The 124,280-nt window shown below is 35.9% G+C and overlaps 2 protein-coding genes across 2 annotated transcripts; both read right to left on the reverse strand.

The window, feature by feature from the left end:
* Positions 1-357: 357 nt before the first annotated feature.
* Acsl (Acyl-CoA synthetase long-chain) lies at positions 358-55,834 on the reverse strand. The gene is made up of 13 exons (XM_089087840.1): positions 55,671-55,834; positions 53,897-54,112; positions 49,992-50,169; positions 47,639-47,769; positions 42,744-42,864; positions 37,991-38,191; positions 33,007-33,143; positions 26,012-26,151; positions 22,361-22,515; positions 20,093-20,236; positions 17,821-17,958; positions 12,853-13,125; positions 358-3,436 (listed from the first exon to the last, which is right to left on the reverse strand). Exons 1-13 carry the CDS (start codon positions 55,797-55,799, stop codon positions 3,276-3,278), a joined length of 2,124 nt encoding a protein of 707 aa, XP_088943966.1. The 5' UTR covers positions 55,800-55,834; the 3' UTR covers positions 358-3,275.
* A 15,169-nt stretch (positions 55,835-71,003) lies between these two features.
* On the reverse strand, positions 71,004-73,165 carry LOC148956933 (uncharacterized). Its single transcript, XM_089092650.1, has 2 exons — positions 72,806-73,165; positions 71,004-71,423 (listed from the first exon to the last, which is right to left on the reverse strand). The coding sequence occupies exons 1-2, from the start codon at positions 73,163-73,165 to the stop codon at positions 71,004-71,006; spliced, it is 780 nt and encodes a 259-aa protein (XP_088948776.1).
* Positions 73,166-124,280: the final 51,115 nt, after the last annotated feature.

Below are 124,280 nucleotides of genomic sequence, written 5' to 3' on the forward strand. Positions count from 1 at the left end.
TCTCTTTGTCTTGTCAAAGTGAGCCAGCTCGGCTTTAGAATTTTTATTTGCTCCTCTTGTCAATGTCAACTTGCCTTCCTGTAAACATGAGTTCAATACTCACGAAGTTCAAATCCGAGAGCATAGCTTTAATATAGAGATAAGTCCTTTTCAGCTAGCAAACCTTAAAAATCCAAGTTGCCTTCTTGTCAATGCCAACTTATCAGCTTATATTCTTGAAAACATGAATTCAACTGAATGCCTCAAATATTGAAAGCATGGCCTTTTTAACTAGGCAGCCTAAAAGTTCAGCTTGCATCATTGGGAGTTTATAGCTTAACACTTCTCAGTTCAAGAAGCTCGACTGAAAAGCAACAACTTCTTTTAACGTTTATTAAAAAAAGGCACACACACAAAAAAATAACAAAAAAAATATGACACACAGAAAGGAGGTAGCATCACAGCTATTAAATACGTAATTTAGATATCTTTTACAAGGGTTGCGGCCAAGGGCGTATCTAGAATTTTTGTTCCGGGGGAGTTTTACCAAAAAAAAAGAAAAAAAAAAAAACATCAAAAATTTGTTTTACGCATTTTTGTTACGTTTTTACGAGTCCAAGAAAAAATTCAGTTGGAGAGGGGGGGGGTTCAAGCCCGGTAACCCCCCTAGATGCGGCCTTGGTTGCAGTAAGCACAGATGCCCCTGAAACTCAGTTATCTTACCTTATTTGTGCTGGATAATAAACTAAAGTCTAGCTCCCATAAACTAATTTCTAGTTCCCAATATGTTGTTTTTAAGAAATGTATGTGGCGGGCACAATTTGTGTCTTCTTGATAGACTAAGAATATAAAAGGTAACAGACTCATTTTAAAAACAGTAACTGCATTTAAGTCTAATAGCATTAAAATAGCCAGCACAAAATTTGCCACCCAAAGTTTGGCTACAACAATTTTTAAATTTCAGCTTAAAAAAAGAGGAAAAAACGGAACAAAAAAGAACAAATTGAATCTTCACAGCTCTAATTTCTCATTTTATTCTTTTAATTACAAATTTTGTCCTTATCGTTTAGTTGGGGAGGAATAATATTGAGAAAAAAAATAAAAAAAGAGTAGTTTGTTTTTTTTTCTGATAAAGTAGCATCACACCTGAACTGGCTGCTTTATCATTTCAGAACTAGTTTTTTTTAACGAATTTTATTACTACCTTAATAGGTAATTAAAAAAAAAAAAAATCTATTTCGTACGTTTAGTATATATAAATTTTAACAATAATTAAAAAATGATGATAAAGACCTCAATTTATTAAGTTTTCTAATCAGAAGCCCGACCTAAAAAGGTTTATTGAGAAATTTCTTTTAACTTTGAAAAACAAATGAGTAAACGAAAGATAAATTAGGTAAAAACTAATTAAATCGTTCTCGCAGCATGCAGCTTGACTGAACAACTTTCTTTTATTGATCATTACTCAAACCTATGAGTCAGGAATTTGTGGCCTTTTGGTACATAATAACTTATTTATTCCCCATCTTGGAGATATTCCAATTATTTCTTCCAAAAAAAAAAAAAAAAAACAAAACAAAAACTATCCTTTATGCTGCTAAGATACTAGTATTTGGTAGAAACTTGATCATATGCTAGAATTCGCTTGGAGATGTCCTAATTCTTTGAAAACTTGCTAATTCTAGAAAGCTTGGAGATAAGCCAATTCTTTCGAGCCTAAAAAAACCCCATAACTACCCTTAATGCTGTCAAAATACAAGCACTTGGTAGAAACTTCATCATATATTAGAATTCACTTGGTAGATATGCTAATTATTCCAAACGTAAACACAAAAAAACTATCCTTTATGCTGGCAAGATACCAGTACTTGGTAGAAACTTCATCATACGCTAGAATTCACTTGGAGATGTGCTAATTCTTTTAAAGCTTGCTAATTCTAGAAAGCTTGGAGATATGCTAATTCTTTCAAACCTAAACAAAAAAAACTATCCTTTATGCTGCCAAGATACTAGTACTTGGTAGAAACTTCATCATAAGCTAGAATTTGCTTGGAAATGAGCTAATTCTTTGAAAGCTTGCTAATTCTAGAAAGCTTGGAGATATGCTAATTCTTTCAAACCTAAACAAAAACAAACAAACTATCCTTTATGCTGCCAAGATACTAGTATTTGGTAGAAACTTTATCATATGCTAGAATTCGCTTTCATAACATGTACAACTTAACTTCATAAAGCCATCTCGGCTGATAGTTGAAAGTCAAGTTGATGGTCTAGATCTAAAAATGCCTCACAGAAAACAATCAAGACATCAGTTTCAGTCTTAGCTTCAGTTCGACTTTTTCCTTTTTAAAAAGAAAGGAGAAATATAAGAAGAAATAAATTCTTTTTGCTCCATAAATGGCGAATACTGACATGCCACCCTTTCTAGATGCTCTTCAATTTCACTATACCTCAAAGTGCCACTTAGTCTCTTAGAACCCATCTTAATTTGTTTTGGGGTCACCTTAAGAATGCTTAGACAAAGATTGTGGAGACTTGAATCTGCCCTGTTTCAACTAACATATAAGAAGATCACGAGAAATCTCGCCTTCCTGTCCTTCTGAGCCAATGGCAATTCCAAAACCGTAACGGTTATTAATCAACATTAAGCTGAATAAGAAAAATAGAATACGAATATTGTCTTTGTTTAACAATTAAGACAAGTCACTACAACAATTAAGATAGGCTTACGACATTTTGAGATTGAAGACTTCGGATCGTGGACATTAGAACTGCCAAACAATATTTGAAATAAGGTAAAAAAAAAGAAAAAGAGAATTCTACTATTACAAGGAGCATACTTGTGCAGGATCTATGAGGACTGCCATCTATAATGAAGAATAACTTTAAAAAGTAGGCACTGAAAATTTTGTACAAGTAATTGCGCATTGAATTCAAATGGAATAAAACGTTTTCGCTTCTTTTTAGATTTTTTTTTCTTACCAAGTAAAATTGAAGCTAAATGGTCCCAAAAGACTTTCAACACAAGCACTATTGTCAGCGGGCTTTAAATTATCAATAATCTTCCAAAACAGTTCTTCTCAAACATTTTCAAGTCATAACTCGCTCCCCCATAAATGATAATTGCCACTTGCCAAAAAATCACTTCGTATCAAAAAGTTTACCATGTATTACTAATAAATGATGAAATTGCCGAAGATTTTTTTGTTTTTTTTTTTTTGGGGGGGGGAGGGGATTCCTCTCCAAGTTTGAGAAGTACTGCTCTATGAATCACGAAAAAAGAGAACAAAAAACGGTTAAAACTTTTTCTTGTACATGTCTTCAATTTCTTGACGATAGAGATCTTCAATATTTTTTCGCTTTAACTTGAATGCAGCAGTTACCAGACCTGAATCAGGAGTCCAGGGTTCTGAACACAAGCGCATTGCTTGAGGTATCTCGAACTTTTCAAGGTTTCCTGAAAACAGAGACATGTGTATTAACAAACCACAAAAGTATTAAAACCAATATGAATCTTTTTAGCCATTTGTTTGCCAACAAAGCATTTACCATACAGGTTTAATCAAAATAAGAGCGGATAATCAATTTTTAGAACTGTATATATAAAAAATTCAAACATTTTAACAAACAAAAATCAATTTCAAAGAGAAATTCATAGCAAGCATACCAACATAAATCAATAATAAATGAAAATTGTACTCTTATCTTATAACATGTCAGTTTGTTTGTTGGCGTTTTTAAATGACAGACTAGTCGGGATGATCGTTCTATGTTTTTATCATGTACCTGACGAAGAGCGACAATGTTTTTATAATATTATATGTTGATACCTGACAAAAAAGATGATGTACCGACAATGTTATATGCTTTTTTTTAAATGTACCAGACAGAAAACGACAAATTCCGCAGTTTGATGTTGTCAAAGTTCGTTTGTTAATAAAGTATCATTTATTCATTCATTCATTCAATAATAAAAATAACATAACTTTTTACTTTAATCCTTGTCTGAACTGCATAAAAAAGGAAGAAAGATTAAGGCGGCGCTAGCTATTATAAGTTGGCTTGCACTCATTGTTATTAGTATTTGGTAGAATACTTCTCGGTTTAAACAATAAACAAAATGAATAAACTATTTTCGTTTTTTTTCAAAACTGCATAACTACCCCTTCCTCGCTCACTTTAGTAAGCAGCTCAAACTTGGCCATTTTTTTGAAGTGTCTGGAGTAGCCCCACTTGGGTTTAATACCTGTATTTTCACTTCTGAATGGAAATGCACAGTTGGCTCTTCATTCCAGATGCTAAGACATTACAAACGCACAACCATGTTCAACGGTCAAAGCTCAGCTGAGGTAAACGAACATCCTCCAACATCACACAATGGCTTTTAAAGTCACGACTGTCAGATTTGATTCATAAAATGTGTCATTCAAGGCAAGTACATAGTCCCATGGGAGCCCATAAGCTGAATTCCAGGGGGGGGGGGCTTACCTGGTCTGATTCGCACTTTTAATGCTGTATAATAGAAATATCAGAACAAAACTAAAAATAAATAAGTCAGAATTATTCAGGCAAGAGGGGGTGGCACCCCTCCTGCCCCCCTTCCTTACGGGTGCCCATGCACAGTCCTCGGTTTAGCGCTTAGCAGCTAGTGGAATATTCCGAGATTCCTAGAGAATACACTACGGATTGACGCCTCTAGAACCTCGCAGTTTTGAAACAGTTTTGCGGTTGCCAATAATGTTATTGTTCCAAGAGGTAGGAATGTGCATCGACAAGCAAACAAAGACTGGCTGGTTTCCTTCAAAGAAAGTCATAGCAATAAGACAGTGAGAAGACCAGGGCCGGCAAGCCAAGCCCCAGCCGGTAGCGTTAACAAGTCTACCGTCAAGTATTTAACTAGTCTTTTTCGGTAAACTGGAGACTTCGTGTCCCACAGTTCGCATAAGATACAACCATGGACGTATGAGTATTCAGACCTTTTAAGTGGGAACTTAACCGAAAAATGAATGCTAGATATGAATCCCGGTAACTTAGTACTTAGGTCCTCCTGAGCCATCTGGGGCGCACAGGGCATCAACGAAGCCTCGTTGCAGCACATCACATATGAGGCTATATTCTTAACCATGGAAAAAAATCCCATCCGTGTCCCCATTTTCTCATGGTTAAGAATATAGCCTCAGATGTGATGTGCTGCAACAAAAGAATTGCACAAAACTTCGAGCTCTATACATTGCAGTAATACGGTGACGGAAATGAACCTGATAACGCTTTCAAAAATTTTCGTCTAAAATAGGTGGCAACAGAGAATTAAACCAAGCTTTGCAGCCAGAACACGGAGAACCAGCCTTCCTCCCTCTCCCTTAGAAAATGTATTCTGAGCCAGAACACGGAGAGCAAGCCTTCTTCCCTCCCCCTTAGACAATGTATTCTGAGCCAGAACACGGAGAACCAGCCTTCCTCCCTTTCCCTTAGACAATGTGTTCTGAGCCAGAACACAGAGAAATATAAATTTTTTATATTTCTCAGCCAGAAATATAAAAACTTATATTTTTAGAATTTAATGATCGCATGCCCCACATTCTGTCATGCAAGGTCATTAGCTAGTCCCCCTATTTTCTAGGGCCAGCCCTGTTCTATCCTCCTCTTCGGCAACTTCAGTAATCAACCCACATCTCTGAATGAATGTGTGATTCAATTTAATTATCACTTATAGTATCATATTGAAATTCATGCTCTAACAATTTTGTTTATTTTAAACAGCATGATTCGACGATTTTACCAAATGCACTCAAAAGACGAGTAGCAACGTTTAACTATCGTTTATAGTAATACATTGATATTCATAGGTTTATTTTACAAAATACACGTTAATAACTTAAGGAATTAAAGATTTAATATGTTGCTTAATAATAATTTACAGTATTATAATTTGTTTATTTTGTAGTTCAAGAGAAGGCTATTCACGTGAAACAGTTATTGCTCGATAATTCACTGTCGCAGCACTGTTAACCCTCTCACCACGTTTTTATTTTTCCAAATGTAACCCTATGACCTCGTGTCCCGCGATTTACATGTGCAGTAGCTACAGGTTTAATTCTACGCATCTCGCGATTTGGACGTGTACCCAATTATTTGTGTTTTTTACAATGCTATTACCCGATTCCACCGTTCAAGCGTTACCCGATCTACATGTTCTTTTTAATACTTTTAGCTGTAGACTGATATTGTTTTTCAGTGTCTGGCACTCTGGCTATATGTCGGAATACATTGGCGGGTAAAACGGTGTTTTGCTTTTCTGAATTATAAACATTTGATTTGTGTTATAGAATACTGGTAGGCCCTAATTAAGAAGTATGATGGAGGAACCTGATGTATTTGGAAAAAATCTGTCAATTTTGGTCTATGTCTGAAAAATTTGAATAAAATGTGTCAAACCGTTTTGAAATACATTTGTACTTGAAATAAATAGTTATTTTATTAATTACCAAAAAAAAGCAGACGGCAAATATATTTTGATAAATTGGTGTTTAGAATAATGTACTTAATCATTTACAAAAATAAAAAAATACATTTTTTAAAACCAAATTTGAAAAATTAAATACGTGGTTTTAAACTGCAGCCGCTGCACGCTTAAATCGCGGGATACGCGGTCAGGGGTTTAAGCTTAACGCAACTCAAAGTACTATTGGTAAGAGCCGTCAAAGAGGGTGTTGGATATTGCAAAATGTATCGGAAATTATGTTGGGAGGGGGGATGTGGCTACGGATAATATTTTTAGAGGCAATGATGTTAGTCATTTGGCAGTCCAAATAATATTTTTTTTGGGGGACGAGATTATTTTTGCTGCGGACGCCACCAGCTCTAAGAAGGATCCTGCTATTGTTAGAAAGCCCCACGCGGTAACACAGGAATAAAATTTACTATTTCACAAAATCAAAAATTTGTGCAATTTGACAGTGTTTTAACCAGTTAGTTTTGAAAACTTTTCTTCCAAAGCTTTCCGAATCCACCTGCGCACTGGGCTACTCTACCTCATGCCCAATTATACTGATTAGGGCCTAAGCCCAAAGAAAAATGATTAATCAAGTTAAAAACTGATTTAAGTCCAATAAATATAGCAATTCCTCCAAGGCTTAACCATAAATATTCACAATCATTTATGACACCACATGGTAAAAGTGTCAAGAGTCAGGCGACTCTGAGAACGAATTTCCTGGTACTAGCACCAAAAGACAATGTTTAAAAGTCAGTTTTTGTACCCCCATCATCGTAGGTCACATCACAATTATTTGACAAAAGAAGGTCATTTAATTGTATAAAGTAAAAGATGCTACACCAGCCCATGAACTTTTCAACACCTTCAGTTTCGACGGATCTCTAAAACTATTTAAGTTTTTTAGTTTTTGGTTTAACTTTGTCGTTACTAAAGCAAAAAAACCTTCATTATTCTCATTCAAGCAAACCTATGCGAAAAGACGAATAAACCATAAATTCTCTCCGACATATTAAAACTACGCATAAAATTCGTAGTTAAAATCAATTATTTAACAATGCAGATTTGATTAACATGAAAAAAAGAAAAACTATTTTCTCTGAAAAGTAAAAGAAAATTTTTAGACAATAAAAAAAAACTACATCAATTTAAAAGTAAAGAGCAATATTGAAACCTAGAGCTATCAGAAATAAAGTCTTAAAAAGAACATAAATTAGTACGAATAAATAAATGAAACCTAAACGAATAGAAACAAACACAAATCAGAGTGGGCTTTCCCCCCCCCCCTAACCCTTTAAAGACAAAAGGGTTATGAAAAAAAAGTAAATTCGCCTCGATACCTGTCAAGATTGCAAGAAATAAAGACATTTCTTAGAATAGCTACATTTGTGACTTTAGATTTACCATTTTAAAGGGACACTTTTTCGGCAACCTTACCTATTGATTCTATACCACTCTAATATACAGAAAATTAATTCCTAATAACTTTAAAATGAATATCGGTAATATTTGAAGTACTATTTATGACAGATTGCCAAAGATCGTCCTTGTCACCAACTGTCTAGGGCCAAACTAAAGCAGTTCGTCCAAGATGGAGGACGAGCATACTTAGCTGTATTGACTACAGGCAGCTTGGTGCTGCAGTGAGTTGTTAGTAGTAGTAGTAATCTTTATAAATCGTTGAAGGGATATTTTGAAATGAATCAATCACTGCTTAAAGGCTTTCTACGGACTTGAAAGGAATGTGTTTAAAATGAATATGAAGAAAATGTACAAAAAAAAAAAAAATTACTGCATATCACACTCGCGAAACCAGATCATTTGTTTGACATATAATGATATTAATTCAATGAAATATTAGTAATTTTAGTTTTTCCAATGACATAATGATGAAAGAGAAACTGTTTAGATTTATGTTGTTTTTGACAGATTGTCTCTTCCCACCAGAACTTATCACCCCCTGGCATATTCTATACCTGCCCAGAGGCAGAGAGTGTACCTGAGTCCCTACCTTTAGTTTTTACTTTTTTTTTACAACAGTATTTCTAGTGGTTTTGCTTTAAAATTTTCGCTTTTCCTATTTGGGTATGGATCAGGGTTCAAGTGCTACATAAAACCTAAAAGTTTTTTTTAGGTTTTTAAAATCTAAATATGATTTAACTTTTTATTCTCTATTGTTGCCCTCTCTCCATTAACATGTGTCTATGTCCCTCTGTTTCAAACATACTACTTATGCTATTTAAGGCCATTACCAAGTTTTTATCACCACTGTAAAGGGTGAAAAGATAAAGAATATGGCACTGGAGTTTACAGTCCCTACCAGCGGTGCTGACCTCTGTTTCGTGGCCGTTCAGCCAGAAAGGGCTCTGTGCTTTCGCACACCCTTCCTACTTATCTTCCCCATATTTCTCCAAGTACCCATTCAGAGCTGGGTCAACTTTGGCTAAGCTTACAGATTCACGCCACTGATCCCCGTTCCAAACTAAATAATCAGCGGCAACAGGATTCGAACCCTTGTCCTCACAGACAAAGGATTTCAATCCTAAAAATTGAAAACAGAAACTAAAATTAGCCACAAACGTTTAGTTTACCACAAATCTATTGTGCCGTTTTTCCCGTCATCGGTTTCAATGACATTGCAAAAAGTGTCATTAAGAAAGTGTCACTGTATTATTGTGTCACCGGACAAAGCGTCACTGTTTTTTTTTGTCTGTCACAGTTTCAGCACTTGTTCTCTAATTTTTGACAAAAAGCCATCGTTTATTTACTACAACATCAACAAATTGTAAATTTTTCCAACAAATACCTACATACATGATTAAACCATGATTGATCAAGAATCAAGACTCAACAATCAAGAATAATAAATCAAGATTAATACATGACTAATCACTTTTTAGTAATAATTGTAAAATTTCCCAATAATACACACAAAATGGCTTCCAGGGATCATTCAAAGTTGGAAAAAGCAGGGAAGCTGGAATAAAATTTGATGGAGAAATAAATTTATTTTTTTTCTTTTTAAGAAAATTTGATAAGTTCCTTTGTATCTTCATTATAAAGGACACATTCTTCAGTAGTTGTAATAGTGTGACAAGGCCGTACTCAGAGGGGGGGGGGTTAGGAGGGTTTGAACCCCTCCTGAAATGTTTTTTTGACTCGTAAAAACGTAACAAAAATGGATATAAACAAATTGTGTATGCATTTTTGAGTTTTTTTTCTGTAAACCATCCCCCCCCCCCCAAAAAAAAATCTTTGAGTAAAACACCTTCCAAAAAAAATCCTGGGTATGACCTTAATGTGTGACTATGATTTGGGAGCTTCAAAGAGGCAGTCAGGGTAGTCCGACAGCTTTTATAATTTAGTTTTTTCGTTCTACATTTTATAAAGTTTCTTTAGGTTTCTGTTGCACTTATTTAAATTTGTGTCTTCACTAAAATATATTCCAGTACACGCATCTTTTGCAATCATGTATGGCTTTAATCATTCCTGGGTGTCATTTTATGCCTATGATTGTAAAAATTCATAATTATTGGTTGCCAAAATGAATAATTGACGTACATTAACTATGTGTGCGTCTTTGTTAAAATCAGTGGATTCAATTATCACTAGTAACGGTCTACAATTGGAAAAAGGGACAGTTATTAATAACAGAGAATAAAATTGACGACAGTTTGTCCAATGACAGAAAAAAAAGATTTCCAACTACAGAGAAGAAATATTGAAAGTGTACAGAATCCATGTGCACACTGTAGTTGGAAACCAATTCATCTTCTTTTATGTTGCAACTATTAGTATGTTTGAATGAATAAAATATCAAGATTACTTATGAAAAATATTCTATTTTAGCCTTCAAAAAAAAAAAAAAAAAAAAAAAAAAAAAAAAAAAAAAAAAAAACGTTACGAATCAATAAAGCCAGACGTATCTTAATTTTACAATTAAATTTTCTCTGGTCCCTGTATACACACGCTGAAATCTCCTGGCAGATCAGCAAAAATTGCTCAAAGTATCGACACAAACAAATCTTTTTTTCCCAAAATGTTCCATCCCCTCTATGTTTAAAGCCATCGGAAAATGGACACGATTTTTTGTTTGTAAATTCTTGTTTTGCAAATTAACACAATCGTTCTTTTTTTTTTTTTACTGCTTTTTGTCTTCATTCGCTGGACTAAGGTTACCTCTATTGATCCAGTTGGGCCTTTTTTGGGCGAACCAACATTTCGAAGATGAAATGGTTTACTCCAATCCACTATCATACTTCACACCCTGGATAAAATTAGGAGGTTTATAGTGCAACAGCTTTTTGACGGTCTTTACGATAGCAAACCTTATAATTCCCTCCCCTCCCTCTGAGCCCAAAGTCTCAAGTCTCCTTGCTCTACCCCTCCTAAGACTCTGAAAGTTACAACTGAATCTCTGAAGCTGTTCTCAAGAAAATGTAGATATGCTAATTTGATAACATGGATACAAAAAGTGTCTTTCGATTCAACTCCGCCTCCTCCCTCAAGTCAAAATTCAGGATCAACCGTTCAGGCCCGTTAAATATTCTTTGAAAGGTTTAAGTTGATCATTCAAAATGAAAATAAAAAAAGTGATTATCTAAATGACGCCTCAACCTAGGAACAAGTGTGCCTTCCTTCCCCCCTCCAGTTTTACCACTAAAAGCCCGCCATGTTTTCTTTTAACTAGTTTAATGCTAAATATAATCCTAAATATTTAGTTTAACCTTAAAATATCTCCCTCAGTAAAAGAGTAAAAAACATATTTAGGTTTGTTTGCTTTTGACACTTCTAGATAAAAATTATTTAGATTCTCCACATTTTCATTCAAATTCACCTAAATATGTTAATATACGACAATATATTGATAACCCATTGAAATATATTATATGTTCATTCATAAGCAGCAGAAGAATTTTCCTTTGTTGAATTGAACCTGCAATTGAACAGGATATACATTATATCTGTCTATGGTGATCTTTTGTGCACATGTTTATATTCAATTTGGGGAAAAGGATACCAAAATAAGTTTTTTCACTTTAAATTTTCTGAAAATACGTTTTTGAATTTTCGGTTACTATAGGCTAGAGTTTATTTTTTACTAGATTGCGGCGGATGCTGCAATCTAGATGCCGATACCGCGACGGTAAATGTTTATGTTCCCGTTTTACAAAAAGTGGTTAAAAACTTAAAAATTAGTAGGTCCTCGGTAAGGGCCCTCCAACTGACTTTCAATTTTTTACGATTCTACCTATAATTTCTTATTTTTTTCCAAAATTGTCAATTTACCTCTGAATACACGATTTATCTATTAAAATTTCTTCTTATAGGTATGTTATCATAAGATGAGTGTTTCTCTTACGGACCTAATCTACAATAAAGATTACTAAATAGGATAAAAATGAAAGATTTTGTCGTTACAAGTTACTACAAAACAGACCGAAAGTCTGACCATTCAACCGCTCACACCACAGCGCTTCCAAATGTTAAAATTCCAATAAAAATGCCTTTACTTTGCAAACAATATATCACTTTTCCTGTTGCTTTGATCATGGCTGCAGCATGACTGCAGCGATAGCTGCAATCTGGTAAAGAACGAACAACAGCCCACACAGTAACAAAAAAAATTCAAACCATTTAAAAAAAAACACAAAAAACCGTGAAGTGAGAAAAAATTGCCATTTAAAGCTGATTCAGGAATGGTAACTATTATTTCGATTAATATTAATGGTAAGATTGTTGCAAAAACGAATTTATGACAATTCTAAAAATAGCTGGAAAACCCTCAAAAATGGTGTTGGGTCAAGATAAAAACTGCATCACTGGAATCGTCATTGTTAAAAAGCCCATACAGGGAAGCAATGGTGTTTCCAGGATTTTTGTTCTGGGGGAAGGGGGTATTTTTTCGCGGAAGTGGGTAGGAGAGGTTACATAAAAAAACTATATACATTTTTGTAACGTTATTACGAGTCGGACATTTTTCTGACGGGGGGAGGGGTCAAATCCTGACCCCCATCTTTCCCTGGTTACGGCCTTGCAGGGAAGTTGCAGTCCCTATCTCTGAATAACGAGGTAAAGCATTTTTTTTGCATGGGGAGCACCGATGTTTCCTCATTTTTATTCTTTCCTTTTTTTGTCACCGGCATAAATTAAAGGGTGAAGCTAATCTACGACACACATTTTTGTGAATTTAGCAATATAACAACAAAATGTACATTTTTGTGGTTATATTGCTTTAGTATTGCCAGTTACTCTGTTTTTCAGCTTCTACACGGAAAAAAAGTAAATTTAGAAGAATTATGAAAACGTACAAGAAAGGGTAGTGCTCGCAAATTTCTATTTGGGGCAAGAACGTTGTTAACATATATGAGCAGACTTACTTTTCTTAGCATATTCCTGTAGTAATTTTAAAACTTCCTTTTCAACGACTTTATTCTTGCATAAATTTTCCAATTTGGGTGTACCATTTTCTTGTGCCGCGATCTCATTTAGCTTCTTGGCGTTAGGAAGAATTAACGCTACTGGATAGGAATGGCGTGGATCTGCATAGACACATATATTTTCAACCAGAGGACAACCTTTCAGCTCAGATTCAACTTTTCCTAAGGATATGTATTCACCAGCTTGCAGCTTGACCAGATCTTTCTTTCGGTCTAAAAGTCAAAATAAATGAATAAAAAAGAAAAGAAAAGGCATTCAAAGATAGATTTTAACGTAACTACCAGTTTGGTTTTGAGCTACACCGCACATCTCTGTGCATACATAAAGATTTTTTTTTTTTTTTAAAGAAAAGAAAGAAAAAAGACGAAAACTTACCAGAGGAAGCCCAAAATATTCTAGTTAAGTTATTCAATTTATCTGTCAAAGAGGTTTATACTCCCAAGGAGGGGAGGAAAACATCTATTATGCCCATACCCAAAGGACTCATCTTATCCAGTCACCTAGACCCATCAAGGGTGTATCCAGGATTTTTGTTCAGAGGGGGGTGACAAGAAAGCTTAAAACGCATCAAAAATTCGTTTATATGTATTTTGTTATGTTTTTTGAGAGGGGAGGGGTTCAACCCCCCCCCCACTCCCTCTTTAAGTTGGTAGAAGACATGATTAAACAAAGTAGGATAGTTGGGATGTTACAAAAGCTATACAGAGAGAATAGTTTAGCTTCCAGCCCAACTGAAGTACAACAGACTACTTAGTTAGATTCAAGAATCGGATAAAACAATGCCTTAGATGCAGGATGGAAACTCCTGCGTCTAAGAAACTACATTCTTACTTCTCTTAGACAAGAAATCGGCATTTGACTGAGTTGATTTCAGAAGAGCTGAGGGAATTGGAATTCCAATTGAACGTATAACCTTGATTTATAGCTTCATGAGGAGGCGTGAGATTAGGTTACTGACCTCAGGTTACTGATCATACAAGTTTACCCCAGGGGGGTGTTTTAAGCCCTATAATGTTTGTAACATATTGTAGCGATCTGGATCGGTCAATTGTCCTTAGGTGTATAACGCATATATAAGCAGATAATATTCTGCATATATATCAGATCACTCCATTGGTTACTGTGAGTGCTCAGGTAGAACACCAGTTAATGAGATAGCATTTTAGGATAGTATGATGTGGATAAGTGTTATGCAGTAAAGATAATGAGCGTTTCCTCATACTCAATGATGGTGAGGATAGTAAGTAAGTATTTTTTAATGTGCTAAAAGCCCTAGGGCCATGGCAACGCAAAACAAAAAAGAAAATCTAATTCTGTGCTCCATTGCCAACCTGAGAAATCGCCCTAAATTTGTAACACTTGCAAAAAATTCATGTCTCAGTACATTAACAAGCAATCTCTCATCAAACCCATACTTTTCATATACTTCAATAATAGCCTGACTCTAAAAAATGACCAATTAAGAGATCATTTACATATTTTCCCTGATGATTCTAAGCGGGAGAGGGGTGCTGATTGTGCACTAGTGGTTCCCAGTATGTCAATATCTTGCAGTTATAACTTATCATGGAATCTGTCCCTTTTAATTTAAATGATAAAACCTTTTCCAAGGCACTTGATTTAATTAAGTGAAATGAACACTGATGAGTTTGACAATTTGTTCTGACTCTGTGTCAGTGCTATTATACCTGACGAATGAACATAGCCCTAGTTTCAAGACATATGAAGTGTTCATGATATTACTAGGTCTTTGGAAAGCGTGAGGAATGAAACAATTTGCCGATAGTTTGGCAAAGTGGTATATTTTGAATACCCCAGTTTTTAACATAAAACCTATACAAAGTGAATATTTAATTGTAATATTTAATTGTAGATTTACATTGTACTATATGATATGGAGTGCAATGATTACATTAGAACTTGTGCTAATCGTAATTGTGCTAACAATGCGTCATCTAGTGATCTGGTACACGATATCAGATCTATATCGTTTTTTTCAGATTAGGGACAGGCTATGCTAAAGCCAAGTCAGTATTGAATAAGTGGGAGAAATTCAACTCCAATTATTGTGGTATTTGTAATGATTATGACGATGTTATGAATATTCTAATGAGATCCAGGAAATATGAAGTACAATGAAATGTGTTTAGAAACCTGATTATTAAGCATTTTTTTTTTTTATAAAAGACATGAAAGCCTAACTAAAGTAAAGTCAAAACGGATAGTCTCTGAAAGCGACAAAGCTGGCATAGCTTTTTCAGGGTTGTATAAAAAATCATTATTGTCATTTCTTCGTTAGCAAAAAGTTTTATACCAAGTTTTGTAAATATATACAACAAAAATCAGGAGGATTGATTAGTGTTTTTTTTGTTGAATATTAAATTTTTAATGTGACTATGCTTGTAGATTGTGACTATACCAAAGAAATTAGCAGTGTCATGAAGATTTTGGTGAAAATAAAAGTTTATCTATCTATCAATCCTGATGACTATTAAATCCTATTACATCCCATTAAATCCTATTACATCCCACTACATTCCATTACATCCCATTACGTCCCATTAAATCATATTACATCCCATTACATCCTATTACATCCCCGTACACCCCATTACATCCCATTACATCCCATCACATCCCATTAAATCCTATTACATCTCCTTACATCCCATTACATCCCTTTACATCCCATTACATCCCATTACATCCCATTACATCCCACTACATTCCATTACATCCCATTACGTCCCATTACATCCTATTACATTCCATTACATCCCATTACATCCCATTACATCCCATTACATTCCATTACATCCCTTTACATCCCATTACATCCCATTAAATTTTCATACATTCAATTGAATCCTATTAAATTCTTATACATTCTAACCCACTCTATTCCAACTCAACACACCCCTATACCTCCCATTAAATTCCTTAAACTCCCTTTGCATACCTTTACCACCCTTAACATCCCTAAACATCCCATTACTAACCCTTACATCCCAAAATATTCTTTTCCGTTCAATTACCTCCTATTACACACTATTACATCCAATTACATCCCATTAAATTCCATTATATCTCATTATATTCCAATACATCCTACTAAATTCCTTTAAATCCCATTACATTACCATACACCCTTGTGTATCCCATTACTTTCTTACACCGCCTATTCTATTCTTATATGATATTATATACCCCATTACATCCTATCAACTTATATTAAATCCCATTACATACCTGGCTCTTCCCATACATTCCAGTTAAATTCTTAATGTACCATTACATCCCATTACATCTCTTTAAATCCCATTAAATCCTAATACGTCCCATTATGTCCAATTAAATCCCATTCCATCCCATTACATTCCATTACATCCCATTACATACTATTACATCCCTTTACAACCCATTACATTCCATTACCTTTTAACAAATTACTTTGCCTTCCATAACATCACATCATAACACCTTTATACCCTAAACATCCCTCTGTACTTTAACACATTCTTTTGCATCACATTACGTCCCTATTCATCACTGTACATGTCATAACATCCACTTACATCTCATTACATTCCATTGAATTTTTTTAAATTTTATTTCATCCCATTACATTCTATCGCATTCCATTAAAACCCTGTACATCCCATTACCTCCTATCGCTCCCTACCGTAATTTATTATACTTCGTCGCAATTCAAGATATCCCATTACATCCCATTGTATTCTGTTACATCTCGTCACAAACCATTCCATACAATACATCCCATTAAATCCCATTTGGTAATTCGTAATTTAAACATCACGTGCCTTTATTTGAAGTCTAACTCTAAGTCTAAGTCTCAAACGATTGCACGTATGAGCAGTTGATTCGCTTAAACATAAACCAAACAAAAACACCAGGTCTAGCAAACCAAGAGGTCTCTAGGGCGTTAGTTGAAAAAACAAATTTGAACAATTCTGTTGCAAAATGATTGAAAAGGCCAACAGGCAGAGGAATAATAGGTTTTATACAGAAGATATTCTAGCAAAGGAGAAGGCTTGCCTTCTGTTTTTGCTGCTTTCCCGTCCCCGTGTCTGTCCTCGGGAGTCACGTTCGGTGGCCCTGGACTTCGGCTTGCGCATACCGTACTTGTCATGATGATGTCACATTCGTATTCGTACTTGAGTTGAATTTCAAAAAAATAAAATTCTTCCGCGGAAATTTAGTAGATATTTTTAGGTGTAGAAAATTCCATTTCAAGGATTATTTTCGGAAAACTTAACCTCACCAACGTCTGAGTCAAGTACACCTAAATGTATAAAAAAATAGGTTTGAGGTACAGACTTCTTTAAATGGACCAACTAGCTGTTTCGTTTCTGATGGCATGAAACATAAATTCGTAACGTGTTGGACCTGGAGGCCTTTAATTCAAAAAAAAAAAAAAAAAAAAAAGGCATAAAAATAGGCCAGAGATGATCTATCCTAATCAGCTTGAAACTTGAAAGTTTCTTAAATCCCTTTTAAGCCTGCGAAGAGAGAAATGAACTATTAAAATCCATAAGACTCTAGGTCTACTGAAAAGCAAACTAAACTGGAAATATATCGTAATAAAAGAAAAAGGCCATTGCAAAGAACAAAAGCCCAAGTGAAAAGTTTTCAGACTGCTCACTCCAGTGTTTTAAAATACAGTTAGGAAGCGCCAACTCCAGTGTTTTGAAAGTCATGTGTCATCAAAAGGAATAATTAATATAGAACATGGAAACTTTGTCACCACTAATTAGCTATTCAATGAAATATTAGAGGAATTCAATTTTTCAAGTAGTAGAAATTGTATCTCCGTTCCCTATTCCCCGGTTGCTACTCTGGTAGCCTATCTACTTGTTCGGAGTTTTAACAGAATATTAATCACAAACCTATAATTTGAAATGTCCCATCTTCATGTACCACGCCAATATCCCCACTTTTGAACCATCTCCTTCCGTTTTCTTCGTAAAAATCTTCCCTTGTTTTTTCCTGCTGCTTAAAATATCCAAGCGCTACATTGTCGCCACCTAGTTTAAAAAAGGAAATATTACTGTGAAGAATCTCTCCGATGAGCCCAGATTGATAACATATCCTAGAAGGTCTATTATTACAATTTTAATGTTTTTTTTATCTTTTAATGCGTACTATTTACTTTTTAGTTTAGTTATTTTGTATTTTTGGATCTTTTTCTTTTGTATCTAATTATTCTTTGTTTTTTTGCTGTCCTGGAGATTTTCTTCCTTATGATAGTGTTGTGATTTATATTGTTCCTTGGTACTTGACAATCACTAGAATGCGCAAAGAAATTTTTGTTCAAACGCATCAATCAAGGAAGCTGTTCTTTCTATTCTTGGAATTCCGATACTTCAGGTTTTTCCTCTTTTACTATTAATGTCTTTTTCTTGTTAAACTTTACCCTTTCTTCATAACTTTGCACTTTTGTTCATCGTAAGCTAAGTTATTCGGGAGAGTTCGCTATCCCATCCAAAGTTTCAAATATAAGCCAAACATATCACGTCAACCTTTTCTTCCCTTTCTTTGGCATACTGCATAAGATAATCTTAATATTTAAGTAATGCGCACTATGTATGCACATTTTATGTTACATGTGCCATTCTATATTATTTTATTCCAGCTAAATGAAACTGAAAACAGATTTTTCAGCATGAACGTAAAGAGTAGATCAACACGAAGAATCAGACAGGAATTGTCCTAAATGAGCAGGGCTGCGGCTCTCTGAACCCCCAATCTGTAAGATGAAGTATAACCCTTATTATTTTTTTTCATTGTTCTCTGTGAATGATTGGGCTGGTGAAGGTGTATTCGCTTTACACAGAAAACTATTCAGCTCAAACTTTTTTCGAAGACACGAGGTAAATAAACATTTATAATTACCGGCCGGCTATTTCTGCTATACTATTAGAGCAGTATGTCAGAAGAGAAGTACAAGAAAAAACGCAGGGTATATTCCCTTGTGGAGACAGGAGAAAAATTGGCTTACCCCGTTCTAAACACAAAATTCGAATAAGCCCCCCCCCCTAAAAAAAAATAAATATCATGGAAATCAGCCCCCCCCCTCCCTGATAGTTTCCACTCGGTCTCTTAACCGTCAGATAAAAAAAAATATTTTTTCTTCGTAACAATTGCAGCTTTTAACCAAAAAGGAATATACCCTAAGCACTTTACGTTTTAACAGCAGATAGAAGGTCTAATACCGTAGTGGCACGGCGTCACAAACCTGTAGCCCTGAGATTGTGAGTGCTATAACAATTGGGCTATCTGAGTTTGTTAGTATATTTTAAACTCTATGGTGTGTATTAGCAGATTTACACCAAAATGACACAGCATACCATGCTGTGCCATTTGAAGGGAATGTGTTTCTGTTAAGTTTTTGTTAATAATTGATATTAAAAAAATATAAAATAAAACAATATATTCAAATAAAGGGGTTTTCGAAGCGCCGGTTTTCTTTTGAGGCACATGAACTTGCCAATTCTTTGCGTAAATTATAGTATGCTTTCAGTAAAGTGCCTCCAAGCCGTCCTTGGCCTCCTTGAGCAAGGCTCTGGAAAAGAATGATTTACGGTCTCCCAGATCGTAAAATTACTCTGGAGTTGATTTTTGGCCTATTTAATCCTATTCTCAAATTATTTGCGGAATTTCTTCATCCACAGTTGTCACGTCACAGAATTTGGCAAGTAATCGACGATTTACTAGGTTCAATCTATTTTTTTTTAGTTTAATGTATTTAGATAAAAATATTTTTAAGCAGAGTCAAAACCTAAAATGCAAAAAAGTGCAAATTTTCTGACACGACAGTTAAGAAATTGTGTTATATTGTAGGTTCCATTGGGAAGTCAAATTAAAATTCGAAGCCAAACCTCTTAATTTAAAAAGAGTTAAGATGTATAGTAAAGATTCACATTGCCATTATCATTTACTAGAATAAAGTGAATCTACTACTACTACTAACAACTCAGAGCAGCACCAAGTCACCTGAGGTAAACACAGCTACACACGCTCATCCCAATCTATTTAAAGCCTCCCTCCTCCCCCCCCCCAAGAAGTTCCTATTTACCTTAAATTTTTCCTTAAGACATCCGCCCACTCGATTCGGGAATGACCTGCTTTTCATTGTATCTGTAATGTAATATATCTTACCAACATGAATTTCTCCTCTTGGTGAGGGTTTGTCACTCACTAAATAACCGCCTTCCTCCCAAGACACTAGTTTGATATCACAGCAGACAAGGGGTGAGCCAACTTTACCAATGGATCTATCTTCAATGTCCATGATACAAGCACCTAAAATATCAAAAATGCAGAAGAAATGATAGAAAGAAAAAACATAAATAGTCAATGAAAGGAAATATACGTAAATATGGCTAAAGTCGATACCAAGAAAAAAACAAAAGTAAGAAGCATATTTTTTTGGAAAATAAATAGCAAACAAAAGAAGAAACAAATGAATAAAAGTAGAGAAATCCTTACGAAAAACTAGGCACAATTCTGGTGAAAGACAATCACAAACAACCTCTTAAAAAATAAATACATACAGCGAATATCGATGGCTCAGTCTAAAAAAATCCAACGCGTTACATAAAATTATAATAGCTATTTTTACCCTATTTTTCTTAAATACGCGGCACGTTAAATCCTAGATATATTACCCAAAAATATGGTGGTACATACTACAAGGAAGGCCTTCCAACCTGATGTCCCGCGACCCAGAAGGGTTGACTTGCATTTTTGTCATGGTTTTTATATATCGAAAGTACAAAAAGGGAATAAACTCAAATTACTCAAGCAAGATTATTGTGAAATTTTAATTTCTCTTAGGGCCCGCTATATCAAATCCTTGACACTAATTTTATCAAGTGCCCAAGATAAGAGGAGTACTCAAGACCAGCTACTCGGCGCCCCAAAAAGATCTTAAAATCAATAAAATAACTTTTTGATGGTTTGTCCAGACGACAGCAGTGAGTTGACAAAGAAAGTTTTTCAATTTAAAGTCAATCAATTTCAGGATACAAGAAAGTTGATTGAGTCCTTTGAAACGATTCGAATTGATTATCAGAATGAGGAAGCCGATTCATTACAAAGTTCTCTTTTCTTCATAATTTGTCCGCCATTTCATAACTAATAAAAGTGAACTGATGTTCACGAAATTGATTATAAAATTCCACAGGTCACATATAGGAGGGGATTGGAAACAATTTTGCGCACCCTGGAATTCAAGACCTCGGGCGTGCTGCTACTAGAGCTACTTAGCACTGCTATTAGAGCCAGAGCCATTTGCTACTTATTAAAGAATAAAAGTGCTATGCATCGCTAAAAACAACAAAGTAATTAAATAGCAAAAACTTTTATTACTACAGTTACCGCTGCTGTAAAAAACTCATCATAAGTCGATGAGTCGATTATGTCTGTCACACTCGCAAACACTTCTTAATTCCTCTTTGATAAGTACAAAGAAAAAAAAAACACTAAAAAGAATTAAGTTAAAGAATGAAATTACAGAAGATTAAATTAAATTATTCCGATACGAATTAATTACACTTTTTACATTCCGAGAAGTGTCTACGGCTTAGACACTTGGTTGACCACTGTAGGGTCAACCAACTTTCCAGTAGAAGAGAATGACTGATAATTCCTATATTAATATAGATATTCTCTGGCCTTCCTTCGTTCCTGCCTACACTAAGAAAAAAAATAAATTCAAGCGATAAATACCCATTTGAAGCTGGGTCGACTCTGGCTGAGCTTACAGAGTCACACCATTGACTTCTGCTCCAAACCAAATAACCCGCTACACCAGGACTCAAGCTCTTGCCCTTACGGACACAGGATTGCAAGTCCAGCACGCCAAAACTTAAATCCCAATTATTTATTTCACAAAGCGTGGGCGTGTTACACCTTGTTGAAATCATAGTTGTGGAGGAAGTTTCAATTTGTATATTTGAGAGCCCAAAATTGGACCTAAGGGATTGCTTCTCCTTGTAATTTCGGTCATGGTCACAGGAAACCAAAACTGCGGTGCAAACTGTAAAAAGGATTTGAATGTCATACGCTACATCTTGTGGAAGTGTGTAAAGGAGGAGTTTGTTTGAAATTGGCAAATGTTAGTTGGACCATCCAACTGCTACCAGCGGGAGGTCTTTTGGCGATTGTTAGTGCAAGCATAGTGGTTTTGAATGCGTGGTTCTTCATCTATACGAGGAAAAACTTAATTTTGCATCATATTTCCAAAATTAGGTAGCAATTGCTATCTCCAAATTTAAAATCAACATTTCTATACCACTCGAAAGGGTAGTTTTGTCCTTTAACACAACTTCTTGACGCCGATTTCAACTAGATTTCTTCAAATGAAGGGAGGCACATCAAATGTACTAGTTTATATTAATAGAAGTTATACTGCATTAAATATACCTGAAGATGTTTCTGTGAGACCATAGCCCTGAAGTATAGGGGCACATAATGAGGCTCGAACGAAAGAATGATTTTCCGGTGCCAAAGGGGCACCACCGCTGAGTAGAAATCTAACATTCCCACCAAGGAGAGACCTGATGGGTCGAAATATAATGCTGAAAAAGAAAAGGATATATTAGTATCCGAATAAACTCGTAGAAGTAAATTAAAAACAAGCGCATTTTTAGATTGACAAAAAAAGAGTTAAAAAAAGTTACAGAAGAGGAATAAAAGTATGCTAAAAGTAATGAAAAAAGACACTTTATCAAAATGCTCATATAACGAGAATAACGAGAACTTAATATAACGAAAACTTACCTCAAAATAACGAGAACTTAGCCCTCCTTCCTTCTTAGAAAAGTTTAGAATATACATGTATACAGTCAAGTATTTGTTTATGTATGCTTTTTCCTTTAATGACAGATTTCATAATCTAATAATAAAACAGATTTTGGCCTAGATACTCTCAGGAACAAAAGACCAGCGAGAATGGTTAAGTTTAAGAATATGATAACATCGGTGGCCGAGGTGGCATTTAGAAAAACGATACATGACAATAGGAAAGATTCTTGGTATACAAAAAAAAAACTAACTAAATAGTTGGGGCATGCCAGGAGTTTCAAATCAGGAAAGATGTCGACACTGTGATTAAGGAAGTAAAGATGGTGCTGAAAAGCAATAGATAAAATTATGGCAAACGGGTTGGGCAACGGTGTGTGTAGATGTTTACGCCGAGGTCAAGAGGCATGAAGGGGAGGGGGATATCCCAACTTGTGGCCTAAGAGGGAAGATATAACGTCAGCTAATTCAACGAAGAACGATTATGTGCTACTTATCGAAATAAAGAAGCAATAGGGGGCATTTTTTTGACGTGTGGCAACAACGATGTCATAGAAGACTTTATGTGTAATTATAAGGAGTTGAAGGATTTGGAGGGCAGATTTCTTTAGACTTAAGTAAGAGGTAAGAAATGGATTAAAGCCGCATAATGTTGGGGAGTTACATTATACCTGGAAAATACACACTTTTAATATTACTATCTGAGCTTAATATTTATTCTAAGATTTTTAATGTTCTTTCAAAATATTAGAGTCAAATCGGAAGCAAAATACCCAAACTTCAGACAGGAGCACGCCCAAGTATGGTATGATTTTCCTGACTGAAGGAGAGTGGCTAGAGATCTGAGATATATTAACACTGTGAATTTTAACTACCAAAAATAAATCAGTCTAACTAGCATCAAACCAATTACAGTTTCGAAGTTAAATGAAGTTGAAAACATGAAGTTACCTGAAATAAAAATTTAAAAAATCAAGATATGTGGGATCCAACCAATCTTTTTTGCAGCCTCAATTTTACAGCATATTGGTAAAGCTAAACTTTTTTTTTCATGAGGTCTTTATAGGTTTTAATCCGATGTCTATAAACCCTTAGAAAAAAGAAACATTGGGTACAAATGATCCAGTTTATTGAATATAAAAGTCACAATTCTGTTCCAAGCAGTCCAATATTGTCAACCGAATGACACAAAAACACTGATTTAATTAACCAATGGGTTCAACGCCTATCTTTTTTCAAAAAAAAAGTGAGGTCACCTGCCCCAAACCTATTTTTTTGTAATAGGTATACTGAACTCAGACACGTAAGCTTGTAAGTTTCAGACATGGATTACAAGGATATTCGGGTCAGCAAAATATAAGCTGATTTTTTTCTATGCCGAACGTGAACATGGTCAATTTCTCTTTAAAGCGTATAATTCTTTAAATATTAGGCGATTACTCTTTGGCTATCATCCATTTGAATTAAAGCAGTCAGCAAGGGCGAATCTACAGTATTTTCATTGGGGGGGGGGAGGCAAGAGGGATCCATATCCTAATATTCAAGGAGCATGGGCAATATAATAATTTTTTCTCCACATTATTGGAGGAGCAACTGCCCCCCTTGCCCCTCCCAAACGACGCCCCTGGCAGTCAGGTTGCCTGCAAATCCTGAAAGATTTTGGTCAGTATAGTCATCTCATCCAACAGGGATTTGCCTATTGATACCGCGTCGGTCGGAAGTTATTGTTGTGTTCTTTTATTTCTTGGTACATATAAATTCAAATATTTTCAAATGGGTGGTTCTTTGTAGATGAGCAAGGTAAGATAGGAATTATTTAAAAAATGGCTATCACAAGCCCCAGCTGGACCGAATTCGCATTCAGAGTAAAAAAACAAAAAAACAAAAACAAACAGAATAACATAAAAAACAAAACAAAAAAAGATCGTTTAAAACAATCAGAAAAATAAAACTGACAAACGCATATGACCCAAGAGGAAAAATCATAAGGATTTTTTAAATGCACGTTTCATAACCAGTCTTACAACGTGAGGTCAGATGTTGTCATGCAGAAAAACCATATATTTATACCGGCCGTGTATTTTGACTATGTTTCGTCAAACAGCTCAAAATTCATCTTGTTGACCTAACAACGAAGATGATTTGGCGGCCGGAATCTTCATCATAAGGTTGTTGTATTGAAGCCAGTTCCAGTCAACAATAGCGATGTGATGCCCAAAACGACTTTTTTTTTTTAGCTCTGAAGCAGTATTTTGGAACCGAAAAATCGTCGTTAAACGTTTCTCGGCTGTTACTCATACGGCACTCAATTTCAAGGCTTTCGGAAGTCCAAATGGTCCCACCAAGGCTTTCGGAAGTCCAAAGTCCACTTGAAAAATCATTGGTTGTATAAAAAAAAAAAACGCTTTCAAGCTCTGCTTAACTTTGATGTTAGTCTTCAGTGGATATAGCCTCCCAATTTTTATTTTCAAAACTTTTCAATCGTCTAGGGCGTTGTTTTCCTGTCGCTTCAATTCTTTAACTTTCAATTGTTTTTCTTTAAAATTTTCACTTGTCAAGGTTGTTGTTTGTCTGTCGTCTCAAAATCACCGCTTTTCAAGCATCAGAATCAAATCTAAAAACACTTTGGCAAACTAACCATACTAAAAACCAATACCACGTGATATAATGCAAAATTGAAGGTAGTTAAACTATGATCAGACACAAAATATTAAAAGCTGTGCCATCTCTGAAAAATCTCTTTTTCATGACATGCATCCTATAACTTTTTATAACAAATTAAATGTTAGACAGGGTTCAATAAATCATTATTAATTAAAATAAACTGGTAGAAAAAGGTAAAAAGAAAAAAAATGCCTTTTTTTTATTGACGGGATGGGTTTAAGGCCGGAAGAGCGTGGACTTTTTTCAAAAGGCAGCTATTTTCAGTTCTTTTAGGGCAGAAGGGAGGGAGGAGATTCTTGGAACCAGTGTTATGGGAATGACAGATTAGTATTGCCAAGCAAAGGCAGGTTAATAGCTGCATGAAGTAAATACAACAAGGGGTATTAACCCTTCTAAAAATAGAATTGGCACTACTATGTTTTCACTTGTAAGATAAACTCAACGACGATCACAAAATAAAAAATATTAAAGATAAAGCTAAAAGGGATAGCGAACGAAGATTATAAAATCAACATAAAGCTAAAAGGGATAGCGAACTAAGATCATAAAATAAAATAAAATTAACAAATAGCTAAAAGGGATAGCGTAAAAAAGAAGGAAAACAAAGACCTGTTCAAAATTGGAGTATCAAATACTTTTTGGTACCATTTTTCTTTATAGGAGATAGCATAATTGAATAATCCTTTTGAAAGCGGACCACCCTTTTCAACCTTTTCTGTGATATTCTTATATATTCGATCCAAGATGAGCTGAAAAAGAAGTTAAATAGTTAAAAAAAAAATAGGATTCAAAGGATAGGATCGGCCCACCCTCCATATTATTACAAAAAAAAAGAAGAAAAACCTTTGACTAAGTTAGAAATAAAGTCAATATCGTTAATATGTTTGTCCCGTATCCAAGCAAGCATAATATGTATGTCCCGTATACCAAGCAAAAAGGCGCATATTAATTTTGATTGTTTCAACAATAAAAGCATCGATTCAAATAATTCATTACACATTATACTGCCTTATTTATAACTTATTACCTTTTTGTATTACATTTCTTATCTTCCTTGTTACATTTATCTATATATTATATATATTATATATATATATATATATATATATATATATATATATATATATATATATATATATATATATATTTATTTATGCCCGCTTACAATGGAGAAATGGAAAAAAAAGCGGAGTACAGAATGAAACAAAGAAAGAAGAAAAATATGTTCAACACTAAAAATTAAATACAGGTATTTCATTCACAGAAACTGTTGAGTCAGCGGTGAGTCGTAGAGTTTACTGAGGGATCGTCTTGAGGCTCTCCGTTCTAGATCAATCACCTTGGTTGATGGATCAAGGATTCCATGTATGGATGAGATCTCCGTGTTAGAAAATCTTAGTAGAAGTCCCAGCAAAAATTTTGCAAATCTGTAGTACGTGGTTCGTATTTTTCGACGCTCGGTGAGGGACAACATTTCCCACAAGGGTGATATATATCAGATGGCAGGAGAGACGACGGCGTTGAATAGTTTTGACTTAATAAATCGATTAAATGACCACTTGCATTTGACAGCTTTTGCATATGCTGAGCGGATAGATTTACAGACTGATTCAGCCAACAAGCCTCTAGTTGACCTAGACGTCTGGCCATACGTCATACCAAGGTAATTTAGGGACTGGTACTGCTGGATTCTGATACCGTCAAGGACAAGATTGGAATTGGTCGAGTTGGTGCCGCTAAAAACGATAAATTCGGTTTTCTCTATGTTGACTCGTAGTCCTATTCTTCTGTATAGGGTCACTAAAAGACGAAGATTCTCTTGTAGACGCCTCAGCGTGCTGCTTAGGAGCAACAAGTCATCTGCATAAGAAATGAAACTTAGATCCAAGCCCTCCAAAAAGAAGGTCTCACGAACGAATCTAGTTACAGAGTAAATCGCAGAATTAAAGATGATAGGGCTTAGAGCAGATCCTTGCCGAACTCCTTTGAAGAGCCCAATGGGTTCAGAAAGCTTTTGCTTGCGGTGACCGGCGAATGTTTCCCATCCCAAAGCTAGACGAACATACGTGTGGGAGTACCAGTCATGGAGAACAAGGACAATGCGGGGGTCGACTCCTGAATCTAAGAGGCACCACAGTGCCTGCGATTGGACGACAGAATCGAACGCAGCGGAAATGTCGACACTGCAGGCAAATAGTGGCTTTTTAACTAAAGATATAGACCTCATTATTCTTCTTAGTAACCGATGGGCGTGTCCACAGCCCAACCCATTTCTTAATCCAAGTTGTTTGTTTCCCATTAGAGCGTGGGGCAACAGCACCTTCTCAAATACTTTGCTGATAACCGATGAAACTGTAATTGGTCTGTAGCTTTTACAAAGCAAGGGATCTCGATTCTTTTTCAGAATATTGGATGTGCGGCAACCATGAAAGTTGGCAGGTGTGAGTCCCTGCTCGATGCTCATTTGGAATAGTAAGGCTAAGTACTCATGTAGACGTTCTGTGCCGTGCTGTAAGTGCCTCGGAGTGATCCCATCGAGCCCTGGAGACTTGTTCTTTTTCAATTTTCTCACAATTATCTCAATATGCCATTTAGAAACAATGACATCAGTGCGGCGGAGTTTTGCGCTGATTAATTGCCTATCTAACTTAGATTTATATACGGAGTCCAGCTCGGTGGGTGGTGGCGCAAACACGTCCTTGTAATGGTTTACCCAACTTTCATCGGGAATGGGACTTTGCACATCAGCGTCGGCCCTGTTAGATTGTAATCGCTTCCATAAGATGTTTGGGTCACTCCTGCAATCACAAGACAACTTCTCCACTTGCTGGACTTGCATATTCTCGACAGTACGTTTGAATTCTTTTTTGGCATGTCGAAAGCACTGAAAAACTACTCCAGAGCAGGGTTTGTCGCAGTCCTTCCACAATTCGTACCAGAACTTGGATCTCTTCTTGGTAAACTTGATATTTGGGTTATCTCATCCCTTTTTACGAGTGTTGGAGTACACTTTTGCCACTGGAACAGCAGCAGAGTTCGCAAGCTTCATCGAATGAACAATTTCGGAGCAAAAGATGTTCAGGGCTAGTCTGTCTTCATTTTGGCCATGAGCTAACATGTGGAACGGTACTTTGATTTTAGCAAGAGTTGAGTCAAGAATATCTTTGTACAAGGACTGATCTATCCTTTGCCATTCACTCTTGATAAACTATGATCGCCCGGGGCACCGCTTGTAGGTGGAGAATGGTACCATTAAGCTAATCCCAAGGTGATCGCTACAATTGTGTTCCGAGTCAACAATGGCTTTAATCCCGGTCGGAAGTAGGAAATTTAAGAAAAAGGGATCGATATCTGATGCAGCCAGGGATGCGCTGTGGACAAAAGTGAAGGACTGGGATTTTGGAGCCGGGGCCATAGCGTCTGGCAGACACCCCCATAATATGGTGAAAAAACGATCCTCATTCAGAATCTGACAGTTGAAGTCCCCACAGATAATGATATTTTCTGACTTGTATTGTTCGGCCAACCTCCCGAGTCTCACACAAGCCTTCGTGTAACGCCTTTCTGAGAGGACATGACGATAATTTGTAGGGAGGTACACTGATATGACTATAAAGCCATTTGGACCAGGAACTCTGATCGCAGAAAAATAATCGCATGAATCAATTAGTGTGCATTGCAAATTGGAGTCTGCAATGATCAAGATTCCACCACTCGGCCTTCCAACTGAGCTGTTGCAGATAGCAGGCTGCAAAAAATAGTCCTTTCCTGGAAATCGGTCAAGGATTGCTGAATGATCGGCTGTTACCAAATGTTCCTGAATGCATATTATGCTATGCTTGGTTACTAGATCACTTAAAAGAGACAGGTTGTATATATATATATATATATATATATATATATATATATATATATATATATATATATATATATTATCTTTTCTACAACTAATCACATATTGACTAGTTACGCTTGACACATATTCCTAGCATATTTTTAATAAAATGAAAATTGTTAAGTTCACTTTAGTGGTGATTTCCACCCTTGAAATTATGGTAATTTCCGAAATAAAATACCAATTGTTTAGTTCTTATATTATGATAATTCCGACAATTATGGTAATTAAATTATGGTAATTTCTAAAATAAAATGATGGTTGTTCAGATCACTTTAGTGGTGATTTCCATCCCTGAAATTATGCATATTTAAAAGTTTAGTGTAGCCAAGTATTTCTCTAGATAGTCTTAGACCAAGGGACAATTTGACTTTTGTCTCAATAATGGTTGAACTGCTTTGGTCTTTGCAAAGAAAAAATAAATTTTTCCAAATAATCCAACCAGGTCCATGTGCTAAGAATCACCCCAATTTTCGAGATCATTTAAACAAAAAATCAACCTAAAATAAATTCTTTTAGGGACGATGAAACTGCCTTTTTTTTACCTTTTTTTTAATATATTAAGGGCGCCGGGGTGGAGAAAAACGAATTTTTTTAAAGCTGTAACCTATCTATATCTTCTTTCAGGTCAGACATTGTTCGCATGCCAAATTTTAGAAGAATTATCGAGCCAATTTTTGTCAATCTCTTTCTCTCTCCCTCTCTTCACTCTTTTTTCGCTCATTTTATTTTTGAGTTACATTCCTGTAAGCAGTTTTGAACAAAACGTTTCAGATTTGTAAAGCGGATTTCGGATTTAATTACGCTTGTATTGTGTTTTTATACAGTATTTTTTTATTGTTATACAGTTTATTCGCAAACTATAATAAATAATCTATGGAATATGTATATAGCTGAGAAAGGTTAAAACTTATGTATTATTGGTTATTAATGCATTGACCTTTTTTTAAACTGCACCAGCATAAAAAAAGAAATCAAGGACAGTTTTAGCAAAAACTTTCTTTGAATGTCATTTCAGCTGCATTCGGAGACTTGCACACTCCATGAAGCTTTACACAGTGGACCCTCAGTAATCCGGATCCTGACTATTTAGACACCCCCTGTACTCCAACATGTCTATTATTACTGAATTTTCACAAATGTAGACAATGCGGGATTGAACAGTTTGCAAATTGTAAGCGCCACTGCTATTGTGCTCGACGCGGAAGTATTGATTTTTGGTTGTGATTGCTTAGTTTGAATTTGACTGCATGTGATAGCGGTGTGGCCTAGTTCTGAAGTAGGTATCAAAAGGTCATCCAATAGGAAAAAAGTTATTAAAGCTTAATATGAAAGAATTGGTTTTTGATATTTGTTAATCGTGGAATTCATTACCTGGATCAACTATTGTATCATGTTGAAAAAGTTATGGCTAGATAAGTCACCGCTCTTAGCAACGATCAACATGTCAGTGTAACTTTGGAAGTAATGAGCAAGATGCGGCTGAAACACAAATAAGTCGGGAAGATTTGGAAGATCTAGTGCCGTGGATTGGTTAAAGAGGAAAACATTTTTTCCTGAAATGTCTGACGAAGATATCATAAAAGATACCTCTAGTTCAACAATAATAAATCAGGAAATGACGATGATCTAATTGCAACTGCTCCGTAAGTGAACAACTACCTCACGTTTCAACAGTCTTAAACCAAAAAAAAAGAAAAAAAAAAGAAAAAAAAAAGAAAAAAAAGAATATTTTCACATTTCATAAATTGATTGATTAGTTCTCGATTATTTTAGTACAAATACATATTTGTTTCAACGTAATTATTTCCTAATGCAAAGTATTGTTCTCTATAGTCCAACAAATTCGACACTGCCCTCAAAACGTTTGTCGGATAACCCAGGTCCACTACAGTAAGTTTCTACCTCTACAAAGTAAAGACTCGCTACACTAGTGGATCCAGAAAGTTCAACACACTCCTCCCAGACATTGCTGATACACTTTCCTTAATATTTCGTGGTATATATTCTATCTTTTTTGCCGTTGTCTATTTTATTCCCTACAAACTTAAGTGTAATAAGGAGAACTGTGTGCTATTTTTTTTTTACAGAGGGAGGGGGGGGTCTTGGAAATCGAAAAACCCTTTAATGGCTATATTTTGAAATATAAATATACAGTCTCCCATTTTTTAGCTTTAATTGTCTAGGTCGCTGTTTTTCTGACGCTGCAATTCTTTGACTTCGAATTCTTTACATTCAAAATTTTCCACTTGTCAAGGTTGTCGTCTCAAAACAACCGCTTTTTAAGCGCCAAAACCAAACCTCACCATGTATATGTAGACTGTTTACCATAAACTGTCGACAACAACTAAAACACCTTCACTTTTTCTTCCAATAAAGAGGAATAGCACAGCTTTCTTCAAATCCTACTTATTTAGCACATATGCTGGCATCTTTCTTGAGTAAAAAAAAAAAAAAAAAAAAAAAAAAAAAAAAAAAAAACTACGCTTTGGCAAACCATACTAAAAACCAAAGCCACGTGATATAGTGCAAGCCTGAAGGAAGTTAAACTACGATAAAAAATTTTGAAATATAAAGATAATTTTGACAAGCAGATTTTGAAAATCCATGCACGTTTTATTTTTACAATATAAAACACCTAACAGCGCCTAACATCTCTGCCTAAAGATCAGGGATCTTCTTTGAAAATCGAAGCCGATTTGGTAAACTGAGATGTTAGGATATTTTTTCGGAGGGGGTTTTACTCAAAAAAATTTTTCGGGGGGTGGGGACACAAAAAATCCTCAAAAAACACATACAAAATTTGTTTATATCCATTTTTGTTACGTTTCTACGAGTAAAAATAGCCTTTCGGGAGGGCTTCAAACCCCCTAACTCCCCCTCTGGGTATGGCCTTGGATCCAAGTATAAGAGGGGAAGGGCTATGTTCTCTTTAAGAGATATTGTTGACACTGTTTCTTTCATAATTTAACCAATCTTTTCTGCCAATAACACCACACATTCTTTAGACTGCCTTTTCACCATGGGGTTTTATTTCAAATTATATTTGAAAGATTGTCAAAGATCGTCCTTTTTTGGTCATCCATCTAGAGCTAAACGAAAAGCCGGTCGTCCCCGAATGGGGTACGAAGAGGTGGTAAGAAAGGACTTAAAGGAAACTGGAACTTCTTGGGAGGTTCTTAAAGAGGGAAGCTTTGAATAGATTGGATGGAAAAGGACCATGCTCAGCTGTGTTGGTTTCATGCAGATTGGTGCTGCAGTAAGCTGTTAGTAGTAGTAGTTACACTTCAAACTAAGGGCGCCAGGCATTTTTTCATGGGGAATTAGGACAGCAAGAAAATTTTAGAGTGGCAAGTTTTCTAATATGAATAAAATTTCGGGGAAAAAGCTATATCCCCAACCACTCTATCTCTTTTAGCTTCTTTGATTTAGGCCATTAACTGGTCATCTCTCTATTAAAAACTAAATTTCAAAGAAATGACTTATTCAATACAGTGGACTAAACGACAGCATCTCTGAAGTTTTTGCTGCAAACCTGCCATACCTTCATCTAAATAAACTTAATGGCTTTATTAAACTCTGCTCTCTACCTTTCTGTTTTTACACGAATACTGCTATGGTGTTTAATTTTTCCTTTCGATGCTTTAGGCATTATATACCTCATAAGAAATTGTATTCCATTAAAAAAGAATGAAATGAATAAACTCACTGGGACACTAGCTACAAGAGTGGGTCTTAGCACAGTGGCATCTCCTTTTCCACCTTTTTTAATTTTACCAGAGGTGTCAGTCATTGTTAGTGCGGTGGAATAGCCAATCTTGATTCCATAAAGGAGACACATCATTTCTAAAAAAAAAGTTAGAATAAACAACAAGGACCAGGAAAGTAGACTAGTAGTATGCGTCTTTGCACTTCTTTTCCACCCTTGAGTTTTACACTTACGGATTTCCCATCCGCTAAATTTGCATTTGTGCTTTTCTAACGCTGAAGATCAGTCACGGAACATAAAATTTCTTTTACACACTGCTCTTCCCCCAAGTTTTTGGTGGGCATTTCCGAAAAGCATTTTTCCAGGCTTTGATGCGTGTTTCTGAAGGTTTTCCCTCCAAGCTTTACTGGACATTTCCCAAAATATATCTCTACAGCTGGGTGATAGCAGATGAAACCCTGAGACAAATTACTGAAGTTGTCATTTAAAATGCATTAAAATTTTCTAGTTTTCATTAATATTTGGATAAAGCGTAAATAGCAAATCCAAGAATATATTTATATCTTCGCAAGCTAACTCTCAAAAGTTTACCTGAACTTAGAAAAGATTTCAAAAAGAATTGATATATAGCAGATTTTTTCGTTGCCATGCAATATTTTTATTACTTTGCGCGGATTGAAAACAAATGCACATGAAACGTTATCTGGTTTAGTAACCGAATACGCTAAACCCACAAAAACCATCATTCACATTCAGTCTAACCAAGAATGTCTCTGGTTTGTCAGGTCAGAGGCAACGCTATAGCGTTGCCTATACTAAAGGCCATACGGCTCCAGTGTTTTATTATAATTTTTTTCCCAGAGGCACTTCATATGGAAGGGGTCGTCGCATAAACTTCGGAGAGGGCTCATTCAATTGGAAATCGAGAGTTCTAGTGCCCTTTTCAAGAGTCAAAAGTGATCGGAGGGCAACTAGCCCCTCCCCCAACGCCCTTCTTTTCCCAAATGCATCTGATAAAAATTTTAAGATTTTGCCATTTTGTTAAAAATAGTTCAAAGATAATGTAACAAAAACTCCATTGTCGACACAAGCCCCCAGGGCCCGAGGACAGGCATTGTAAGTTATGCCCTGGGGGTATATATGGTTCTTATGGAATGGATACACGTATAAACTTCAGAGGGCTCATTTGATTGGAAATTGAAAGTTCTCGTTCACTTTTTAAGAATCAAAAGAGATTGGAGGGCAACCAGCCTCCCCCCCTCCACGCCCTATTTTCCTCAAGCACATCCGATAAAAACTTTGAGAGACCCATTTTTTTCTCAAAATGGTTCAAATATCTTATAACGAAAACTCCGGGGTCAACACAATCCTTCAGGAATCGGGGTAGGCGTTGTAAGTTATGCCTGGAGGGCATATATACCTGGAGGGCATATACATCTGTTTTGGAAGAGATGTTCGTAAGAGAGGGCTCATTTGATTGGAAATTGAAAGTTCAAGTCCAGTTTCTAAGAGTCAAAAGAGATCAGAGGGCAGCTATCGCACCGCGCATCTTTTTCCCCAAATGCATCCGATAAAAATTTTGAGATAGCCGTTTTGTTAAAAATAGTTCAAAGGTCAAATAAAAAAAATGCGGTGTCAAACAGCCCCCAGGGCCCGGGGGCAGGCGTTGCAAGTTATACTCTGGGGGTATATATAGTTCTTATGGAATGAATTCTCGTATAAACTTCAGAGAGGGCTCATTTGATTGGAAATTGAAAGTTCTAGTTAACTTTTAAAGAGTCAAAAAAGATTAGAGGGCAACTACCCCCCCCCCCTCCACACCCGTTTTTTCTCAAACCAATCCGATAAGAACTTTGAGATAGCCATTTTTTTAAAATAGTTCAAAGACCATGTAACGAAAACTTCGGGGTCGACACAGCCCCCCAGGGCCCGGGGACAGGCGTTGTAAGTTAGGTCATGGGATCATATATGGTTCTCATAAAAGGGATACTCGTATAACCTCAGAGGGCTCATTTGATTGGAAATTGAAAGTTCGAGTTCTTTTTTTAAGAGTCAAAAGAGATCCAAGGGCAACTAGCCCCCCCCCCCAACGCCTTTTTTTCCAAGCCCATCCGATGAAAATTTTGAGATAGCCATTTTGTTCAAAATAGTTTAAAGGTCGGATGAGAAAAACTCTGGTGTCGATACAAGTCCCCAGGGCCCGGGGGCAGGCGTTGTAACTTATGCCCTGAGGGCATGCATGGTTCTTATGAAAGGGATGTTCCTATAAACTTCATAGAGGGCTCATTTTATTGGAAATTGAAAGTTCTAGTTCCCATTTATAAGAGTCAAGAGATCGGAGGGTAATTACCCCCCCCCCGCCTTTTCTCCAAAACCATCTGCTACAAATTTTGAGATAGCCTTTTTTTTAAATAGTTCAAAAATTAGATAACAAAAACTTCAGTTATGATGAAGACCCTCTGTGTATCAGGGGGTAGGCGTCGTAAGTGTCGTCTTGGGGGCGCCTATGGTTCTTGTGTCAGAAATATTGGTATAAACTTCAGAGAGGGCTCATTTGATTGGAAATTGAAAGTTCTAGTTCATATTTTAAGAGTCAAAAGATATCCGAGGGCAACTACCCCCCCACCCTTTTTTCCCTAAACCCATCCAATATAAATTTTTCGATAGCCATTTCGTTAAGAATAGTTCAGAGGTCAGACAAGAAAAACTCCTGTGTCGAGAACACCCCCCAGAGCCCGGGGGCAGGCGTTGCAAGTTATGCCCTGGGGCATATATAGTTCTTATAGAAGGGCTTCTCGTATAAAATTCAGAGAGGCTCATTTGATTGGAAATTTAAAGTTCTAGTTAACTTTTAAATAGTCAAAAGAGATCGGAGGGAACCTAGCCTCCCCCCTTCCATGCTATTTTTTCCTCAAATCCATCCGATAAGAAATTTGAGATAGCCATTTTTAAAAACAGTTCAAAGATCATATAACGAAAACTCCGGGGTCGAAACAACCCCCAGGGCCCGGGGAAAGGCGTTGTAAGTTATGCCCTGGGGGGCATACATTGCTGTTATGGAAGGGATGCTCGTATAAACTTCAGAGAGGGCTCATTTGATTGGAAATTGAAAGTTCTAGTTCAGTTTTTAAGAGTCAAAAGAGATCAGAGGACAATTATCTCCCCCACGCCTCTTTTCCCCCAAATGTATCCGATAAAAATTTTGATATAGCCGTTTTGTTAAAAATAGTTCAAAGGTTAGATAAAAAAGAAACTCCGATGTCGACACAACCCCCCAGGGCCCAGGGGAGGCGTTACAAGTTATGCCCTGGTGCCGTATATGGTTCTTATGAAAGGGATGCTCGTATAAGCTTCAGAGAGGGCTCATTTGATTGGAAATTGAAAGTTCTAATTTCCCTTTCTCAAAGTCAAAAGAGATCGGAGGGCAAATAGCCCCTACCCCCTCCACGCCTTTTCTTCCCCAAACCCATCCGATAAAAAATTGAGGTGATTTTGTTAAAAATAGTTCAAACATCAGATATTAAGACTACGGGGTCTACACAACCCCCCAGGGCCCGGGGACAAGCGTTGTAAGTTAAGCCCCGGGGGCATATATGGTTCTTATAGAAGGGATGCTCGTATAAACTTCAGAGCGGGTTCATTTTATTTGAAAATGGAAAGTTCTAATTCACTTTTAGAGTCAGAAGAGATCAAAGGGCAATTAGCCTCCCCCCCACGCCACGCTCTTTTTTCCCCAAACTCATCCGGTAAAAATTTTGAGATAGCCATTTTGTTAAAAATAGTTTAAAGATCAAATAATAAAAACTCCGAGGTTGGCACAAACCCATTTTTTTACTTTAATACTGTTACTTTAATATTAGTTTTGATACTTTGACGTACATTTGATTTAGAAAAAACGTTTGAATTTGAAATAAGGAATTTTTTAAAACTTGAAACTTTTTGCAATAATAAACGAACAACAATTAATTAAAAAACTTTCCGAAAAAGAAGTTTTTCAAAGAAAAGTGAAGGCCATTTTAACTTAAGCTCAGCAGATACAAATACCTGTTAAAATTCAAACTCAAAATGACCAAAAATTACTATTAAAGAATAAATAAAACCCAAAACGAACAAAAATGATATAAACAATCATAGCAAAAAAATACAACAGGTAATAATATAAATAAATAAGTAAATTTTAAAGCGAGTAATGCTTAAATTCAATATGCAAATCAAGCTTAAAACAAAAAAATATTTTGCTATTGAAGCACAAATGAAACCCAAAACGAACAGAAATTGAAGAAACAATCAATGCAGATAAACATACAATTGATACTAATGTAAATGAATAAATAAATCTTAAAAAGAGTGAAACCTAAATTGAATACGCAATTGGCTTAAAATGTTCGGGATTTTTCGAAACAAATACGGCAAAAACGCAGTTTGCGCTTTTTGTTAATTTCTCTGCCTTTTTTTCACAATCCTTATTATTTCGTCCAGGACAAAAAGAAAAAATTGTAGCACGGAAGTGGTACAATTTGGTCATTCAATTTGGTACAGTGGTACAATGGTCATTCAAGTGGTACAATTTGGTCATGTGGCACGTGCTACAGTGCTACACATAATGAAATAGTGTTCAAATAGCACTTTTGTGCTACAGGTGGCAACCTCGTCCGGACTTTCCAACGAATAAACAAAAATGAGAAGAAACTTTGACAAGTCTAGAATAAAACAATTTTTTTCATACATAAGCAGCAGTAAAATATTTGGATTTTAAAAATGTGACACTGGTCACGCAGCAAAAAGCAGATAGAAAGATATGCAAAAGCAGATTGACATTATTTCTGCCTAAAGACCAATTCAAACTCTCTTTTGAAAAAAAAAACAAAAAAACAGATAGATTTTAGGCAAGACAGGCAGATAGAATAGACAAAAAAAAAAAAAAAAAAAAAAAAAAAAAAAAAAAAAGAAGACGATGGCGAAAAAGAAGAAAAAGAATACTCACCAGCAATCAGTTCAAGGACATGAGCTAAAGGCAAATATGCCATATAGACATCATTGTTGAACATCTTACTAACAACATTTGTGTATGACATTAGAGCAGATATAATATTTTTATGAGTCATCATGACTCCTTTTGGAGTTCCAGTTGATCCGCTTGTGTACATTATAATGGCAATATCATTGGCAGATGGCCAAGTACCAGCTGGAAACGTAAATACTCATTAACAAGGATGGGTAAAAAGATATGAGCTATAAAACATGATTAACTTAAAATTTCAAAAATATGAAGCAACCGTCCTTGCCCGGGATATTTATTGTTACATCAGTATCTGCAGCCAAATAAAGAACGTCCCATGGCGCATAGTACTTGTATATGAAAATATTACAGAAAGAGTTGCAAATGCACGTCTTGATGGCAATCATTGAAGATAAGTTATCTTGATCGGTTGTTATGCGTGAACTAGACCAGGATACAGTTATATTAGACAGGTTGAACTAAAGAGCAATCAATTTTCGATTTTTGTCCGGTGATAAAAAAAAGAATTTGCATTTTATTTTTATCCCAAATATTTAAAGTTAATAAGTCTAAAGGCAACCATCAAACTTATTAGCAAAAACTAATTTGCATAATTTCAGAAAAGGAGGGTGGGGGGGAACGCCAGTCAGAAGTGATACAATCCTGAAGAAAATTTGCAATGCCGAATTCTGGATCTCTAAGAATCGTCTCATATAATTTTGAAGGCATCTAATTACAAAAATATGAATATTTTTCGCGTTACGAGTTCGCCGTAATTTGGCTTTTGTTTCTCTTCTCATCAGGAGTGGTTACATCGAACCAGTATAAGTTACACGAGCCATCGTATAACTTCAAGAGGGCTTTCATTCGAAAGGAAATTGTAAATGTGTTTTTTAGGAACAGAAACTGATCAGACGACAACTAGGCCGTGTCCCCCGTCCTCAGTTCGACGCCTATCACGGCCAAGCATAGTTTTGCTCAAAAAAGCTAGAAAGCTCGTTTCAAAACAAAAAACTGCCCCCTTAAATAAATAATAATAATAATAAAAAAAAACGATTAAATTCGATTCCAGAGCAAAAACTGCTATCTATGTTTATCTTTAAGAGACATATGAAAATTTTCTTATTAGAGGTAAATATTAAATAATTTGTAGTTGTTTTATGGTTTAATTTTTTTTTTGGGGGGGGGGGGTGGAGGTGGTTGTTTTGTTTTGTTGGCGTTGAATCCTCGATGATGTAGAGAATTTTATTTTATTATTTATTGTCGGGTGAAAGGAGGGTCGCTGTTTCGTGTGGACTGTCGGTGAGTTGACTTCTTTTCCTTATAGATTTATAAATTAGACATTGTTTAGTATTGTTTATGCCAAGTTTTAATATTAGTCATTTATTCTATGTCGTTTCCCAAATAACGGGTCATTGAGCCCTTTGGGGTCTTGTTTTTATTATTGTTATTATGAAAATAAATGGAACTTGAACTTAACTTAAAAGTAAAAATTTTATCATGAAAAGAATTTTTCAAGAATCTGGAAAACAGCATAAAAATCTGATTTATCTTTTTTCCAGTACTAGCACGGAAATCAAGCATTTTAGACAGTTCTTTAAAGCCTCATTTAATGTTTACGTGTTCCGTATAGGTACGTGTTTTGAATAAATTCGTCTTGACATCGTCATAGTAAAATGCCAAATGTTAACAAGAATCAACGGGGACGGAATACCCATGTATTTGAATAGTCTGTCAAGATCATCTGTCTAAAATGGCTTTTGCTTCGGAACCTTCTCCCTCCTATGGAAAATTTCCTTTCCTCCTATTTGCCTCGAATTTATAAAAAAAAAGTCCTAAACCCCATATCTCTTGTCGGTCCTGAATGAATTTCGACAAACGATTGACCAGTTAAACGCCACGTATTCAGAATAAGAGATTAGTGACTGACAATTTGGGATCGTTGCCCATGTCTATATTTTTACAAGAAATTTGTTGGTGAAAGGGAGGGCGGGTCAGAGAGGTCACCGAACTTGTTTATTCTTCCAATTACATAGAGTTAACATATTAAAAAGACTCCGGTTACAAAAAGATGCAACTTGTCAACAATAAATGAAGAGGCTGGGAGGGAAAGGGGCTTAGCAGGGAAGGAGGGGAAATTTCTTCTACCAATCATATGAATTTAAATTCGTAGCGTGGTTTTTGAGTTTTAAAAAGGTGTAACAGTCCACCTTTTTTCCTAAAATGTATTAGTCAAGCATGGGCTATTTTATAATTTGTAACCATGGATTGACATGTGTTGCTTCTCCCATGAAGCAAGACCGCATCCTCCCCCCCCTGGCCCCGGATTTTTTGTCAGACTCCTGAAAACGTAACAAAAATGCATACAAACAAATTTTTTATGCGTTTTTGAAATTCCTTTTTTGTTCCCCCCCCCCCCAAATAATTCTGGATACCACGAAGGAAAATATATTGGAATTTTTGAACATTCCGATAAAATGGCTGATTCACACATTATGCCTGATGTTTGGGGAGAGGGAGGGGGGGGGATAAAGGAGTAACGATTGAGAAAATAATTGCAGAAATTTGATCATTGTCCTCCGATCACATTTAACTGTTCAGAAAGGCGTTAGGACTTTCGAGTTTCAATGAAATGAGCCACCTTCACATTTAACGATAATCCAACCTACGCAAAGGGACTAAGGGAAAAGAAACCAAGGGGACACACTCCTATTCAATAAGTGAAGTGTTCTGTGCTGAGAGTTAAAACTAAATTAAGAACATCTAAGCAATTATAGGTATGGTAGGTTACAGGCTTTTTTTCAGCAGTCAAAATTCCAATTTGGGTTTGCTGAAGGGTTTATACTGAATTGAATTTAAAACAATTCAACTATCAGTTATAGTTTATGAAAACGAGCATGATACAAAAGTGTTCCTAGTCTGTCTTCCTCGGGCGGGAGACAGTACTTTATAAATTCTTAACGTTTCCGAAAGTCATATAGCTTTTGGTTCGTTCCCAAAGACGTCCCCAAGACAGAAAACAAAATACCCAACATCCATTCTGACTAAATCAATCATTACAGTTCGTTGTTTCCAAGCAATAGCCTAAACATAAATCAAGGGGATTTTACAAGGGGATAATTTCAGGAGGGAGGTGGGGATTACACATACGAGGAACATCGCTCTTCAGCAACAAAAGAAACCTCACAGGGCATCTACTCCCTGTGGTTTTACGTGGGATTAGAGCCTAAAATGTAGGATTAGAGCCTTTTTTCCTAAAATGTATTAGTCAAGCATGGGCTATTTTATAATTTGTAACCATGGATTGACATGTGTTGCTTCTCCCATGAAGCAAGACCGCATCCTCCCCCCCCCCTGGCCCCGGATTGTTTGTCCGACTCATGAAAACGTAACAAAAATGCATACACACAAATTTTTTATGGGTGTTTGAAATTCCTTTTTTGTTCCCCCCCCCCCCAAATAATTCTGGATACCACGAAGGAAAATATATTGGAATTTTTGAACATTCCGATAAAATTGCTGATTCACACATTATGCCTGATGTTTGGGGAGAGGGAGGGGGGGGGGATAAAGGAGTAACGATTGAGAAAATAATTGCAGAAATTTGATCATTGTCCTCCGATCACATTTAACTGTTCAGAAAGGCGTTAGGACTTTCGAGTTTCAATGAAATGAGCCACCTTCACATTTAACGATAATCCAACCTACGCAAAGGGACTAAGGGAAAAGAAACCAAGGGGACACACTCCTATTCAATAAGTGAAGTGTTCTGTGCTGAGAGTTAAAACTAAATTAAGAACATCTAAGCAATTATAGGTATGGTAGGTTACAGGCTTTTTTTCAGCAGTCAAAATTCCAATTTGGGTTTGCTGAAGGGTTTATACTGAATTGAATTTAAAACAATTCAACTATCAGTTATAGTTTATGAAAACGAGCATGATACAAAAGTGTTCCTAGTCTGTCTTCCTCGGGCGGGAGACAGTACTTTATAAATTCTTAACGTTTCCGAAAGTCATATAGCTTTTGGTTCGTTCCCAAAGACGTCCCCAAGACAGAAAACAAAATACCCAACATCCATTCTGACTAAATCAATCATTACAGTTCGTTGTTTCCAAGCAATAGCCTAAACATAAATCAAGGGGATTTTACAAGGGGATAATTTCAGGAGGGAGGTGGGGATTACACATACGAGGAACATCGCTCTTCAGCAACAAAAGAAACCTCACAGGGCATCTACTCCCTGTGGTTTTACGTGGGATTAGAGCAAAGTTTCAAGGCAGTAATTTTAATCCAAACGATTGAAGAACGTCAAACGTGTGTCTCCGAGGACATGATGGAAGCACAAATCCTGGATTGATACCTATCAGTTCTTTTTTTTTATGTCTCCTATAGTTCTCACCAGAACTTGTTCAGCCCTTGTTCAGCTTCAGCGCGAGTGCGCTATATTTTTTCTAAAATAAGTATACCCATTACGGTGGACATCTGAGGTGTATCTATATTTCGGCCCCGACATGGCGCCATTCCACGTTAAGTTATCTGGATTTTTTTCAGTGAAGATTTTATTTGTAACCTACAGTAATTCCCATGTTCCCAAGATTGCTTTATAAAAGTTCCTAGCTTGAATGACAGAGCTGATAAAAGCCCTCAAACACGGGAGCTTGATTTTTTGTATTTATAGACAGATAAATTAATAGTTAAACATTATGAATAAATACTGGCAAGAATGAATAGAGAATACCTTTTGTTGACTTAGATCCCAGCTCAAGTACGTCCGTGTAGCGGCTGAATTTTACTTCTTTGTTAAAATCCACAAAACTCAGAGGTTTAAGCTGTCCTTCAAAGACTATAACATTCTTTACCTGAAGAGAAATAATTAATCATTACAAATCATTATTGAGTCATTAAAAAAATAAATAATTAATCAATTAATTATTGAGAAATAATTAGTCATTACAAATATCAGAAACCTGAAGATCTAGTCCCACCCAAGATAAATTTCCGATTACCAGAATTCAGCCAAGGCTCAGCAATTCTACAACTCGATTAATATAGGTGATAATTAATTATTCTTTATCTATTTTCAATCCAAGACAATGTATAACAAAACATTACCGTCAACTCCTAATGACTAGATGTTAGCTATTTTCATGTACTATAAGCATTCCAGGGGCTAAATTTCTTCTTATCCACCATTTTAGGCCATTGGCAGTCACTAATAAATAATCGTGGTTGCAGCGGTAGCTGCAAAATAGTAATAGACGAACACGGCCCATAGTAACCAACAAAATAGCCTGAATCCCCTAAAAATGGTATCGGGTCGAAACAACAAGCACACCATTGGAATTCCCTTGGCCGAAAACTCTATACAAGAAACTTACAGTCCCTTGGCTTAAACAACAAGGAAAATCCATTGGCTTGGCCAATGAGGAAAATCACTTGTTTTGCATGGGAAGCATCTTTTTACACTCTAAGACCACATTGGCTATACATGGCGTATGAAAAAGAAGAAAAAAAGAATAATATAATTAAATAGCCGAGAAAACGAGGGTAATAATAGCCAGTGGACAAAAAAGAAGCGAAAGGGACAAAAGCGGATATTCCGGCAATGACCTCCGCCAAGCCGTCTTCAGTGTTCGAAAAAGAAAGAAGAAACACTATCCTTTTGAAGTGAACCCAAACAGAGAACAAGAATTCGGGTCCACTTCAAAAGGTTGGCGGAGATCCTTGCCAAAATATCTTTCGCGTTTTCTTTCGCTTTTCAACACATTCTTTTTACTCTTTGGTTTGTATGGCCCAATATACATAGTGGGCTGCTAGCTAATTAGGAATGAAACAAATTTAGGCCTTATTGGGCATCACGAAACGAAAAAACAATATTTTCCAACACTTTTGTCTTCACTGTCCGTAGGCAACACATTTTTGTCTTTTAAGTTCACTTGTCTTTATATAAATGCCCGGTAAGTCAAAGGCGATCTAAAAAACTACAATTTCAGGTTTCACAGATAGATCCACCAATCTTCGAAAGATTTTTTTTTCGTTCAGGTCTAGCTGGCCACGTCTACATAATCTGTAAATTAAAAACCTATCAGAGACGAACATGACATTTTGAGCCGTCACTAACCAATGCAGCTGAAATCAGTTTCAAATTGGTTTTCTGCATAGAAAAAGCTCCACCTTGCCAAAAAACTTAAGTGTCATTTTAGAAGTGAATGGATGGGTTGAATATCCACATCTCAATTTTTTGGTTGTTAGGTTAAAAAAAAAAAAAAAACACAATTAAAGTCAAGTTTCTGGGCTAAAGAAAAGTATAGGGAGCCCTAGGTTACCAAAAACAATGTTTGTAGCCCATTCTCGGGTAGAGTCGTATGTGTAAAGTTTATTTCTGTATTGAAGGGTTTCCTTGACTCGATAGCCTACAGATTTAAGTTTTGAGGTTTCAAGAAAAATCTTCGGCTCTTTGTAGTACAAACCATAAAGATACAAAAATAATTTCCCTTTTCTCTCTGCTCGACATAATATTTTGAGTCCCCTTGTGTCTCAAACCACACTCTGAAAGTTTTAACTCCATTACCCTGATTAATCCCAATATATTACAGATAAGGTATTTAGATAGCCTGGACGAAAGTACTATGTTTTGACTCTCATAACTACTTAGCCATGAATAGATTTGAAGTCCCACTTGGACTAATAGTTCGACAAGTTTTAGATAGATCGGAGACAAACATTTTTTCTGTCCCCACATCTCCTCCCTCTAAACACAATATATACAGACCCTTTGCCTCCTCCTCTCTCAACGCTTATGTTCAGTACAAATCGTTCATTCCCAAGATGTTACAGGTACGCCATTTCGATAGCCTGGATCAAAGGTTTTTATATGTATCGTTGTTCCTCCCACCAAGTCAAGATTAGCGGTTCACTTGGCTCCCCGACAACCCCTAAAATGTTCAACCCAATTCCCCGAGCTATCCCTGGGACAATGCAGATACGCTTTTTGATAAACACGAGCACACATTTTTCTTTCGTCCTACATTGCTCCTTCAATGAGGATGAATTCTTGTCGAACAGGGGCTCATATATTCAAGAATTTTTAAAAGAATGGATACCAGTCTTTCAATAATTCCTCTCTACCTATTCCCCCCACCCTAAAGTCAATATTTGGGTTCCCCTTCCAATAATCCTGAAAGTTTTAGCCTTATACCCACAGCCATTACTAGGATAATTTTGATAACTTGGCAATAAATGATGTCTTTTGGTTTACCTTGCTGCTTACCCTTGAAAAGATTTTGGGACGCATAGAGAATTATAATAAAAAAAAAAAAAAAAAAATAAAAAAATAAAAAAAAAAAAAAAAAGTGGATCAGATAGACATCTCTTTTAGGCCTTCCTCTAATCCCTCTTCCAAGTCAAAGCTTGAGGTCACTTAGGGCCCCTAATACTCCAGAAAGTTCAATCATAAAGTTAGTATCTTTATGGAACTATATTGTATCTTTTTTTAAGTATCTTTAAGGAAGTATATAATTTGGATTTAAATTACTCCTTCACCATAAACAGATTCTAGTTCCACATGGGGTTAAATTGCCATAGCTTTTGGAGAGATTTCAGACAAAATACGTTTCGACCCTTCCTTGTCCTCTCCCCTAAGTTAAAATTTCAGATTAAATGACCTCTCTCCCTATAATAAAAAAAAGAAGAAAAAAAGTGCAGATACGATACGATATTTTGGTAACTTAACAACACACATTGTCCTTTGAGTTCCATCGCTACCCAATCGTGAATTGATTCTGGCTTTACTGAGACAAAACACACTTACTCTCTCTTCACCCAAAATTTGAATTTCCCCTTGCCCCCCTCTTCCTTCTTCTACTACCCGGAGGCTTCAACTCCAGCCCTCGAGTCGTACCCGAAGTGCTGCATGTATGACATTTTTTTATAGTCTGGATACACATAGTCACTTTTGAATTTCCTTTACCCCCTACCCCAAATGATGGTTCAGTGTGGACCTGACCCTCCTCCAAAAGAAAACTTTTCTCTTTTTGTAATTGCAACATCTATAAACATCTGTTCACCTTCAACATCTACTTGAACCCCCCCCCCACAAAAAAAACTCTGTGGAAGTTTGAACTTGATTCCTAAAGCCGCTCCCGGAATATTACTGACACACTATTTTGAATACCTGAGAGCATAACGTCCTTGGATTTACTTGACTAACTAATCATGTATAGATTCCAAGTGTCAGAGGGGCCTAAGATGGAAAAAATGTCCCTCTAAATTAAAAAAAAGACCCTCCCCTCTGACCAGCACAAAATTTGAATTCTTCTTCATCAAAATCTTTCCCCCAACACTCCCTGAAAGTTTTGAATTGATATCCCAAATCATTTTAGATACGCCATTTCGATAACCTGGTAACGCAGTGTTTTTTTTTTTTTTTTTTTTTAACTTGCTACTTAACTATCCATAGATTGTAAATCCCATAGGAGCTTATAATGTAAAAACGTTTTGTGAATCAGACACACAAACTGTTTATCCCCTTCCCTCACCATAGCATAAGATTTGAAGTTTGCTTGCCCAAACCTATACCAAACAGTTTCGACCTCATCCTCATCCTTACCTTAAAAGTTTCCACCTCATCACCACCCACTGCAAATATGCTATTTCGATACACGTAGCTGGATACACGTAGTGTCATTTGACCTACCTTCCCCAAGTCAGAATTTTGTGGTTCACTTGACCCCCCCCCCAAAGAAACTGTCTGAAAATACCAACTTGATCCCCCTTTTTCTCAAGACGTTACAGAAAAAAGTTCTCAAATTGTTATTTTTCAAATGCTACTACATCGCGTATAAAAATTCAAATTTCTTCCGGTAACTTTTTAGCTACATATGGAAAACACAGAGCAAGAAAATGGCGAGTACAGCCTAGCACAAACAAATCTGGCCCATACTTGTTCAACAGCACACCATGATCTTTTCGTCGTCTAGTATTAAAACTCGGATTGGCTTTGCCAATGCCCATGAAAAAAAAACACATGCGTCCCCCTAATGTAGTGCGAGTAAGTGGCGAAAGCACAAAAAGATTTCGAAAAAAATTAATTAAGATTCTTTTTACTTAGCTATAAGCCTCTAGGCCTTCGGCTAAGCTATGTCTGAAGGCTCATAAACTATCAATTTTCGGCTTAAAAGTAAATGTATCTCTTTCTCTAGGGCAATGGCATGTCTATCAATACCCCTGAATTTATTTCTGCCCTGATTGAGGTTTTTTTGTTTTTTTTTACCAAATAATTACCTGTAACATACTATATAATTAATTGTAATTGTACATTAATAGTATAATAGTTCATATATATATATATAATTAATATATATTTATTAATTAATTTTTATTAATTTAATTCAAAAAATTTACTTACGCTTAAAAAAAAAAATATTTCTTGGGGATTGGATTTTCACTTTGGTTTTAAGTTGTCACAGTAAAAAGTATGTTTTAAACATACACTCTGATTGGTCAATCATAAGCTTTACGCTTGATAGTCGAATAATATTCAGCCTGACAAAATACGAACAAGAGTCATAACATCATGGCCCGGATATTAGATTTCAGTACGATTCTCTTTATTAAAATAGAAGAGAAATTTACCTTTGGTGTCATACGAAGAATTTGATGGAATTTTGGTAGAAGCTCATGAGATGTAATTATTGTCTCTGTGTCAGTTTCGTTAATGCCATGGATAATAGCCTCTTCTCCAAGATTAGCGTAAAGAGTGACACCTAAAAGAAAGATAGCAACTTGAAGAATAAAAAAAAAAAAGTAGTTAATTTCTAGATAATGAGGTTTTTCTATCTTGGAAAGTAGTTGAGTTAGACGATTGAGAATACCACGAGCCAATTCAGAGCCTAAAATGTTACCAGAAGGGTTTTTCAAACTACTTATTCCTTATTTCCAAAGGTTAGAAAATTCCTTAGAATACAAGTTAATCCATGCTATACCCCCAGGATATGTTCTTGCTTGAGTCTACTTCTCTGAGATCCTAGGTTCTGAAAAAACAAATTCAAAGATCTGAGTTTGTCATACGACCCATACCCATTGTGGAGATTTCATTTTCTTCTTTTTTTTTATTTCAGACAAGTTTTTCCAAGTTCTTTTAAAACTTATGGTCCCCGAGTTAGCAAAGGTATAAGGCATTCCTTGAGTCTTATTTCTAAATAAGATACTTAAATAAACCATTTCTAAAAGTTACACTTTTGCCACACTAAGTTTGCTCAAATTAAAAAAGAACCAGCGCCATTTGGGGGGACAAAAAAACAGAACAAAGATCCCAAGAAACAACTTAATAGCATTCTGCTTATATTAATCTAAAACGAGATAATGATAGTGTACAGATCTAAAAAGAGTGAATAAAATAAATCAAAGTAGGTACGATATGGTGCCAAACCCCACATCCTTTTTACGTTTAACACCTTTGATGAAAACAGATACACTTTTAGTTCCTTATCCTATGAAGCAATGCTGTTTCTGGAGAAGTTTAGTTTTGCAGTCCATATGGACCCACACGAGCATCCATATGCCACCAAGGTGCCACCTGCCATTCATATGCACCACCTGTTCTTCAAATAGTTACCAAGATCAGTGACTAGTAAATATACTAATTGTTGGCTTCATGCCAAAAAAGGCTGATTATAAGATCCATAGCAAAGAATATGGGTAACTTGCAAGACTGGAAACTGGAAGTGGAAACGTCAAATGGTTTAGAGTATAAACCCGTACTGAAAGATTCATTCGCCTAACTTCTTCCAAATTTATCTCACTAACCTTGTAAACTTCTTTCCGAGGTAGCAGAAAGCTCGTCATCTAGGTATTTACAAACCACTTCTTCAAAAATAAAATATACACAAAATAAAATATAGTGAGGGTTTTAAGAACTATTCTTACAATTTTACCAATGTTCTTACAAAATAAATTTTTCTAAGCATAAAAAATTTGCGATACGAGCTACGCAAATGTTAATAATTAAAGAAAAGATTGTCCTGAACAACTACGCTTTCATGAAAACATAGAAGCAACGCAACAAAAAAAGAATAGAAGCAGACAAGTCCTCAAGTACCCTGCAGACATATGAGAAAAATTACAATGCTCTCTAAGTCTTTAAAGTGCTAGCTTTTCAATATTCTATAGATTTAGAGAAATATCACAAATCCGTTTCTTTGAGCCAATATTGCAGATATATGTGGCATGAACTGCGGAAGAAAATTTTTGCTCGTTTGAAGCTTCACCTCTGCTCTTTACTTGCATTAGAAAAACGTTGTTTTTCTTTTATTACTTGTTGTTCATTTTTAGGTTTTAAAATGTGCACAATAAACCATACACGGATAAAAAAATGGATTTTTTTTAATCAAAGAGTCAAATGGGTATATTATCCTGGGTACCTTCGAGAAGTTGATGATAAAATATACGATTGTCGATGACCTACTGTTCTATATGACATATATAGAAATTTTAGGAAACTGAATGACATTAAACAAAGTCTAGAATGGTTTGCTCTTGGCTAGGTTCCTAATGGGGCTGAGAAGGATAACTCTAAAAAGACAGGATTGTAAACCCCTGGTTATTGGTTTTTGACCATGTTCATCCTTTTGAACCTTTTGAAATAAACTTGAGGAATTAAATTGAACGAGTTCAAGGTTTAAAATTTAAATTCGGTCTTCCCAGCCAAAATAAACCGGTACTAACGAAGAGAAAAGTAAATAGATAAAAAAAATCAAAAGAATTGACTTGGTTAAAATTCACTTCATGATTAGAAAAGGAATAGCTTGGCAACTTCATGCTAAAAGAATGGGGGATAAGGAAAATTGAAAAAAGAACAAAATACAAGATTTTAATAATGTTTATTCAACTTTTAGGTCGCACTGCGTTAAATTGTAAATTTAACACATAGTACACGAATGCAAAAAAAAAAAAAAAAAAAAAAAAACACGAAAAGGCAAAAACTCACAGGTCATCCCACGTCTAAGACAGCCAAATGTGGCAACCAGCCATTCGACTCTTGTTTCTGAGAATATGACAACTCTTTCCCTATCTGTAACACCAAGTTCTGCCAATCCACGCCCAAAGTTGTCCACGTCTACATCCATGTCAATAAATGTCCGCCATCTGTAATCGCCAAGAACAAACTGAAATCATATAAAATTAAACAGATAATGATGGAAAAGAGAAAAGAACACCACAATATGTCACGGAGTAATAGCATCAGGTTATTAGCACAACAATTTCTGAAATTTTACGAAAACAAGTCAGGGAAAATGTTGCGATCTAGATAACAATCATAATAAAAAAAAACATCACATCCTACTGCTACAACTACTACTAACAACTCACTGCAGCATCAAGCCCCCTGAGGCTAACACAACTGCGCAAGCTCCTCTATTCCAATTTATTCAAAGCTTCGCTCTTTACCCCCTCTCATGAAGTTTCAATTTCCCTTAAATCTTTCTTTGTTAACTCCTCCCATTCAATTCGAGGACGACCTACTTTACTTTTGGCCCCAGATAGATGACATAGAAAAAACAATCTTTTTTTAAGGCGAAAGCTATTTTAAGGCGATACTTTATTATATTCTTGATTCATTCCTTACAGTGTTCTTGGTTTGTTTTTTACTATATTCTTGGTTTTTTCTTTGCCATATCCTGGTATGTTTTTTATTATAATCTTGATTTGTTCTTTGCACTATTCTTGGCTTGTTCTCTACTAAATTCTTGGTTTGTTCTTTACTATATTCTTGGTTTGTTCTTAACTATATTCTTTTTTTCTTTACTTTATTCTTGTATTGTTTCTCTTTACTACGCACTTGGTTTGTTCTTTACTATATTTTTGGTACTATTGGCTAGAGTACGTTCTCTACAACAAAATCACCATAAATTTGTTTCCGCAATAAACTTTTACTTTTAACATTAACCAAAATAATAGTTATCATTTCTGAATCAGGGTCAGATGGCGATTTATTTTTTATTTGACAGTTTTTTTCAAGACATGTTTGTCAACCTTTGGTTAGAAAAGTTGAAGAAAGAAATCCGTGAAGAAAGTGGGACAGGACCACATTTTTTTTTGTACAGCTTGTTATTTGACATGCGGTCATCCAAACGGACACCCAAAAATTAATAATCAATTCCTCTTTAAACACTTAGCAATGTTTCCTCTACCTTTCAGAGGACCCATGTTTAGAAACCAAACTTGACTGCTGTCATTACCGTGGCTTCCATTATTCTTATCTGGGTTCACAGACTTATCGTCACATTCAACATATCGGAAAACCCAGAAAGGGAGGTTCAAACACCTATCAAATAATACAATGCTCCTCATTTGTCCCGAGATGTATGGTTAAGAATTTGTCTTTATTTATTGTCTTTTCAAGAGACTTGTGTCAATTTCCCAACATTTTATTTGTTTCTAATAATTTAACGGTACATTACATCAGTGGCGGATCTAGGATTTTTCTTAGTGGGGGGGGGGGGGCGCATAATAGGTTGCTCCGATAAACTTGCGAACAAAAAGATATCAGAAATTTAAAGGGAATTCGACAGTTATAAGTCGTAAGTAGGTAGTGGAAATAGTCGTAAATTTAATCTAAATCTGGCGAGGATTAAAGTTCTAATAAATCTGTTGAAGTGAATCCGCCACTGCATTATATATGTACATTTAAGGTTTAACTGACTGCAAAGCCATTATAATCTTTTAAAATACCTAACTCAGATTCATGACCAAATTTTTGCACCTGCAACACTTCTGTTGGCGAAGCCGAAAAATGGTTTCTGCAACATCTTTTGTTGCCTATGCAACGTATATCTAGTTTGTTTTTTTAACTTACAATTCAATTATAAGCTCTGTGCGTAAGGGCAAATTATATACGAATACACTAGGAAATTTTAAACAATAGACAAACAATGCTTTGATCCGAACACGTTTCAACAGGTGAAGTTGATCACTAAAACAAAGAACTAAACTGAAAATTACAGCTACACAAAATTACTAATAGAATCTCAACATACACGAAAGAAGATTATGTTTATGGGAGACACGAAAAGAAAATCTCTAGAAGCAAGAGTTGTTCATGAAGAGGAAATCCTTTTAGTAGTTTCCTTTTTTCGTTTTTCTATTAAGTAGTTCCCAAAATTTCCATACAAAATTTTGAAAGAGATATACAAGCGTTGCTTTTAAGGTTAGGTTTGAAATCCAAAAATTGTAGCTTCATGTGAATATTTTCAAAATTCCCATTCAGGGTAGGGGGTCGTCAGTCCAATCTTGTAAGTAAATTATCGCTTGTTTGATCCTTTGTTTGTAAACGTGATACAATTTGGTTTATATTAATAAATTACAATGCTAATTCAGATTATGAATAGCCAGGTGCTAAAAATACTGAATAAGAAATAAGTATATTTAAATTTGTGCACTAACTTATTTTTCATTGAGGAATAATGCGTTAAAGGTAATGATTCAGTGAGAAAAAAAAAACTATTCTCCTAAATAAGCAGTTTTAAGAGAGATGCACTTGAACGAGGTTCAGACCTTACCCACCCATCCTAATACCTAGGACAAACAATATATCCTATCTAAACTGCACACACGTACAATGAAGGATCATTGCATGCTTCAAACACAAAGAAGGATCCGTGGACATGCACGGATTTAGTTAATAAGCATAAACCAAAAAAAGCAGCTCAAATAAAAAAAAGTCATTCAAAAGTGATCAATATCAATTAGGGTTCATCACAGAACTACACACTAGCCTTTATGGGTTTCGGTGCTTTTAATTCCTGATCCGGGCCTAGCAGCACACCTACCATAAGATCGTAAATATGGTATCCATACGATAGGCGAACCTTGTGGAATATGTGCATATTAATACAATATCAAGAATTTCTAAAAACATACATACAAAATTACATTACATGTTGCTGGAAACCAGTAGATAGACAAAAAAGTAGAAGAAACCCCATGTTTAAGAAACCAAGGTGACACAGAAAATAAATAATTCTATTGGATATCAGGAAACCGTTGCAAAATTCAAAAGTATCTCAAACCAGCATGGGTATAGCATATAAATGATTTCTAGATAAAAAGGGCCAAAATTAAGAAACAAAGAGAGAGTATGAAAAGAATGTATTTTAATATTATTTGATAGTTTTTTGCATATATACTTAAAAGTTAATCATTGAAAAGTGAAATTATTTATTTTATTCACAAAACACTTTTCGAGATCAGTTAGTGTTTTAAAATTTGAGATCTATTTTTAAAATCTGCATAATTACTGCATATTGTCGCATCCCTAAACGATTGTGATTAAAATGCTGAATAGGTGATATTTGAGTATATATTACTTTCTGGAAATTGAAAATTTATTAATTACTAATTAAAATCATTCACTGTATTATATATTTTAAAAATTAATCTTTTTATTATCAGATGTGGTAATATTTGAATCTAAAACTTGATTTTCTTGATCTGTAACTGTACCACATTTTAGTTTAGATTCAATTTTTAGTATTTCACGAACAGTAAGTAATATCAATGTAAATGACCTTCATATAAATAAATATAAAAAACTTGTATTACCAGACTCCAAACGCTGTGCGTTACAATTACATAAAAAAAGCCGAAACACATATAAATTTTATTTCGACAGCAAGCAAAAAACCTGATAACACAAAGAAGGCATGAAAAACGAAATAATTTCAGGGGCAATTCCCCAAAAAATACAAAAATAAAAAACAAAAAATATAGATTCCCCTGGATTTTATATAGATTCCCCATATTTATAATAGATACTGTTCTAATTGTCTTTCCTGAAGAAAAAACGAGTTGGGATCACACTAAATAACGTTATAAAGTCATTGAATGGAATACTTTTTTAAAGATCCTTCCATTTTGTTGAACTTCATCTTCCTCCGCGATAAGGTCTCTGCTTCCAATCGCGGAACGTCGCCCATGCTGCGCCACGGCAAATTTAAAAGCTTTATCCAGTGTGTCTATCTTGTTTTTCGTAAACTGTAGGAAGATTTCACATACTTCTGCTGGATTTCTGAATGTAATAGAGTTATCACTTTCTTCAACCCTGATTGCCTGAAACACAAACATTTATGAAGTTTACACACCGGTGGCCGTGAAAAAAGTGGAACCTCACTGACGAGAACAGTCAATGGCTTTACATAGAAGATGATTTGTAACTTAGCACCACCTCCCACATATAGAGTCCATATAAATGGTTACTTTTTTACTAAGCAACTAAGCACAAATCATCCTTGAGCCTTATCCAACAAAGGAAAAATACTGAACCCCTTTGAAAAATAAACGCGACAGCCTGAATGCAACTATATCTAGAAATATTTTATCTATATATATAGAACATTTTCTTTTCTAGACTTTCTCTTCTTTGCAGAAAAAAAAATATAATAAAAAATATAAAAAAATCGACTATTGGACTTGATATACAGCATGTCTGTAATATTTGCACAATTTTTTATAATTTGAGAGCCTAATGCAGAGGTATTAGCCACTCAGCTCTGTTGAGAATGTACGAGCCTGTAGGACAGCTCGACAGTATACAATTAGTGGTAATTCATATAGACAACAATTTGATCTCTTCACTAGACTTAATTAAGAAAATAGTTAAATCTTAAACCGTTGTTTGAAAAAAAAGTTGATACAAGTAAATTCTATTTAAAACATGTTTCTCTGCATCAACAGATTTTTTCTCAAATCCAAAAAATAAAAAGAATAGAAAACTTTCTTGACTAGTGTTTATTGCTTAACTTCCAGCAAAAGACATAAACATTTGGAATATCAAAACGAATAACTATACAATTATAAGGCATTACTATAAATTTCTAAAAATATAACTATAGGGCACTAGTTCGTTGGTTAAATTGCTTTGAGTTACTTTTCATTTCTTTTTGTACACGTCCAGAATTGATGGCATCTTAAATCTTCGTACTAAATCAGTTGTTTCCACGAATTTAGAGCAATACTTTTGTTTGTTTTAAGTTGGAATCGAATTTGGTCTCTTATTCCCGAACTTGGCCAAATTAAACCAAAATGGATAAATGTATCAAAAATTTATATCAAATTTGACACTATAAATGTATTATAATATTTCATAATATCCTGGTAATTTGTCTTACAAATACCATATCATATAACTTTGTCATATTTATAATAATTCAGATTATATTAACAGCAATCTTATTATAAAGTGAAAGATACAAATATCAATAGAACCTAGTTAAATCCAGTTCGGAACATTTTCATTTCACATTGTAGATTCCAAACACCTAACTTTGCATAAGAAATTACATTTAGGATTTTCAAGTGACCTGTCATTTGATGTTCTGTCAAGATATTAGTATATTTATAATCAACACATGCAACTAATAGTTAACAGATCACAAACGTTTGCCTGAATCAAATATTATTTTTTTTAATCTACAAGATCATCCAGACAAAAAAAAAAATAAAAAAAATAAAACGGACGCTACACACTAATATAGATCCCCGAAGAGAAGACTTGAAATGATCTGCATAAAAAAAATAAAATCTAAAGTTTTCCACACTAGGGGTACTTAGTGGAGGTTAATAAGTTACGTAAGGTTACCTAAGGCTAAAAAAAATAATCTACAATTACCGATTGTTTTGTAGCATTCTTCAGCACTTTGTCTGGACGCTGAATCAACCAGTAAATTGGGTAGCTGATGACATCGTAAATGAACACTAAACCTTGTAGAACCTTTATACTGACAGATATCCAGTCCATTTGAGAACAGATAACTGTATTCTAAGCCAATGACAATTCTAGAAAGAAACAAAACATTGGGTATTTGATGACATCGTAAATGAGCACTAAACCTTGTAGAACCTTTATACTGACAAAAATCCAGTCCATTTGAGAACAGATAACTGTATTCTAAGCCAATGACAATTCTAGAAAGAAGCAAAACATCTTAAAGCCTAAACCAAATTAGAAGACAAAATATGAATTTTAAAATTTCTGGCTCAGATTTCCAACCGTGCTCAGGGAACGACAACTGTACAAAGGAGCAGAGGTTTTACATGTCAAGCAAAAATAGTTGAAAAAAACGTAAAACTAAAATACAATCTCAAAAGACCACAAAAAGAAAAGTTAAAAGGATAGCCTCCCCCATCTTAAGTAGAATTCTAATATTAATCTATACAGAATATCTATATCTATACTTAATTAGAATTCTGATTTTAATCTATATACAAATACTAAACTATTAATCTATACTTTTACAACCATGAGTATATAATGTGATGTCATTCATACGAATAACATATGCATTTTTTTCCTCCAAAATTAAGGCTCTAATGTCAATTTTAATACTGACAGAATATTGACATAAACGCAGTCAATTTGAGAACAAATAAATATATTTTAAGCTTAAGACAATTCTAAAGAGAAACAAAACATCTTAAAGCTTAAACCAAGCTGGTAGACAAAATATGACATTTAACAATGTTTGGGTCAAATTTCCAACTGTGCTCAGAGAATGGAATCTTAAAGGGAGCAGAGGTCATGTCAAGCAAAAACAGTTGAGAAAAAACTAAAATGTCATTCTCAAAAAGTCCATTTGAGTACAGATACATTTTTTTTTATTATAAAAATAAGGAGAATTCTAGAGAAAAATAAAAATGTTAATAGGTCAAACATAAAATTGATGACATAACAGAGGATTTCTTACGAGAAAATGACTATCATAAGCCCAGACGGGCCAAATTTGCTATCAACTGATGAAATTTAATATATTAACTACATATGGGGGAAATTCTTCTATACCTTCCTTTGGATTAATTTAAAAAAAACAAGTTTTTCTGAAAGAAGTAAAGAGGGAATTTGAAACTTAAAACGAACAAAAATTATAACTTCACAGCCTATCTAACATATATCAATGAAACTAATGAAAATAAATCAACTGGTGTTATTTCCCTATGTTTGTAACATTACAGAAAACTAGCGCTTTACTGAAAACACAAAAGCCGAGTACAAAAAACAAAAATATTGATTTAGGAGTCAAAAGTAAATACGTAGTCTCACAACAGCAAAGTAATCTATGACGCTTTTCATAGTCCTAAAGGAGCTGTGATATCAGTAACTTTCAGTATACAATTAAAATTATCTAAAAAACTTAGGCAGAAAATTAATTAGTTTAAAGTCATTACACAACATATAAAATAATGGATTAATTTATCAGGTAACGTCTCGTTCTCACCTAGTATTACTCGAAATGAAGAACATATCAACCGTATTATGAACTCTGGAAATCCAGTTATTTCTCTCTATGAAGCGGAGATTTTAAATTGTAATACGAATTCTAAAGCAAGTATGTAGTGACACTTCGAACTGTTGTGACACTTGTCTACCATGAAATATCGTTTTCAGATCCAAAACGACAGTCAATCATTGAACTGAGCTCATTGTGCAGAAGTGATGCCAGATTAAACAAAAAAAAAAATAAATAAAGCACCAATCTAAAAATGCTTTACTTTTATACTGTCAAAAGTGTCCTTATAAGGTTTACTTTTACCGTAACAAAACTCCTTTATTGTGTTGTGCTTTCAGTAAAGTGCAATTATGAGAATTCTCGAAGGGGGGAACATTGACAAAGAAAGTGAATCTATTCAGAGATTATAGAGGGCAATGTTGGCAAAATGCAAATAAATTTCATTCTCCTTTTCTTGAGAAAGAAAACCTTGGCATGCAAAAAACTTAAGCAAATTATGAAGAAAACTAGAAACAGGCGAATTGCACAGCTTATGAATTTGCGAGAAACAAGCACTATTAGTAATTTGGTAATTTAAGGTTATTTGGACAATGGTAACTTGGGAATTCAAAATCTTGAATTACCTTTAAAAACGTTGGCATGCAAAAACTATTAGCTAACCATGATGAAAACTTTAAAAGGCGAATTGCCTAGCTGATAAATTTGCTAGAACTAAAGACAATCAGTAATTTGGGTAATTTAAGGTAAAAATTTAAGGTAACTTGGGAAACGTTGGCGATATGCAAAGAAATTTTATTCTGCTTTTCTTGAGAAAGGAAATCTTGGCATGCAAAAATTTTAGCAAACTATGATGAAAACTTTTAAAAGGCGATTCGTCTAGCTTATAAATTTGCAAGAACTGAACACTATCAGTAAAATCTTATCCAAATATTGAAAACATAGAAGAATATTTTTTGTTTATTTATTGATAACAAGACCTAAACTGCTTTCTTGACGATAAAAAAGGACAATCTTGCGCTTATAATTTTCTAGAGCAGTCAATATAGTCCAGGAAGAGTATGAAAAAAAGGGCCTAACTGTAAAAAAATTGCGAGAGAAAAGATTCTTTGAATACCCGACTCAAAAAAATGTCCTGATTCTAAATATGTAAAGTTTGCTCATCTATCTGTTTCAGAAATATGTTTCTTTGAGGTTGAGGTTCATTTTGTGGGGGTGTATCCCGTGTTTCATATATAGGCGTACAACAACAAAATTGATGTTTAGAATAGTGTAACAGGTCACGGTGCTTACGAAAATCATCTTTATTTGAACGTAAAATTAAAAATTAGTTTTTTTTTTAGGTTGAGGTTGATTTTAAGAAGGTGAAATTCGTGCTTTCAAGTAAAGACGTACTACAACAAAATTTATGCCTAGAATAAGGTATTAGATCACGGTGATTATGAAAATCACCATTAGCCTATATGAACGTAAAATTAGAAATTAGGTTTTTTGAGGTTGAGATTGATTTTAAGGAGGTGAATTTGTTTTTACACATAAAGGTGCACAGCAACAAATTAATGTCTATAATAGGGTACTAAATCCAGGTGATTAAGAAAATTACCTTTATTTGAACGTAAAATTAAAACTTCCCATTAAATATTCCATTAGTGATAAACAACGCTTAATCTGAAAGAAACCGGTCTGAAAATGCAGTATGAGACTTACCATCTACTTCTGTTTCCATAAAGAGGCGTAAAAAAAAAAAAATGATGTCTAGAATTGGGTTCTAGACCGTGGTGATTATGAAAATCACTTTTATTTCAACGCAAATCTAAAATTCATGTTTTTTTAGGCTGAGATTGATTGTGTGGATGTACAATTCGTGTTTTCATATAAAGGCGTAAAACAGCAAAATTAATGTCTAAAAAAGGGTAGCCTACTAGATCATCGTGATTATGAAAATCACCTTTATTTGAATGTAAAATAAGAACTATCATCTAAATATTTCATCAGTTCATAACCCTTTCGTGACTGACGGGACCTCCAATCCCAGTATGTCAAAGACCTTTGGGTAAAAAAATCCTAAATTGATCCCTACAATGATAAAAACCTGTTCCATCATGTTTCGCCTTATCTTACCAGTCGATTAATGGGTAGCAGGTCAAAGTTGCGTTCAGTCAGTGAGAGTTGTCTAGCTGACAGTGAAGTTCTGCTGTTTCTTTTCTATCACAAGTAAGAAGCTGGGTTTTTTATTTGTGATAGCAGGGTACAGCGTAGTAATGTAAGAGGAAAAACTGCAAGAGTTTTTGCTGTTATGTAATAAAACATTTTAGTATAGAAAAATATATGATAAAGCCCTTTCGACGCCCGCTGTGATAGATTCTATTTGAGGGACATTACAGTCGCAGTGGGCAAGCCTCTTGCGCGGTGGTGACTTTTAATTCCCGTTTGTTGAAGATGGTAAAACGTCCTTTTGAAAATGCTTGATCATAATCAATTTCTAAAGCCGCAGTAATCTTGGAATGGCTGTTCTGGTTTATTTTCGTTTCCTATGGCTTAGGGCGTTTTAGTTTGGCTGACCTTGCTGATCACACACGCCCTCCCCCTCTCTCTCTCTCTCGATCTTAGAAACATTAAACCAGATCAAATTTAGCTTTATCTTTTTAAGTTGAGCGATGGATGTATGGCAAGCTACTCTTAAGCTTTAAATTTTTGAAATGAATTGTATCATTTGCAAAGAAGAAATAGTGGAAGAGTGGGGAAATGTCGTTTTGGGAAAGAAAGGTACAGACTCGGTGAATATAGCTAGTCGATCAAGGAAGCGGGAAGATATCACGGTTGTTATTGGGGATCCTGTCCATAAGTCATGCAGGTCTAGCTTCACAAACAAGAAATCCATTGAGCAGCACTTGTCATCGTTAACGCAGGTGAAACAAAGTCAGAGGCGAGTATCTTCCCGTTTATCTGGAAACTTCAACTTCAAATTCGATTGTGTCTTTTGCTCTACGCCAGTTATCTTTGACAGAACGAAGAAGAAGGAAGACAGTTTCAAGGTTAGAACGAGAGACTTTGAAAACACACTAAGAGTGATTTGTGGAAAGAGAAATTATGACTGGTCAGGAGCAGTGATGACTAGAATACTTGCTGCCACTGCGGATCTACACGCTGCTGATGTAGTGTACCACAAGTCCTGCCACTCAAACTTTCTAACGGAACGTAACATCCTCAACAAGTACAGCGGAATTCCTTCAGAGTCCGGAAAACAAAAATCTGGTCGACCACAGAACTTGAACCAGGACCAGGCGTTCGAGAAAGTCGTCGAGTTTTTCCACCCTAACGATGATGAACAACTAACACTAAATGATCTTGTTAGCATGATGAATGAGCTCATGGGCGATTCTGAGGATTCTGGACAAGGTAAACAATACATGAAAAAGAAGATGCAAGAGAGATTTGGTGAAAGCGTCGTATTTGCAGAAATAAACGGCAGACAGGACATCATTACTCTAAGAGCCACAGCTCATGCCATTCTCAGCGAGTATTACTTAAAGCCAAAAAATGTCGATATGGAACTGGAGATGGAAGCTATCGTCCGAGCTGCTGCAGCTATAAACAAAAGTGATGCCAAAGGTATTAAACAAAAATGGATGTGTATCCTAATTCTGAAAATCTTGGAGAGATAACAGACAAGCTCGAATACCTACCCTCATATTTGTTCCTTTTTGTCAACACTCTGTTCGTAGGAGACAAAACAGAGAGGAAGATTGTGGCAATAGGTCAGTGCATGCTACAGGCCTGTCGGCCAAAGGCAATCAGACCACCTCTTCAGATTGGATTAGCTGTCCAGTTGCAACATCAGTTTAACAGCCGCTTTCTAATTGACATGCTCAGTGCTATGGGTTTCAGCTCATCATATTACGAGACAAAGCTCTTCGAGCGTAACGCTGCGGTTTCTAACAGCACAAACATAGAAGGACTGGAAGGAACTTTTTGCATGCAGCACATAGCTGATAACGTCAACCACAACGTCCGAACCCTTGATGGTAACGACAGTTTTCACGGCATGGGCATAATTGTTTCTGTGCCTCCACTAATTTTGGTCTTCGACAGTACTAGAGAGGAGGAAGTTTGTTATGTCTAGGCACATAACTGAACCGAACCGAATTCCCATTAAGTATCTCAGACAGACACTACGACAGCCTAACCTTCTTTACGACCCGCTACCACGAGTTTCGATTATGGATCCCTCAAAATATTGCGACTTGCTCTGGAACAGACTTTTTCCTGTACCTTACCTAGCTGACAAGAAGCTATGAGCGAGCTGTATGCTGACACGCAGTCAGACTCATATACAGGGAAAGCCTCAATTCTCTTCATGCCCATGATAGATATGAGACCAAGTGATCCCATTTGTATATCCTCCACACTCAGCTTTGTTTGCCAACAGTGTTCCAGATACAATGTGACTCCAGTACTGACCTTTGATCAGCCACTTTACTGGAAAGCTCTTACAATTATTACCGCCGAGACTGATGCAAGTCCTATCAAAAAAATTGTCCTCCGGCTGGGTGGTTTCCACACACTCATGAGTTACCTTGGGGCTCTTGGGCAGATTATGGAAGGCTCTGGACTTCAAGAGACATTGAAAAGGATATATGTGCCAAATGCTGTTCAACACATTTCTGGGAAAGCTGATTCCAGAGCTATACAAGGACACATACTGATTGACTGGGCACTGAACACACTTCTCTTCACTGAGCTTTACGGCACTGAAGATGGTGCTGATTCAGCAGACATAGAAAAAATAATCAGTGCCTCCGATGAGCTTATGGAGTTCTTTACTGTTTATCTTGGTGCATTGGAAGGTCACACAGACATACAAAGTGTAGAGGAAAATCTGTCCCTGGCAGAAGTCACCAAGAAATTTTCTTCTCTTAAACAGTCACTTTCCGAAAGGTCGCGCACGGCATAACTTTGGATACAATATATGGAAATGATAGACATACTGAAGAAGTTTATCCAAGCAGAGCGTACAGGGAACTGGGATCTTCATCTTCAGGCAATTGAAGCTATGTTGCCGTATTTGGAAGCGTCCAACCAATTTCTATATGCGAAGTCTGCCAGATGTACCTGGAAGTACCTGCAGAATATGAAACAGCTGGAAACTACGAATCCCAACGTGTTTGACAATTTTCAGAACGGAAGATATGTTATCCGCAGATCGGAATGATTTTGGGTGGGTCTGTCGTCAGATTTGGTCATTGAGCAGGTCCTCGTGCACTCGTTGAAAACTAAAGGTAGTCTTACAAGGGGAAGCGGCATGAATGAATTGCAGAGGCTGACTTGGTTACTTTCAGCACCAACTTGTAGTGCAATTAATTTGTCGATGCAAAATTTTGTTAAGGTCCAATACGAGACAAGCGAACAGCACAAAGAATTACAGAGTCGAGGATTGAACGCGATAACCATGAAACTAGCAAGCTTGTTTGGTTTCTTGCTAAGATTACCCCTTTTGCAGAAGACCCAGCTAGATCCGTCGGATAAGAAATAATGAATATCATGACAGGGGAAAACTTCAACACGTACACATTGAAGAAAAAGTCGGTGGCCGTAACACTTGTTCATAAAGCTGCACCAATTATTAATGGACAGTCAGTTGCCGTTGATCCAGCACTGCTGTTTCAGCGGCTGGTGACAATTGCTGGAAATAGCGACGATAATTTGGAGTCATACTTTGAGTATGAATTGTGCTCGCCACCTCCGTCATTTTTTTGAAGCAAACGGACTTCCACGATTAGCCGATAAGCCTGCCCTTACCGACCCGATGTGGCATCTAGTTATAAAGCAGCGGCCAAAAACTGAAGACTTCATTAAAAGATTTCAGTGAGAAGCATAGTTCTCGATGGTGGGGCACTGCTTCAGCGAATCCCTTGGGACAATAACTCAACTTGTGATAGTATCTGCCAGAAGTACGTTGACAACGTTGCATGGAAATACGGGTTGCAAAGGACGTCGGTGGTTTTCGACGGATACAACCAAGCGCCTTCAATCAAAGACATCACCCATTTGAGACGAAAAGGGTCAAGACCGTACCCGCAGAACAATTTTAACATGAATATGGTCTGTTCTACAAAGAAAGAGGTGTTCCTAAGCAACTTCAAGAATAAGCAGGCAATCATAGCCATGACCAGTGAGTACCTGACTAAAGCTGGGTGTCAGGTATACCAGGCAGAAGGTGACGCTGATCTTGTAATTGTTTTAACTGCAGTTTGATCTGCTTGTTTAATGCCTACTGTCCTGGTTGGAGACGACACAGATCTGCTCATACTTCTGTGTTATCACGCACGGACAGGTAGCCAAGCGATCTACTTTTACTTTGAGCCTCGAGCTAGAATCTCAAAGAATAAAATGTGGGATATAAATACAAAAAAACTCAAACTTGGATCTCGTATATGTAGCACAATCCTGTATGTCCACGCCTTCCTTGGGTGCGATTCAACTTCTCGAATCTATGGCATTGGGAAGTCAGTGGGACTACAGCTTCTGATAAAAAAACAACAACAATGAATTGTACGAATCCGCTAAAGTTCTTATGGACCCACTATCCACGAAACACGAGATTTCAGCAGCTGGGGAGAAAGCAATGATGCTTTTATATAAGTGCCCAGGCTCCATTTCAACCCTCAATCAGTTGCGTCATCTCAAATTCATCGAGAAATTTACAGCTTCTGCTTCGTATGTTGAGTCTAAAGTTCTCCCTCCCACCAGTGATAATCGCAGCTTCCACTCATTTCGAGTTTATTTGCAAATTGGATCATGGAAAGCCCTGGGATGTAATATCGACCCTACCCTGTTCGGTTGGGTAGTTCAGAATGGACTATATTTCCCTATTTTTGGTGAACACCCAGCTGCCCCCAACTCTCTACTTGCAGTTTTTCACTATAACTGCAAAACCCACTGCTCAAATATTCGATGTACTTGCAAAAGGAATGGTATGAAATGCACCTGGGCCTGTGGAGCTTGCAAGGGAACAATTTGTGCTAACTCTTTTACAACTGAGTTTCTCGGAGCTGATGATCTGGAAGATAGCGAAGATATGTGAATATTTAACTGAAAAGGTCGAGAATGTTTTAATCGTTAGATAAAACATCGAACTGGGTCATAGTTGCCATTCTACATTTTAAGACCGGTTTCTTTCAGATTAAGTATGGTTTATCACTAATAGAATATTTAAGAGAAAGCTTTAATTTTATGTTCAAATACAGGTAGTTTTTGCAAGCACCGTAACTTAGTACCCTAATCTAGACATCAATTTTGTTGCTGTGCAACTTTATTTGTAAAAATGAATTCACCTTCTCAAAATCAACCTCAACTTCGAAATACCTAATTTTTAGTTTTACGTTCATATAGGATAAAGGTAATTTTCATAATCACCGTGATCTAATACCCTATTGTAGACATAAATTTTGTTGTAGTATGCCTTGATATGGAAGCACGAATTTCACCTTCTTAATATCAACCTCAACCTAAAAAAAACCTAAGCTTTAATTTCATGTTCAAATAAAGGTGATTTTCGTAAGCACCGTGACCTGTTACACTATTTTGGACATCAATTTTGTGGTTGTACGCCTGTATATAAAACACGAGATTCACCCCCACAACATCAACCTCAACTTAAAAAAAAACATATTTGTAAAACAGGTAGATGAGAAAAATTTGCATATTTGGAATCAGCACATTTTTTTTTTTGAGTCGGGTAGTCAAAGAATCTTTTCTCTTGCAATTTATTTACGGTCAAACCGTTCCCTTCCTGGACTAATACAGGGAATGAGCAGATCAATGCACATTCCGCAGCTTTTAGATGGAGCTAGATTTTCAGATGCAGGTCTTGACCCAGAAGTCTACCGGTAGCCCTAGTGAAACATCACATGTAGATATATTTCAAGAGGAAAATGGTCAATCTGGAGGAATCCAGCATACTCCCTGAAGCTCAAGCTCCGGCGTTACAATAGTAGCGTCCTCTCTGTACTAATGTACGACTGCGAATCTAGGCCGTTGACTAAGCAACTGGAAAAGCGAATCCAAGGTTTTGAGAACATCTGTCTTCAGCACATGCTTGGTATCCAGTGGACTGACAAGCTCACTAACGCCTCTATGCGTGAAAAGACAAAGCAGCCGCTCTTGGTCGATAGAATTATGGCTAACCGATGGCGATATTGGGGTCACATGGTGCCGATGGGTGAGGGCCGCCTACCCCATGATGCAAGGTGTTGGGTTCCTTCAGGCATTAGAAGACGTGGATGACAGAAGCCAACACTAGGCAAATGCTTTGAGAAGGATGTTGCGCTTTTGAGATCGTCACTCAAAGAACTTTGGTCAAAAGCAAAAAGAAACGTCGTCACGGAGAAGCACCGTTGTCACCTTATGCACCAGCCGGCGTGGGAAGACCCAAGTCTAAGCTAAGTAAGTAAGATAACATTTAATAATTCATTTTGAAGCTTCAAAATGTTCCTGTATTTTGAGCAACTACCTAGATAGAAATCAAGATGACAATTTATACTATGGTAGCATATTGCAAATTAAGATACATGCCGCGAAATTAGAAAGGATCAGTTTTCGAAGAAAAAGGAGAAGGGATGTACACAGTTTAAAAGAAGTAGATCGTTTTCCATAGACGTTCTTAGTAGAAATAGTGCAAGTTTTAAGCAATGTTTTAGTAGAAGCAATCCTGATCCGGTTTTTTTTTTGGCTGCTCATCACAGTGTTATGGTCTTTTTTTAGCTATCAAAACAGGTCCAAAGTACAAGCTACCATTAATGAAATCAACAAACCAGCTAGTATTTTCTTCAAATAAAAAATGCCAAAATCAAAGTTTTCAGCTGACCAGTTTGCATAGACGACTGTGAAACGGGTTTTCTTATTAACATTCGTAACATATACAAACTTTCTAATCACGAAAATAGGACATGACATATACCTCTATTTTCCTTAATGGAGAAAGGGAGGGAGAAAGAGAGAGAGAGGCAAAGAGAAGGGAGGGAGTTTCACATTGCATTGGACGCATTGGAGTTAAAATATGAGCATTTGTTTTCTATCCAGTATGGAACATGCCAATTACTATAGATGCATATGTTAATCTCATTCTATTGATGGAGGCAAAGTATGAAAACAAAGCTTGTGATTTGATCCTGACTCATTTTATCTCTTTAGTCAAGGATTGACAAGTATCCTCAAAGGAATTTATTTTGTCATTTGATTAAGTCCCCACTTTCTATTTGACGCCTGAGCTTTTCGTATTTCTCTATAGCCTATTGGCAAGGCATGTCCAACATGAACTGTTAGTTCTGGTGTAATCCGAACGAGTTTTCCTTCAACATAGAAATCAGACAATGTGAAACGAGTGAAATTAAATTTCACTCGCACATAGGGGGGGGGGGTCGAATGAATGGAATTTGAATGTAGCAAAATCAATAGCCGGAAACACTTTCCACTAGCAGACTAGCTTTTCTGCTAGTTGCAAATAATAGAAATATGATATAGATAGCTAAGCTGGTTTCGCTTTCCATCTCGCGGAAAAAGGCATTATATTTAACGAAATAAGAAATATGTAGAAGAAATAATTAGAGTCAACGCTATAGCGCTCTCCCTCCCCCCCACCCCCAGAAGTACTTGGCATGGAAGGGGTAGTCGTATAAACTTCGGAGGGACTCATTCAGTTGGACATCAGAAGTTCTATTGTACTTTTTTAAAGCCAGAAGGGATTGGAGGGTAACTAGCCCCTCCCCGCCCCCTCTTTTCCCAAATGCATCCGATCAAATTTTTAGGTAGCCATTTTGTTCAAAACAGTTTAAAGTTCAAATAAGAATGTCCTTGGGTGTGACAAAACCCCCTGAGCCCGGAAGCAAGGGTTGTAAGATATGCAAGTTGCCTGTTGTTAGCACATAGCCTAAGGTTTTTAGTGAAGAGGTAGTTGTATAAAATTTGGAAGAGGTAAATTCGATTTGAAATCGAAAGTTTTAGTTCACTATTTTAGAGTCAAAAGTGATCGGAAGACAACCAGCCCCCCCCCCCTCACACACACACACCTTTTCCCCCAAATGAACCTGATCAAAATTTTGAAAAAGAAAATTTTGTTCAGAATAGTTTAAAGGCCAAATAATTATGCCTATCTTACTTCACAATATGCAGTTCACAATATGCAATTCTTACTTCACAATATGCAATTCTTACTTCACAATATGCAGAATAATTGTACCAAACACATTCTGCATGCAGACCCGCTATACTTACCCCCCCCTAATGTGCAAATATATAGCCTAAATTTGTTTCTAAAGTAACAAAGAAACCGGTTTGTTCTCGAGTTTTACGCAGCGTAAACTTGAGTGAGTGGTGTATAACACACCAAGTACCAAGTTACAATAGCAATACCTAAGGATTGGTTAAGGGTATTAAGTTGGAACTTCAGAACCATGTTGAGAGGGAAGTTTAAATAGGAAAAGAGGGCAACCAGCCCCCCTCTCTTGCACTCGTAGATGCTTCCCTTTACACTGATAGAAATATTAAAAAGCCATTTTATTCAAAAAGTCAAAAGGTCTAATAGCTATGTCCCAGTAGATACCATGCACCTACACCCCTTGGTGCAAAGATTGTAAAATATCCAATTTGTCCAGATCTAACATACATGATTTTCATTGGAAAAAGGGAGGGGGGGGGAATTTCTGATCCTGAGTGCATCCGAAAAGACTTAGGGTTTTGAGAAGAAATTTCGGGGGATGTAGAGAAGTACATTGATCCAAATCAAAAGACACTATCTGCATCCAAGCTATCAAAAAGGTATATCTGCAACATCTTATGAATGGGCAAGGGTATTACCTTGAAACTTTCAGGGCTACTACAATTACTACTGCGGCTGCAAATGCGACTGGTTGCAACAGTGACTACTTCTGACAGTGACAATTTGCGACTGTGACTGCGACTGCCTGTAACAGGCATTATATATACTCGTGACTACTTTCAAAGAATATAATGGGATGTTGAACACAATCATAAAACACTATGTGCATGCCGATTGCCAAAGGGCGCATGAGCAATATCTCTGGAACAGCTGAGAGCATTAAGCTAAAACTGTCAGGGCATGTTGAACAGTGCTTGAACCTTCAGAAGATTTGAAGGGGGATTTTAAGTTAAATCAAAAGACACTATGTGCATCAAGGTTATCAACAGAGTATACCTGTAATATCTTAGGAGCAGCTAAGGGTCAGGATATTCAACCAAAAGATACTATATGCATCTTGGTTGTCAGGAGGGCGTATCTGAAATATCCCAGGAATGGCTAATGGCATTAAAGTTGAAACTTTCAGGGAATGTTGAGGGGGTGCTGAAATAAACCAAAAGCCACTACTTAAAGCTATTAAATTATAACTGGATATTTTAAATCTTACACCATAAACATGAAAAACTGGAAACATATTTATTATACCAAGCAAAACCAAAACTTTCCCAATAAAAAACGAACAGGAATTAATTTGAAAAAGCTTTCCGAAAAAGAAATTTTTCAAAGAAAGGTAAAGAGCAGTATTAAACTTAAGACCAGCAGAAAGAAATTCCTATATTAATTCAAACTAAAGAAAACAGAAATTACTATTTAAGAATCAATGACACCCAAAGCAAACAGAAATTAAAATAAACAATCATACAAAAAATAAAGACAACAGGTACTAATTTAAATGAATAAACAATTCTTAAAACAAGTAAAAATAAATTCAATGTTGAAGTCAAACTTAAAACAAAGAAAAATACTACAAACAGGAGTTTGGCTACTGCACTTTTCTCCCTTTCCTAACCATAAAACTCTAAAGCTTGTTGCTTCATTTGTGCTTGACTGAAAACAAAATAGTGACTAACATTTTCTTTTATATCTACAACATTAAAAAATTCAGTTCAAGATCTAGTTCAATGGGGTTTATTATCAATTCAAAAGCTAAATTACGAAAATAAAATAAAACTTTGAATTGCTGAGTTTCCAAGAATTAATATCGTTACATATCAAATATTCAGTTTATTTTCATTTGTTCTTTGTGGTCGTCTTCATTATTATAGTGATTTCGTATTTATGTTTTGTCGAGATTTTGAAGAGCAAAAGTATAGTGTACAAGATACAAATAGTTTTCAGATACAAGATACATACAATTTTGTAGTTGCAATAATCTAGTTCTAACGTATATGGCAATCCGTTCCTTCATCTGCAGAACGTGCCCTAGCCATCTCTAACCTTTTTCTCATTATAGCCCTAAAAAGTGGGATTGAACTACACTTTTCGTGCAGCCTTCTGTTTGAAATACAGTCAATCAGTAACAAAACAACATTGTTTGAAATACAGTCAATCAGTAACAAAACAACCCATAGGCAATTTCTGTGGAAAACATCTAGCAAATTTTCCTCTGTTTTTTTTTTTTTTTGGAGCACCCATGCTTCAGAAATCACATATGACAACTGTCATCACTGTAGCTTTTAATAATCTAATCTTAGTTGGCACACTTATCTTCTTATTCTTCCAAACTTTTTTTAAACTGTGAAAACACACCCTGAGCCTTTTCTAATCTATTTTTAACATCTTCACGGCACCCACCATCTTTACTAATAATGCTATCAAGGTATGTGATGCTGTCCACTTGATCTAACTTTTTGTTACAAATGTCACTTTTTCATCTTCACTTACTCCTAGCCTTAACAACCTAGTCTTCTTAATGCTAATTTTCAAACCTATTCTAGCCCCCTGAGCCTGCAGAACCCCTAAAAATTCATTCATTTTGCTCCCACTTTCAGCTAGGATTCTTAAATCGTTAGCATAATCTAAGTTCAGGAACGTTTTTCTTCCCCATTTGATTTCAAGTTTCCCCTTGCCTTTCCTGCACTCCTGAAAACAAAGTCTATGAAAATGATCTATATAAATGGGGATAGAACACACCCCAGCTTAACTCCTGATTTAATACAAAACCAGGTACTAACCTCATTTCCTACCTTAACTGCAGCAGTGTTATTCTTGTACAAAGGACTAATAAACTTAATTAATTTGTCTGGTATACCGCACAAGGATAAGACGTTTGCTAAAGCTCTTCTATCAGCTGAATCGAATGCCTGCTTATAATCTATAAAACTGAGGACTTAAGGTGTTTGATGACTCAGGCACTTCTCAATTTAGCATAAGAGTTGAAAATTTGGTTGATGCATCCTCTATTGTTCCTAAAACTACATTGTTCTACTATTAAAACTTTAAATAAAGTCTAAAAAGTATCATCATACTAAGTAATTTACTACCTACAGAAATCAGGCTAATGCCTCTATAATTACCACATTCACTCTCAGCACCCTTCTTATTACCTTAAATTGCATGTCCAGCAAGATAAGGTGGTGATGAGTTTCATGTGGAACACCTTGCTGGTGGTGTGACATGACTAACGTTTGGCATCCCAGGTTAGCCTACAATCTGCATTGGCCAAGTCCTGGTGAACTCCTTTCTTGAATGCATCTATGGTTTGGGAAAGGATGGTGGCTTGGGAGAGGCTGTTTCAGTAAGGACTAGCGCATAGAGAGACTGTCAGTGCTTACGTCAATGGCAACGGGAGACTTGCAGCTTCTTTGTGTAACCTTTTGTTGTACTTGCAAGGGATGAGGAGAAAACTTGACTTGAGAGGTTGTTTTCTAGCAGTTTGCAAGTAGTGATTGCATCTCCTCTTTCTTCAGCATACTAGGGTGGGGAGTTTGAGGGATATAAGGCATTCCTCATACAGCTTGTCTTGCAAAGCTGGTATGAGCTTTGTTGCTTGCCTTTGGACACTCTTGAGTGCTCTAATGTCCATTTTATAATGGGAAGATGCTAGGGTCATTCCAAATTCCAGGTGTGGACATACAATAGCTTTGTACAGCTTCTTGACCACACACGGTTTCATGGTGATAAACGTTCCCTTTATGAGCCCTAGGGCTCGGTTTGCTTTAGCAACTTGAGCTTGTGTGTGGCTGTGAAACTTGAGTTCATCATCAACAATAACCCCCAGGTCCTTCTCCTCACTTACATCTTCAAGTATGTAATCTCCAAAACAGTAGGGTTGTCTAGGCTTGTTGTGTCCAAGATTCAGGACTTTGCATCTTGACACGTTGAACTGCAAACCCCAATCAGATGACTATCTAGATAGTTGATCTAAGTCTTCCTGCAATTTTGAGAGATTGAGGCTAATTTGGGCCTGTCCTAAGAGCTTGCAATGGTCAGCATATAGTGTCAGTGGGTTGTTCAGGTCTGTTGTACAGTCATTAATATATATGTTGAACAATGTGGGCTTTAAGATTGTGCCCTGTGGGACTCCACTAATTACCTTAAATCACAGCTTTTTAGTGAAATAAGGACTTTCGATCCTGTTGAATCACTCCTTGTGATGACTGTTGTAGTTGGTTAAGTTCTGGTGGAAGATTCTGGTGCTTCCCAGTCAAACTTCCACGGTGTATCTTTCCACTCAGCATCCAGATGGCGTTTGAAAGCATCTGTTGATTCAGCAGCAACAGTGTCCTCCTTGAGGTTATTCCAGAGGTTCTCGATCCGATTCGAGAAGAAATTGCATCTTGCTCCAGTTGTAGCGTGAGGTTTGCGGATTCGTCAAGGGTGTCCCCGTGTTTTGTGGGAGGTGTCGATCTCCAGGATCTCATTTTCTCGATTGGTTGAGAGGAGTTTATGCGCCTGGATCATGTCTCCACGTTTCCGCCTGTATACTAAGGAGGGGAGGTTGAGTTCCTTCAGCCATTCACTGTATGTCTTGTTTTCCATGCCGGCAATCATCTTAGTGGCCCTTTGTTGGATTTGCTCAAGAACTGCCTTGTCCTTTTTGAATTGAGGGGTGGCCAGTATCGTCCCCACCTCCAGTCTAGGTCTTACTAATCCTTTGTAGAGTTCGGTGATTACGTGTTTACTCCTACTGGTGATGCTGTGTTTGATGATGCCTAGGGCTCTACTAGCATTGGCTGAGATTTTCTGTGAGTGGGAGCTGAATTTCAACTGGGAGTCAACGATGACGCCAAGGTCTCTCTCCTCCTGGAAAGGCTCAATTGTGTGGTGACTTCCAGAATTTTGGGTCATGAGGTACTGATGTTTGGGGTTTTTATGTCCGAAGTGTATGACCTTGCATTTTTCTGCGTTGAATTCCAGCAGCCATCTTTTGACCCAGGAGCACATGTGGTTGAGATCAGTTTGGAGGGATTGAATGGAAGAAGAGGTGTTGGCAGGACCTATGAGTTTTGAATCATCCGCATATAGGGTGGTTTTGTTGCTGGTGATGAGGGGTAGCTCATTTATGTAGATGTTGAACAGGGTGGGGCCCAGGACGCTGCCCTGGGAAACCCCACTACTGACTGATTTTGGCAAAAAGGACATGGCTGTTTGGTCTGGTTATACTTTCACTTGCTGTCTTCTGTCCCTCAGAAAGTCCTCTGTCCAACTGACCACTGGACTAACAGATACAGTAAGTAGCCTGTGAATGAGGTATTGGTGACAAACCTTGTCAAATGCTTTGGCCACTGGTAATCCTCTCTCTAGTAGGTCAGTTACAAGACTATATGACTCAAGAAGGTTTGTGTCCACCAATCTCTTTGAGCGAAAACCATGCTGACTACTGCTGATAAGTGAGTTGGCCTCAAGATGGTTAATGATACGCTTGTTTATGATTCTCTCCATGACCTTGCATGCCACACATGTAAGGCTGATAGGTCTGTAGTTTGCTGCAGAAGTTTTGCTACCCTTCTTGTGAATTGGGATGACTATTCCCTTCTTCCAGTCCCCTGGAAGCTTTCCTTGTGCCAGCGACAGATTGAATAGTTTTACCAGTGGGGCTGATATTGCAGGGCTTGATTCCTTCATCAGTCGTGGGCTGAGACCATCAGGTCCCGTCAATTTATTGGGATCGAGGTCCTTAAGCTGTTTGGTTACTTCTTCGATTGTGACTGGTGAGTGTACCATCGGGAAGGGAGTGTGGGCCTGTTCTGCTGGTGGGGGGTTGATTGGGGGTCATCCATGGAGAACACTGAGGCAAACTGCTGATTAAGCAGGTTTGCTTTTTCAGAGGGGCAAGAGGATAAAGAGTTGTTGTTTATCAGGTCTGGTACGGTGTGTCTGCCTGGCTTCTTATGGGAGATGTATTTCCAGAATAATTTTGGGTTTTCCTTAACGTTTTTGGCCAGTCGTTCTTCGTAGTTTGAGGTCAGTTTTCTAGTTTCTTTTCTGAGGAGGTTCCTTGCAGTTTTGTACTGCTTGTACAAAGCTGTAGTATTTGTTTCGTGTACTTCTCCCAAAGTTTTTTCTTCCTGTTGCGTAGTTTCTTGATTTTTGGGGTGAGGAAAGGTAGAGTTTTGGGTTTCTTTTTCCATGTTACACTGGTGTGTTTGGCTTGGCTCTCTAGTAAGGTCTTTTAGAGTTAGCCATGAGGCTTCGACATCTTCTGATATAAGTGTTTCCAGGTTAGCATCTAACAGCTCCTCCACCATCATCTTGTAATTTGTAAAGGATTGCTTGGTATATTTTGATGGTTTGGAGTTGAGTTGAATAGATGAGAGAACTGGCATGTGGTCACTTGAGCCAATTGGACTGAGAGTGTGTGTGTTGATCACCTTTTCTGGGTCATTCGTTATGACTAGGTCCAGTATGGAGGGATTTTGTCCTGGGCGCATTCTTGTGGGCATAGTTACTGTTTCGTACAGAAAGTTATCGGAGAGGGCTTGTACTAATGGGTTTTGTTCAAGGCTTGACTTGGTCATACCTTGGCCATCTACCCAAGACACGTTTGGGAGGTTGAAGTCCCCTGTCATGAGCAGGGTTGCCTTTGGGTAATTGCATAGTATAAATGACAGGAATTTCATCTGAATAAGCAGTTTTACCATTGGCATCATAAACTACTACCCTTTGAGTTCTTCCAGTAAGAAAGGCTTCAGTCCAGGCAACTATATCCTCATGTACCCTGTATGCTTCCATCATACAGGAGCTTAATTAGGAAATTGAAAACACTTTAAGGCTGGAGCCAAGCCAAATACTATTAAATACTACTAAAAAATGACAATAATTAACATTTGCATCAATATTGGAAAATATACATGGTGAAAGCTTTCAACAAAAGCTTTCTATGGTGAAAGCTTTCAACAAACATATTTTTACTTTTTATTTTAAGCTTTCAGTCTCTTGTTCATTAAATATAGTTTTGAAAATGTAGCTCCTACAATGGCAGCAGGATTTTTGGCCTTACAAGTTTTTTTTTTATTATTTAAAAATATAGGTTTACAAGTCTTTATGGCCTTACAAATAAGGACAAATCAAAGGTATGTGGCTCCAAAACAATCTTTTCTTAAACTTCATTTTACAAATGCATTTATTTTTCAAACTTTCATTTTGGTACCATTGTAGAGCTAGGGCTCCTCTGAAGGAAACATGTTAACAAAACATAAGCAGTACCAAGGGGTACTTTATTTTATGCTCTTTCTAAATATCATGATTGATTTCCTGACAGTACACTCACCACTCCCTAGCAGTTATTGCTTATATAGCTCTAACAATCTATTTCTTTGTTGCTCTTTATGTTTTGATGCTATACTCTAGATTTGATGAAATCCAATTTTCCTAGAGTGCTTACAACTGAATTTTGGACAAAAATATTAGTTGAAATGAAGCATATATGGTAACAATGGAAGGAAACATAGTGTGATTAATAAAAAGTAGCTGCATATTACAAGCAAGAATTTTAAATCTTTTTAACATGTTTTCTTCAGAAGAGTCCAAACTCTGAAATATTATCTTCACTTTTACATAATACAATAGAGTTAGGGCTCTTCTAGAGGAAAAAGCATAAATGAAAAGAGAAGTCCCATTTCATTGTAGCTTGTGACAACTATCACCCCCCCCCTAATAATCTCTTTATTTTTTCATCTTGTGAAGCAATACTTCCTGCCTGCAGTGTGAATTATTTGCAAAGGAATCTTTATCAAATTATGCTTAAATACTGGTGCTAGACAGACTCAGGGTAGACTCTCCAGGAGCCTTGCGTGTTATATCAGATGTACTCTTGATGATGAATCCCCCACTCATCCAAGCATTTTCTAGCCGTGAGACTTAACAAACACTGTCCTAATCAATGGTTACCTCCCACTTAATAAGATTCTCAATGGCTGTTCCAAACCTTTGCAAAGTCTTGTGATAAGGTACAAGGTTTAACTAGCAGAGTTGAATCTCTTGATTATTCACAGCCTTTTTCTGGAATTGCAACATTCCCATACCATCCAGTCCGACTGAGACCCTGCTAAATGCTCTACCAGCAGTGTAAACTTGTATTAATGAAGATTACAGCTTCTCATATCCATAATAGTGGTGCAGGTTTTCATCTGTTACTACCCTTGCTGAAAGTTTTCTTGTGCATAGTGTATAAAGAGCAGTGTTCCAGTTATCAAATTGATTTGATTATTTATGGTGAAAATAAGCTTTTAGTGCTGAAGTTTCTTTTTATATAGTAGTCTGTCATTTCCCTTTTTGTAGACAGGTAAAAAAAACATTATTATTATTTGGATCATTGTGGGCATTTGCTTTTTCTTCATTCCTCTGATGGTCACATCAACAATGAAGAGAGAGATTATGACCTTCTCCCTCTTACTCTAAATCCATCTATTAGTTCAGCTATCAGATTTAGTGCTCTTTCTAAGCTAAGCAATGGACTTTCAAAAACAATATTGGGAACAAAATTGACCACTCTATCTTTTGACTCTTGCGTGGTTGCTATCCACTATTTCCATACCTTTTAATCTTCTTAGTGACAGTTATACTGTCAGTGAAGCCTTTCATCAGTTGAATACTTACTAAGGAATTTTTTTTTGTCAATTAAATAAATTGAAGCAATGGCACTTCAGTAAAATTCATGAGAAACTCAATACCTGTAAAACCTTTTGAATCTGTGATCCTGAGCTTAAGAAAGTCAAGAACCAAGACAAGTTTTGGTTGAAGATTTGGATTGCTTGTGGTAGACCTTCTAGTAGGCAAGCTTATATTATTAAGCAGAAAAATAAATTGACATATCAGCATCATCTTTATGCTGTTTGATTTTTGGATGCTCAATTTCTGCCTGATGATAATTGGTGGAAAGTGTGCTTAATGCAGCAAGACTTGAAGATTCTTTTTCTAGTGATATTATATTCAAGACTGCTGTAGACTAATTATTAAGTATTATGTGCATATTTTATCCAATATTAATTATGCTGAGCATATCCATTTTACTGCTTTGTTGTGCGGGTTCTTCTTTAACTGTTGGCCAAAGGTAGGCTATATTTATTTATTGAAAAACCCGTCAAATAATACAACAAGATGGAGCACTTAAAAGAAGAAAAAGAAGACACAAACTATAACAAACTGAACCAACAAAGAAAACAAATCACTGATTCACTGAATTAGCAGATGGGACCATTTGTTTAGATTTTGGCATATTTTTCTATTATGCTTTGCTATTTGTCTAGCAATGGCAACATCAGGGTCTGTAACTTTAAAATTTTCAATTAAATGTGAATTCCTATACCACCGAGGTAGACAAAGCAAATACTTTGCAAAACAAAAATACATTGCTCTGATTATATTCTGGTCAGTTTTAGTGAGAAGTTTCCAGAAGGGCGTGGCATATAAAATGTGAGGAAGAGGAATGGCGTTATACAAGCTTGCTAGAAGCAGCCAGTTGAATCAGAGTTTGCATGATACAACTGAAGTGCAAGATGCTGAAATTTGTCATTTAAGCTGTTTGAGGAAAAGTTTTTGGGTGTGACAGATAGATGAACCTATGGGTAAATCAAGATAAATGAGGCAATCTACTAGCTGGACAGAGCTAGAACCAAGGGCAATGGTAGGAACACAAAAATCAGTTTCCCAATTGAATAAAATGATTTCTGATTTTGGAGAGTTGAACTGAAGTCCAACTTTAAGATATTCATTTTTATTCAATTCAGATTTTTCAATAGATATTATATCTATTGAAAAACCTGATTTTGTCAAGTCTCTTTGATGGTTAAAGTAAAAATCTTGTGATAATGATGGTGTTTGTGCAGCATACCTTAATTCAAATTTGTATGAACTTTCATCCCATCTTCAGTTATTATTTCAGAGGTGCCTTTAAAGATCTATTGTCCCTGATTCATATTTCAATTCATGTAATTCCTACAGGTTGGATACCATCACGTCCACTCTAAACATATTACTTGAGCATGAATTACTTCCACATATTAAGAAGATTTTTAATAATGAGGCTAACCAGTTTGGATTCAGGTCAAGTTTGAGTAGTCAATATGGAAGCTTCTTGGAATAATTGCATTGTTCATTTTGCACCTTGATGTATTTAAAACATTTAACAGAATTTGCCATACCCAAGCCTGATATGTTCTTAATCAATTTGATGTGAATGTGTCTGTGATTCTTGTTTAAAGTTCTGGTATTCAAATTCATATTCCAGATTAAAATCAGGAACTTGTGATTTTTGGGGGCATATATCAGTTAAGTGTGGATTAGGGGAGGGGGCTCCCTCTCCTCAATAATTTAATGCTTCTATTGAAAATGTGTTGTCTGTCTTGTCTTTTGGAATTCACATATGTATCATATTTAGCTAATGCTGACTATCTGCTTCTCATTAGCCAAACTGAAGTTGGTTTGGTGAGTCCTGTCTAAGCTGTTGCTGCTGCATTTGCAAGTATAGTGAATATCTAACTTTTAACAAAACCAGTTTATCTCATCCTTTGGATTGTAGTTCATTTTCAAACAGTTCATGGTAACGAACTGTAAGTAAGGAGCAACCCGGCTCAATGGTAACCGAAACTCTAGAAAACGGGTTTTTGATACCAATAGATATATCAATACAATCGGATTTCAATGCTGATTTCAAATATATAACTTTCATCAAGTTTATTGCTACCCATCAAAAGTTACGCGCCTGAGAAAATTTGGCTGATTTTCAAAAAAAGGGGAAAGACCCCCTAAAAGTTATAGAACGTTAATTAAAATAACACCATCATATTCAGTGTATCAGACAACCCTACTGTATAGTTTTCAAGCTCCTGTCTACAAAAATGTGGAATTTTCCATTTTTTGCCGGAAGAAAGATCACGGATGCGTGTTTATTTTATTTTATTTTTTTTTCCCAGGGGTGATAGTATTGATCCGGTAGTCCTAGAATATCGTGAGAGGTCTCATTCGAACAGAAACTAAAATTTCTAGTGCCCTTTTTAAGTGACCAAAAAAAATGGAGGGCAACTAGGCCCCCTCCCACGCTTATTTTTTCCCAAAGTCACCCAATCAAAATTTTGAGATAGCCATTTTGTTCAGCAGGGTCAAAAATATGATAAATATGTATTTTAGGGTGACTTAATCCCCCAAAATTCCCAGAGGGAGGGCTAAGAGTTATGAACTTTACCCAATGTTAACATATAGTATTGGTTTTTGGGAAACATACAGAAGTTTTCAGGTGGTTTTTTTTATGGCAGTGGGTGGGATGGGTGGGTCGGTAGTTATGTTGGAGGATCTGTTCATGATGGAAGTTTTCAGGGGGGAAGGGAAATTGCCAGGCAGGGGGCGCCGGACTTGCCAGCATTATTTATTGGTTATTGGGAAGTATACAACCATTTTCAGGAAGGATTTTTTCTGGGGGGGGGGGCGAGAGGAGGGGGTTACTCTGGAGAATATTTCCGTGGAGGATGTTTCTTTGGGGTAAGAGACATTTCTATGAAGGGGGTGCCGGATTTCCAAGCATTAGAAATTAAATCGATCATTAGACGATCAGAAATTAAATAAAAAAAACAAGTTTTTTCAACTAAAATGTAAGAAGGAATATTAGAACTTAAAACGAACAGAAATTATAACGTATGTGAGGGGGTTCTCCCCCAGGTCAATACCTCACTCTTTATGCTACAGTTTTTTTTAGTGCTTTCAAAAGAGCTATCTATTCTAATTAAACGGCCTTTGTGATTCAGGGGTTTTTGAATCAAATTTTTTTTTAATTTTTAACGTAAAGAGCGTGGTATTCACTAAGGGGAGAACCCCTTCATATACGTAATAACATATACGCAATAAAAAAACAAGCAATACGGCTCAATAGTAATTGAAACTTTTAAAAACGGAATTTTGATGTCAATAAATGTATCAAAAGAATGTGTTTATAATGCGGATCCTAAATATATAAATTTTATTAAGTTTAGTATTACTCATCAAAGGCTACAGGCCTGAGAAACTTTACTCGATTTTTTAAAGAGGGGGGAAACATCCCCTACAAGTGAAAGAATTTTAATGAAAATCACACCATCAGAATTCAGCGTATCAGAAAACCCTATTACATAGGTTTCAAGCTCATATCTGCAAAAATCTGCAACTTTGTATTTTTTGCCAGAAGAAAAATATACAAATATAGAAGTTAGTTACGTAAGTTAATTTGTAAAGACATCCATTTAACAAAAGAAAAGTAAAATTTTTATGCAAATAAAAGCTGCATTAACTAAAAAACGATCAGAAATCAAATAAAAAAAACAAGTTTTTTAAACTGAAAGTAAGGAGCGACATTAAAACTTAAAATGAACAGAAATTATTGAAAGGGGCTGTCCCCTCCTCAACGCCTCGCTCTTTACGCTAAAGTTTGACTCTTTCTCACAACTCTACTTTTCATAACAATAAAGAGCTTTAGTATAAAGAGCGAGGCATTGAGGAGGGGACAGCCCCTTTCATATACAGAATAATTTCTGTTTGTTTTAAGTTTTAATGTCGCTCCTTACTTTCAGTTTAAAAAACTTGTTTTTTTTATTTAATGAATACCAGAAGTCACCTTTTTTCAATAGGTAGAGATTTCTGTTTGTAATTCTTTAAGTTTTATTTGTCTCAAAACACCTTAGGATATTAAAAATAAACTTAAACTGGGCTATCCTAAAATTACTATGCATTCTGGACATTTCTGGCAACATCCACTTACAAAGTAGCATTTGAGTTACTGTGATCATTCTGTTTTGTTTTGTCTGGGGTTCATATATATTTGTGTTTCTTTATCTTGTATTTTGTGTTATTTTAATAGTAATTAAATTGCCTTAGATTGCTCCTAGTTGCAATTTAAGGTAATCTTTTATTTATATTATTATCTTAATGTAAGTATTATCATTTTATTACTTAATTATTTTAGGAAAATCTGTAGGAAAACAATTTTAGAAAGGTATTTTGAAGAAACTACCTCAACTCTTTCTCCCTCTGGGGGTCTTGATCTTTAAAAATCTGTATTTTATAAAATGGAAGGTAAATTTTTACCAAATCATATTATTGACTTACAAATAAAGTAAACATAACACTTGATGCCTTTTTTATGCTCTTTCCAAATATAATAATCATTTTTGTTGGAAATGAATTTTACCACCACCCTAATTTATACAAATTCAGGGTATATATTTACACATTAAGGGGATTGGGGTAAATTTTGTTTCTGATGTAAATGAGAGGTAAGATTAAACTTTCTCCTTACCCCCCTAATGTGCAAATATATACCCTGAATTGGTATAAATAGGGGTGGGGGCTAAAATTCATTTCTGACACAAATTATTATTATATTTGGAAAGACCATAAAAAAAGGTGGTAAAGTTCTACGAAATCATATTATTGAGTTATGAATAAAGTGAATACACCATTTGATGACTTTTTTATGCTGATTACGAATATAATAATAATTTATATCGGAAATGAAATTCAGCCCCCCCCCCCCTAGCCAGGGTATACCTACACTCACCTACCCTAACCCTGAATGTACATATATAGGGGGGGGGGGGGCTGAAACACATTTCCGATATAAATCCTTATTAAATTCGTAAGCAGCATAAGAAAAGGCATCAAATGGTTTATTCCCTTTTTTCCTAGGCTAACTCAATAATATGATTTCCTAGAACTTTACCAAAAAGGTATTGAGTGGTATATTCACTTTATTTGTATATGATTTGGTAAAAAATTACCAAATTGAATCCTTGCAAAATAAATTTTCTGCTTAAAATAAAGTACAGCAAAACTGTTCTTGGTTTCACAACTTTGTTCAATCTCAATTTATGAGCTTTCAAAGATCCACAAATGAATTTCCAAAATTTTGAAAAAAAATCAATTGCTATGGCTTAAAATTTCACTCAAATAACAGGAATTGCATTTTTCAGAACTACAACCAGAGAAAAACAAACTGATAACTGAAAATTAAGGTAGAATGTTTTTTTTTTATCAAAAGATCAATAGCCTAGGCATAAACCTGTTGTGTAGGCAAATTTCAGGACCTTCTAGAGGGAGAATGAGTGGAGATAGGTACTTCAAAAATACCTTCCTGGGACATACTTTAGCCTGTAGACACATCCCTGAAAGTTTGAATTTCCTAACCTAACCCATTTCCAAGATAGCCAAAAGTAGCTAAAGCAGAATTTTACCCTAATAAATTCAAGTGTTTGATCTTAAACATCTTTAATAATAACCATATTGATGTACAGCTTAGATTCTAAGCTTTTCTCTGATATATACAATTCTTCTTTTTTAACAAGGTGTGAGGGTTTCAGTTTTACACAGCTTTGCTCAATTGGATAACGGATTTTTGACCCTAGGCCTACACATAGGCTATTTATGACATTGCCCTAATGTTTCATTCACAGATCATTAGGCCTAGATTTTATTGTTAGTGGTCTAAGGGGGATAGGACCATCCATTTCTAAAGTACTAAAACTTCTCAATACTTTTGTGCTTCCTAATTACCTAATATATTATCCAATTTTGAAAATTATAGTCTTTCAGCTATGTGAAATTTCTCTCATTTTGATCCAGGGTTGCCATCCGGTGAAAAAACAATCACTAGATTCTTAAAAAAATAATCACTAGATCAGCTCACAAATCACTAGATAATTGACTAGAAATCACTAGAATTATAATACTCTTTATTAGTGTAATTAACAATTGTTTTGTTTCTTTACCATGTTCTATACAGGTGTACATATATTAAGGGGGAAATTTACCACCCTAGGTCTGGACAAATAATTTTAGATTGATGTTTTGCTGTTTCTCTAGCGAAAAATGTCCCTAAATAGGGGGTCTTTCATCCATTTTTTTGGATAAAGTTTGAGAGTAAAATCTCTTTGGGTTGCCCCTATTACAAATAAGATTTTTGGTCATCATTTTTCTTCTTTGACCACCATTTCTCTTATCATTCTTTTTGCGCTTTTTAGTTCCTAAATCTATCACGTCCGATAGTTCACATTTCAGACGAGTCAGGCTCAAAATTGTCTGAGCCACCTGAATAACTAGATAAATCACTGGCACTATCATTATCTTTAGATCCAGAACCTTTTTTGTGCCTGGGGATGGACTCAATAGCATTTGAGTTTGAAACTGCTCAAGCAGAGGTGACACAGCTAACAGGTACCGTCTGTTCATGAACTGGAGCACAAATATTGTCTGACGGAGTGTTTAGGCTATTTTCATTCTTATTAGCAGACTTCTTAAAGAAATCGATAAGGTTCTTGTTGTTTTTGGCATTTGAAGCTTCCATGTGGCCTTGAAGTTCCTTTCCTATAAAAATTTTGTAAGTTTAATTTTTCACGCATACCTTAATGGGGTAAAGCAGGGTATGCTCAAAACACAGTCAACTCAATAAAGCAGAACTATTATTATAAAAAAAATAAACAAAATGGGACAGGAACTTCTAGTTTCACAAAGCGGACAACTACTCACTGAACTACTAGAGTTGGTTTCTAGAATTAAAAGCAAGTGGCTTCTAGAATAATTAAATAAAAAAACAAGTTTTTTTAACTGAAAATAAGGAGCAACATTAAAACTTAAAACGAATAGAAATTATTCCATATATGAACGCCACAAGGTCTTGCTCTTTACGCTAAAGTTTTTTATTGTTTTATAAAATAAAGTTTTGTGACATAGACAAACTTTAGTGTAAAGAGTGAGGTGTTGAAGAGGGGACATCCCCTTTCATATACGAACTTTTTTTTTAGTTAAGTACAAATTATATTCTGGCTCTTAGAAATCATAGGATTTAGAAACCTACTCAGAATAATTTTTGCTCGTTTTGAGTTTGACTTATTTCAATTTCTGTTTGTTACAGAAATTATTTTAATTTCTGTGGGTTTCATTTATTTATTAATACTGATTTGTGGTAGTTGTGGTATGCTTGGTAGATTACTAGATTCTATTTTTTTTCATTTTTGGTTTAATGGAGTTCTTTACTTTGTTTGAAAAACTTATTTTGTGAAAAAAGTTTTTTTGATTAATTTCTGTTTGCTTTATATTGACATAGCCTTTTTCAGAGAGAAAGAGTAAGCCTCTTCTAAAGTTAAACAACCATCCCAAAAATCTTTAACACCCCCTGGGCATAAATTACAACCCTTGTCCCTAGTCTCTGGGGTTTGTTTCAACCCCAAAAGCCTTGTTACATGATATTTACTATTATTAGACTATTTTGAATAGAATGGTCATCTCAAAATTTTTATTACACACATTTCAAAACAATATGACGGATGTGTAGGGGGGAGAAGGTAGCTGCCCTCTGATCAAGTTGAATCTTAAAAAGAGCACTAGAGGTGTATGATAACCAATTCAATATAAGTTCATATAAATTTATTAATCCACATTCATAAATAAATAAATAAATTAAACAACACTTTCACACTGGAGAAAACCTACGAAGGTTTGTGATCGCGCCCCAACTGAGCCCCCTTTGAAGTTTATATGACCACACTTTCTATATAAACCCTATATGTCCCCACGGAAAAGCTTACAACCCCTTGCCATGAAGACTAGGAGGATTTGTTATCCTCAAAGACATAACCTTTCTGATAACCTTTCTGATGATTCCAGACCTTTCTGATAGGCTCTACAAAATGGATCTATCGAAATTTTGATTAGAAGTGTTTGAGAAAATAATAGGCAAGGAGGGAGAAATTTGCCTTCTGATCACTTTCGACTATTAAAAAGGCACTAGTTCTCTCAATTTCCAATCATATGAGCCCTCTTTGAAGCTTTTACGACAAAAACTTCTATAAAAACGTTAAATGCCCCCAAGGCGTTGCGCCCCTGGTCCTGAGGGTTATGGGGAGAGGGTTGTCATCCTCAAAGACATAATTTTGAGACCTTTCAACTACGTTCAACAAAATGGCTATCTGAAAATTTCGAATGAATGTGTTTGAGGAAATGATGAGCGTGAGAGGGGGATTAGTTACCCTCCAATCACATTCGACTATTAAAAAGGGCACTAGCCCTCTCAATTTTCAATTGAATGAGCCCCTTTTGAAGTTTCTACGAAAACGTAATCTATAAAAACCTTATATACCCCAGGGCATAACTTACAACCTTTGCCCTGCGAGCTGTCGGGGGTTGTCATCCTAAAATACATAATTTCCAGAACTTTTAACTACGGTGAACAAAATGGATATCTCAAAACTTTGATTGACTGTGTTTGGCGAAATGGTGGACTGAGAGGGGGGTTAGTTGCTCTCCATTCACTTTCGACTATTAGAAAGGACATTAGCCCTTTCAATTTCCAATCAAATGAGCCCTTTTTGAAGTTTCTATGACTGAAATTTCTATAAAAACCATACATGCCACCAGGGCATAACTTACAACCCTTGCCCTGAGGGTTGTGGGAAGGGGGAGGGGGGTCATCCTTAAAGACCTAATTTTCAGAATCTTCAACTACGTTGAACAAAATGAATATCTCAAAGTTTTGCTAGGATGTGTTTGGGGAAATGGTGGGCATGAGAGGGCGTTTAGTTGTTCTTCAATCATCTTTGAATATTAAAAAGGGCTTTAGCCTTTTCAATTTCCAATCGGATGAGCCCCTTTTGAAGTTTCTGCGACAACTCCTTCTATAAAAACTTCATACGCCCCCAGGGGGCCAGGGGGCCCCAGGGGGCCTTCATACGCCCTCAGAGACCTAATTTCCAGAACTTTCAACTACATTGAAAAAAATGGCTATCTATAAATTTTGATTGCATATGTTTAGGGAAATGGTGGGCGTGAGAGGGGGGTTAGTTGCCCTCCAATCACTTTCGACTATTAAAAAGGGCACTAGCCATTTCAATTTCCAATCAAATGAGCCCATTTTGAAGCTTCTACGACAAAAGTTTCTATGAAAACCTTATATGCCCCCAAGGCTTACCTTATAACCCTTGCCCTGAGGGCTCTGTGGGGGGGGGGGGGTTATCATTCTTATTGACCTAATTTTTAAAACATTCAACTACGTTGAACAAAATAGCTACAATAAGTCCTTTTTGTAGTTTCACGACAACGCTTTCTATAAAAACCTTATATGCCCCCAGGGCATAAATTACAACCCTCGTCCTGAGGGCTGTGGGGGGGGGGCATGGTTATCATTCTTATTGACCTAATTTCTAAAACTTTCAACTACGTTGAGCAAAACAGCTATCTGAAAATTTGATTGGACGTGTTTGGGGAAAAGTTGGGCATGATAGGGGGGTTAGTTGCCCTCCAATCACTTTTGACTATTAAAAAGAGAATTATCCCTTTGAATTTCCAGTCGAATGAGCCCTTTTTGAAGTTTCCACGACAAAGCTTTCATAGAAACCTTATAAGCCCCCAGGGCATAACTTACAACCCTTACCCTGAAGACTGTGGGGGGAGTTTCCTGCTCAAAGAAATAATTTCCAAAACTTTCAACTACACTGAAAAAAACGGCTATCTCAAAATTCTAACTGGTTGTGTTTGGGAAAATTGTGGGCGTAGAAGGGGCGGTAGTTGCCTTCCAATCACTTTCGACTATTAAAAGGGCAGTAGCCATTTCAATTTACAATCGGATGAGCCCATTTTGAAGCTTCTACGACAAAACTTTCTATGAAAACCTTATATTCCCCAAGGGCATACCTTATAAAGCTTGCCCTGAGGGCTGTTGGGATGGGAAGTGGGGTTGTCATCCTCAAAGACCTAATTTTTAGAGCTTTCAACTACGTTGAACAAAATAGCTATCTCAAAGTTTTGATTGGATGTGTTGGGGGAAAAGGTGGGCATGAGAGGGGGGTTAGTTGCCGACCAATTATTTCGGCTATGAAAAAGGGCCATTTCAATTTCCAATCGAATGAGCCCATTTTGAAGCTTCTACGACAAAACTTTCTATGAAAACCTTTTATGCCCCCAGGGCATACCTTATAACCCTTTCCCTGAGGGCTGTGTGTGTGTGGGGGGGGGGGGAGTTGGTGGTTATCATTCTTATTGACCAAATTTCTAAAACTTTCAACTACGTTGAACAAAAAGGCTATAACAAGTCCTTTTTGGAGTTTCGCGACAATGCTTTGTATGAAAACGTTATATGCCCCCAGGGCATAACTTACAACCGTTGCCCTGTGGGCTGTCGGCTGACCTAATTTCTAAAACTTTCAACTACGTGTAGCAAAATAGCTATCTGAAAGTTTGATTGGATGTGTTTGGGGAAAAGGTGGGCATGATAGGGGGGTTAGTTGCCCTCCAATCAGTTTCGACTATTAAAAAGAGAATTGGCCATTTGAATTTCCAATCAAATGAGCCCTTTTTCAAGTTTCTACGACAAAGCTTTCAATAAAAACCTCATATGCCACCAGGGCATAACTTACAGCCCTGGCCCTGAAGATTCTGGCGGGGGGGTTGTCCTGCTCAAAGATATAATTTCCAAAACCTTCAACTACATTGAAAAAAAGGGCTGTCTCAAAATTCGGACTGGTTGTGATTGGGAAAATTGTGGGCGTGGAAGGGGCGTTAGTTGCCTTCCAATCACTTTGGACTATTAAAAGGGCACTAGCCATTTCAATTTCCAATCGAATGAACCCATTTTGAAGTTCTACGACAAAACTTTCTATGAAAACCGTATATGCCCCCAGGGAGTAACTTATAACCCTTGCCCTGTGGGCCGTGGGGGGGGGGGAAGAGGGGTTGTCATCCTCAAAGACCTAATTTTTAGAGCTTTCAACTACGTTGAACAAAATAGCTATCTCAAAATTTTGATTGGATGTGTTGGGGGAAAAGGTGGGAACGAGAGGGGGATTAGTCACCCTTCTATCACTTTCGACTATTAAAAAGGGCACTAGCCCTTTGAATTTCCAATCGAATGAGCTCTTTTAGAAGTTTCTAAGACAACGCTTTCTATAAAAATCTTATATGCCCCCAGGGGATAACTTACAACCCTTGCTTTGAGGGTTGTGGAGGAGTGTCCTCTTCAAAAACATAATTTCTATCTGGCAAACAACTACGCTGAACAAAATGACTATCTCAAAATTTTGATTGAATGTGTTTGGGGAAATGGTGGACGTGGAAGGGGTGTTAGATGGCCCCCAATCACTTTCGGCTATTAAAAAAGGCACAAGCAATTCCTATTTCTAATCGAATGAGCCATTTTCAAAGTTTCTATGACAATTCATTCGATACGAAGTGCCCTGGTCTAAAGAAAAAAAAAATAATACATTGTGCCAACATCATTCTTTACTTAGGTAGCGCTATTGCGCTGCCTATGATTAGCTTCTTGTATGATTTATTTGATTGAATCATGAATCTGCGCCGTATATCGTGAAATATTACTAGACTTAGGAGAAAAAATCACTTGCTTTAGAACGAAAATCATTATAAATCACTAGCTAGAAAAAAATCACTGTACAAAATAACAAACCACTAGAAATAGTGATAAATCACTAGGGGTGGCAACCCTGTATCTAATACCAACTGATTACTACTACAACTACTAACAACTCACCGCAGCATTATGCCACCTGAGGCCTACACAGCTACGCAGGCACGCTTCTCCTCCATCCCAATCTATTCAAAGCCTCCCTCTTTACACCCTCTCAGGAAGTTCCCATTTTCTTTAAATCTTTCTTAATGACATCCTCCCAGCCCAACCGTGGACGACCTACTCTCCGTCTAGCCCTAGACGGTTGGCTGAACATGACAATCTTTTGCCATTTTTTTATCATGACAATTTTTATTTAGTAGCCAATAAACACGCGAGAAGAACCACATATAGAGTGTCAAAGATCCTAGTGAAAAACAGGTTTCCGCTGCAAAGTGAGGTATTTCTCACTCTGTGAAAGATTTTTAAACTTTAGTTTTTTGGGGTTAAAGGGGCAAAAAAAGGTACCTAGGCTAGGTGACGTATTTAATATATGCTATGTTTCACCCCCCCCCCCTAATGTGCAAATATATAGCTGAAAATTGTTCATAAACTGTAATATTTTAATCATACTTTGTTTTATTTCACTAGCATTAATAAAACCTCACTTCTCGTGTGTTTATCAGCTATTAAATAAATACTTCTTCGGCAATGTGTAATCCTTCATCCGTAGAACGTGCTTAGCCATCTCAAAACTTTTTCTCATTATAGCCCTAGAAAGCGGGATTGAACCACATTTTTCGTACAACCTACTGTTTGAAATACGGTCAGTCAGCCGGGTACCCAGAACAATCAGTAGGCTATTTCTCTGGAAAGCAAATAGCAAATCTTTATCCACTTTTTGGAGTTCCCATGCTTCAGAGCTTTATTTGACCACTGTCATCACTGTAGCTTCAAACATTCTAATCTCGGTTTAAAGACTTATCTTCCTATTCTTCAAATTTTTTCTAACCGTGGAAAAACACCCTGATCCTTGGCTATTCTACTTTTAACATATTCACTGCTCCCACCGTCCTTACTAATAATACGTTGGGTAACACTTTTTCTTCCCCATTCAATCCCGTGGTCTCCCATTGCCTTTCCTGTGCTTCGTAAAACAAAATCCATCAGAATAATCCATATAAAAGGCGATAGAACACGACCCTACTTAACTCCTGATTTAATACGAACCAGCTGCTAATCTCATTTACTACTTAAACCGCAGCAGTATTATTCTCATACATATCACTAATCAATTTAATACATTTGTCTGGTTTACCATACAAGGATAGAACCTTAGCTAAGGCTCTTGTATCAACAAAATAAACGCTTGCTCTCAATCTATAAAACTGAGGACCAAAGGTGTTTTATAACTCAGGCACTTCTAAATTATTAACCTAAGAGTGAAAATTTGGTCTACACATCCTCTACCTTTTCTAAAACCGCACTGTTCTTCTCTTAAAACTTTGTCTACAGCCTCTCTTAGTCTAAAAAGTATCAAATTACTAAGTTATTTACTGCTAACAGAGACCTGACTAACGACTCGATAATTACCACACTCACTCTTATCACCTTTCTCATACAGTGGTTTAATTAAGGTTTTCCTAAAATCACTAAGTACTTCTCCTTTTTCTAAAATGATATTCATAATCTTCAGTAACTTATTTTTAACCTCAGGGCAGCCATATTTAAGAAAATTATTTAACACACTAACAGTATCTGGAACTTTATTATGTTTTAATCCTTTTTGTACTGTTGCTAATTTTTGCTCACAAAACAAATCTTCCTTCACATCCTAGGTATCACAAACTTTTTTATTTTCCTCATTATCTTTTCTTGCAACTCTACCTCAGTTTAGTACATTCTCAAAATTTTCTGTTCATCTCTCTTTAACTTTTTTTTCATAAGTAATTGTGGCCCCGTTCCTATCTTTAGCCGGGACAAGTCCAGATTCACAACTCCCTCTCAATTTATCAACATGCCAGTACAATATTTTACTATTATGCCGTCTAGCTGCATCTTCCAGATCCTCAGCAGTTTTATATATGGCCTCCACTTCACACCTCCTTAGTTCACATTTTAATGCTTTCTTTACTCTCTTTACATTCCTTTGTTTTCATACGATCTATCACTCGGATCATTCTTAAACACACTTCTCCTCTCTATTAAACATAAAGCTGTTTCACTAAGATTCCTAGCTGCGGTCCTAACTTTCTTCCCAAAGACACCATCAGCAACTTCACAAATTGTTTTCCTAAAATTATTCCATCCATCTTCCACATTGTCAAATTTTAAACTCTCTGGTTATGTATTCAACTGTTCCTGGAAATTTTCTCTCAAATTCTCACCCTGGAGTCTACCAATATCATAACCACCCGGGAGGTAGTTATCCTTCCGAAATTTAAGCTTTGAACTGACCCTAGACACTATCAGATGGTGATTTTTAGTTTTAACATCAATAAGATCACTCCTATATACCCTAGTATCTTGTATTAATCCTGCCAGTCTTCGATTTAGAATAACATAATCAATAAGGTGTGCTGTCCTACCATCACTTGAATACCATATTAACTTATTGGCTATTTTATGACCAAACACCGTATTGGTTATAACTAGATTGCTATGCCTACAAAATATGCAACAGTCTGCAGCAATTGCTGTTTTCTTTTCTTATACCAAATTTACCTTAGCTAGGATACCATATATCCCTATTTCCACCGACATAAACCACTGCACAAAGTACTACCTCTCAAACCATTTGCACGGAACGCAACTTACTTGAGCATCATAGTTTCTCTCTGGCTTATGACTGTAAGGAGGCCCTATTTTGTGTAAATTTTGTAACTCAATTTTATTAAAGCTTGAAATTCCCTTTCGCTTCATAGATCAGAAATATAGCGACAATTTCAAATTAGCTTGAATTCGAAAATAACTTCTCTTTGTATAACTAGTCATAAATCTTGTAGTGACACTCTTTGTCCAAGAATCAAACGAACTTTGAACCTCTGATATGTTAAGACCTAATTTAGACCAGTTTTGCAAGTCCTTGAAAGACTGGAAAGAAACTACTTTTGACAAAAGATGGTTGATTGGCTAGGAGGGAGGGAAGGTCGCTAAATGGATCAAGTAGCAAAAAGAATATAACTTATGGATGAGAGACAAATCGGGTTAGTTTTGCCTCGGAACCAAGGAATAAGAGTAAGTGTTTTCTTTATGAATTAGGATAAAAAGCAACTAATAGCCTGCATGAATTTCCTCTGAGAATAACACTAAAATTAAGTAACAAGCTTCAGAGAGATTTCTGTCACTGGGATTAAATCAAGATCCTACTTTGAATTAATTTAATACTTTCATTTAAGCCATATAAACTGTAATTAGGGTGAAAATTCCCCTTTGAGGGTTGCCAATAGATTTATAGAGGGTTTTGAATCTTACTAATAGTGATGTAATCGTGAGGTCCTTTGTGATTAATAAAAGGATGTGTAATCTAATTAAAATTGATTAGAGGCGGAAATATCTTAAGACTCTTATTAGGTTTTATTCATTTGGTGGTTGGTATTTAAGTTAATATATTTCACTTAGCAAAGGCTTGAGCCATTTGGACAAAACAGCATTTTAAGGTTAGAATAAGCCGAATTAAATTTCTTCCCAGAAATTTAAGCTTTGAGTAACTGAGGGTTTAAAAAGGAAAGGAAATCTTAACCAAGAAGAGAAAGCTAGAAGAGCCATTTGTGCTTCCCCTTGTCAGCCTAGAGTCCCTTGAGGCTTAGCTTGACTTTATAAAGACCTTATATCCAAAAATTGGAATTATCGGACAATAACATTAATTAACACCACACCCCCCCCCTTTGTGCAATCTTTACACGTTTATACGAAGAGGAACACCGTTCCCTTTTTAATTATTCATTTATTTCGTTAACTCCGTACTGCATGTTTATACAAAGGTAACCTTAATGTTTATACAGGTAGGTTTAGGGGAAAAGGGAACAATATTATCAACGTAAGAATTTCCAAACCCTTATGTCCAGATATTTTCAATTAAGCTTTCCCTGCTAAAGTTAAAGCTTAATAAAGGTCCAAACAATTCACAGCCCTTTTCAAGAAATAATCAGAGAATCTCTTGGTTTAGGTTAATGAAAATTTGAATTAAAATCAAGTACGGTTATTATAAGCTTAGCTCAAAAATAGCTTGAACTAAAGGATTTTAATAACCCAGTACTCAAGCCTTGACTAGCTGTTCAAGTGTAACCTTTTTAAGTAGGAACATTTGTTAGCTTAGGATTAATTTAATCTTTTATTTTCGGTAAACATAGGTGGATTGGAACAAGTAGATCATTAGACCTTAAACCTAGAAGAGGTGTGGAAGTATTCAACATAAGCAGAATCGGAATATTTTTCTTTTTATTTTCTTTTGTAAATTAAATCAGTTGTCACTGAATTCTGAGTGTCAATTTCTTACCTAACTCCTCAGTTTGTATCACGCTACCAAATTTATTAGCCCTGTTAGTAGGGGCAACCTTAAAACTGGTCGCAGCGGTATTCAGGTTCGGTACAACTGGTCGTACTCAAGTTAGGTGCAACTTTTGTTTAAGTGGGGAGGATTAATTAAATTTATAAAATTTAGTACAATTTAGTCCTGTTCCTCACAAGAAAGTGTGTGTTCATTTTTCCAAACCTATCCAAGAAAGAAAAGTTTGAAAAAGTGTTCATTAAAGAAAATTTTAACCTAAAAGGGAAGCTCAGACAGAATTTTATCTTTTATCTTCCTAAGATTCTTTTTGTTCTTCTCCTTTTCTTTCTCTTTGCTACAAGTTCTAGTGTCCGTATCATCTATAATTTACTTAAATAGGGTCATAGGTTAATCGTCCTCAAGAGTGTGGAATTATAATAATAAACTTGAGGGTACATTTAAAACCAAGGTACTGAGAAAATTCTCATACAATTTATAAGTAGACCCATTTTAGCGACTTAAAGCACTATAAGGAATCAAAACGTTTCCAACGCTAAGAATTGAAAGGAATAGATCCATCATGAGTTCCAATGAAAACAAAATCAAAGAGTTAGAAATTGCACTACAAGACGCGCAGCCTAGAATAAACACTCTAGAGGGGCAATATAGAGATGCCACAGTCACAAGTAGGCTTCAAAGCCTATTTTTGGAGCAAGCGCCTCCCATCCCGTTACTGACATGCCTAAATGAAATCTATTCATGGATTTCCACCCTTAAACAAATACAAAGGAGTTTAAAAAAAATGATATTGCTATGATAAATCAGGCTTTTTGTTATACTCGAGGAGAAATACAAAGATTCGCAACGAGCTTAGATATTCCTAAAATAAAAGATTTAGACCATTTAGAAAAACTTTTAAAAGAAGCCTTTTTACTTGAAAAACCAGCCGCACAAAAACTACAAGAACTGCTTTCCTAGAAACAAAGACCATCTGAGTTGGTACACCAATTTTACTCCTGAATTAGTAGAAAGGCTCTAGAGTATGCAAAAACTGCTCCTGGTATAAAGGCAGATGACATTAACTATTAGTATTTTCAACAGTGGTAAGCTCCTTTCAATTGGAAGGAAAGTTCATGAACAAACTAAAACACCAGACGACAAAGATGAATTATTAGCGCTGACAAAGAGATTTGAATAGATTGATTTAATGTATAGGGACTTCTCAGACATGTCGTTGGTAGGAACAGTGGTTGACTTAGGAGACAAGACCTCCCCTGGAGAACAAAGAGATAACTTCAGAGTAGAATTTCAAAACATATGAAATTATAAAAATAACCCAAAGAAATGTTTGAACAGTGGAAAGAAAGATATGTCAGGACCAACTAGGGATAATTATTACAGGTATAAATTTAGTAAAAGAAAAAATGCCCGCATAAAATGCTGGACTTGCGGGGGTCCACATAAACATTCAGAATGTAAAAAACCTCCAACCTGTATCCGTTGTGGTGAAACAGGACAAAAAGCAAGATATTGTTTAGCCCCAGCACCTATAAACCAACCCCAAGAAAATTTTTAGGGCAATTTTTGCCAAAAACATGGCGGCCTCGAAGTGATGGTTAGGAAACCACCGGAAGGCTCATGCAAAGATTCCGTTGTTTTATAAATATAGGTTAGCCGTTAGGAGTAGACCAAGAGAGACTAGAAGTCACGGCCATGTCTTGACAGGGAGTAATGTACTTCAGATGAAGATTGTGAGGACACCTCTCAAGGATACAAAAAAGGGTTGTTTCCACCTCTTAAGGATGCAAGAAAGGGTTGCGTCTGCCTATTAAGGAAGCAAAAGCGTTTGTATCCACAGGGATACGAAAAAGGGTTGTATCCCAACGCACAAAGGCTGCATATGCATATACTTACAGAGTATTCATGATCATGAACCTGGATTAGAGTCTCCCAAGCTAAAAATTGAGACAAAGAAAGCTAGTAAAGTGCAGAAATGGCTTCTAAAGTAAACAGGATACCTAAATATTTCCAATATTTGACATTTTGGGTAGAGCTCATAACCAAAAGTTTCAAATTTAGGAAAGAAAGAAAATCCCATTTCTTAGGAAAAGGTTAGGAAATCTCCGTTTGGTTCCCGTGAATGGCTTATTGTATACACTGGATGATTCTGAAAAAAAAGACGTCAATTTAAGATCATTTTATAAAAAAAACTAGTTAATGGAGTCATCCGTTTCCTGCATTCAAGTCCTTTTTTTCGGGGGGCCAAGATGGGAGCTGTCAAAACCTTAAATAAATTAAGACAATATGGTGTCTTTGTATATATGTACTGCCAGGTTGAAGAGGCAGTAAAGAATTATGAACTCTGGTTGAGAAGATATAAAGTTAGCGTTAGTTACCTCACTCTTTAGGGATAATATTTTCCCTTATGACCTCTTTATCATTCGGTCAAGTAATACCACAGGAAAATTGCAACTTATCGCGAATTGTGACCAATGCACATTGGTAAAAATATAGTAGTAGGACCATCTAAGGAACAATGATAAAACTAAATCGCATTGCCAATAGGATTCAGAATATTGCTAAATATAAAAGGCACTGCCGATAGGATTTAAAAAATCTGTCAAATAAAGGATAAGAATTATAGAAATTATATAAGAGACTTCTTATAATACAGCCATACAATAACTTAAGATAGTAATAATTTCTGATTTCTGTCTCCAACAAAGAAGATGAATTCACAATATTCGAAAGGTTCGAAATTTTCATATCTCGCAATTTTTAAAAAAATAGAGAACGGGTACAGATTTTTTTTCCTTTCAGTGTAGAATGTATTTGCCTTTGATTTCTCAAGCTTTCCATTGTAATATATCTTCTTTTTATTAAAGCTGTGCTCAATTTTAAACCTAAGTAATCAAATAGTCGATTTATCTGTGCTTAGCAACACAAGAGCAGGGGTTTGATTTCGGATGCCGCGAAACAACAAACAAAAACAACCCGTAGATTAAAAACATCTGCATGAGCTCATAAGGATTCTGGCTGAGAACTTTGCATAAGTTCTACTGCATTAGGAAGACGAAACTGAATATTTAACTTTTATTTACTTTTAGAATAGGTTTAGTTCAACCATCAACGTATAGCATTTTTACACTCTTTATATATATAATAGGATTTCTTTCAGTAGGACTGATATTCAAAAAATTAAGAAATTTATATACAGGTTATAGAGACCAAAAGTCTCAGGGATTAAATTTCGAAGTAGTATAAGGAAAAATTGAGTTACAGTAGATATTATTAAATTTTTTTTACCTTTCCTTCATTCCTTTAAAAACAAAAACAAAGATAGTATTTTAAGTGGGGGAGATTGTACAGAGGCCTTATTTTGTGTAAAATTCGAAGCTCAATTTTAGTACACCTTGGAATTCCCTTTCGCTTCATAGATCAGAAATATATCGACAATTTCAAATTAGCTTGAATTTGAAAATAACTTCTCTTTGCATAACTAGTCATAAATCTTGTAGTGACACTCTTTGTCGAAGAATCAAACAAACTTTGAACCTGTGATATGTTAAGACCTAATTTAGACCAGTTTTGCAAGTCCTTGAAAGACTGGAAAGAAACTACTTTTTGCAAAAGGTGATTGATAGGCTAGGAGGGAGGGAAGGTCGCTAAACGGATTAAGTAGCAAAAAGAATGCAACTTATGGATGAGAGACAAATCGAGGTAGTTTTGCCTTGGAACCAAGGAATATGAGTAAGTGTTTTCTTTGAGAATTAGGATAAAAAGCTACTACTAGCGTGCATGAATTTCCTTTGAGAATAACACTAAAATTAAGTAACAAACTTCAGAGAGATTTCTGTCACTGGGATTAAATCAAGATCCTACTTTGAATTAATTTAATACTTTCATTTAAGCCACATAAACTGTAATTAGGGTGAAAATTCTCCTTTGAGGGTTGCCAATAGATTTATGGAGGGTTTTGAATCTTACTAATAGTGATGTAATCCTGAGGTCCTTCGTGATTAATAAAAGGATGCGTAATCTAATTAAAATTGATTAGAGGCGGAAATATCTTAAGACTCTTATTAAGATTTATTCATTTGGTGGTTGGTATTTCAGTTAATATATTTCACTTAGCAAAGGCTTGAGCCATTTGGACAAAACAGCATTTTAAGGTTAGAATAAGCCAAATTAAATTTCTTCCCAGAAATTTAACATTTGAATAACTGAGGGTTTAAAGAGGAAAGGAAACCTTAACGAAGAAGAGAAGGCTAGGAGAGCCATTTGTGCTTCCCCTTGTCAGCCTAGAGTCCCTTGAGCCTTAGTTTGACTTTATAAAGACGTTATATCCAAAAATTGGAAATATCGGACAATAACATTAATTAACACCACCCCCCCTCTTTGTGCAATCTTCAGACGTTTATACCAAGAGGAACGCCGTTCCCTTTTTAATCATTCTTTCATTTCGGTAACCCCGTCCTGCTTGTTTATACAAAGGTGACCTCAATGTTTATACAGGTAGGTTTAGGGGAAAAGGGAACAATATTATCAAAGTAAGAATTTCCAAACCTTTATGTCCAGATATTCCAATTAAAAGGGAAAAAGATTATCAACGTAAGAATTTCCAAACCTTTATGTCCAGATATTTTCAATTAAGCTTTCCCTGCTAAAGTTAAAGCTTAATAAAGGTCCAAACAATACACAGCCCTTTCAAGAAATATTAAGAGAATCTCTTGGTTTGGGCTAATGGAAATTTGAATTAAAAGCAAGTATGGTTATTCTTAGCTTAGCTAAAAAATAGCTTGAACTAAAGGATTTTAATAACCCAGAACTCAAGCCTTGACTAGCTGTTCAAGTGTAACCTTTTTAAGTAGAAACATTCGTTAGCTTAGGATTAATTTAATCTTTTCTTTTCGGTAAACATTGGTTGATTTGAACAAGTAGATCCTTTGACCTTAGACCTAGAAGAGGTGTGGAAGTATTCAACATAAACAGAATTAGAATATTTTTCTTTTTATCTTCTTTTATAAATAAAATAAGTTGTCACTTAATTCTGAGTACCGATTTCTTACCCAACGCCTTAGTTTGTATCACGCTACCAAATTTATTAGCCCTGTAATTAAGGGGCAACCTTACAGATATCAATTCACTCAATAGCATTCACGTATCGAATTGAAGAGGATCCACTTGGCAGTGCAGAAACTGTAGCTGTTTACCTTCAGACAACAATGGATAAAGAGCAACTTTTGTATTTACTCTTTATGTTCTCTGAAAAGACTACAGTGAAAGAGCTCAATTTTTTTGTCCTATCTAGGTTGCAAAAAGCAAAATCTAAATAAATTACATTGCTTTAATGTGTATTAGAAGACTAATTTGAAGAGTAGTCTACCAAACAGAGTAAATACATTTTGAGTCTAGACAGGGGCCCAAAATTTATCTCCCCCCCACACTCAAGGTTTTCTGAAATGGCACCAACTGGAACAGTGGCTCTCTAGAAGTTGATTGAACAAAAAAGGACACATTTATAGATTTATAACTTTATGTTCAGTTTTACAGTTTTTTTTTTAATTTTAATATTTCTCTATTTAATAGTTTTGTAAAGTTTTCACATTTACATCTGTTTTTGAATCAGTTTTTATTAATTATTTTGTTTTTTCAACATAGCCTAGGGCTATATGAGACATTTAGGGGGCATTCCATCTGGGGATGAATTGTCAAAAACAAAACTTTGACTAAAAAAAACAGCAATATAAAAAAAACCTGTTTGTTTTGTAAATTTGCAGGTGGCAAAATAATTTAGTTAGGATGACAATGAATACATAATTTTATGCCTTTTATTATGTTCTTTCATAACTCAATCATCGCTTCTGTCCAAAATTGCAACTTGAACCCTTAAAAGGGCCCCAAAAGTATTTTTCTTAAATCATGAAGAGCATAAGAAAACATCCAATTATGTGTTCACTTTTATCCTAGCTAAATTATATGGTCCACTACAAATTTACCATGAAATTTACCCATCCCACCTCCCTAATATGCAAATATATACTCTGAATAGGAATATAACCTGAAATGTCAACAGAAAAGTTTCAAATTGCAATATTCAGCTCTATTTTTGTTGATGGCATTTGAAAAACTTGAAACATTAGGAAAATAGTTTATATTTGTGTTGCCAAATAAATGAGGTTTGAATCAGAGGCAGCGCTGCAGCGTTGCCTATAGTAAAGGCCACACGGCTCCAATATTTTATTATTTATTTATTATTTATTTTTTTCCCAGAGGCCCTTAATACGGAAGGGGTCGTCATAGAAACTTCAAAGGGGGCTCATTCGATTGGAAATCGAGAGTTCTAGTGCCCATTTTAATAATCGAAAATGATTGGAGGGCAACTAGACCCTTTCCCCCACGCCCATCATTCCCCCAAACACATCCAATTAAAACTTTGAGATAGCCATTTTGTTCAGCGTAGTTGATTTCCAGATAGAAAATGCATTTTTAAGGAGAAAAATCCCCCACAACCCTGATGGCAAGAGTTTTAAGTTATGCCCTGGGAGTATATAAGGTTTTATAAAAGGCGTTGTCGTAGAAACTTCAAAACAGGCCCATTCGATTGAAAATTCAAAGGGCTAGTGCCCTTTTTGATAGTCGAACGTGATTGGAGGGCAACTAGCCCCCTCCCTCCCCCAGGCCCATCATTTCTCCAAACACACCCAATCAAAATTTTGAGATAGCTATTTTTTTTAGTGTAGTTGATTTCCAGATAGAAAATATTTTTTTTGAGGAGGACACTCCCCCACAACCCTCAGGGCAAGGGTTTTAAGTTATCCCCTGGGGGCACATAAGGTTTTTATAGAGGGCATTGTTGTAGAAACTTAAAAAAAGATTCATTTCATTGGAAATTCAAAGGGATAAAGCCCTTTTTATTTGTCGAAAGTGATTGGAGGGCTTCTATCCCCCACCTTCTTTCATCCCAACAAACACTTTATGGCAGCTACATGTACAGTTTTATAAATATCAGATGAATAGCACTCAGTGTAAACAAACTAATTTCTCATCACTTTCTGATGCACTAGGGATATCACAGTCTGGTGCTCTAGGGGCCCTATCAATTCCAGGGGGATATAGCTTTGCAGCTTCAATCAAAAAATTATGAAGTCGGTCTTTTCACTCAAAATTTTGCAGAAATAAGAAGCGCAACACATACTGCTACATGTATGCTTTTTGCATCCTTGTTCTTTTAGAGTGCTTTTTGAAGCATCTTCACAGACTTTCTATATTTTGAGTATGAATGGAGCAGTACCGTGGATCAACCAAATTGGCTGAATGATTGATTTTGAAATAAGTGTATCCATGGCTGGACAATGTATTATAAGCTTCCCTTTTATTGCTGTAAATACCACTTCTAGGCTTGACATATTTTTTATGTGTAAAAAATCTTACAATCTCATAATCGAAATAGTGTAAAAAAAGATTCCGTTTTGCAACAATAGCATCAATTTAAAAGCAATGTAAGCAGCGTGTGTGTTTAGTGGGAAAAAAAGAAAAAAAAACTCAGAAACAGACTATCCAGACTTTCTGCTTTATCAATTATTTCATTTTTATGTCTGCATCCTCAAGTTACTGCACCTGTAATCTAAATTGCTAAGAATAGTTTCTCGAGACCATAAAAAAGCCATCCAGTGAAGCTGCAAACTTAAAGATTAACTTCCTGAACTATATGGGACCTTATATTTCAATTGATCCGAAAGTGGAAGAATTTAGTACCCAAGAATGTAACAATGTTTGTCTCATTAGGAAAGTATTAGAAGGAAATAAGAGGTCAAATTTCTATTACAATGCGACATTTTCCATCCTTTGTTGATTTATGTTACCAATTGGCTCACATTGATGCTTCCACCATCTTTACTAATAACTATTTTAAATGTCTGTTGAATTAATTACAAAGAGTGCTAGATATAGGAATTTCCTTTCTAATGATCCCTTAAACAGCTCTCTATGATATTTTAGTGTGCTGCGAATACTGAGGGAAAAAAAATAAAAGAAGAGGACACATCAGTGCTAAATACTCATATACTTCTCAAGCCATATACGACTGTAAGTTTCTGTATAGGATTTTTGGCCATGACAATTCTAATGGTGTACTTTTTGTTTCGATCCGGCACCATTTTTTAGGGGTTTCAGACTATTTATGAATTTCCCTAAAATTGGTTTCTAAATAAAATTTTACTACTAAGATTAATCGAGATTAGGATTACATTTCCTATATAGACTACAAATGACAAATTTTATCACTAACCATTTTTTTTTTAAGTGTATTTTTTTTTATTTTGTGTTATCACGGGTCGTGGTTCGTTTTTTAATAGGTTACAGCTGCCGCTGTGACCATGGTAGTAACAAGTTAAGTGAAGCTCTGTCTACTTGATCAATCATCTTTATTCATTCCTAATCAAAAGCGAATAATTTAATCAACTCATTATAACGAACTGTAAATAAGGAGCAATTTGGGTTAGTATTAACCAAAACTAAAAAAAGGAATTTAATAACAATTAAGGATTCCAGATACGTAAAATTCAAAAATTTTAATACCCGTAAAAAGCTAAGAAAATTTGCATGATTTTTGAAAGGGAGTGGGGAAGGAGGCTCTCCCAGAAATACAAATGATCTTGATGAAAATCAAACCATCAAATTCAGAATATACGATAACCTTTTTGGTTTCATGTTCAAATCTACAAAAATGTGAATGTTTTTCCCTGAAGAAATGACATCATCTTGGATGTGAAAAGGTAGTTTTGTTAAATATTGCGTTTTTTGAATATTATGTTTTTTGTGCTTATCTAAGCACTGAGATATACCAATTTCCTTATGTATGAGTCCTTAAACAACTCTACCATGTCCCAGTACTACCCATGTTAAAAAGTGATTTCCCCTGCTGTCTAAGACTCAGTGCTGTCACTTTTCACTGTGTTTTTACGGTAATGCTGATTTCAATGTGTATTTTTTGTTTCGGTCTGACGCCATTTTCGAGGGGTCTTAGGATATATTTCGGAATTCTAAAAACTTTGTTTTTGTAACAAACTTATTATTAAGACTAATCAGAATAATGGTGGTGATTCCGCAAACAGCTGTAAATTGAACTTTTTCTCACCATATAGTTTTTTTTAGCGCAATTTTAAATTTTGGTTGCTATGGGCAGTGGTTTGTTCTTAACTAGGTTACAGCTGCTGCTGCTGCTGCAACCCTGAAAGGCTGAAATCTCCCAAGAAAAATAAATTTTAGGTCATACAATGTAATTCCTCCTAGATTATTCTAAGAATTGATCTTTGCATATCAGGATATGTGAAAATAAACAGCGCTTTTTCCGGTGACGTTACAGTGGCACGTTTTTTTAATCTAATTTGTTTTCGCTGTACTTGTTTTCGTTCATACTCTACTTCTTAACTTGGGATGAGAAATAAAATTAACATAGGAGATAAGAAATAAATTTCCGATGAAATAATTGTGTAATAAATAACAAACTATAATAATTGTTATTTCTATCTATTAGGTTGGACACGAGGAATGTAGCAAAAGGGTTTCAATACTTGAGGCATTGGTAGAAAGAAATACTGGACTGAAGAACATTCAAGAAGAGATTAAAAAATTTAGAGATTGCGATCCAGAAGCATTGGAAGAAACCAGGAAAATGACTCATCTAAACCAAATAGCGAATTCATGAATAAATTGGTTGTCTTGTGCTTCTCTTGAACCTCACAGTAGAATGCTTAACTTAATTTTTTTTAAGGTGCATTCGAATATCAAGAAGAATCTGTAAGGATTGTTGAGAATAATCCACAGGCAGTGTCGTGTTAAGTGCAGTGTTGTGCTATCCCATATAAATGTGGGATAGGAGGGTTATTGCCCCCTTTCTAGGAGAAACATACTTTTTAAAATGTATAAAAAAGAATATTAAGAAATGTTTACACTAAGACATGGTAATAACAAAGTTTCTGTTGGCCTTGATCCCTTGGGAAATTTTCTGCCATTTTTAATTTATGCCTTTTCCTTTAAAAAACTATCAATAAATTGCAGAAGAAAAATAAGATAAAATTAAACAGAAAACTAATATATTTAATCTGAAAATTATTGTTTTACAGCTTAGAAAATTTTTTGACTGAAATTATTTTACAACTTAAAAGAAACAAAGCTCCTAAAATAGGGATGGGACGTGCAAAAGAGGAGGGTTAGGAGGCCGTTTAACGATTTTCTTTAAACTCTTTTTTAGATTTTCTTTTTCGTTCTTTTTATTAAGCTTTCACAGATAGTTCTTAAGTCCCAGTTTGATTTCTTATGTTTTTTGGATGAATGTTCAAATGTTGTGCAATCATCATATGGATACTTTAGATTTTAAGTGAAGAGGGAATTACACCCTAGTATGAATAGTGGAAGGTTCAAAAAGGCTTATGCTCCCTCATATATGCATGTTGAAATTTTTGTTACTTTAAATCTCTCATCGCTTAAAGCTATTTTCTCAAATACGCTATCAGTGGTGTTAAAAACCTGATTCCAGTGGTCATTCCTTAGTATAACTTTATGTTATAAGACTCGCCCTCCCTTTTGTTTAAAATACCCATAGATATAATCAGTAAAAATTTTAAGGAGAGAAGGGAAAGTTTTCCTGAGGGAAAAAGAGGTATGTTGCTTAAACTTTTCAAACAGGCCGTTTGATCAGTTTTTGCTAATAGTAATACGCTTCGTTCAAGTTTCCTCTAGAGCCTGAAAGAGAAAAACAAATTGTTTTTATCGAGTCTAAACTTCACAAGCTTTCCATTATGCATAAAAATGCAGTAATTTAGATGTCTAAGTTCAAAACAAATTATCTGAAATGTATTTTATAGTTTCCTAATGAGTTTTGGTTTTGAGCAAGCAAATTTTCTAAATACATTTTCGATGTTCGTCAGGATTAGGGCCTTTCAAAGGGGGGAGGAGAGAGGGACAATCTGTCTCAGAAGCCATGACTTGGGGAAGGCTTTGAATGTGGGGACGCCACAGCTGGGGCTTTTTTTATTTATTTTTGGGTCAGAAGGAGGGTGCCATAAATAACTTTTCCCTGGGAAAAGTTAATTACAACACCACCCCTTACGAATAGCCCTACAGGATAAAGTGGTTTGACAGACTTATTACCGAATACTATGTAATACACGATTTCTAACGATTACGAATCTCTTTAAGGCATAACATATTTCGTTCTTGGTAAAACAAAATGCCTTTATTTTTGCAATAGCATAATTGCTTATGGCATTAGTATAAGACATTTTAAAAGATTTAAAATAGCGTTTAAAGGGTGAAGAATTTTAATGGGAGAGGGTAAAGAGTGAAGGTAAGTATATACATTTTACAAATGCAATAATTGGTCACTAGAAAGGACGTGCGCAAAAGAGACACAAACATAGGAGCTTTTGGAGGATATTCGTCAAGCAGCTAAAACCAGTCAATCACATGAGAAACTAAAAATCCGCTCATCCTTGTGCGACATCGATTCTTGTTGATCTACGTACATCGAGTTAAGCAACTCCTAGAATACATCTTCGGTTTTTGGTGTGTCAACATTCTGTTTCAATATCCGTCCCCGATTTACTTATATTTTGGTTATCCCCCTCTGATAACCCCCCCATATTCTTTCAGGATAATTTTTGGATGTTCATTAGAAAGGAAATAGAAAATTCTACTCACCTGTTTGAGTCAGAACAACCTAAGGTTGTCTCTCAAAACTGTTGCTTTGAGTTTATTCTTTGTTTCATGCTAATCAACTATTACCTAACCTAGACAAGTACGAAATTTTTTGGGAGAATTTCGAGGTCATTCAGACTATTATTATTGGAACTTCCTCCATAAAAAGAGTGGATATATTTAGATATTTAGAGAGTTATATAAAGTCAGATTTATCGTTTAAAGCACATATTAATAAACAATAGGCAATAGTGTTTAGGAATTTAGGTTGTTTGCATAAATTAAAGTTTCTGTTTCCAAACCAAATCACGAGCACTTTATATTTTTCATTAGTTGAATGCTGTTTCCAATATTTTCCTAGCACATGGGATGTTGATTTTCCATTGGGTGGGTAACTAATTGCAGCTCCTAAACTAGTCGAATAAACAGTGTATTTAATACGGAGCCCAACATGTCCATATACATCTCCTATTGTTTACCTTCGGACTTCCTTGGAAAAATTTAAAGTGTAAACAATACTCTAATCATTGTTAACATCAGTCCGTTGAATGTGAATACTGGGCAGTGGCTGTATATCTTTCAAACAATAAATACTATTTAATTTTTTTATCCTCTCTGCCTACCCTATACATTCTACACTCCATTTATCAACAGCTATATTGAAAATAATGGGATAATTATTATTCATAACCAGAAGAGAGTACAGGATCTAACGACTTGCAGTATCGGTTTTCATGCGCTACGATATTTCGTGTTCAAACGTCTCGGTTACACTTACACGCAGTTTTTCAACTTTTACGTAGGCAATCCACGGCTGAACAACTTTATGGTAGAAAATATGCTCTCAGACCTGTATAATATTAATTTTAGTTCCCTAAAAGTAAAGTGCTTTAAAAATATATGTAAATTTCTTTATTAATATATATATATATATATATATATATATATATATATATATATATATATATATATATATATATATATATATATATATATATATATATATATATATATATATATATATATATATAATATGCCCCTGGGCATAACTTAAAATCGTTTCCCTGAGGGTTGTCCTTCTCAAAAAAATATTTTCTATTTGGAAATCAACTACGCTGAACAAAATGGCTATAACGAAATTTTTACTAGATGTCTTTGGGGGAAGGATGGGCGTGGAGGGGGCTAGTTGCCCTCCAATCACTTTCGACTATTAAAAAGGGCACTAGCCCTTTGAACAATAAAAATTTTGAGATAGCCATTTTGTTTAATGTAGTTGAAAGTTCTGAAGATTAGGTCTTTGAGGATGACAACTCCTTCACAGACCTCAGGGCAAGGTTTGTAATGTATGCCCGAGGGGCATATAAGGTTTTTATAGAAAGAATTGCTATAGAAACTCAAAAAGGGTTCTTTTAATTGAATATTAAAAGGGATTGTGCCCTTTTTAATAGTCAATAGTGATTTGACAGCTCGCCATTTTTATAGTAAAGTTTGACATGGGTAAAAGGTATTATTTTTTTTTTTTTTTGTTTAGACGAAGCCACTTTGTATTAAAGGAGTTTCGTATGAACTTCGAAAATGGCTCATTCGATTGAAAATTCAAAGGGCTAATGCCCTTTTTAATAGTCGAAAGTTATTTGAGGGCAACTAGTCATCCTCCCACGCCTACCCTCCCATTTGCCCATTATTTTTAAAAACTAAATGTTGCCTTCAGATTAAATCAAAATGCACTGTGTTGATGCTTATTCCCAATAAGGCATCTCAGCAGTATCCCATGAACGACTGAGGCTATTATGTTCAGACTTTCAGGGCTACTTCTGCTCTTAGAATTTAATCAAAACAAAATAGCGTAAGTGTATTCAAGCTATCAAAGAAAGTAAACAGATTTTTTTGCGACTGGGATCAAGTATACTATTTCAGGTCAACTAGAGGAGGTATACAACTAAATTAAACACTATTATTTGTGTCCAGATTTTTAAAAGGGTGTATGCTGTTAAAAATTGCTGAAAGTTTTTCTCCAGCTTACAAATAGCAGGCCAAACTATAAAGTCGTAAGAAAACGAAAAGATTTAAAAGAATTATTTTCTTTTTCCCTGAAAAGAGTATGTGAATATAAAACGAACAGAAATCAATTAAAAAAACTTTTTCCACAAAATAATTTTTTCAAAGAAAAGTAAAGAACTCCATTAAACCAAAAATAAGCAAAATTAAAATCAAATATTCTACCAAGCGTGAAACTACCACAAATCAGCATCGATAAATAAATGAAACCCAAAACGAGCAGAAATTACAATAAATAACCGAGTCAAACTCAAAGCGAGCAGAAATTAACATGAGTAGGGCTCGAAACCCCTATGCCTTCCCAATGCCAGAATATAATTTGCACTTTACTGAAACAAATACAAATGAATGTGCATTGTCAGTTTAATATACATATACTGATATCTAGTAATCAAAATGTTAATATTATTTGATTTATTAAAGTTATAAAAGTAAAAATATTTATATTTTTTCAGTAAAGTGCAAATTATGTTCTGGCCTTGGGGTGGCATAGGGGTTTTGAGCCCTACTCATGTTAATTTTGCTTGTTTTGAGTTTGACTCGGTTATTTATTGTAATTTCTGTTTGTTCTGGGTTTCATTTATTTATCGATGCTAATTTAGGGTAGTTTCACGCTTGGTGGATTATTGGATTTTATTTTTGCTCATTTTTGGTTTAATGGAGTTCTTTACTTTTCTTTGAAAAACCTATTTTGTGGAAAAAGTTTTTTTAATTAATTCCAAAAAGGATGGTAATTTGGATTATTTTGAACCCATTAGATAACAAAAAATTGGTATTATCAGTTGGGATGGCAGAAACAGGCCTACAATCATTATATGTTGAGTGCATGATTGTATTTTGTCTTGAACCGATATATTTTGATGTGGTTATCTGTAATGTCAGTTAACGGATATGTGGAGAGCATGGAGGCATCAATTTGGGGAGAGGTTCCCTTAACATTCTTTCTGGTTATCTACAATCTTGGGTGAGCAACAAATAGTGTCATTTATCTATGCAGCAAAAATGGTCCATTCAGAAACTGACATATGTTTTTATTCAGCGTATAAGTAATAAACACTTATGGAAGGAACTGAGGGATTATTTTAGCAATTTATTTTTTGAAGGCTTTCCTAGAGCTGGTTAGGTAGCATAGTGCTAGTGACTTGAGAGCAACAGTTGCAGTTTTAGTTAGGGAATATTAAACTGTAAACTGTATGAATATTTTAATGATTTACATTCAAGAAAATGTTAAAAATTCCTGCTTGATTGTTTTGATTTTTCTGTAGAAATTAATTGAAAAAAGCTTTTTCCACAAAATAATTTTTTCAAAGAAAAGTAAAGAGCTCCATTAAACCAAAAATAAGCTAAAATAAAATCGAATAATCTACCAAGCGTGAAACTACCACAAATCAGTATCGATAAATAAATAAAACCCAAAACGAACAGAAATTACAATAGATAACCGAGTCAAACTCAAAACAAGCATAAATTAAAATCATAAGGGCTCAAAACCCCTATGCCTTCCCAAGGCCAGAACATAATTTGCACCTTAACAAACAACAACAGCACGAAAAACAATAGGGAAATCTTTTTGCAAGACAGTGAAGATAATTTGAATGAATATTTCAGCCCTGTGTCCAAGGGCCGTCCTCAGTGAGACAAAAATATATAAAAGATAAAAGATTCACAGTAACATGCGACCAATAACAAAAAAAATAAAAAAATTTTCAAAGCAGTCCTAGCATCCTTACTTCAGCGAAGTTCAACCAGGACTAATAAAGTGAGGTAAAACAAGCCGATTCAGTGAGATGAAAGAAATATAATTTAAAAACACGTTCTCATTGCTAATCCAGCCTTTTTGGCAGCTAACCTCAAAGGGCTTTTTGTGACCGGTTCTGTGTAAATGTCTATTGGTTTTGTAAAATATTTTGTAAGATCTTTTTAATTAAATTTGTGTATAGAGCATTTAGTGTATATTCCCCCAAGTCCCTATTTAAGGAAATATCATAATTAATCTTAAGTCTGATTTCAATTGATTCTCGGACTACCTGCTTTATGCCCAGGTCATTACTAATAAGTGCGGATTCATCAAAAAGAATATTGTGGCTAGGATTTTCAAAAATATGGGTCCCTAATGCAGAATCAAATGAAACAGTAGAAATATTACAATTTAGAGCTTTGACTATATCATATTTATGCTGTTGTATGCGCTTTTCTGTATTCTGGTGTGTTCTACCTACCTAATATTTGCCACAATCGCATGGTATTTGATAGATCCGTCTTTGGCGAGTAACTGGGGTTTTATCTTTACCAGAATTTAGAAAATTTATGATTTTAAAATTATTCGTGAATACTACATACAGATTATTTTTTGTGCAAACTCTTTTAAGATTTGTAGTGATTTTTGGGATGTCGGATATCTCTTTTCCGTCTACTTAAACTATTAATGAATAAAATAGGATACACATTTCCAAAAAGTATGTCCTTGATAAAGTTTAATTTTGCTGTGATGTGGGAATCAAAAAAAATGTTTAGGGCACGATCGACGAGGGAGATTACGTCTGCTCTTTTAACTTGTGGGGGGTGGTTTGATTTAAAATGCAAATATCTATTATTTTGAAACATCTTCAGAATGTAAAAGTGACAAGGTTAACCACGATAAAACACTACTGAAAAATTCCAACTCTTACATTTCAACGAAAAAAAAAATCCAAAATGAAGTTTGAAACATCAATAGAATGTATTAGTGGTAAGGTAAACCTTCAGAATGTAGCAGTGACAAGCTAAACCACAACAAAACAATACTGAAATAATTCAGCTCTTACATTTCAATGAAAAAAAAAAAATCCAAAATGAACTTTGAAACATCTTCAGAACGTAATGAAATAAAATCATTACGCCGTGACGAAATAATTACTATATAAGAAAGTTCAAAACTGTAAATGGTCTCATTCATTAACAAATAATGTTTAGATAAAAGCAAGCTACACGAAATTTAACAAAACGGTACTACAAAATAACAGAGATAGTATCTCGAAAAGAGAAAAGCAAAGGTATTCAACCGACCAGGCGTATCGAGAAGTAATCAAACAAAACAGCAAGATGTGTTATCACAATGATGAAGATTATAGACTTGGGAAACTTTAGACAGCCAAACAAAAGTTCAAGGAGCGTTATCACAATGATGAAGATTATAGACATGCGAAAATTGAGACAGCCAAACAAAACATCAAGGAGCGTTATCAAAATGATAAACTTTATAGAAAAGCAACAATTGAGCAGGCTAGATAAAAGATTAAGGAGCGTTATCACAATGATGAAGATTACCGAAAAATATATAAGAAAAAAGTTGCTACCAGAATAATGGGTAGATACTGGGGTGACAAAAGCTATAATGAAAAAATTAAATTCTCTGCGAGGTTGTACCGAAGAACGCATAAGGACAAAGGGAAAAATTACATTCAGAAATACAAGAAGATGGCAAAAATGCAGGCTGATCTTCGTAAATTGAGAAACATTTTACGCATGTTTAACCAGGATCACGAAAAGTATTCAAAATTACAGATTAAAATTCTCTTTGAAAGAGCGGATGCTGTTGAAAAGTCGGCTTGAAATGCTTTGGCAAAGCTTCATAGTAATATCCAAAAGAAATGTTTTCAGTTTAATGAAAAGCTTCCAAGGTATGGATTGGCAACTGCGGAACAGTTTATAGATGCAATGGAAAATGTTTGACAACACAGTGAATAAACGGAGGCGTACTTCTTAGAAAATTTGTATATTAATTTTGGAAGGAGCAATTGCAGTTTATGTAGCATACAATAAAGAACGACACCTAGCCCATGTTAACTGAAGCACAAATAGGGATTATGTAATCAAGTTTGCAGCGGTAGCTAGCAAATTAGTAATTTTATTTAACTACAAACTGCAAAAATATTTATGATGTCTGAGAAATAATTTTTATTTTTTAATCCGAACCAGAAAAATACCTGAAAATTTAAAAATTAGTTTGATTTTTCTTTCGCTTAAAGTGACTCATTGCAATAGATAGATTAGCTTTTGCAAGTACAGTTGTTAGTATCGAAAAACAAACCAATGAGAGAAGATTTCAAAAAGTTTGACAAAATTGACGATCGTAATTTAGAATTACTTACAGATAATGTTGTTTCTAAGGATATAAACTCAACTGCTGAGAAAAGGAGTGAACCAGATTCTGTCAAGATTTTAAATCTAGAACAAATGAAAACTTCGAACCGAAGCCTTGCAGATACAAGCACACCAGTACCTGTCATGAAAGTAAGTATTTCTAACACATCAAAGTCAATAAAAAAACCTTTAGAGAAAAGGAGTAATCCAGGTCCTAGGAAGGCTGTAAATTTGAGACAAAAGACAACTCGTAACCTTTGCTTTGAAAATTTGAGCACATTAGTACGTTTCAAGGCTAAATATTCTTCCATCCAATTACTTGACAAACCTGGTACATATATTTCTAAAATTAAACGGCCAAGAAAACAGCATTTTAAACAAACAAGTGACTCACGTCCTATCAAATCTGAAATAAAATGTTATGATTTGAAGTTTCCAAATTCGAGAAGGTCAGTACCTGACAAGGAAGAATACATTTCCATCCGACTACGTGATGAACCGGGGACAAACATTTCTAAGCTTGAACAATCGAGAAAACGGCCATTTGAAGAAACAAGTGACCCAGGTAGGAAGGCTATGAATCCAAAAATAAGAAAAACTCGTGACTTCAGCTTCAAAATATCGAGTGCTTTAGTACCTATCTTGACCGAATTTATTTCCGCCAGACCAAATGAGGAACCTGGTACGTTCAATTCAAAAATCAAACCATCAGGAAAACAGCATGTTGAACAAGCGAGTGGGGTAGGTCCTAGCAAGGCTGCAAATTCAAAACAAAGGAAAAGTAATGATTTGCACTATTTGGATTTCAGCCTGTCAGACCCTACCGAAAAAGCAGAACATATTTCTAAACTTGAGCCGTCGAAAAAAAGGCCTTTTGAAGAAATGAATTGCCCAGAAAATAAGGTTGTAAATCCTAAGAAAAGAAAAACTCGAGGCTTTAACTTTGAAAATTCTAGCTCGTTGTCACCTGTGAAAGGTAAATGCATTTCCACCCAATTATTGGGCAAGTACATTTCTGAAACTAAACTGCCAAGAAAAAGGCATTTTGAAGAGACAATTGATCAAGGTCTTACCAGGGCACAAGATCCAAAACAAAGGACAATATGTAATTTAAGTTTAAAAAATGTTAGCGCGTCAGTACCTGTAAAGGCTGACAGTTTTTCGTTCAAATTATCTGACGAATCGGGGACACACAATTTTAAAATTGAACCTTCAAGAAAAAGGTATAAAGCACATCTTTCTGCAACAGAAGGTAAACTAGACATCTGTCAGTTAAATATTTCAGAATTTACATATATTAACGCTTTAGATGGTAAAAAGTGCACTCCTTTACACTGTGCCGCAAAAGAACGAAATATATCTGTTGCTAATTTTCTCTTAGACATGGGAGCAAGTCTCAATCCTAAGGCAGGTATCGATGATAGCAGACGAACTCCTTTACACTTTGCTTCTGCGCACGGTAGACTAGACTTGTGTCAATTACTTGTTTCAAATGGTGCACATATAGACGTTTTAGATGAAGAAACGCGTACTCCTTTACACTGTGCCTTGCAAAACGGGCATATATCAGTGGCTAGGTATCTCTTAGGAAAGGGAGCAAACTTCAACTTGAAGTATGTTAATTGTGAAGGTGTCGGTTTTACACCTTTTCACTTTGCTGCTGCAGAAGGTAAACTAGACTTGTGTCACTTAATTGTTTCAAAGGGTGCACATATAGACAGTTTAGATGATAAACTTTGTACTCCTTTACATTGGGCAGTCAAAAAAGGGCAAATATTCGTTGCTAAGTATCTTTTAGAAGAGGGAGCAAACCTCAATATGAAAACTGACAATTTGGAGGATTGTGGACGAACACCTTTACACTTTGCTGCGGCAGAGGGTAAACTAGACATGTGTCAATTACTTGTTAGCAAAGGTGCCCGTTTAGGTGCTTTAGATCATAAGAAGCGCACTCCTTTACACTGGGCCGCCAAAAAAGGAAATATGTCTGTAGCTAATTGGCTTTTAGACATGGGAGCAAGGCTCAATCCTAAAGCGGGTTGGGAAAATCGCAGACAAACACCTTTGCACTTTGCGTCTGCCCGAGGTAAACTAGACATGTGTCAGTTGCTTGTTTCAAAAGGTGCACACATAGACACTTTGGATGAAGAATTACACACTCCTTTACATTGTGCCTTGCGAAATGGGCAAATATCAGTGGCTAGATATCTCTTAGAAAAGGGAGCGAACTTCAACTTGAAATACACTAATTGGGAAGGGGTCAAAGTTACGCCTTTGCACTTTGCTTCTACACAAGGTAAATTAGGCTTATGTCAGTTACTTGTTTCAAAGGGCTCACATATAAACGCGTTAGATGATAGCAAACGAACTCCCTTACATTTAGCTGCAAAAGAAAGACAAATATCGGTAGTTAAGTTACTTGTTTCAAAGGGTGCAAATGTAGACGCCCTAGATGATATACGGCGTACTCCTTTACATTTGGCAGTAGAAGGAACTCAAAATTTTGTAGCTAGAGCTTGTTTTTACAGAACTGTCTCGAAAAAAGCAAGAGATGAACTAGAAATTGTCAAATTACTTGTTTCACCATCATCTATAAATGCTTCGGATATTGCTGGGCTTACACCGTTACATTATGCTGTCAAAAGAAACAAACTAGATATTTGTCGGTTACTTGTTTCAGAGGGTGCACATATAGACTCTTTAAATCGTTATAGTGAAACTCCTTTACATTTGGCTGCTTTGGAAGGGGTGATATCTGTAGCTAATTATCTTTTAGATAAGGGAGCAAACTATAACCTTAAGAATAACGACTTTGCTGGACGAACACCTTTACACTTAGCTGCTACAGAAGGTAAACTTGACATTTGTCAGTTGCTTGTTTCAAAGGGATCACATATAGACATTTTAGATGATTATGGTCGTACTCCTTTACATTGGGCTGCTGAAAAAGGGCAAATATCTGTTGCTAATTATCTTTTGGAAGAAGGAGCAAACTGTAACTTGAAGACTGACAAAGATGGATTTCGAAAAAACACCTTTACACTTAGCTGCTACAGAAGGTAAGCTATGTGCGTTACTTGTTTCAAAGGGATCACTGTAGACCCTAGACTATTATGGTCGCACTCCTTTACATTGGCTGCTATATGGGCAAATATCTGTTGCTAATTATCTTTTAGAAAAGGAGCAAACTGTGTCGATGATTGACAATGATATGGATGATGGACAAACCTCTACACTTAGCTGCATAGAAGTAAACTAAGCATGTGTCAGTTACTTGTTTCAAAGGTCACTTATAGACACTTTAGATTATGATAGTCGTACTCCTTTACATTGGGCTGCTGATAAAAGGGCAAATATCTGTTGCTAATTATCTTTTGGAAGAAGGAGCAAACTGTAACTTGAAGACTGACAATGAGATGGATTTCGAACAAGAACACCTTTACACTTAGCTGCTACAGAAGGTAAACTAAACATGTGTCAGTTACTTGTTTCAAAGGGATCACATATAGACCCTTTAGATTGTTATGGTCGTACTCCTTTACATTGGGCTGCTGAAAAAGGGCAAATATCTGTTGCTAATTATCTTTTAGAAAAAGGAGCAAACTGTAACTTGAAGACTAACACCTTAGATGACGGACAAACACCTTTACACTTAGCTGCTTTAAGAGGCAAACTAAACATGTGTCAGTTACTCGTTTCAAAAGGTGCAGATATAAATGCTTTAGATGAATATCGAGGTGATGCTTTAGATGGGATCGGGGATACACCTTTACATCATGCTTTATCAAAGAAACACTTTGATATTGCTGAATATCTTCTTAAACAAAAAGCAATATATCATGCTGATAAAACAATAACCGAATATCGATTATTACTACAGGATCTAATAAAACAATACAGTATAGAAGAAATAGCTACAATGAAGTTGTTTCCTATGCTGTACAACCTTGCCTTTAGTAAATCTAATTCTCTGAAATCTATGTGCCGGGATGTTGTTGTTAATTATACAGGTCAAGCCAAATTAAGAGATAACCTTGAACGGATCGACATACCAAAGTGTTTAAAAAGCTACTTGACTTTTGAGGAAGAGATTCGACTTTATTTTAAGAAATCACCCAATCACAACGTTATCCTTAAGACATATCGTTGAACGGATCAATCGTGTGTGTGTGTGTGTGTGTGTGTTGTGTGTGTGTGTGTGTGTGTGTGTGTGTTTGTGTGTGTGTTTGTGTATTTGTGTGTTTGTGTGTGTGTGTGTGTATGTATGTGTGTGTGTGTATGTGTGTATGTGTATGTGTGTATATATGTGTATGTGTGTGTGTGTGTGTGTGTGTGTGTGTGTGTGTGTGTGTGTGTGTGTGTGTGTGTGTGTGTGTGTGTGTGTGTGTGTGTGTGTGTGTGTGTGTGTGTGTGTGTGTGTGTGTGTGTGTGTGTGTGTGTGTGTGTGTGTGTGTGTGTGTGTGTGTGTGTGTGTGTGTGTGTGTGTGTGTGTGTGTGTGTGTGTGTGTGTGTGTGTGTGTGTGTGTGTGTGTGTGTGTGTGTGTGTAGTTGCTTTCTAGATAGAAAATGTGTTTTGAGGAAGACACTCCCCTACAACCCTCGGGGACAGGGTTTTAAGTTATGTCCTTAGGGCATATAAGAACGATGTTGGCACAATGTATCATTTATTATTTTTTCCTTTAGAGCAGGGCACTTCGTATCGAAGAAGTTGTCATAGAAACTTCGAAAATTACTCATTCAATTGTAAATTGGAGTGGCGTGTGCCCTTTATAGTAGTCGAAAGTGATTGGAGATCAACTAGCCCCCCCCTCACGCCCATCATTCCCCCAAACACATCAAATCACAATTTTGAGATGGCCATTGTATTCAGCGTAGTTGATTTCCAGATAGAAAATATGTTTTAGAGGAGGACACTCCCCTACAACCCTCGGGGAAAGGGTTTCAAATTATGGCCTGAGGGTATATAAGAACGATGTCAGCACAATGTATCATTTATAATTTTTTTTTTCCTTTAGAGCAGGGCACTTCGTATCTGTAGTCGTAGAAACTTCGACAAGGGCTCATTCAAATGGAAATTGGAGTGGCCTGTGCCACTCCTCCAATCGGAAAGACTGTGCCTCCAATCGAAAGTGATCGGAGGGCAACTAGTCTTTCCCACATGCCCATCATTCCCCCAAACACATACAATCAAAATTTTAAGATAACCATTTTGTTCAGCGTAGTTGATTTCCACATAGAAAATATGTTTTTGAGGAGGACACTCCATCATAACCCTCGGGTCAAGGGTTTGAGCTGTGCCCTGGGGGCATATCAGTTTTTTATAGAAGGCGTTGTCTTAGATCCTTCAAAAAAGGCTCGTTTGATTGGAAATTCAAAGGGTTAGTGCCCTTTTTAATAGTCGAAAGTGATTAGAGGGCAGCTAGCCCCCCCCCATACCGCACGCGCATCATTCCGCCAAACAAATTCAATGAAAATTTTGAGATAGCCATTTTGTTCAGCGTAGTTGATTTCCAGTTTGAACATATTTTTTTAGGAGGACACTTCCCCACAACCCTCTGGGCAAGGGTTTTAAGTTATGCCCTGGGGGCATATAATATTTTTATAGAAGGCGTTGTAGTAGAAACTCCAAAAAAAGCTCATTCGATTGTAAATTCAAAGGGCTAGTACCATTTTTAATAGTCAAAAGTGATTGGAGGGTAACTAGCCATCCCCCCCATGCCCATGATTCCCCCAAACACATCCAATCAAATTTTGAGATAGCGATTTTGTTCAGCGTAGTTGATTTCCACATAGAAAATATGTTTTTGAGGAGGAAACTCCTTCACAACCTCGGGGCAAGGGTTTTAGGTTATGCCCTATGGGTATATAAGAACGATGTTGGCACAATATATCATTTATTATTTTATTCCCTTACAGCAGGGCACTTCGTATCGAAGAAGTTGTCGAAGAAACTTTGTAAAGGGCTCATTTAATTGGAAATTGGTGTGGCTTGTGCCCTTTTTAATAATCGAAAATGATTGGAAGGCAACTAACACTCCTTCCACGCCTACCATTTTCCAAAACACATCCAATCAAATTTGGAAATAGCCATTTTGTTCAACAGAGTTGAATTCTAGATAGAAATAATTTTTTTGAGGAGGACACCCCCCACAGCCTTCAGGGCAAGGGATGTAAGTTATGCCCTTTGGCATATAAGGATTTTATAGAAGGCATTGTCATAGAAACTTAAAAAGGCTCATTCGATTGGAAATTCAAAGGCCTAGTGCCCTTTTTAACAGTTGAAAGTGATAGGATGGCAACTAACCCCCCGTCCCGCCCACCATTGCCCCAAACACATTCAATCAAAAGTGGAGATAGCCATTTTGTTCAGCGTAGTTGATTTCTAGATAGAAAATATGTTTTTAGGAGGACACTCCCCCACAACCCTCGGCGCAAGGGTTTTAAGTTATGCCCTGGGGGCATATAAGGTTTTAAAAAAGGTATTGTCGTAGAAACTTCAAAAAAGGCTCATTCGATTGGAAATTAGTATTTGAAAGTGATTGGAGGGTAACTAGCTCCCCCCCCACGCCAATCATTCCAATCACATCCAATCAAAATTTTGAGATAGCCATTTTGTTCAGCGTAGTTTATTTCCAGATATAAAATATATTTTTGAGGAGGACATTGCCTCACAAACCTCCGAGCAAGGGTTTTGAGTTATGCCCTGAGGGCATATAAGAACGATGTTGGCACAATGTATCATTTATTATTATTTTTTCCTTTAGAGCAGGGCACTTTGTTTCGAAGAAGTTGTCACAGGAACTTCGAAAAGGGCTCATTCAATTGAAAATTGGAGTGGCTTCTGCCCTTTTTAATAGTCGAAAATGATTGCAAGGCCACTAACACACCTTCCACGCCGACCATCCTCCCAAACACATTCAATCAAAATTTTTAGATAGCCATTTTGTTCAGCATAGTTGATTTCCAAGAAATAATTTTTTTGAGGAGGACACTCCCCCACAGCCTTCAGGGCAAGGGTTGTAAGTTTTTCCCTGGGAGCATATAAGGTTTTTATAGAAGGCGTTGTCGCAGAAACTTGAAAAAGAGCTCATTCGATTGAAAATTCAAAGGTCTAGTGCTTTTTTCAATAGTTGATAGTGATTTGAGAGCAGCTAACCCCCCTGTCTCGCCCACCATTTCTCCAAATACATCCAATCAAAATTTTTAGATAGCCATTTTGTTCAGTGTTGTGGATTTCCAGATGGAAATTATGTTTTTGAGGAGGACACTCCCCCACAGCCCTCAGGGCAAGGGTTGTAAGTTATGCCCTAGGGGCATATAAGGTGTTTATAGAACGCGTCGTCGTAGATACTTCAAAAAGAGCTCGTTCAATTGGAAATTGAAATGGCTAGTGCCCTTTTAATAGTCGAAAGTGATTGGAAGGCAACTAACACCCCTTCCACGCCCAGTTTTTCCCCAAACATATCCAATCAAAATTTGATAGTTGATAGCGATTTGAGAGCAGCTAACCCCCCTGTCTCGCCCACCATTTCTCCAAATACATCCAATCAAAATTTTTAGATAGCCATTTTGTTCAGTGTTGTGGATTTCCAGATGGAAATTATGTTTTTGAGGAGGACACTCCCCCACAGCCCTCAGGGCAAGGGTTGTAAGTTATGCCCTAGGGGCCTATAAGGTGTTTATAGAACGCGTCGCCGTAGATACTTCAAAAAGAGCTCGTTCAATTGGAAATTGAAATGGCTAGTGCCCTTTTAATAGTCGAAAGTGATTGGAAGGCAACTAACACCCCTTCCACGCCCACTTTTTCCCCAAACATATCCAATCAAAATTTTTAGAAAGCCATTTTGTTCCACGCAGTTTAAAGTTGGGGAAATTATACCTTTGAGCAGGAAACTCCCCGCACAGTCTTCAGGGCAAGGGTTATAAGTTATGCCCTGGGGGCATATAAGGTTCTTATTGATATCTTTGTCGTAGAAGCTTGAAAAGGGGCTCATTCGATTGGAGATTCAAAGGGCAAGTGCCCTTTTTAATAGTCGAAAGTGATTTGAGGGCAACTAACCCCCCTCTCTACCGCTACCGCTTGTGTGGATACTATGGGTCAGGGTGGTGGGTACTTTGGGGCACCATGATAAATCAATTAAAACTTCGTGTGCTTTCAATTAAACAGGCTTTGTGATTCAGGGCATTGTGATTCGAAGAAAATTTGAACTTTAGCATAATATTTGAACCCATAATACACAAGCAACAAAACTCCTTCCCCCTACATAAATTAAAAAAATAAAACTCAAATAAAATTCTCAAATTTGGAAAGCCTTCTTTTCCCCGGGGGGGGGTATTTTCCGGGGGGTACAGTCTTTTGACATTTTGAAGTAAGAAAAAAGTTCTTTCTAGGTATATAGCCACTTAAAAATTAGTGTCTATATACCCCCCCCCCTTGCCGGTACCCATGGCCTCGTTAAGCCAAAATTGAGTAGAAATAAATTCAAATAATTTTCCAAGCGTAAAACTACCACAAATCAACATAAATAAATGAATTGAATCCAAAACAAACAGAAATAACAATAAATAATCTATTCAAACTCAAAATAGCAACAATTAGCATGAGTCAGGGTGGCAACCCCCACACCTCCTCAAGACCAGAAAGTAATTTGCACTTTACTGAAAACAAAACACATTTTAAATGTTTTGACTTTTTTGTCTGAGGAACGGGAAAAAGAAGAATTTACACACCAGAAGTATCTTAAAGTCTTAGAAAAAAAAAACACAAATCCATTTTTGTTGAAGGCTTTCATATCAACTTCTGCAATTTTTGGCAGGAGCAGGTGCCAAATTAAAAAAAATTGAAAAATTGAAAAAAAGCTGAAAAAAAACAACGAAGAAACCAGTTTTGTTCTTGAGTTCTACACAGCGTAATCTTGAGTGAGTTGCCCATAACACACAAGTACCAAAACTCCTTCTCCCTACGGAAATTAAAAAAAATAAAACTCAAATAAAATTATCAAATTTGGAAAGCCTTCTTTTCCATGGGGGGGGGGGGGGGTAATTTCCAGATAGAAAATCATGCAGTAAGAAATTTAGTCTGCATATCTCCACGTAAGTCTGATCGAGAAATTTACCCAACTTTAAAAATTTTGTTGGCTGCCGGCCTTTCCTCGGGGGTAAAGTATTTAGACAGTGTGAAGTCATAAAATAATTCTTTGTAGATGTGTGTCCACTAAAACATTACAGAAAAGTAATGAGGTATCTGGATATAGTGTTAACTAAAACAAAAAAACATCCTAGTTGAAGAGCGAGGTGTTTAGGAGGGGGGCAATGGCCCTCACATATGTAATAATTTCTTTTCGTTTTAAGTTTTGATGTTGCTCCTCATTTTCAGTCGAAAAAAATGTTTTATTTTCTTTATTTAATAAACATTAGAGTTCAATAAGAGTTCTACAAAATCATGCAGTAAGAATTTTAGCTGGCATATCTCCACGTAGTAAGTCCGATCGAGAAATTTACCCAACTTTAAAAATTTTGCCAGCTGCAGGAATTTCCCCGGGGGTAAAGTATTTGGACAGTTTGAAGTCAGAAAATAATTCTTTCTAGGCATATGGCCACTAACAAATTACAGAAGAATAGCGAGGTATCTGGAAATTTTGTTAACGAAAAAAAACAAAAAAAACCTCCTAGTTGAAGAGCGAGATGTTTAGGAGAGGGGCAATCTCCCTCACATATTTAATAATTTCTTTTCGTTTTAAGTTTCGATGTTGCTCCTTACTTTCAGTTGAAAAAATTTAATGAAGATTAGAAGCAACCAATTTTCTAAAGGCAATATATGTCAATTAAAGTAAAAGTATTTAAAAATGAAAAAAAGTAAGTAGTTACATAAATACCGAAATAAGTAGCCTACTTACAAAAACTAAGATACAAACTCCCAGCATTAAGTTCTGTTGAGCAATGCCAAAGCGTTGGACGGATATTTTTCAACCATATTGATATTTTTGAACTTGCTTATCAAACACCAAAATATGTAATGCCTTTAGTTTAAACTCAGTGTTTATAAAAAGTAACCTATTATCAAAGCAGTTTGTTCAAAGTAAAACATCAAAATTAAGATTAATAAAATCAAATAAAAATATTAAATTCAATATTTTTAATTTAATTTTGAATGCCAAAAGCCATTATATTTGACACCTTTAAACTTCATAACTGTAAAAAATTAAATTTTTTTCAAAGTGACAACTAAATAAATACCATCACTCCTGGAAAAAAAAATGAAAATAAAACACAAAAAACGTTTCCGTTCAGGGGGAAAATACAGAAATATAGCATTCCTTCCAGGGGAAACATTTCTGATTATTGTGGCTTCATACATCAGCTCATGGATACCCTTGCAATGCAATCAAAAGTTTGCGGCATATTTTTACCGAAATCGTCCCTTATTAAGTTGTTTTCCTTGCGTTTTCTATAATTATACAAACTTTCTTGTGTTCTAATAACTAGGGCAGAGTCGAGTACGTTGGGACCCAGGGACGTTGAGACACGTGTAATTTTGACAGAAAACTTCAAGCTAAAAATCTGCCGCTACTTACACTTCAAGCACCATCTCTTGAACTATCTGTGGATGTAGTATAGGTTTCGCATGTGCAACTTTCTATCAAAAAATTTAGGTAAGAATTTTTTATGTGGTTTTTGAAAAATATTTTTTGCTTTGCGAAATTCTACGGTACTCTTATGTCAGCAGCTTCTAGAAAATTGCTTATAGCCCATTAGATAGAGAAATTTATGAGCTTTTCGATGGTATAAATTTTGTTGTGTTCTTCTGTCATCTAAAGGCTGATCTGATCTTACCTAAATTTTGTGATAGAAAGTTGCACATGCTAAACCTATACTACATCCACAGATAGTCCAAGAGATGGTGCTTGAAGTGTAATATGCAGACTAAATTTCGTGGAGATATGGAGAAATTACGTGGAGATATGCAGACTAAGTTTCTTACTGCATGATTTTCTATCTGGAAATTACCCCCCCTCCCCCATGGAAAAGAACGCTTTCCAAATTTGATAATTTTATTTGAGTTTTATTTTTTTAATTTCCGTAGGGAGAAGGAGTTTTGGTAATTGTGTGTTATGGGCAACTCACTCAAGATTACGCTGTGTAGAACTCAAGAACAAAACTGGTTTCTTCGTTGTTTTTTTCAGCTTTTTTTCAATTTTTCAATTTTTTTTTTAATTTGGCACCCGCTACTGCCAAAATTGCAGAAGCTCATATGGAAGTCTTTTGAACACAAACGGATTTGTGTTTTTTTTTCTAAGACTTTAAGATACTTCTGGTGTGTAAATTCCTGTTTTTCCTGTTCCTCAGACAAAAAAGTCAAAACATTTAAAATGTGTTTTGTTTTCAGTAAAGTGCAAATTACTTTCTGGTCTTGAGGAGGTGTGGGGGTTGTCAGCCCTACTCATGCTAATTGTTGCTATTTTGAGTTTGAATAGATTATGTATTGTTATTTCTGTTCGTTTTGGGTTCAATTCATTTATTTATGTTGATTTGTGGTAGTTTTACGCTTGGAAAATTATTTGAATTTATTTCTACTCAATTTTGGCTTAACGAGGCCATGGGTACCGGCAAGGGGGGGGGGGTATATAGACACTAATTTTTAAGTGGCTATATACCTAGAAAGAACTGTTTTCTTACTTCAAACTGTCCAAATACTGTACCCCCCGGAAAATACCCCTCCCCCCCCGGGGAAAAGAAGGCTTTCCAAATTTGAGAATTTTATTTGAGTTTTATTTTTTTAATTTATGTAGGGGGAAGGAGTTTTGTTGCTTGTGTATTATGGGTTCAAATATTATGCTTAAGTTCAAATTTTGTTCAAATCACAATGCCCTGAATCACAAAGCCTGTTTAATTGAAAGCACTGGAAAAAAAATAGTCTAAAAAGCGAGGTATTGACTAGGGGACCAACTCCCCCCCATATACGTAATAATTTCTGTTCCTTTTAAGTTTAATGTTACACCTTACTTCCAGTTGAAAAAACTTGCTTTTTTTATTTAATTTCTGATCGTTTTTTTAAACAATGCTGGGAAATCCGGCGCCCCCTTCATAGGAATGTCCCTTCCCCCAAGGAAAGATCTTCCCATATAACCCCCTCCTCTACCCCCACCCCTGGTAAAGTAGTATTCAACTACTTTACCCCCCCCCTTATATGAAAATATATAGCCCAAACTATATATTTCCCATATATTCTGTCACTTTTCTTTGAATTGTCTCCCGCTAAGCTGAAAAAAAACTAACGAAGAAACCAGTTTTGTTCTTGAGTTCTACACAACGTAAACTTGAGTGTAAACTTTAAAAAAAAACAACATCCTAGTTGAAGAGCGAGGTATTTAGGAGGGGGGGGGGGCAACCGCCCTCACATATGTAATAATTTCTTTTTGTTTTAAGTTTTGATGTTGCTCCTCACTTTCAGTCGAAAAAATGTTTTATTTTCTTTATTTAATAAACATTAGAGTTCAATAAGAGTTCTACAAAATCATGCAGTAAGAATTTTAGCCGGCATATCTCCACGTAAGTCTGATCGAGAAATTTACCCAACTTTAAAAATTTTGCTGGCTGCAGGACTTTCCCCAGGGGTAAAGTATCTGGACAACTTGAAGTCAGAAAATAATTCTTTCTAGGTATATGGCCACTAAAAAATTGCAGAAGAATATCGAGGTGTCTGGAAATTTTGTTAAATAAAAAAAAAAAAGAACATCCTAGTTGAAGAGCGAGGTGTTTAGGAGGGGGGGCAACCGCCCTCACATATGTTATAATTTCTTTTCATTTTAAGTTTTGATGTTGCTCCTCACTTTAAGTCGATAAAAATGTTTTATTTTCTTTATTGAATAAACATTAGAGTTCAATAAGAGTTCTACAAAATCATGCAGTAAGAATTTTAGCCGGCATATCTCCACGTAAGTCTGATCGAGAAATTTACCCAACTTTAAAAAAAATTTGCCGGCTGCAGGAAATTCCCCGGGGGTAAAGTATTTGGACAGCTTGAAGTCAGAAAATAATTCTTTCTAGGTATATGACCACTAACAAATTGCAGAAGAATAGCGAGGTATCTAAAGGCAATATATGTCAATTAAAATAAAGTATTTAAAAATCAAAAACAGTAAGCAGTTACAAAAATACCGAAAGCAGTAGCCTACTTACAAAAACTAAGATACAAACTCCCAGTATTAAGTTCTGTTGAGCAATGCCAAAGCGTTGGACGGATATTTTTTAACCATATAGAAAGTTTTGAACTTGTTTATCAAACACCAAAACATGTAATGCCTTTAAACTCAGTGTTTATAAAAAGTAAAATATTATCAAAGTAGGGTATCCTTTGAAACAATAGGTGGCTTTGGGAAGCAACACATTCTAAATTGTTTAAGTTTTTACGGACAAAAGCGTTGTCCATTCTACGAGTTTGTCATTTATGTTATTTTACTGTGGCCAAGAACACAGCAAAATAACATAAATGAATATAGTGAATGGGGGAGGGTTTTTAACCCCCAAAATGCCCTCCCCCACGAAAAAAATCCCCCTCCTTCGGAAAGTAACACCCACGGAAAATACCCCCCCCCTTGGATAATTTCCCTCGTGGAAAACACCCCCCCCCCTGTGGCAAATAAGGTTTCTAAATTTGAAACTTTCATTTGAGTTTTTTTTATACTTTTGTTAAAAAGTGCTGAAATACACAAATAAGTGTTACAATACACTTAGGCCTATTTGTCTATCTATCTAATATGCAGAATAATTGTACCAAACACATTTGCATGCAGACCCGTTATGCTTACCACCCCCCTAATGTGCAAATCTATAGCGTAAATTTATTTCTAAAGTAACGAAGAAACTAAAAAAAAAAATGGTTTGTTCTCGAATTTTGCACAGCGTAAACTTGAGTGAGTGGCGCATAATAAGTAGTGTTATATTAATATCTCCCAGCAGAGTCTCTCCCCATATAGGTATAACAGTTCCAAGCAGAGTGTCTCCCCATATAGCTTTAA

This window comes from Artemia sp. Qi Xiang Cuo, chromosome 1 (assembly GCF_049724085.1).
Source record: "Artemia sp. Qi Xiang Cuo chromosome 1, ASM4972408v1, whole genome shotgun sequence".
In the NCBI taxonomy this organism is placed as follows: domain Eukaryota; kingdom Metazoa; phylum Arthropoda; class Branchiopoda; order Anostraca; family Artemiidae; genus Artemia; species Artemia sp. Qi Xiang Cuo.

What these genes read in the sequence shown, in the direction of transcription:
- Acsl (XM_089087840.1), bottom strand. Translation starts at nt 55,799, where the DNA reads ATGGACTGGATATCTGTCAGTATAAAGGTTCTACAAGGTTTAGTGTTC. An exon ending in ATGGAAGGATCTTTAAAAAA is followed by an intron (nt 50,170 to 53,896) that starts GTATTCCATTCA and finishes ATATGATTTCAG; the next exon opens with TTTGTTCTTGGCGATTACAG. An exon ending in CTCTTGTAGCTAGTGTCCCA is followed by an intron (nt 26,152 to 33,006) that starts GTGAGTTTATTC and finishes CTTCTTTTTCAG; the next exon opens with CTCATCTTGGATCGAATATA.
- LOC148956933 (XM_089092650.1), bottom strand. Translation starts at nt 73,165, where the DNA reads ATGAAGGAATCAAGCCCTGCAATATCAGCCCCACTGGTAAAACTATTC. An exon ending in TGGCCAAAGCATTTGACAAG is followed by an intron (nt 71,424 to 72,805) that starts GTTTGTCACCAA and finishes TGGGGTTTGCAG; the next exon opens with TTCAACGTGTCAAGATGCAA.